Source organism: Aedes aegypti, chromosome 3, assembly GCF_002204515.2.
Source record: "Aedes aegypti strain LVP_AGWG chromosome 3, AaegL5.0 Primary Assembly, whole genome shotgun sequence".
NCBI classification, from domain to species: domain Eukaryota; kingdom Metazoa; phylum Arthropoda; class Insecta; order Diptera; family Culicidae; genus Aedes; species Aedes aegypti.
This window is the reverse complement of record NC_035109.1, coordinates 103,711,319-103,855,497: the sequence shown is the minus strand read 5'-3', so window position 1 is coordinate 103,855,497 and position 144,179 is coordinate 103,711,319. Positions and strand designations below refer to the sequence as shown.

Below are 144,179 nucleotides of genomic sequence, written 5' to 3'. Positions count from 1 at the left end.
TCCTGAGCCACCCCACAGATGAAAAATCTCTACGAACGTTTGGTTATGGTTTGTGAAGAAAACTAAATAAGTAAATATTTATACGCCAATTCATGTAGCAATTCATCGATACTCGATATACTTGACAACACTCAAAAACTTTTACATTCAACCGAAAAACTTGCACCTGTGGTGATGGGTTTAAACATTTATCCTTAACACCTAAATTGAGCGGGTTCAAGGTCGATTGGCCACTACTTTTCGAAATTTCACACCAAATTACCAGAAGAAAAATAACAACTGCCGCTGATGTATCAACGATCCAAGTGACTTTTCGTGTTTATGTGTTTATGATCTTGATGTAAAAAATGTGTTTATGATCTTGATGTACAAACTTTGACCGAGGTCTTCGTATCGCTAACACGGGTACAAGCGTCCGGCGGTAAGATTAAGCTAAGCTTTGCTGTTTAAGTAAATTCAACGTTTGCACATTGTTTGTTAATAATTGCCTCTTTGCGTTAGATTAACAAGTGGTTAATTTATTTTATTTTTTGGATGGGATCGCTCAGAAGGCCCTTGTCGGGGATATTTTGTTTTATTGCCGGATAATTGACTAATTAAATAAAGGTAATTAGATTCCTTTCTCTTGCGGGCAGTCTATTGAGTTTGCTTGAAATTCAAGGGTATGTAATGTGATGGCAGTTTAACGACCATCATCCAACATCAAATGGTTACAGCGATTTTCTTATTTGAAGAACACAATCCAATGCACACAACATGGCATTATTTGATCATGTTGAACAAAGTAACATAAAAAACTCAAACAATGATGGACAGCTCATAAAATTGATTTCAATCATTACTCATCGCCCGTCCGCCACTCATTGTTGACAATTTGCCTCAACTAGGTGTATCTACTCGACACTCAATAATGGGTACGGCATGGCCTAATCCACAACCGGAGGCGCCGTCAAGTCTCACCGATTTGGAGTAGATCATTCGGGTGGGACAAAAGCTTGCGCATTGCTCCCATTGAAATGGAAGCGAGAGTCATATTTCATAGGACCGCCTTTATGAGGGAGTACCGTAATCCGGGGTAACATTGATCATTTATTTTAGTTTTTCTTAAATTTTTCATTTCACAATACAAATGTTACAAGTTTTATATTTTTAAAACAAGTACTGGCACCCACCGCTCCTAACTATGTACTTTATTTTGTTTTTCGACAGATTTAAACATGTTTAAATAAATGTTTTAAGTGATTTTTTGATTCAGCTGATATGGGGTAACATTGATCACCCAAGTAAGCAACGTTCGGTAATATTGGAAATGTCGTTACTTACTTAAATCATGGCCCCTGAAGCCAAATATGAAGACCAAACTCTTACTAGTCATTTACTTTTTGAGTTATTTCAAAATTAAAAACACCTTTAACCGCAGAATACGCCTAAAAGAAGGCAATTTCCTAAGGAAATTCTACATTCTTAATAGTAATTAATTAATGTTGCCTAATTGAATAAACTTATAAAAAATTTGACATCGGAATCGTTTTCGGCGATGCCATATTTAGTCACAACCGCATTTTCCTTGATCACATCGTCTTCAGAACTCATGTGAGACATGAATTTTCAGTAGTGTCAGTGAAAATGATAGAAATCATTGTTTCAAAAAGTTGACAAATTTGCGCATGAACTAAACGCAATTTTGGCAAAAATCTTAATTTTCATTAGCTTATGAATATACGAAAGAGAGACACCATTCATGATTCAAAAATTTTTCATCAATAAATTTTTATTTGAACTTTTAACGAGATGTGTCATCCCGATCAATGTTACCCCGCTGATCAATGTTACCCCGGATTACGGTACCTGCAAAATGACTTATTCGCCGTTTGCCTCCAGGAGACGGTTAAGCAGTTGTCGTCGAATGAATAGAGTCGTCGTAGATGGAGCACTAATTGGAACTGATGATTGATGTGATGGACGCAACCGTTGGGCGGGAACAACGTGGGTAACTCGAAGCGCTTTTCAGAGTGACGTCTTAAGGTTTAGAAGGCGCGCAATAAGTCATTAAGTATCGTGGAGCTGTTGATTTTAATTTTGATGGATTAGGAGGACGTTTACAATTTTGCGACAGCGATTGCTAGCTCGAAGTTCGTTGATTTTCTACGGATTTATTCTTCATATTCTACCCTTCGTGGTGCTATGTCCTAACTGAAATAGGTCAACTTCTTAGACACAGATGAATTGTTTATTATCAAAGTGAGAATTTACATTGATGGGGACCATCATTCTGCTCAATTTTTTAACTACCAAATATAACCAAGTTAAGCTGACCATAGCCAAAGGCTCCTGCAGGATTTTGCTCAGTTTCAAAATTAATACAACTAACTAACAACTTAATATTATTTATTTTTCTGGATAATATTAAATTCAAAAACATATGTCAAATTATTTTCTGAAAGTTTTTTGATTAGAGAAAAAAAAAAATTCCATCGTCTCTAGAGGCATGTGTTTAATTTTTATAAAAACTGTTCTCACTTCTTCCAAATCAGCCTCTCAACAACTGTTGAAAAAAAAAAAACAAGATCGCGAGTATCTCATACTTTAACATTATTGTCTTAGCAAGAAGATTTAATTTAAGATTGTCGTTTACAACATCAGACTCGAAATCTACTTTACTTCAAAGTAAAGCAATGATTCTTGTTTTTTTAGTTCGTTTTTTGATGCTCAATGGTGTTAATCTCTTTACGGAGCCGAAATTCAATTTGTTGTATTATTTATAATTCATTGTTTGATTTTCAGTATACAAATAAGTATGGGATGGAGCTTAGATACTTGTGGCATTTAGAGGTTAGTGGTCAAAGTTTTGGAAAGAAAGGATATGGTAAGGTTTGTATTCAGGGTTCTTTGTAGCTCATCCGGGAGGTATATCGTGGTAGTTCGATTATCATACCAATGACGTAACAATTTCTTGCACGCATTCTTCTACCGAATTGTCAGGATCCTCCATCCGATACAGAGGGGACAACACAAAATAAAGGAAAAATGGTGAAGAGAATACAAGCGAGCAAAACTTTCATACCAAACAGCGAAGTGGTGACATTGGATCATTCAAATAACCAAAACGGCTGCTATGGAAACCATAGATAGCGCCACCGCACAGTGGTTCCATTTGTTCTACGAAGCGGTCATAAATCATTTTATTGAATATCCGATGGCAAATACCATCAGAAATTGCCCAATTAATTATTTTTGACTGTAAAATTCCATAGATGTTGATGTCGTTATTGATATTACTTCCGAAATTTTGTTTAGGATGCGGAGATCATATTGCGAATGTTCTATTAAATGAATTATTATATGCCCATAAAACCGACCCCGCAATTATTTCTTTTTCCGTGTCCAAGATTAACAATAGTATTTAATATTTTATTGATAATACCATGAAATCTATACATTGAAATCAAAATATCAGGATTGTTATTGTCCAACTTGAGATGATTCCCCGCACAGAGTTGCTTCACATGCTCATCAGCCTACTTATAGTCAGAGCCGTAGCGTGGCCTCACGGCGCCCTTGGCAAACCTCCCTTTGGGCGCCCCAAGTCAATTTTTTTTTCATGATGCGAGTTTGTATGTGATTACCGTTTACGTAAAACATTCCAAGTAACCATGCTACTCAAGCTGTACTATACTATATAACTACAGTTATAAGGAATTTAGAGTTTTGAAAGAGGGAAACCCCCTTTGATTTCCATTCGAATTTTTTCTCATCTTTTTATATAACGTTACAAAACAAAAGAAAACTCAAAACTAAAGGCTCATATGGCAAAGCTATTTGATTTAAGGCTAAGTAGCCCGTCATTCGTTTTTGGAAGTCATGTTGACATAGCAACTCGCAGTTTCAAAGTGAAAATTCTCAGTCCTCATAGATCATATTGATCCGGAAAAGTATCACTATATGCGTTGACATGCGGAAAGTATGCTGATGCTTTTTCAGATGCATCAGTACAATACCAACTGATTAACTGCAATTCGAAATTGTGACATGTTCTAGCAACAATCATCAACGTCACGTACAAATTTCAATAACGGCCTACTTCGCATTAATTTTATAAATTATAGCATCAATATGACTCTAGAGGGGCCATTTCCTCTTTTGAATCAACTTTAATTGTATCTTTAAAGTAATCCTAGTTCTATGTTAACCGTTTATATGCCTGAATTACAGCTTCAGCAGCATGGTTCTCGGAAAACTAGTCAATTTCCGTTAAACATTATTTTTTAAATACTAGAAGGACTACGGTATGAAAGTAATATCGAAACCATAAAAAATATCATGCTGTGACTTAAGTATTTACTTATTTAGAGAATATTAAAATATTTGATAAATATCAATAGACGATGTACAAGAAAGATTTTCTTGAAAACTGTTCAAAATTATCTGAAAGATGTTTTGAAGTAACTCATAAGAACATTATTGTTCTTGAGACGCTTCTGCAGAAAATACTGAGCTTAGCACTAATGAAATTCTTATTTAAATCGCTGGACCATTTAGTTTAATTTTTAATCTGTTGGATACAATATGCTAACTATATTTTTATTTGCTTAGAAAAATGCAGAGGCTTCTAAATTTCAAAATAATTGCTTAACAATTCCTCCAGAAAACATTGTTTTACTTGTTTTGCTAAGATTTTTCCGAAAAATAAAAACAAATTCATCACATCCTTTGAAAAAATTTAATTAAAAAAACTTTTTCAATTTTATTCAGTTAAATTTATAATTTTAATTCTCAAACAGTAACACGGAAAATATAAAATTGTTTTAATCATTGATAAAAGGCACTTTGAAACATTACGCACTTTGAACGCAGAATTCATTACGATTTTTTTGCGTTTCAGAAATGAATTGTAACGTGATCTAAGATCGGTTAGTGCTAAATCTTCTCCAGTAATAAATACTTGATTCATACTAGGGAAAAACTAATTTCATTCTTTTCAACTCATGTTTGTTCTTCACTGACATGAAATTCTCCGAAAATGTTGTTCAGGATTGTGATTTTCCAGGTTGTGATTTTTTTAAATATTTTTCCCAACTGTAAAGAAGTTTACAAAGGAAATCCGTCAGAAACTCACCTTGCGTCATGTGAAATGTTCAGGATTTTCTGTTACAATTGGGTCCTAAAATGTTCAATGAAATCTTGTTTTTATTTAATGACACGAAAGAGCATGTTACTGTAACTATTTTAGCAATTTTTCCCGCTCAAATAACGGCTATATCACATTTAAACTTTATTTCAAAAATTGGGACCATAAATGAACCTTGACAGTTGTGATCATGTTTGACGTTCTCTTAATCGACAAAAACACCACAGGGCTTTCAGTTTTAACACCGGGGTGGTTCCTATCTGACATTTTGGAAGGGACACGGAAAGCAAAATACACCCAAAATTTAAGTTTAAGCCAAGGAATGTGACAAAATCTAAAAAAATGTTTTTTGGACTTAAACAAACGAAAAACATTAACAAATTGAGTAAACATGTGTTTTTAGCCTAAACTTAAGCGTTTGGCACTAAAATTGGTACATGGCTTTAGGACCCTATTATGTACCTTACTCTGAAAACCCTGTGGAAGATTCTATGAGTTTCCTTCAGGTTTTGTGAGAATTTAATTTGTGGTACAGTGAGATTGTCATCGATAAAATCACGCTCAATAGAATGTTTGTTTTTTTTTGTTGTGTTTAATTTGAAACATTATCAAGTGTATTTGAATACTTCATTATGTCTTCTCAAGATCACTTAGAGATTTAGCAAATAATTATAATGTTAAATTTTGAAATGAATAATCATTAAAAATATTAAATAGTCTTTGGAAGCAATTCAGGAACTGTTTAACTTTTCCGTTATTATGTTAAGGAATTTCTTTTGAAATTGTGACTTAAGAGGCGCCCTTATTCAATAAATCTCTTTCAAAATTCAGCATCTGCTTGACGCATTTTGGCGCCCCCCACAGGCTGGCGCCCTTGGCGGGTGCCAACCTGGCCAACCGCACGCTACGGCACTGCTTATAGTATATGGATCTTAAAAGCTAATGAACAGTTTTCAAAGTGCCGAAGATGTACATACCAAATAAATACTTGAAATACTTTTTAATTGACAATGCTAATTCCACATCAAATCTCTACCAAAACCAAATAACGAACATGTCACTTAATGTAATGAACGTTACGTTTCAAATACTTACAACTAAGAAATAACTGATGCATCATTTGTTAATATTTTGTTGCTTCTTAATATTTTTTCATTCTCACAAATTTATTTTTTTAGCACTGGATATATAGATACTGGAATGTTGTTGAATGTCTCATTTTGATGCTCACAATAAATACAAGAACAATTTCATGTCGTTTCTCCAACAGTTTGAGAAGTCATGTCATATATATCATTAGGCTGTTGTACGAATCGTAATTTAACAGGATTTTATTGTCTCAGCGTCCTACTAAAACTACTTATTAAATCAATATACAATGTTGCAAGTGCATTCATATCGAATTGAAATATAAGTAGAGAAAATTTCATTATATTGTATATTCATTCCAGTGAGCCACAAATGTCCGGTATGTAATAAATTCTATGAATATTTTTAGCAATGCTTTTATTTGTAAAAACTAACAACTTCGAAGGTACGCTGTTAACTTATTTGCAAATATTTGCAGCTATAACCTTCACAGGTTCGTTTTCTTATTCAAACATGATCATTTGGTGGTAGAAGTTTGATTGAATGTGATTAAGAACATATTCAAAAACGTACTTCAAATAAAAAGGATGTAGTTTCGAAGTGAGTATATTTCTATCCTCATTACTTATACAATACTGATTCCTAGATGTTAAATAACACTCTAAAATGCATTAGAAGTGATAGATATACATCTGCACTAATGTTCTCTAACCTAAACTGATTGAAAAATCATTTGATTCTGGTTGGCAAAGACAATAAACAAAGTGGTGAAATCGCTTATTTTTTTAACGTATTTTTCACACATGAAAAATACACTCAATCATTCATTATATTCAATATGCATATAATATAAGATTGTCTATAATATTTGTGTTTTTACATTCTTGAGATCATATTTGATCCACGAAAAGGTGAAGGAATGACAATCAAGACATTTTGTTTTTCGATTTATGACCTATGGGCGGTACCACTGTGCACCGTAGCCTCGTGTGTTTGACAGAACAGCAATGCTGTCACAATTATAAATCTCATATACAGTGGCGCCTTTGTTTTGATGCGGTGAGCACTGACAAAAACTTCCTTCAATGATCCATTGTCAACCAACACGCAGTAACGAAGACTTTCCTTTCCTATTCTTGTTGCAACAACCTTATTTCGCAAGAACAGTTAATCATCACGTTAACAGAATATGACAACGATCGCCCACCGGGTACGTAACGGTTTTCTAGGCTTTGCATTGCAACTCTCGAGAACGTTTTCCGTGTTGGTAAACTTTGCACACAAATGAAACAAATTATTGTTTTGTTTTAAACAACTGATTAGTTACAAGTTTAAATGTTTGCAGCAATGTTGTCCCCTGTGTTAGTCATGACAATTTTTCCTGAGATTGTATCCCAATCCACAAAAGTTGAGACAAACTATTGTGAGTGTGATTGCTTTGTTGTTTGTTTTACGTTTGTTTCGATGACAATTTGGTTGACTGCAGCGAAGATAATTATCTATGTCCAGGTGGTTTCAAATTACTACATTGAAATTTAAATACTTTGAAATTTTTTATCTGTATTATTGTCAACCAATTTTCACTTCAATCTATCAAACAAAGGATGAGATATTGCAATAACCGTTAGGTGGGTGGCAACGTCTAATAGAAGACCTGACTGACGTTATGGGTGAACAATCCCCAAGGAGGAGTCCTTAACATGACATTGATTGTAAATCGAAACTCCTTCAGGTATTTTTTGAAATCATCACAAAAAAAATACTAAAAATCATCCAAATTTTTCTCAGAGACCTTAAATTATTTAATTTATGCCCTGGTTTTTAACAAAATTTCATTTTGAAACGTTCCCAGAGATTCCTTCAAGATTTTGTTAAAAAAAAAAAACAAATAAATACTTCTAATAATTCGTGTAATAAATACGTAAAATGTCTCTATCCCCTTATTAATAGAAAATCAAAACTTTGTCTTAAGAACAAGCTATTGATATTCAAACAAATTTTTAGGCCAGCCATGTTGTATGCTGTACCAATATGGACTAGCTGTTGAAACACCAGGAAGAAAGCTCTGCAGAGAATTCAAAATATAATTTTGAAAATAATTCTGAGGCTTCCTCCCTGGTATAGTACCAATGAGTTACATAGAATATCCAATGTTGAAACATTGGAACACATGTCAAATAAAATAATTAATAATTTCAGGCAAAAATCGTTACAATCTTCTATTGCCACGATTAATGCGTTATATGTTTAGGTTAAGTTAGGTTAAGTATATTCAAAGCGTTTTTTTTCTCTTATAAGCAGATGAAATCAACTCACTGTAAAAAATCTGAACTGCTACGGCAAATGAAATGTAATATGTTGTTAACAAAATGTTAATAAAATCTTAAATTTGTTTTACCAAATTAGGATGACAGTGTTGTCTAATAACACAGAACACCTAGATATAAGAAATGTTTGTAATGTTTGGAATGATACTAATAAAGAAATTAAAAAAAAAAACGATAAGACGATTCCGAAAGGAACGCCGAATCGTTTACTTTCACTAGCACACCATTTGTTTACTTTACAGATAATTTGCTTCTATAGTTTTCTGATCCATAATATGAGTCGATTTGATCCATAATAAGGACCCTCCTGTTCCACTGATCCACATCTGTGGGATGGACAACGTTTGAAATTTCTATCGAAATCGACACTTTTTCGTAAAAAAACTCGATTTTTTATGTGTAGTCTCGAAAACAACTATATTCGTCGTTTCCAGGCGGGTAATTTTGTTTTAATTATGATTTGTAATTATATTTCATTCTAAAAATGACCCTTAGCTCATCCATAACTGTGGGATGATTGTATATCGATATTGAGAACCATAGTAAAAGTTGGTTTTCATGACTATCTCTTTAGTCACTTGGATCGCATTTGCACTGATTTTGTGTTCTATTACTTGATACCTTGATAACTCGATGGTCCCTTCAATATCGAGCTATAGTAAGTTGACTGTAATAAGGCCCATTGTTTGGTGTTATTCAAAAATAGGCTGGTCCAAAATTTTCATAGAAATGTTATAGACTACTTTCATATAAGTAGAAATTATAGTATACTTGCTTCGGGCCGTCCTTAGCCGAGTGGTTGGAGTCCGCAGCTACAAAGCAAAGCCATGCTGAAGGTGTCTGGGTTCGATTCCCGGTCCGATTTGAAGATTTTTTCTATGATGACATAGGGCGGTCCATAAAAACTGAATTTCTGGCTACAGCGTTTATTGTTTTGTGGAATTAATGTCGGTCGATATTATCACAATTTTCACAAATCTCATAGTTTGCATAAATTTGCAAGATGTTCCAACATTCCTGGAGGGACCGACGCGTAGCCATAACCCACGTTAAAATCTCTGGCTACAGATTTTTTATTGTATTCGGATATCACTCCACGGAATGATACATTAATGTGAGTATGTTGTGAAAAAAACGAAGCAATTTGGTGGAGCATTTATGTCTCTGGTACCACACTGGACAAATAAAGATTTTGAAAACTCTTAAAAACCTCATACCATAATTTACAGATTTCTCCAAGAATACTGAACTGATTTGTATGATTTTTTTTAGAGTAGCTCCTTATTACCTGGCATTGTAAAGAACACATTTTATGTTTTTGATAAATTGACCAGAAACAAAATGGCCACCAAAGACATTTTATATGGAGAATTTCGGTCCGTCAAGGAACATCGGAATACCTTTAAAACTAGATCACCAATGATTGATTTCGACATGGGTTCTCCAACTAGAAGATGATCTTCTGAAAAATGATGCAAAAACATCGAGAAACAAAAAAGTTATCGCAATTTGAATAATTGCGGGCAAAATGAAGCTCCCGGTAGAGGGGCTAAGAAATATCTATCAGATTGCTTAAGGCCGCACGGGACGTCATCATAATCACCCTATCCATTTCAAGAAGCAAATCCCAAGAACCACTCCATATATCGATACGAAAATGTATCACTATGATTCTATATATGTAGTGCACAACCCGATAAATTTTCAGCTTCATCGGTTCAATAAAACTCGAGATTTGCTTCCGCAAAGTTTTGATGATTATTGTTAGAGTGAGACGAAAGATAGGGAAAATAACACGGTCTCCCGTGTTCCCTTAAATAAATCTTTTACAGAATTCCGTTAGAGAACTTTGTAAATCCTGTTAACAATTTCTCCATGATTGCCTCCTTCATACTAATTACATACAAATTCCAACTGTTAGTTTTTCATTTCAAAATTAAAAATCAATTGTTTGATGTATTATGCAGTCGTGTCCTCAACAATTTTTAAGATTTTCTGGAATAAATTACAATGCAAAGATTCTTTCGCATATTCTTCACGGAGTTCATCAACAGTTTTCCAACGTTGTCTTCGAGATTTTTTCTAAAATAGCTCTTCATTTTTTTTTCAACAAATCTTTCAAAAAATCTCTCTGAAATGTTTCAAGCATGATTGGATAATTCAGCAAAAAAAAATATCAAGGATCTAAAGATTACTCCTAATGTTTATAAAATTCAGTATTGGTAAGTAATTACATAGCGTTCAAAACGTTTGTAAGCGATTCCTTCGCGAATTTCTCCCCAGATTCGAAAATTCTATATTTATTTATCTCGAGATAAGTATATTAATAACTTCTGAAAAACCAACCAGTATCCATTTTGTTCCAAAGCTACCCCAGGAGTAGGGGGAGATCCCCCAGTGCCGGACAGCACCCAATACCGGACAAAGTCGAAACATTGAGAAATTATGGTCCAATCAAGATGGTGTATTAGTAGAAAAGAAAGCTGTTATGTAGACTAAAGTTTGCGTAGAATAACACATCCTTGAAATATGCATGCTTTTTTAAAAAAGTAGAAAAGTTTGAAAATCTTTAAAAAAAATGACGTATTCTCTTAGTTTTGAGTCTATTCAGTAATTATTTTGAAAATGAAAAAATACTTTGGATCCCGCAAGCATGATCGAACATAATCCTAATTTGATAGTATGAATGTATTTTATACCATAATTGAACTAAATAGGGCCAAATTACAATTTTGGTTAAGCACCTCCTGTCCCTCAGTTTCGGACAGCTTGATTTGTTATATGATATCTTTGTAATTATTGCATCAGTGTCTCAAAATACTTTCATTTTTCATGGGTTCCGTCGATCATGGTATCAAACATGCAATAAAATTAAGAAGAATGAACATTCAGAACAACATCGTAAAATGTGCTATTTTTCATCATATATGAAAGAGGTAAAAACCAAGGCATCTTGCAAACTTAGAAAAACTAAAATTATTCTTGTAAATGTTGCAAATGCATTTAATTGATAATTATAAAGTATTCATATAGTGTACACATTCAATGATGTTCAAATTTACAGAATTCGAAACATTTCCAGATGGTGTCCGGTATTGGGTGCCACCTTTCAAGGTCGGCCAATTTGGTACTAAAATACATCATCAAAATGCAATGTCAAAATTCATATTAATATTTTCGAATTAATTTTTGTACACTATAAAAATGATAATATTTATCATAAATGGGTAACACGAGCCAATAAAACCAATATTTTTCGAATTATGAATTTAGTGGCTTATGTGTCCGGTACTGGGGTATCTCCCCCTACATCAATATATTATTAAGGGATTTTTCTACGAATTGCTCTTCAATTGTTTTCAAGAATTTTCACCATAATCTTCTTTAGAAATTCTTTCACAAATCCAGCAGAATAATTACCTTTGGTGCCCAAAGTTTGACTTCTCAATTCTCCAGAATTCCTCCTCAGAAGCCTCTAGTATTTGCCTGGGAATTGCACAAGCCTCAGAATATGCTAAAAATTGCCTTCATAGTTTCTCCTGAATTTTTTCAAGAATATATTTACAAATCTAAGAATATATTGATAAATTCATATTTCAAATAGAACTCTAGCAAATTGAAATCTTCCCAGTTATTTTGCAAAATATTTCACCACAGATTTACAGCCATGCTTATGTCGGAAACATAAATATTCATGGAGTTTATCAACAAATTTCTTGGTGAATTCCCACAGATGACTTGAAGACACATATTCAAGAGACGTTTCAAACACTTTGTTGAGTAATGTATTCAATATTAGTAGATGAATTGATCAAATTCATAGGAAGTCGCTGAAGTGCGTTTTGTTCAATAACATGTTACTCAAACGTAGCATGTGTGGAACAACACCACGCGAAAGTTTATAAATATTTGACACATTGGAATTTGGTGCCGATGTTGTTTAACCTAGTTTTGGTAAACTATGAATCAGGAACTTTCGGTCTTTTCTTGATTGTTATGTTTACGTTTGAAGTATATGATTGAATAAAGACGATTCCAACTTCGGACATTGATGAAGAAGGTTCACCTTCCGTGACCATCTTTAGAACTAAAGCAAAGTGTTATAATTACAAAGTGATGCATCACCGGTATCCATTCGTAGTCCTTCTCCACCATTAGGCAAAACCACGATATGGCGACACGTGCCCTAAGCCTACAGTCTTCGTAGTTATCGAAAAAGTGAAGTTGGTGTAACAGTGAGCAAAAATGTGCCATTAATCGGTAACCAAAAAATATATTCGTCATGACCGATAATTGGCGGCCTTCAGGCAAAGTGCCGTGTGTGGTACTGATTATTGGACTTGTACTAATGGCATTAATGTGTAAAATAGTAATGCAATTAATAATCGAGCAGAAAGAAGTGACCGATAAGGCTAAATTCGCCCATCTGTTTGCTCATTGGTAAGCAAGAAGAATTACGTTCGCGTAAGAAAGTGAAGCGAAGAACATTGCCAGAGAAAACATTACCTTCCACAACCTGTAACCGACACAGTTAAAGTGCGATTCCATTGCCCGGCCTCGTTAGAAAAAAGTGCCACCTAAACGAACGAAATGGGAAATACGGAAAGTAACGACCAAAACACACACGTTAAACAGTTAGGTGACCAGCAAGTCACTATTATTGAAAATCAGCAAATTAGCACACAGCTTCATAACCAGCACGATATAAAACTGTGGATAATTTTATTTATAACGATTGCCTTATTAACATTAAAATTAGTGAGAATGATGTGGAAATGCTGTAAGAAGCAAACTCTTAAAGCATTAAGCACCGCAAATAAAGTGCAAAACGTTTGAACATTGAACTGAATCATTTAAATTAGCTGTTGCAATCGCTATAGCGAATGTGGTAGAGTGTGAAAATCGTAATGTCATCGCGAAGTGCGCGAAAGTTAACAATATCGTCAAATTCAACCACACTGCGCTTATGGATAGCGTCACATCATTGCGAACCAAAGGCATCAACAAAGCAGAGTCCCCCGCACAACCCACGGTAGAGCCGTTGAGTGGTAGAATGATTAACTGTAAACCCGCTACTGTTGCTGATACGGCTGTTGTTGATCCAGGATTGAGCGCATCAAACTACACATACAAAGTAATGGAGTGGATAATTATAATCAAAGGTTAGTAGAAATAGATAGTGTTAAGTAATATGTTGTAAATTTGTAAAATGCATTTGACGTAGTATAAATCATTATGTTAAAGGTGTTAAATTGTAAATGTGTAAAACCGGTAATCTTTGAACAAAGTGTGTAATGGTTTTTCGTGTTTTAAAATTCAATGGATGAAGATATCGATCCATTAATTAAAAAACTTTCCAATATTTTGAGAAATCTAAAAAAGTGTCCAAACCGAAAATATCTAAAGAGTACTTTGCAAGCTAAAGCAAGTGAAAGTCGACAAATTTATGACAATCTTATAGAATTATTTCAATTAATTGATGAAACAAGACAAAGATTTTTAACCAAAGCTGTACGTGATATTTACAGCCAGATTAAAATTTTTATTGATACCAGGCTTGATACAGGTATTCATCTGTTGAAGTTCAAACAAGTAGCACAAGTAGTACTTGCAATTGAAATTCTTAAAAAAGGGAGTCGAAAAGTTACCATGGCAAATAATATGGAAATTGTGAAGCTTATTGCTACGCTTTTGCCTCAATTCAATGGCAATGCAGATAAGCTTGAAGGTACGACCGCCGCCTTGAGAGCTATTGATACGATGGTAAACGATAATAATAGAGCTATCGCCATTCAGGTGATACTCTCAAGATTGGAAGGCAAAGCACGATCAGCTGTTAATGCTGCTCCTGCAACTGTCAACGAAATCATTACAAGTTTGGAACAGATATGCAGAATTACGCAGTCTCCTGAAGCTGTAGTTGCAAAATTGAACGCAACTAGACAGACTTCCACTATCGTAGATTTTACTGACAAAATTGAAAAACTCGCTTTGGAGTTGGAAAAAACTTATTTAACAGAAAACGTTCCATTAGCATCCGCAACCAGGTTAGCATCTAAAGCTGCCGTAAAAGCGTTGACCAATGGAGTAAAGAACTCCGAAATCCAACTAATACTTAAAGCCGGACAATTTGAAAACCTTACTTCTGCAATCACCAAGGTAACTGAATTGGAGGCTGATCAAAGTCAACAGAAACAAGTTTTCTGGACCAATGGCCACCAACCACGTTATCAACCACGTCCAACCTTTTCAAATCACCAGCCTAGGATGATAACTTCTACTTATCGAGGTAGAAGATCAACTTATAGGGGACGAAACACAAATACTGCAAATCGTTTCCAGTATCAGCCACGACCGCAAACAAACAGTTTCCCTGATAGAAACCACAGTCATCAATCAAATAACCGAGGTAGAAGAGGTACGAATTCTCGTGTGTATGTTGCACAGGAAAATTCTAGTCAACAACAATCAACAAACCAATCAAACCAACAACAAGTGACAAACAATCCTTTTTTAGAGGTACAGTACGGGTGTACTCAATAAGAGTTTCAGCATCAAATTTTGTCTTGCTCAAAACTGATCTGTCAGACACTCAGTGTACATTTATTGTAGACTGTGGTTCTGATATATCAGTGATCAAAGCGAAATGTGTTAAGCCCACCAAAACATACTTCCCAAACCAAAATTGTAATATAGTAGGTATAGGTGAAGGTACAATAGCCTCTCTAGGTAGTACCAAAAGTACAATAAATATTAGTGAACATATGATAGATCAAATTTTTCACATAGTTGAAAACGACTTTCCAATACCGACAGATGGTATTATAGGAAGAGATTTTTTTGTAAATAATCGTTGTACAATAGATTATGATTTATGGTTGCTTAATATCAGTATAAGTAACGAAGTTTTTACCATTCCCATAGAAGATAACGTAGATGGAAAATTTATTATACCTGGAAGATGTGAAATGGTGAAAAGAATTGACGTTCCAGATAATGAAGAAGATGAACTACTTGTTTGCTCACAAGAAGTTCAGCATGGAATTTTTATAGGAAACTCCATTATAAATAAGAAAAATCCTTACGTAAAATTTATTAATACATTATATGAGCATGTAGTAGTAAAACCCTTCAAACCTACTTTAGAACAACTAAGTTGTTATAAAATAATGAACGTCTCAAATTCGAACATTAAGCATAGTAATAGGATTGAAGAATTAATTACTAAAGTGAAAATTGGGAATATTTCACACAAAACTCAGAAAAATCTTTACAAATTGATGATGAACTATAATGATGTATTTCATATATCAGAGGATAGGCTAACAGCAAATAATTTTTACGAACAATCAATAGAATTAATTGACAATACCTCCGTTTACATTCCTAACTACAAACAGATTCATTCCCAACAAACTGAAATAAATAGCCAAGTTAAGAAAATGCTCGATGATGGTATCATTGAACCATCTGTTTCGCATTTTAACTCACCCATATTATTAGTACCAAAGAAATCTGACTCTGGTAAAAAATGGCGTCTAGTTATAGATTTTCGTCAATTGAATAGAAAAATCTTACCCGATAAATTTCCACTGCCAAGGATTGAAACCATTCTTGAGCAACTGGGTAGAGCACGCTATTTTACTACATTAGATTTAATGTCTGGATTTCACCAGATACCTTTGGAAAATAATTCAAAAAAGTATACTGCTTTTTCCACTAGCGATGGTCATTATCAATATACAAGATTCAGTGCGCATCGTACCTTCGTGCTGTGCGTACACGAAATCTCTCTGCTCTTGGAAGTTTTCTTAAAAACTACCTAAAGCAATAAAACAGTACTTTTCAGTGCTACAAAAACAGTACTTTTCAGTGCTAAAATTAAAAACGGTACTTTTCAGTGCTACTAAAACAGTACTTTTCAGTACTATTTTTTCTACTATTGATCCCTTTACGATCCTTGTTTGGACCCGTGCCTTCGATTTTTCGTTGGACCCGTTGGCGAAAGCTAGCGGTGGTAATCCTTCTTGGACACCGTCTTGGGAAAAAGGTCACGTCTTCTTTAATTAAACATGGTATCAACAACAAACAAAAGGAAGGGTGAATCTCTGAATTCACTACTTCCTTCCAAAAAAGTGGGTTTTAAAACTGTCACTACACGTGGCAAGAATGGAAGAAAGGACGCTTCCCCGGAATGCGAACTTTCTTCCAAGGGTGAAATGAATAATTGTATCGAAATGAGCAATCAGTTCGATGCTCTAGACAAATTTTCCGAACACCAAATCGAAGCAGCCTCTAGCCCAGGCTCTTTGATTCAAGTGAGGAAGCAAAGAGTGCCGCCTATCGTGGTCAGTTGTTCCGAATTTGGGGGATTTAGGCAGGAGATCATGAACTCCATTAGGGGAATCAAGGTTTCCTTCCAAATCGCAAAGAAAGGAGACTGTCGCGTTTTGCCGGAAACTCTTAAAGATCGTGAGCTTCTTCTCAAACATCTTGAAGAGAAGAAGCACAATTTTTTTACTTATGACGACAAAACTGAACGTTTGTTCAAAGTTGTCTTGAAAGGTCTCTCAAGTGACTATAAATCACCTGAAGAGATCAAAAATGGAATAAATGATTTACTTGGATTTTCCCCTGTTCAAGTAATCATTATGAAAAAGAGAACCCAATCTGGCATTGTTCGGAAAGGGCTTTCTCAAGAATTTTATTTAGTTCACTTTAACAAAAAAGAACTAAATAATATTAAAGCTTTAGAAAAAGCAAAACTTTTGTTTGATGTCCGTGTGACATGGGAACATTTCCAGAAACCTGGAGGAAATTACCAGAACCCCACTCAGTGCCGTCTGTGCCAAAAGTGGGGTCATGGTACAAAAAATTGTCGCATGGATGCTAAATGCATGATTTGCGGAGGTTCTTCTCACGCCAAAGACGTCTGTCCAGTGAAGGAAGATACCACCAAATTCATATGTTGTAATTGCGGGGCTAACCATAAGTCCAATTTTTGGAATTGTCCTTCACGCAAAAAGGTCATTGAGGCTCGTGCCAGGCAGATGAAAGATAATATCCGTTACGATAACGGTCGTTTCCGGAATTTGCCTGGTAGAGTATCGAACAATGCTCATTTTTCAGTTAACGATCGCTTGATCATGAATCATACCCATCAGGAAGATCATAATCATGCTCATTCACAAACTAATTTTAATCCGTCGGGTAGCCGTTCGAATCTTTCTATTTCGAATGTATCTACCCACGGTAAATCATTTGCCGATATCGTAGCAGGAAATTCGAACTCCTCCCCTGTTTGATCCACGGGTACCCATTCTACTTGTTTCAAATCAAATGGAAAAAACCCTACCGCCACAGGTAATTCCGCTTCTTCGTCTACCGGAAATTCTAATGGGAAATCACATGACATGTCTGCCTCTGATTTTAATTTTCTAACTGAACAATTGAATCTAATGATTGATGCAATGTTCAAAGCCACCACTATGACTGAAGCAGTCCAAGTAGGTGTAAAATTTACAAATCAAATTGTTATTGGATTACGTTTTTCTAATGGATCCAAATAATAATTTAAATATTTTAAATTGGAATGCTCGTTCTCTGAATGGTAAAGAGGACGAGCTGTTTAATTTTCTTACGGTTAATAACGTGCATATAGCAGTTATTACCGAAACGTATTTAAAACCTGGATCTAAACTCAAAAGAGATCCTAACTTTTTTGTTTATCGTAATGATCGACTTGATGGGGCATGTGGGGGAGTTGCAATCATCATTCATAGGCGTATAAAACATCAACTGTTTTCATCATTTGAAACTAAAGTTTTTGAAACTTTAGGTGTTTCTGTTGAAACACAGTTTGGTAAATATACTTTCATAGCTGCCTATTTGCCTTTTCAATGCTCTGGGCAACAAGTTAATTTGCTCCAAACTGACTTGCGTAAATTGACTCGCAATAAGTCAAAATTTTTTGTCATTGGTGACTTTAATGCCAAACATCGGTCATGGAATAATTCTCAAAGTAATTCCAACGGCAGAATTTTATTTGATGAGTGCTCTTCAGGATATTTCTCAATTCAATACCCTGATAGCCCCACATGTTTTTCCTCTTCTAGAAATCCATCTACGATTGATTTGGTCTTAACCGACTCTAGTCATCTTTGTAGCCAACTGATTACTCATGCTGATTTTGATTCTGATCATGTCCCTGTTACATTTCAAATATCCCAAGAAGCGATTCTCAATCCTATCAGCTCCACTTTCAATTATTTACGAGCCGACTGGAATATATATAAAACGTATGTTGATTCCAATCTTGATGTTAACATTTCTTTAGAAACTAAACTTGATATTGACAATGCTCTTGAAACTTTAACAAATTCCATTGTTGAAGCCCGGAGCATTGCAATTCCAAAATGTGAAGTAAAATTTGAATCCGTGATTATAGACGATGATCTTAAACTCTTGATCCGTCTTAAAAACGTGAGGAGAAGGCAATTTCAACGCACTCGCGATCCTGCTATGAAAATTATATGGCAGGATTTGCAGAAAGAAATCAAGAAACGTTTTGCTCAATTAAGAAACAAAAATTTTGAAAATAAAATTTCTCAATTGGACCCTGGCTCTAAGCCCTTTTGGAAATTATCGAAAATCTTGAAAAAACCTCAGAAGCCAATACCGGCATTGAAAGAGGAAAACAAATTATTACTAACTAATTGCGAAAAAGCTCAAAAACTTGCTATGCAGTTTGAAAGTGCGCACAATTTTAATTTAGGACTTACTAGTCCAATTGAAAATGAAGTTACTCAGGAGTTCGAAAATATTCTCAATCAAGAGAACGTTTTCGAAAATGCCTGGGAGACTGATTTGGAAGAAGTGAGAACTATTATTAAAAAATTCAAAAACATGAAAGCTCCTGGCGATGATGGAGTTTTTTACATCCTCATCAAGAAACTTCCAGAAAGTAGCTTATCATTTTTAGTTGATATATTTAACAAATGTTTTCAATTAGCATATTTTCCTGACAAATGGAAAAATGCTAAGGTTGTTCCAATTTTAAAACCAGACAAAAATCCTGCAGAAGCTTCTAGCTATCGTCCAATCAGTTTGCTTTCCTCCATCAGTAAACTTTTTGAAAAGGTTATTTTGAACAGAATAATGGCCCACATCAACGAAAATTCAATTTTTGCCAATGAACAGTTCGGATTCCGCCATGGACATTCGACCACTCATCAACTTTTACGTGTAACAAATTTGATCCGTTCCAACAAATCTGAAGGCTATTCTACTGGTCTTGCTCTTCTAGACATAGAAAAAGCATTCGACAGTGTTTGGCATGAAGGTTTGATTGTAAAATTAAAAAACTTTAATTTTCCAACATACATTGTTAGAATAATTCAAAGTTATCTGTCAAATCGTACACTTCAGGTTAATTATCAGAACTCCAGATCTGAAAGACTTCCTGTAAGAGCTGGTGTTCCTCAAGGCAGCATTTTGGGACCAATATTATACAATATTTTCACATCTGACTTACCTGAGCTACCTCAGGGATGTCAAAAATCTTTGTTTGCGGATGACACAGGCCTCTCCGCCAAAGGTCGAAGCCTGCGTGTCATCTGTAGTCGATTGCAAAAAAGTTTGGATATTTTTTCTTCATACTTGCAAAAATGGAAGATTTCTCCTAATGCTTCCAAAACTCAACTAATAATATTCCCACATAAACCAAAAGCTCTTTATTTGAAACCTTCAAGTAGACATGTTGTCACGATGAGAGGGATTCCAATAAATTGGTCAGATGAAGTAAAGTATCTAGGGCTCATGCTAGATAAGAATTTAACTTTCAAAAATCACATTGAGGGCATTCAAGCCAAATGTAACAAATATGTAAAATGTCTCTATCCCCTTATTAATAGAAAATCAAAACTTTGTCTTAAGAACAAGCTTTTGATATTCAAACAAATTTTCAGGCCAGCCTTGTTGTATGCTGTACCAATATGGACTAGCTGTTGTAATACCAGGAAGAAAGCTCTGCAGAGAATTCAAAATAAAATTTTGAAAATGATTCTGAGGCTTCCTCCCTGGTATAGTACCAATGAGTTACATAGAATATCCAATGTTGAAACATTGGAACAAATGTCAAATACAATCATTAATAATTTCAGGCAAAAATCGTTACAATCTTCTATTGCCACGATTAATGCGTTATATGTTTAGGTTAAGTTAGGTTAAGTATATTAAAAACGTTTTTTTTTCTCTTATAAGCAGGTGAAATCAACTCACCTGTAAAAAAAAACTGAACTGCTACGGCAAATGAAATGTAATATGTTGTTAACAAAATGTTAATTAAATCTTAAATTTGTTTTACCAAATTAGGATGATAGTGTTGTCAAATAACACAGAACACCTAGATATAAGAAATGAATGTAATGTTTGGAATAATACTAATAAAGAAATTAAAAAAAAAAAAAAAAAAAAAAAAAAAAAAAAAAAAAAAAAAAAAAAAAAAAAAAAAAAAAAAAAAAAAAAATATGTATATATACAAGATTACCCTTTGGACTAAATATTTCTCCTAATAGTTTTCAAAGGATGATGACTATCGCAATGGCTGGACTATCACCGGAATGTGCATTTATTTACGTAGATGATATTGTTGTGATAGGCTGTTCAGAAAATCATCATCTTAGAAATCTAGAAAATGTCTTCGAACGTTTAAGAATGTACAATTTAAAATTAAATCCTGAAAAATGTGATTTTTTTAAAAGTGAAGTCACATATTTAGGTCACAAAATTTCAGATAAAGGTATAACACCTGATGACGCAAAATTTTCAATCATCAAAAAATATCCAGCACCACAAAATGCTGATGAAGTTAGAAGATTCGTCGCGTTTTGTAACTATTATAGGAAATTCATTCAAAATTTTGCTTTAATAGCACGACCGTTAAATAAATTATTACGAAAAGATGTAAAATTTTTATGGACATCAGAATGCCAGGAGTCATTTGAAAATTTGAAGAAAAAACTACTTTCACCTCAAATTTTACAATTTCCCGACTTTTCGAAAGATTTTACTTTAACCACTGATGCTTCATCCTTCGCATGTGGTGCAGTTTTGTCTCAAAACCACAATGGAAAAGATCTACCTATAGCATTTGCTAGTAGAACTTTTACAAAAGGTGAAGAGAACAAGGCTGTAATTGAAAAAGAATTAGCTGCTATACACTGGTCTATAAATTACTTTAAATCATATTTATATGGACGTAAATTCAAAATTAGAACAGACCACAGACCATTAGTTTATTTGTTTGGAATGAAAAATCCAACTTCTAAACTAACCAGAATCTGATTGGATCTTGAAGAATTCGATTTTACAATTGAATATATGGCAGGAAAAGAAAACATAGTCGCTGATGCTTTATCACGAATAAAGTTGAATTCAGATGATTTAAAATCCATGTTCGTTTTAACTAGAAGCATGGTCAAAGAACAAGACAACCCAAACCCAAATCAAACAGTCACCTTGCAGCCTGATCAACTCAAGATGTATGACTCGTTGTCAAATGAGGAGGTTAGAGGTATTCCAAAGCTTGAAATCGAAGTTATAAAAAGAAACAAGAAATTCGTACAATGTGTAGTATATATTATGAATAAAAACTACAAGAAGTCTCTTCTATTAGTAGGAGAGTACAGAATTTGTCTCCAAGAACCTGTCGCATTAGAGTACATGGTTCGAGATATTGAAATAGCTGCTGAAAATAAAAGCATGCACAAAATAGGTCTTGATGTTAACACAACGTTTATGAAATTATTAGACGTCGATATATTGAAGAAACTTGCAAGCAAAATACTCAAAAAACTAAACATCGTACTATTTGAACGACCAAAAATAATTATTGATTCCCATATGATATCCGAGATTCTCGAGAAAAACCATAACACACCAACCGGAGGTCATATAGGACAGAACAAATTATATAAAAAACTTAGGAAAGAATATGAATGGAAGCAAATGAAACGAACAATCGCAGAGTTCGTAAGAAAATGTAACGCGTGTAAAATGAATAAAAACCAGCAAAAAACTTGTGAAAAATTTGTTAAAACAACTACACCACTTAAACCATTTGAAATTATAAGTATAGATACCGTTGGACCATTTGTCAAAACAATAAACAACTATAGATACGCAGTCACAATACAATGTGATCTTAGTAAATACATAGTCATTATTCCAACACCAAATAAAGAAGCACATACAATCGCAAAAGCAATAGTTGAACATTTTATGTTGATATATGGAACTACAATAAAGGCAATAAGAACAGATTTAGGGACAGAATATAAAAACGAATTATTTACAAAAATAAACAATTTTTTTGAAATTAATCATATCACCTCAACAGCATATCATCCCCAAACAATTGGCTCACTGGAAAGGAATCATAAATGTTTAAACGAATATTTAAGAATCTTTTCCAATGAACACAGAAATGATTGGGATGAATGGACAAATTATTATTGTTTCTCTTATAATACAACGCCAAATTTCTCAACAAATTATACACCTTTTGAACTAGTATTTGGCAGATCAGAAAAAAATAATAAGGAACTATTATCAACAAAAATAAATCCAATTTATAACGTAGATGATTACAATCAAGAATTTCAACACAGATTAAAAATTGCTTACAACAGAGCTAAAGACTATTTGGAACAAACAAAATTGAAAACGATACAAAATCAAAAAAATGTAAAACCGATTGAAATAATAGTAGGAGATAAAGTAGGGTTGACAGTCGAAAATAGAAAAAAATTAGATGCTTTATATTCAGGACCATACATTGTTAAAAATATTATAGACCCAAATGTTACTATAGAAAATATGCTTACAAATCAAAACCAAATTGTACACAAAAATCGACTAATAAAAATTTAAGACAAAAAGTACTTGGTCATAGAATGATATAACATCATTCTCCTAAAAGGGGAAGGTGTTGAGTAATGTATTCAATATTAGTAGATGAATTGATCAAATTCATAGGAAGTCGCTGAAGTGCGTTTTGTTCAATAACATGTTACTCAAACGTAGCATGTGTGGTACAACACCACGCGAAAGTTTATAAATATTTGACACATTGGAATTTGGTGCCGATGTTGTTTAACCTAGTTTTGGTAAACTATGAACCAGGAACTTTCGGTCTTTTCTTGATTGTTATGTTTACGTTTGAAGTATATGATTGAATAAAGACGATTCCAACTTCGGACATTGATGAAGAAGGTTCACCTTCCGTGACCATCTTTAGAACTAAAGCAAAGTGTTATAATTACAAAGTGATGCATCACCGGTATCCATTCGTAGTCCTTCTCCACCATTAGGCAAAACCACGATAACTTTTTGTTGATATTTATTGAATATTACTTCCGTGAATTTGAACAAAAAACAATTTCTGACGCAATTTGTGATGTATTTTAAAAATATAACTGGTTAACGTTTGATGAACTCCGCTTTCCGGTAAGATTAGCGGATGGCTTAAGCGCCACTCTGGTTGGAAATCATCCACCTGTTTTCAGAGTTGCCCACCCTCAGGGAAACGATTTTGGGGTCCAATAGTGGAAAGGAAGTACGAAGCACGGTTGCCTACGTTGTTACATCAAGAAGACTCCCCTTTAAAATACCTTAGACTGTTGGTCCGAGAAAAAAAAACCTAGCTAGGTTGGCTTTTGTGGCAATGTTGTTTGAAATTGAATAGCCTGTTATTTGGCTGAAATATGTAAACCTTAACTTTCACACACAATAAAGTGAGGTTTACCATTTCTATGGAAATGTGGACTATCCTAATTTTGAATAACACCAAACATAGGAACCAATCAATACAAAAAACTTTGTTGAAGACCGTCTTCGTCTAATGCTTCATTCTCAAAATGCTAAATATAATTATTTTGCTTGAATATGCTTTCAGGACCACTGTGCAATGAGGGGAAGAGGAAGGAATCGATGTTGCATTTCAAATTGACCCAGTTTCCCGGATATACCCCTGCATCTACGCCAGTTCATACGGGAGGGTATGGGTATTATTGTGGGTAAGGTAATTTTATGACAGAGAGGCTTGCTTTGGTTGGTAGACTGCCCCCGTGAATGCGGCCCTGACTAAATCAACACTTTCTTAAAGCTGATTAAAGCACGTGGTTGACCTTGCTTCACCCTCCATCCAACAGAGCTTTTCGTGGTAATTTTGCTGATACCCTGCTCTCTTCTTAATTACCACGTTATTTGTAAACGGCCCCTTACAATTTTGGATTTTATATCAGGGTTTTTGACAATTTGGTAGTTTTAAGTTTTTTTTTTCAAGAAAACCTTGAAACATTAATCAAAGACAGTGATATATTTTTGGTTTGTTTAAAGTTCTGTGGTACGGTAACAATTAGCTTTTTATTCAATTAAATAAACAACTGTACAAAATTGAGTACATTGATGAATCACAATTGCAAACACTTTGCATAGGATACATTCCCTAAATTCTATAACGCTGCTGAGCTGCACCTAAATCTCAAGATCCCATCGTATCTGGCGAAAGGAAGCCATCCGTCATCGTCGTCGTCGGTGTGTCTTAAGCACTATTTGGTAAGAGTAAATCTAATTCCATCATATAAATTATGAGTAACTGCACGGTTTCACATTCCGAGGTTTCTTCGTCGTTTCGCAAATCACTACTAATCAGGTAAGATCTTAATTAAAACTTGGCTGCCGGTTGCAGTTTGGTCGTGATGGCACCTGACTTCGACGAAGCGGCAGCAGAAACTGCCCGAGGATGGGAATATCGAACTCCGGCGACGGTTTCTAGGGCTGGGGACCGCTTGTACTGGGTGACGGTTTTGGTTTGCGACAGAGGAACGGAATAGGCAATGGTGTTGTAGGCTGGAGCTGAGGCGGAGGGAATCTGTTGAGGTTGGAGGGAAGGAGTGTGAGATGGATAGAGGGGGTAGGCAGAATGGGAGACTGGGTAAGTTGGTTGGTAGAACAGCTGTTGGTGGGTGGGAGCGTGATGATGGTGGAAGTGTTGTAGCGAAGGACGATAAATTGGGGCGGGTTTGGATGGATATGGGAACTGTTTGACGGGCGAAAGCTGTAGAGAACTTGGGACGTAAGAGTCCAGGAGGCTGGTTGGTTGTTTGTGTTGAAGTCCGAAGTAATTCAGGATTCCATTGTTGGGATGCGTCAGGGATGGATAGTGGGTTTGCGTTTCATGGTGGATTTGGATGGCTTGTTTAGCGGGTGAGTGTGTGAAGTGAATGGTGGGAGGGGAGTTCAGGTGATTGTCCGGAGAATAGTAGACTGGCGTTTCAACGCTCTTCACGATGGAGAATTCAGACGATGGTGATTGATGTCGATGGGGGGCCGGAGTTGACGATGGTGAAGCGTAAATAACTCCAGGGGCTTTTTGAAGTGGAGCTGGTGTCGGCGCCGGAGGACTACTAGTGACGGGTTGCGGGCTGTGTTGTCCGGATTCGCCGTGTGAGTAGGTCTGCACCTGGTTGTCCGGATCGTTCACATAAGCTGCATACTGCTGAGCCGAGTGAGGCTGCTGTTGGTAGAAGGACGTAGTCGGAGGGATCATGATATAGGCTCTGTAAGAGAGAACGAGAAAGAAACACACATGTTAACTAAATCAGATCTCCGATTAGCTCATCTTTGCATAACGTTTTCTTGTTCGCGAAATAAAGCGCTTTTTTCTCGTTACATCTATGGTCGGTCAGTCATGGGTCGCCAAAGCTTGGGAGTGCACGACATTGGTGTGCGTAGGGTTGCGACAAAGTGGAATAGAGGCATTTTTACAAGAAATTATGCTTTGGAGGAATGAAATCAATTTCATGAAATATAAATACAGCCAGACTTCTTTTTACAACCGTTGTAAGGGGCGTAACGAATGTTCACCAATGTTGAAGAATGTGATGCAAGTCATTTAGTCTACATTGCCGTGAATTGCAAGTCAGTCCCATCTGTAAAAGGTAGGCATTGAGAAAATGGTTGAAAAGTTTCCATACGAACATTTAAAAAAATCTTGAAAATTGGAACATGATCAAATCCTAATGAAACAATCTGCTTTTAACTATGATATAGGATAATGTATATAACTTGAACATGCATATAATTTGGACAGGCTAGTCGTTCTCTGCTCATTTCCAATGAGATGGTGAGGAATATGTGTACGGGAAATCATACACACTAAGCTCTTACGGTGAATTTCACCGTAATCTCAACAGCTGAACAGTTCAGTGAAATAAAGCACCGTAATTCCGTCGAAATTTTACGGATTACGGTGATTTTTCACCGAATACTGTAAAAATTTAACGTACTCCGTTAATTTATTTCACCGAACTGTTCAGCTGTTGAGATTTTACAGGAATCCGTAAATTAATTTAGGTGTGTGTATTCCATTATTATTACACTATGCTACTTATTGATAATGACCATTTTTGTAACAATTACGAATTGACGTTAAAAATATTAAAATTGATAATTGTGTCAACAGAACATCTGTGAAATCTACGAATGCAAGAGGATGTTTATTTCAAGAACACATATTAAATGCAGTAATAGCACTTAGAATTGGCATTCATAAAAAGTTGAAAAATTTTCTCACAGCCAATAACGTGCATATAGCAGTTATTACTGAAACGTATCTGAAACCTGGATCCAAACTCAAAAGAGATCCTAACTTTTATGTTTATCGTAAAGATCGACTTGATGGGGCTTATGGGGGAGTTGCAATCATCATTCATAGACGTATAAAACATCAACTGTTTTCGTCGTTTAAACTAAAGTTTTTGAAACTTTAGGTGTTTCAGTTGAAACACAGCTTGGTAAATATACTTTCATAGCTGCCTATTTGCCTTTTCAGTGCTCTGGACAGCAAGTTAATTTGCTCCAAACTGACTTGCGAAAATTGATTCGCAATAAGTCAGAAATTTTTGTCATTGGTGACATCAATGCCAAACATCGGTTCTCAAAGTAATTCCAACGGCAGAATTTTATTTGATGAGTGCTCTTCAGGATCTTTCTCAATTCAATACCCTGATAGCCCTACATGTTTTCCTCTTCTAGAAATCCATCTACGATTGACTTGGTCGTAACCGACTCTAGTCATCTTTGTAGCCAATTAGTTACTCATGCTGATTTTTATTCTGATCATGTCCCTGTTACGTTTCAAATATCCCATGAAGCGATTCTCACTCCTATCAGCTCCACTTTCAATTATTTTCGAGCCGACTGGAATATATATGAAACATCTCTAATCTTGATGTTAACATTTCTTTACAAACAAAACTTGATAATGACAAGGCTCTTGAAACTTTAACAAATTCCATTGTTGAAGCTAAGAGCATTGCAATTCCAAAATGTGAAGTATAATTTAAGTCCGTGATTATAGACGATGACCTCAAACTATTGATCCGTCTTAAAAACGTGAGGAGAAGGCAATTTCAACGAACTCGCGATCCTGCTATGAAAATTATTTGGCTGGATTTGCAGAAAGAAATTAAAAAACGTTTTTCACAATTAAGAAACAAAAAATTTGAAAATAAAATTTCTCAATTGGACCCTGGCTCTAAGCCATTCTGGAAATTATCTAAAATTTTGAAAAAAAAAACCTCAGAAGCCTATACCGGCATTGAAAGAGGAACACAAATTATTACTAAATAATTGCGAAAAACGATCGATCAACGATCAACTTATGGAACATACACTTCGTAGTTGCTACTCCGTGATCAATCAGGATAGTGATATCAGGTCCGTCACACTCGGGCTCAGATTGGGTACCACTTCTAGTACTGCATTTGGTCCCTCGGTAGTGCAAATGGTACCAAAGTTTGACAGATCGCAGTACACTTTTCACGGCATGCTAGATTACCTTATGAGCCATAAAATTTTGAGCAACTGCAATTTAATTTGTCTTTGGTGATATTGCACAGAGAACCACTCAGATGAAGCTTGGGTTTTAGCTTTTTTCCATCTTCAATGTACAATCACACTACCCTTGATATTTTTCGATTGATAACGGCGCCGGCCACGTCCTTATGTCCACCGGGGAGAGGAAGGAAGTTAAATACAGTCGCCTCTCCACATCTCGATATCGAAGGGACCATCGAGATAGGGAGAGATCGAGAAAAAGAACAATAATTTAATGAACACTAGATTGAAAATCACTCCGTTACTAGGAAAATAATAAACAAACAAACTTCATTTCAAGTTTCTAAATTGTTCTGAATTGCTTAAATCTGGTCTAGTAATCTTTGATAATGTTCATATCGACATATGGAAAGAAAATTGGGAACAAGCAATCAACAGGAAGACATCGAGATATGGAGATATCGAGATAAGGAGGATATCGAGATATGGAGAGAGAAATAGTATGCAGAATGAAGGGACCGAAGCAATCATCGACATAGGGAGAGATATCGAGATGTAGATATCGAGAAGTGGAGAGTCGACTGTAGTTAGCTGTTGTTACTAGAAAACCGGTAGAAGATTATGTTATCAAACAAAATTTTCACAGGCGGCATTTAAAAAGCCCCAAGGAAAATTGTACGCGAGGGAGCTAACGGGACGTAATAAAACACGGCGGACTACTTTTTCGAACTAAAAATGGACTGTATTAATTTACTTTTAATTTTACTTTTAGTGAGCACACCTTTTACGACCGATGGGTCAGACGACTGTACTTTTTCTATTTTTCTTAGCGGAAAAGGAAGTGGAGTAATGTTGGCAGCGCGTGACTGCGATGATGAAGTTTGCGCTGCAAGGGATGTGCACGAAGTCTACACAGCGTGTAGGGATGGTCTGCACGCGAACATCCACCCGGCCCTTGAGGCGGATGCCTCAATCCATAGGAAGCGGAACCAGCTTGTGCACCGCTCGCTGATACTCGTTCTGTCCACGTCGTACAGTAACTGTGCGTACAACACCGTACTGATCCGGATGGGTAGCGACAATTCTGGCGAGTTCCCATGCCGCTGGCGATGTGTTCTCATTTTTGATCAGGACCAACTGCCCCGAACTCAGGTTCTGCTGCACTGATTGCCACTTGTTACGAGGTTGAAGTGTGGCAACATATTCGTTCCTCCATCGTGCCCAAATATCGTCCACGTGTCGTTGTACACGTTGCCATCTGTTCAGACGACCCTCCTGGATGTGGTTGATGCTCGGCTCGGGAAGCAAATTTAGCGGTTGGTTGATGATGAAGTGCCCTGGCGTTAGGGTCTCGTATGAGTCGACCGATGATGATAGCTGGCATAACGGACGCGAATTCAAACACGCCTCAATTTGCGTCAAGACGGTTGAAAGCTCCTCATATGTAAGTGTTGTGTTTCCAAGCACGGCTCGGAGATGCTTCTTAAAACTTTTCACAGCGGCCTCCCAGATCCCCCCCATGTGGGGAGCGGATGGAGTGATGAACTTCCATTTTATTTTCAGATCCGAGAGGTATCGACTCACTGCTTGGTTGAATTCCGGTGATTGCAGATGTTCACGGATGGCTCGATCAGCACCCACGATGTTTGTTCCGTGGTCAGACCAGATTTCGCTACAAAGACCACGACGACCACAGAAGCGTTTCAAGGCGGCCAAAAATGCATTTGTCGAAAGATCGGAGACCGCTTCCAAATGTACTGCCTTTGTTGCAAGGCAAACGAAGACAGCGACGTAACCCTTAATAGTCTTTGCCGTTCGAAGGTTAGATGAGCGCAGCAGGATTGGGCCTGCATAGTCGACACCACAGTGCACGAAAGGACGGGCTGGAGTTGTGCGGACAGAAGGTAGACTTCCCATCAGTTGGGTGGCAGTTTTCCCTTTCAACCGACAGCAGCGCGTGCAGCTCGCCACAGAGCTACGTACCACCGTTTGGCAACCAACGATCCAGTATCTCTGGTTGAGCGTTGCAGTCATCAAAGTTGGCCCTGCGTGCAAATTTCGAAGATGAGTTTCTGTCAGAAGCAACTTGGTGTACTGGTGCTCCTTCGGGATAATAACCGGATGGCGAACGTCGTACGGTTGGCTGGAATTGTGAAGGCGACCACCAACCCGCAGAGTGCCATCAGCATCGATGAAAGGAAACAGACTTTTCAGCTTGCTATTGCCTGGAAGTGGATCGTTCTTGACCAGACAATCGATTTCCTTCTTGAAGCAGTCGTGTTGAGCAGCTCTTGCCAACTGCAAACAGGCGTCGTTGATTTCCTTCGGTGTTAGCGGTCCTTCCAGTCGGGCCGCACCACGTTGACGAGCCAAACCATTGTGACATAGGCGATTGATCCAGCACAAGACGCGCCGAATGCGAGTCAAATCGGAGAAACGATTAAGCAGAAACGTCAGTGTTTCGTGACCACCCCTGGAGGGCGGCGTGGCATTGGCAAACAAGCAGGTCACCGATGTTCGCTGTTCAAGCAATTCGTCCTCCTCAACTAAACGACCTGGTTGGGCAGGCCATTTGTCTTCCGTCTCTGAGAGCCAGCCGGGGCCCCTCCACCACAGGGGATGCATCAAGAGTTCCAAAGGTGTGATGCCACGTGATGCGCAATCAGCTGGATTATCTCTTGATGACACGTGTCGCCAGTGGTTCCTCGGGAGATGTTGCAAAATCTTCGATGTTCGATTGGCCACGAAAGTCTTCCACTTCCTTGGCACCGAAGAAAGCCAATGCAGAACGATTTCAGAATCGCTCCACGCAAATATTTTTACTTCTAGGTGTGAAAACGACTCCAGTACCTTGACCATCAACTCGACGAGTAGCTCGGCCGCCATCAGCTCCAGACGTGGCAGCGATATTTGGAGTATGGGAGCCACCCTAGTCTTGGCCACCACAAGGTTCGTTTCGATTCTTCCTTCTTGGTCCACGGTACGCACGTAGACGACAGCAGCGTATGCAGCTTCAGAAGCATCGGCGAATCCGTGGAGTTGTAGCTTACTTCCAGAGTGCGGAATCCATCTTCTGATTCGGATTCTCTCGATATGGTGCAGCGTATCCTTCAAAGCTATCCACTCTTCCAGGATGAAAGCAGGAAGTGGATCGTCCCAACTCAAGTCGTAGAGCCATAGATGTTGGAACAGTATTTTCATTCGGATGACAATCGGTGCGATCCACCCGAATGGATCGAAGAACTTCGACGAATCGGATAACAGCTGACGTTTGGTATTTGTGCTATCGATGTCGAACGTGAGTTTGAAGGAGAACGAGTCTTCTTGCGGGTTCCATCTGATCCCCAAAGCTTTGACGGAATCATCTTCTTGGGGTAACTTCAAGTGGATGGGATCATCCTGTACCGCATCAACTTCTAATATCTGCGGATCGTTGGAGCTCCACTTGCGCAGAACGAAGCCCCCATCGTTGAGTACTTGAACGATGTCGTTGCGAAGAAACTTGGCTTCCTCGATGGAATCCGCCCCAGAGAGCAGATCGTCCACGTAGAAATTTTTCGGAATCCGCTCTGCCGCCATCGGATGAGTTTCCTTGTTATCAGCTGCTACCTGTTGTAGGGTCGCCACAGCTTGGTACGCCGCGGTCGCCGTACCGTAGGTGACGGTCAGCAAACGATAATGTTCCAGAGGTTGCTCAGGATGGTTGCGCCACACTATTCGCTGGAAATCGGCATCCTCCTTGGCGACAAGAACTTGCCGATACATCTTTTCAATGTCGGCACAGAAGGCAATCTTGTAGGTGCGCCAGCGGGTGAAAACGTTGAAGAGCGATTCGTTCACGTTCGGTCCCACTAGCAGGCGATCATTCAGTGACACCCCGGAAGCACTCTTGCTTGAGGCGTCGAAAACGACGCGAAGTTTCGTCGTTTCGCTGTCCACTTTCCACACACCATGATGCGGAAGGTAGAAGGATTTTTCCGGTGCGACCGCCACCTCGCATGGCGGTATCTTCTCCATATGACCGAGAGCCTCGTACTCAGTCATGAACTTCTGGTAGTGCTGTTGTAATTCTGGATCGATGCTGAATTTTCTCTCCATGGCCTTGAACCGCTGGATGGCAGCGGTAGCTGATTCGCCCAGTTCCGGCTTGGAACTATCGAAGGGTAGGCGAACTGTATATCGTCCAGTTTCATTCCGAGAGAGGGTGGAGTGAAAATGCTCAACAGCGCGCAGCTCGTCCGGGGTAAGCTGCTTGGATTTAGGCACTTCTTCCACCTCCCAGAATTTCCGGAGCGTTCGATCCAGATTCATGGTTGCTGTTAGTCCGAGCATCGCACGACCTTCGGTGACATGCGACGTGTTGAAATGACCACCAACCAGGTAGCCGAAAAGGTCGATCTTACCACACTTGTTGTAGGTTGGGTCTGCGAGTGATGCCTCGTCTAAGGCACCAGTGTCGATGTCAAAATGTTGACTCGGTTGATCCGGAACCAGATGATTCACAATCAAGGCTTCCACCACGATGACGATACGATCGTCGAATCGCGATGAGATCTGTAGTGTGACCGCTCCTGTTGTCTTGCTGGGCTTCCCGTCGGTGATGCCACTCACGAGAATGTTGGCGTTGCGCCTTTCCAGCCAAGACGTTCGAAGGCTGGTTTGCTGATGAGCGAATTCATACAGGCAGAGTCCACCATTGCCCGTACTTCGTGGAAGACGTTGTTCTTCCCCAACACTTTAACGACAGCCGTAGGCAGCAAACTGAGGAAGTTCACTGGACAGCTGGTTTTGAGATCCGCGACATATGATGCCACAGAATCCGCATGTTCCGCTTCACCTGAATGTTGCTGATTTGCTGCTGCTAGTCCTTCGCGGGGCTGGCCGGAATCGGAGGCAGAGCTGTCACCACTTGTGCAAAGCAGTGAGTGATGTTTTTTCTTGCATTGTTTGCACACCACTGCAGACGTGCAGTTTTTCACACTATGGGTCACTTTAAGGCAATTGAAGCAGAGCTTGGCTCGTTGCACAAAATCTCGACGGTCATTCGCTGCCATCCTTTTGAAGCTGGCACACTGGTATATGGTGTGAGCCTCAGAGCACTGCGGGCAAGGCTGCTGAGTGCTTGCAAGGAAGCTTTGAATCTGCTTACCGGGTTTCGTGCTTTGGTCCACTCTTCAATCCTGCTCCTTCTTCGTTGCGGTGTCGGCCCCCTTCTTGGAAAAGGACGCGCAAGTTTCCAAGGCATCGCATCGTCGCTCAAGGAACGTGATGAAATCTTGGAAGCTAGGATTCTCCTCGTCGACTAGCTTTTGTGCCCACAACGAACGGGTTTCTCGGTCGAGTTTCTCCAACAGCAAATGAATCAGCCATGGGTCACGGGATTCGTATTGCTCTCCCAGAGCCTTGAGCTGCCGCACTACTTCATCCGACGTTGAAACGAGCTTTCGAAGTCCAATGAGCGTTGGCGCATTAAACGGCGGCTGGTCCACAAATTCCTTGACAAGTGCCGCGACGGTGTACTTCTTCTTGTCGTAAAACTCGTTCAGCCTCTCCCATACTTCCACATAGTTGGCGTCGGTGATAGTGAAGGAACTAACCAACTTTTTCGCTTCTCCATCCAAGTGGGAAAGCAGGTACTGCAGCTTCACGGAGTTTTTGATGTTTTTCGAATGAATGCAGCTTTCGAAAAGATCCTTGAAGGAGGTCCAGTGTTTCCGGTCGCCTTTGAAGACCGGGAGGGCAATCGTTGGCAAGCGTACTTCGAGTGGAACTTGGCCTCCGGACGCTTGAGCGTCAGCAACCGGATGGGAAAGACTCACGGAACCGATTTGGCCAGCCAACTGCGACACGTTGTTCGAAGCTGCAGCCTGGGACGTCATTAGGATTCGCTGCGAATCCAGAAGCAACCTGATTGCCTCTCGTAGATCATCCGCTGGTTCGACGATTGTTCCTTCACTGCTTCCGTGGGGGTTATGTTCCTCGAGCAGCTTCATGTAGCGCCCTTTCACTTGGTAGTATAACTCCTCGAATTCCAACCGGTGGTTGAAAATCGAGCTGATTTCACCAATCGCTTCAGTTTGATCTTCGATTTCACTTTGCACCTTATCAAACTGTTCACAAAGCTCGGAAAGTTTGTGCATGCGCTCCTGCACTTCGCCGACAGGAGGCTTCCGTTTTTCCACCGCACTCACGTTACTCAGCTCCCACTTCATGCGCTCGAAAAGCACATTGCGGCGTTTCCGAATAGCTTCCATAGCGGTTTCGCGAAATATCCGGCGATGAAGGTCCAAAATGTACGCGAGGGAGCTAACGGGACGTAATAAAACACGGCGGACTACTTTTTCGAACTAAAAATGGACTGTATTAATTTACTTTTGATTTTACTTTTAGTGAGCACACCTTTTACGACCGATTGGTCAGACGACTGTACTTTTTCTGTTTCTCTTAGCGGAAAAGGAAGTGGAGTAATGTTGGCAGCGCGTGACTGCGATGATGACGTTTGCGCTGCAAGGGATGTGCACGAAGTCTACACAGCGTGTAGGGATGGTCTGCACGCGAACAAAAATACAAAAATATAAAAGTATTTATATGTTTGGAAAAATATTGTGATTCTCGTTCTGTTACCCCTTTTTAATCCCTACCTTATCGTATTCGAATTTCCTCTCAGATCGCCTTAAATCTATCATTCCCTCTGGATTCCATTATGATAATGTGACCAGATGTGTCCCGGAAAAAATCCGGGACGCTTATCAGATCTCATCCCCAATGAAGCGCTGTCTATATTTGACTTGTAATTTACATTCATATCCAATCTAAGACATATACTAAATACTAAGTTAACTGAAATAAAAAGTATTGACACTATACTGTCAACTTGAAAATTGCTCTGTCCTGAATAATCCGGGACGTCTGGTCACTTTACATTATGCCACACTCTTACACGGATTGTGCTACTTTTCCCCGAATGTAATTTCTCCAAATGCCAGTTCCCCCGAATGACCCTTTACCAGAGTTGCTCGCTGTCACTATCAACGCTTCAAATTTGCTGATTTGTACAGGCCGACTGCGATACAATTCGGATCAATCTATATCACATCAACATCATGCTGTCTACTCCATCACAAGTGCATTGATGGCGATAGACTATGGATATCACTGATGGCATAAGTTCAGCCTCAAATTAAGCAGTTAAAATGGCAAGTTATCAGTACAATATTTTTGACAGTGTTGCAGATAGAATGAAACTATTTGTTGGTCACTGAAAAACAGTAATGGCATGGATAATTACCACGTGGTCACTCATTCCGCAGTGATTATGATCTAGAGTGCGATGTCACATCACTGCTGTTGGTTGTAAAATCAAAGTGATATTGATAGCTCGCAAGTGATAGTGATAGTATTAGACCATCAGCCATCAGCTGATATGATTGATATTAAGCAACTCTGCCCTTTACCCCGAAAGACCATTCCCCGAATGAAGCGTTTCTCCGAAAAGTTTTTAGCACTAATAATTGTCATAACTTTTTGCATTTTATGGTGGTGAAGGAACCGGTAATCGGATATGCACCTTCTTTAGTTGGAATTCGGGGGAAAGTAGCACAAACCTCACATCAAAAAATATTTTGGAACTTCATACGACTTTGATTAGTAAATGACAATTCATGTTTTCTTTCGTGTTGTGGTTCCTGTTTAATAAGATTTGTTTGCAGCTACATTAAAGAACAGTATTACCATTTGATTATCCATTAACCCATATAGGCCAGAGTGAAAGCAACAACACTAAAATCCTCACCGCTAAGCGAATACTTAAGGTGAAACAGTTTGGAATCTAACTTCTGAGATTGCACTGAAACTTTGAAAGCACTAATCTCGCGAAGGAAGCATCCAACAACAGTTCACTTTTTATGTTGGATTTGTGCACTAGTAGAAAGCTTAAAATAAGAAGATCAGGAACGTTTACCTACTATTTCTCCAGTTTAGAAGGTTTGAAAACGCGAGTAGGGTCAGAAGTCGGCCATTGTGACGGCCTTCTTTGGATTCCGAGATGTTTCACCTTAACGGATCCAAATTTGTTTTTCAGTTTACTGGTACACATATCTATTTTCTAAAAGTAGGAAAAGTAAATCTGGAACATTCCTGTGGCTAGAGTTATTCCGGTTGGTCACCATGTCAGGTCGGATGAAAAAGGGATGTTTTTTGGACATGCCGAATTATCTCTTCTGCCATAAATTGTTATTCGTATAAATCATTAAGATCTGATATTATTATTATTATTGTTGTTATCTTTATTAACGAGATTTACAGCCCAATTAAAAAGATCTGATGCAGTCAAACCTCCATGAGTCGATATCTGAAGGGACCATCGTATCGAGTAATAAAACATATATGAAAAGGAAAAAAAAAACAAAAAAAAGGTGTTTGAGGGGACCATCATAGTAACCATGAAATTTTGTTTTTAGTATGGTTCCCTGAGTCGATATCGAGTCATGGAACATCGACTCATGTAGGTTTCACCGTATTCTACATTATAAATGAAGAGTTTTCTACCATTTTGAATAAAGCAGATGTGGTCGTCACTCAGACTTAATGCCTTAAAGAGCCGACTATAAATTTGTTGGATAATAAACCGTTTAAATTCTCTAAATGTGAATATTAAACATTACAGTTAACTAAAACTCGTTTCAATAAGCTTGGCACAGATGTTTAGATAAAAATTGGTCATTTTATCGTAAATTTAAGGCCTCCCGGGACTTAAAAAGGGACATGTGTAGGATCAATCAAATGCAGGAAAGGGATCGCCCGGTCATTTATGAGGTCCTTTGACCACTTTTAGAAACAAGATATGTGTACGAGTATACTAACAAAAAAATAATTGAAATCCAATAAGAATTCGCTTAGCGGTGAGAGTTTTAGTTTTTTCCTTTCACTCAGGCCTATATGGGTTAAAACGTTAATATGAATTTTGGGTTTAAAAATGATCGTAAAACGAACCTACGTAAAAATAAGTTGAAGTATACCATTAGACATCATGTTAGGGTGCCCCCTTTACCAACAATACGCCGTTGTTGATGAACATGAGCATGAGAAAAAAAAACAAAAAAACGACAACCAGCAAAATCAAATAAACGGTCAAATGTGGCAGCCAGCGGTTGGTCACGGCGGCAAGCATTTCAGCGAGGCGCACCGCACGCTGAGCAGTTTATTTTCTGCTGCAATTGCTAATAAATTGCGGCACAATAAATTGGAGTAAATTTCCTTGGCAGTTTTGCTCAGAGCAGATAGAGAAAGAAGACACAAAGAAGCGGCCAGCATGCCAAGCATCTTCTTTCTTCAGCTCTTTAGGTCTGTAGGTTTTGGGTTTTGTCCATTTGGGTAGGTGAGTGTGCCAATAATGAGCAATTGCGTGGTTATTAGTTTTTTTTTATGTGGGGTTTACCTGATGGAAATGTGATTGAAAGAAAACAACTCGAATGACTATGGTAATGTCGGTGGCCCTGCATTTAATGATGATTGGAGAAGGATAAATACATACATGCATACTTGTTCCCTTCGATTGATGAGTTGGCGAATTGTGTGCAAACTTTCCAATTAATTCATTATAGTTGGCGCAATGTCGAACCGTTTCTTGGATACTATTTTTTGGATTGTTTTAAAATAGTTGTCAAGGACATTTTTTTATTGCGAAATAAGATTGAATGTTAGATTGTCTTTTAGTTATTTCAAATTAAAGAATTCCTTGAATTATAACAGTCTAATTCATTTGGTGTACCCCCAAATAACTAAGGCCGTTGAGGAGTCAGTGTGCTTAATAAGTAATTGTTATATGATAATTGTAATTCTGTTGTGATATATTTGTCAAACACTTTGTCACATCTGGAGATGGATCAGTAATTAGTATGTAAGTTCGGGGGCTTTCCTTTTCCGAGTGGTTAGAGTTCGCAGCTACTAAGCAAAGCCATGCTGGGTTTGATTCCCGGTCGATCCAGAATCGTAATGGAAATTTCCTTGACTTCCCTGGGCATAAAGCATTATCGTACCTGCCACACGATATACGAATGCGAAAATGGCAACTTTGGCAAAAAATAACTCTCAGTTAATAACTGTGGAAGTGCTCTTTAGAACACTAAGCTGAGAAGTAGGCTTTGTCCCAGGAGGACGTAACGCCAAAAAGAGGAAGAAGTATGTGAGTTTATACAAACACTCTTGACCTTCAGATCTACAAGCCTCTAGATGTACAGGGGATAGGCAAAATGATTGAGATAGGCAAAATTTTGCCCAAATTCAAATGCTTATAACTTTATGAAAAATGGATGAAATTGGATGCATCTGGAAGCAGTCGACGGCAAATTTGGTCCAGTTTTAGGAACTTCCTTGACCATGCATATTGGCTACTGGACACCGGAGATGTTCCGGATTTTCTGAGGTCATGTCCAAATGTCATTTTTTCTGTCGCTTGTATTTTTGTGTGGTGTAAAGTTAGATAGATGTTTGAAATTTTCCTAGAAACTAGAACTAGGGTGCAGAGCTACTTGGGCACTTCCATGATTCACTTTGACATGGGGGGTTTTTGTGGGTCGAATTTTCTGAAACTTTGCAATAAGAAGCACATCAATGCGACGCATATTGTGGCCAAATATGATTTCAGTAGCTTTCAAAAAACCCAACGGCCGAGGTGAATCAAAAGTGCCAAGAATAGGATCCGGCTCCCTAATAGGAAGTTGAATGCCACCGGACGCATTAAGATTAGTTGGAAATCTTCAGAAATATGACCATTTCCGTAAAACTGGTTCCGGAAAGCATGGTCAGTCATGTTTGTATTTCCAATCATGTAAATATTATCCGGAGCTATATCCAAGCGGACACCAACCTTAAAAATGATGTTTCCTGCAGCGTATTCAGAACCATTAGATGCACAGACCACTCTATAAAACGTTCCAGGTGCCCCGGGGGATGTGGCCGATTCGGAACATGTCCGTTCATCTGTTTAGAATCACATTCTACCATAAACAGTAAGATCCATGTGACTTGGAAAATGGCGAGCATTTTCAGAACCACAAGATATAATAATCACTCTATAGTATATTCCAGGGGCTCCTAGAGATGTGGCCAACTCGAAACATGACCTCATCCCCCAGGGCCCATGGAACCTACTATACAGTGGTCATATAAATAAGTTGCGCTGTAAATACTTCTATTAGCATCACCTTCTAAAATCTTGATGTTTTTACCCATATTGATGTGTTTTCGGACATGTTTTGAATTGGCCACATCCCCGGGGCACCTGGAATCTACTATAAAGTGGTCATGGCAGCCGGTGGTGCTGGAAATGCTTCGGAAAGCATAACCTTTGAAAATCATGAAGTTTGATGCCCATATTGATATGGTTCCAGATATGTTCCTAATTGACCACTTCCCCCAGGGCACCTGGAACCTTCTATAGAGTGGTCTGTGCATCTAATGGTTCTGAATACGCTGCAGGAAACATCATTTTTAAGGTTGATGTCCACTTGGATATAGCTCCGGATAATATTTACATGGTTGGAAATACAAACATGACTGACCATGCTTTCCGAAACCAGTTTTACGGAAATGGTCATATTTCTGAAGATTTCCAACCAATCTTAATGCGTCCGGTGGCATTCAACTTCCTATTAGTTCTAGTTTCTAGGAAAATTGCAAACATCTATCTAACTTTACACCGCACAAAAATACAAGCGACAGAAAAAAATGACATTTGGACATGACCTCAGAAAATCCGGAACATCTCCGGTGTCCAGTGGCCAATATGCATGGCCAAGGAAGTTCCTAAAACTGGACCAAATTTGCCGTTGACTGCTTCCAGATGCATCCAATTTCATTCATTTTTCATAAAGTTATAAGCATTTGAATTTGGGCAAAATTTTGCCTATCTCAATCATTTTGCCTATCCCCTGTAGAAGCGTGCAGTTTATACTCAAGCAGACTCTAAACTCAGTATACCAATTCATTGCACATGTTCGCAAAGATGACCTAAGCGACACTGACGTTTGTTATTTGAACGACGGATAACGAATGCTCTAAGATTTTTCTGCGCAGATATCTAGACGAGGGTTAGAACGCCCTATGGTATATTATTAGCAATCAAACGCTGAACAACATACCATTTTGTCTCAAATTCTAATCATGACTAATATTCAGAACAAACTACTTTTTATGGAGATTTTTCAAGGAAACCACTCCAATTTCTTCACATAATGGTCAATCCTTTTATGATAGTTAGTAGATGTGAAAATATAATTTCCTACCTTTGAAATTGCTTCTGTTCGGAACAAAAGTCATGTTCTGAATTTGAGACAAAACGGTAGTTAGAATGCTGGAATTGTTAATGGCGCTTACATCTCGCAAACAGTTGCAGGCAGTTCAAGTAATATCAACTTCAGAGGAAGAAACGTAACCAGTTATTTCTTGAAGATTAATGAACAATTACGATTCTTTGGACCAGAACTTCGCAGATTTGATCGAGTATCCTGGTAATTTGCATCAGTCGTTGACTCAAAAATTCACAGAAAATAGCTATAAACTTTGAGCATTGACTTTCGAGAGATCATGTTATGGTCTGCACGAGTACTTGAACAGATGTGAAAAGTTCTCGTAAATCAAGATTTCAGTGTCTAAAATCGAAGAATTTGGGTCAAACATTGTTTAAAACGGCTTTGGGACTAATGTACACTGCAAGGGTAATGTACACTTCTAGGGAAATGGCAAAATTGCAACTCAAGCTCAGGATCGTTTTTATGACGCAAAACCCTACCTTCAAACTATATTCAGCAGAACCATCTGTAGACAAATCCACGTGGATCACACCATCGCTTCAAACCTTCAGATTCCAATCGGATATCTTTGCCATTGAATGACCCCGACAACCATATGTACATACATCAGAAAAAGTGAGCAAAACTTCTTGACTGTCTCAATTGGCTGGAGGTTGGAGGCTACGCAACCTCTTACTGTCATGATTCGGGGGAAGGTCACACCGGACCATTTCCCAAACCACCTTCGGTCGCGCGGTCAAACCATGTCTGTGAGCACGTCTCTTTCTTTCGGCTTCAGAAATGCACGCGCCTGACCGTACGCCAAATCCAAGAAAGACCTCGATTGCATTATGTTTCCATCAAACAACCAGATGAGCTTTTAGGTCCGCGCCAAAGTTTTGCCCACGGTGCTCCTCAAACCCGTATAGAATCGAAAACAAATCATCATTTAATCTGCGCACACTAGTTGACTTCTGTAGCTGTTAGCATGTCTAGGCAAAACTTAAAAACAAATCGTAGGGCCCGTTTGACGTAACGTCTTTTTGATAATATAAGCCCACAATTTCTAAGAAAACTGTGGTTCATTTTTCGGCATTATAAGAAGGAAAATACCGTCAAATCTTGGTTCTCAGTTTGTTTTAAATAGTACCGTTTTGATTCATATTACGGACAGCTTAAAATTCCGGACACTCTACTTTGTATGGGAAACTTTTCACACGAAATATTTCAATATTTGTCGTTCATGGATATCTATTAAAATTTAGAATGCTCAACTACCTTACACGTCTCTCTAGTAGCAGATAATTTCTGAACATGGTTTTCCGGTGAAACTAATTAGGCTAATACGTGCTACGCTGGATAGTTCAGATCAAGTGTTCGGACCGCAGACGAGGTGTCAACCTCGTTCGTGACGTTAGACGGGTTGAAGCAGGGAGTCGCACTTTCAAATTTACTGTTCAACATTGCACTCGAGGGTGCTATTAGGAGATCTGGCGTGCAGAGAAATGGCACTATTATCACAAGGTCGCACATGCTCCTTGGCTTTGCGGACGATACAGACCTAATTGGAATCGATCGAAGGTCAGTGGAAGTGGCCTTCGTACCGAGGATATGCCTGACCATTAATTCTACCAAAACTAAGTACATGGTTGCAGGTAGAAATAGAGTCAGGCATGGTGGTGTAGGTGCTGAGGTAGTGTTTGAAGGGGATGTGTTTGAAGTTGTTGAAGAATTTGTTTACCTTGGAACACTTGTGACATGTCACATCGACGTTTCCCGCGAAGTGAAAAGAGGTCTTGCGGCTGCGAATAGGGCCTTTTACGGACCATGTAACCAGCTTAGGTCTCGCAGCTTGCAAACGGAAACAAAATTCGTATAAAACATTGATTCTTCCGGTGGCTCTCTACGGGCACGTGGACGTTGAAAGAGTAAGACCGGAAAGCTTTCGGTGTTTTCGAGCGTAAAATTCTGCGGACAATACCCGATGGGAAACTCGAAAATGGTGTGTGGCGCAGATGCATCAATCACAAATTGTATCAAGTGTACAAAGATGCGAATATTATCAAGCGTAGAAAATAAGGCAGACTTCAGTGGGCTGGTCACTTAGTGCGAATGTCGGAAGAAAGAATTGCGAAAATAATATTCTGCAGGGAACCAGGTAGAGGTCGGTGGCTCCGGGGAAGACCACGAATACGCTGGCTGTACGCAGTGGAAGAGGACCTGGCGATCCTAAACGTTCGGGGCAACTGGAGAAGTTTCGCCCAAGACCGACGAAGATGGAGCTCTACAATACGCCCGGAAATGGCGTGACGCTACGCTGTAGCCGTCAAGGTAAGGAAAGTATGCAGGTTTCCAAAGTTTAATTAAGCTATCAATAGGAAAAATACAAGAGCTGTAAGGAGTGTATCGAAAAGTAGTCGCAAACATTCAAAACGGTATATCTCAGAGCAAAGTTCATATTTTTGAAAGCTTTTTTCACGCAAATCTTCATCATTTCATCAAAAATTGAAGCAGTCAAAAAAATATTGAATAATATGCAGTCTTAATATAAATACAGCAAGGTTTATAAAGCATGGAAAATAAAATCTTGCACAAAATTCCATTTTTGAAGTGTCTTCTGAAAATTCGATGATTTGTATTGAACAAAATGTATATCAAACAAAATAGGATGAAAAGCTTATTTTATCGGAAAATATGTTTACTTCACACAGCACGTAAAAGAAATTCAAAAAAATAAATTATTACTCTAAAAAAAGCTCAATTATTGGAACAAGGTCGGTTTTAGAAAGTCACTTTTGTTTAATCAACTTTTGAAGCTCTGTCATATACAGCGGTAATTATATAGAGTAACATTTTTTGCTAACGTTACTTCATAAATATGCAAAGAAACTTTTCCAATCAAAAGACAATTTTTTATTCATTACAATCATTCGATATTAGCATTAACGTGTAGAAAGAAAAAATCAAAAAATCAAGGACCTCCTTTGAAAATCGACTTTTTTCGATTTTTGTATTTGCTCTTAAATGCTTGTTAATGATTTTTTCAAAATATTTTTTACACTATGTCATGAAAGTTGTGGCACAGAATATATTAGCATAAAAAAAAATCATTTTTTCTTAAAATTTAACACATTTATTAACATATCAATTTTTTCAGAGGTGTGCAAGATTTTCATCGACATCTGTTAGTAATTTGCAAAATTATCTATCAAAATGCCACTTTATTGAAACAATATCACCGCATCATCATTTTTAAACACATTGTAAAGCATTTCTGATCAAAACATTGTTTGTATGTTCAACCCATTATTTTTGTTTTGAAAGTTTGCGACTACTTTTCGATACACTCCTTAAGAATTTTGACGTCATTTTCTGAATTTGGGGACACAAATTTAGTAGACAGAGAAGTTATTTTCTTTAATTTGTTTCAAAATATAGCGATGAATTATCAAAGAAATTATGTTGCACCCGAAAAGTTGATTTCAGATGTATGGCGTCTTCAGAGAAGTTGTTCGAGGTATTGTTCAATGACAAAATGTATGATTTATTTTCATATTGCTATTTGTTTTATTGTAGAATATCTTGACGAAACCTACGTGAAGTTTCTAAGGAAAATCATTTTAAATCTTTGACAATTTTCTTTGATTTCTTTGAGAATTTCCTGAAACATGAAACATATTTCAATTTACGAAGAATCCTAATCATCCTATCCTATCTTGAAAAATTTTAAATCTTTCCTTTACAATGACTATGATGATGTCCTTGAAGGATATTCATATTTGTATAGGAGTAACCATGGCTTTAGAAATCTATTTCAGGTGTAAGTTCTTAAATTCTTTCGAGTCCTTTCAGTCAAAAAGTTATAAAACTCTACCTCAAAACAAATGGTTCCGAGATGTTTGGGAGGTTTTTTTTTATAAAAAGACACTGACACGTTAATGCTTCCAGTGGGCATTTAGGCCCTTTGAAGGAAGCACCACACTAGACAACGGACTAGCATGCAACGCCCAGTGGCACAGTCGGAAAACATTCCTCACGAAAAGATTACCGGCCTGAGGCGGGAATCGAACCCAAACTCCCTAGCACGATGCGGCTAAATGCCTGGTGACACTAACCGCACGGCTACGAAGCCCACAATTTTTCTTAAATTTGTACATATTCAACCCAAAATTTGCTACAACCGTTTTTGTTTAAAACGTTCAATAGGTTCTGTTGATTTGTTAATGAACTGTAATTCCTATATGAAATCCAAAGCATCTTTCAGATAAAAGTCAATAGTTCTCAGACTCACTTAAAAAAAAAAATAAAAATAATAGAATTTGCATGAATTTAGTATATAATTAAATTGTCTAAGTTAAAGAAAATATTTTAGCTACAGTGACCCCACGCAGTTGAATCACCCACAATTTATGAATCAGCTGATTTCAAAACACAAAATTATTATCAAACTTGTCACAAAACATCACAGAATTATTTTTACACATAGTTTCTTGATTCAGGCCTGGTCCCCGCATTCTAGATTCTTACCCACAGTCATGCTGTAAAACTTAATAGGTAATAAAGGTTCCGAGCACTCACTCTGGAATTTGTCATTGGATAATGATCAGCAGTTATAAATAAAGAATGATGACATTTTGAAAGAATAATAACTTTTAAATAACTATGTTTAGTACTCCAAAAATTAAATGACGAGAATTTCGATAAAATAAAACATCCTGTCTTCCAATCCAAAAATAGCTGAAGCAGGGTTGCGATGGATCTTCTTCGTGAACAATGATCGACGCATCTTCGCGATCCAACATTCGCCAAAATTCATTTTTCATTTTTGCGTCACGAAGAGCATCGCAAAAAGCGAACGGATGCAACGCCGAAGAAGCAAAATGAACACACCGATAAGTGGTTCGCGAAGCCTTTCCACTCGTAGGATTCATTTATCCACGCGCTGTTCATTCTCGTGATTCATTGCAAGGTTGCTTCTTCTCGTAAAGTCAAGCAAACACTCCACGCTAAGCCAGCTCCACGCAGCGCATGTGTTAAAACTACACAGAATGAGGCAACCAATGCAGAACTGGCTGACTGAGTGAAAATTCTGAGTAGGTCGCACTCATTCTGTGAGTTGCCGACGTTTTGGCCTTCGGCTGTCCGGGATCGATGGAAACGGAACTGTCAATGATATCCCGCGTGGCAGCAAACAGTTGGCCGTTGGTAAGATGGGGAGTTTTCTGAGATGTTTTCTAGCGAAAAGCCGGAAGATGGTCGCAAATGCGAAAGTTTTTTCCCCATTTGCTTCCGCTTCGGCTATTCAAATGAAAAAAATCTCTGAAAATCTTTAAAATTGGAATGTTTTATTTTTATGTTTTCAGAAGCAAAACAAAAATGGAAACGAATTCCGCATTCCAAGCGTTCCTCCTTTGTGCGCAATTCAGTTTTGTTTACCACCGTTTGCACAAAACTGTGTATAGCCCCTTTGCACAGAATCTGTGCTGCACGAAAAGAGGCCGATTTTGTGCGCTCGGCACTCATTTTTTAGCGGAGCAAGTTTAGCGTGATTGTTGCTAGCCCGCATGAAGATGATCGAAATGAATATTTTCCTGCTCTTCACGAAGAACAGGCAGCGTGGATCGTACCGTTCACATTACCGAGCGATGGAAAATCACCCGATGATAGCGTCGGGAGAAACAGCGATCCGAAAATGAAACACGAACGAATGAGCGCCCGAACGGTTGTTTGTGTTTATTCGCAGATTCTGTTTTGATGCCTACGAAAATTCATCGTGCCTCGCGTTTCCGATCGTTGTTCAGCAACATTGAGCTGAAGAATAAGAACATTTTCAAGAATAATTTATCCTATATTGACATAAGCAGATATACTAACCACGGTGTAATGCGTAGGTAATAATTGCCATGCCGATGGATTCGTTATCGACACCGGATGAAAAGTATGTTTGCCCAAAATAAACTTATGGTCATCTATTGTGCAACAAATCTAGTTCTATTGTGCAACCAATCTGTTGATCTGAACGATTTTTCGATCATCCATTAATAAATAATCTTTCGACGAAATATTCTACTCATTCGACCAAACGTTTATTCAAACAAATGCCTCTTCGACCAAATGTCCTAAAGCCAGTTTCAATTGTGGGAAGAATTTGTACTTTTCGATCCCGGTGGTGTGAACAGTCGACAAGTTGTTGGGATAATATACATAGCTGCGATAGAAGGATAGGAGCAATTCCATTGGAAATGAGTTAACATAAAGATTCTACCTGTTACTAGTTTCACGGATGTCAGATTGGTATGATGATTTTTATGTTCTTAGTGAAACTGGTAACAATGATTATGCTATATAAGATTTCTATCTGATTAATTTACGAGCATTCTAAACTAAGAGAAAGCAAATAAAAGCTAAGTTGATTATAAGAGTTGTTTATCGGCATATAAGAAAATACTAAAATGTAAGTAATATATATATATTGAACTTAGTTTAAATAATTAATGAGAATAATTTCCAGCATTGATACTGATCAAACCGAATCTGCTATCAATAATTGTTTAAACGTTCCGGAGCTTACTCTACTCAATAGACGCATTAATCATCGGTTATTCGTGTCTGGAATAGAAACCGATTGGTAAGCACAGGTTTGATCGAGATTCTTTTCTTCTCAAATTAACGATCTGGGGAGCACCGTGTTTCCATTATGTCGCTGGTTTGGTGGCCTGCCTGTTGCTGAGCCCACAGTTTTCCGAGACGATGATGAGCGAGAGATGATGGATAAAGTGTAATTTGTATGGCGATGAAAGCACGTTGACTGCGCACCGAATTGCAACAACTCCGTTTGACTGACCACTGCTCGACCTGACCGGAGTTGGTAAATGGTGTGAGAAAAACTTTTGCCACACAGAGCCGTTTGCCATTTCGCGAAATGAGATTACAAATGGAACGGCTATTTTGGACACAATCGGTGGCGGTGAAGTTGAAGTGATTCAAATCGTTGTTTTACACACTGCGCGGAGCGAAGATTCATTTTTATTTGGATGACTGAAATATCGGCTTCTTGAGAAGGAGATGAAATTGAGCCATGAACCGACAGAAACTTGCCATGGCAGGTCTAATTTGGCAATAACATCAATTTGAAGCATTTACTTAGCTAGCATCAGATACAGTAAAATCTTGATGAATTTGTTTCAATTAGCATCGTGTTCCATTTACTTTAACCAGCTTCGTTTATTTATTGCACATCACAAGTTTGAGTTTCATTACCTTCACCAATCGTCAGTACTTTGCTGAATTTGGCACAAAATTACCATCTTCTCTCAATAAACATTGTGAAGGATAGTCGTTGCGTCTAGGTCATCTGATTTGCTATTGATACGCAAATTTTTCAAACTACCATCCTCTTGAATGAGTCTCAAACAAGTCGCACAGATTAAACCGTCGACCTTCAAAAGCAACAAACATTTGGCAATTATCTGAAACCTCATCCATTGATCGTTGCATCAGCCCCAACAGTGGCCACAGTGCGATGACTCTTCGTAACGGAGCATTTTCCACAGATATTAATACAGACAATCGATGCTGTGATATAGCAGCCATGCAGTATAACGCCACCGCTTATTTTCAAATATGCGCGGTCAATAAACGAGATGAAAGGAATCCAACCGATAGAGATCGATGATGAACTGTGGCCAACGTGCCAGTACACATCACACAGTGATTCAATTTGTTCTAAGAAGCGGTCATAAATCAAAAGTCAATATTTGATGAAAAAATAACTATCAGAAATTTAGGACGCATCGTACCCTCGTGCTGTGCGTACACAAATTCTCCCTGCTATTTGAAGTTTTTAAAACTACCTTAAGCAATAGAACAGTGCTTAAAACAGTACTTTTCAGTTCTATTTTTCACCTTTGGATCCCATTACGATCCTTGTTTGAACCCGTGCCTTCGATTTTTCGTTGGACCCGTTAGTGGAAACTAGCGGTGGTAATCCTTCTTGGACACCTTCTTGGGAAAAAACCTCTTAGAGGGTCTCTTGTTTCGTGGATTCACTAAACATGGTTGCAAACACGAACAAAAGGTAGGGTGAAGCTCTGAATTCACAAATTCCTTCCAAAATATCTGGATTAAAAACTGTCACTAAACATGATAATAATGGAAAAGAGGACGTTTCTCCGGAATGTGCACTTTCTGCTAAGGGTAAAATGGTTAATGCTGATAATTTTATCTAAATTAGCAATCAGTTCGATACTTGAGACAAATTTTCCGAACACCAAATCGAAGCAGTCTCTTGTCCAGGCTCTTTGTGAGGAAACAAAGAGTGCCGCCTATCGTGGTCAGTTGTTCCGAATTTGGAGGATTTATGCAGGAGATCTTGAACTCTATTAGGGGAATCAAGGTTTCCTTCCAAATCGCAACGAAAGGAGACTGTAGCGTTTTTTCGGAAACTCTTAACGATCGCGAACTCCAACTTATTTTTCAATTTTTGGCCTTCGGGCGTACCACTGTGCACTACCATTGTACGCGATTCAGTATGGATTGAACTCGAATTGAGACTAATCGCGCTTACAGTAGGGCAAGAGGGAGCTACCTAATGGTAGGTAAGGTCTTGACTGGATGGGACCTCCGATACGGTTCGACGGAGCATCGGATTCATCTCTAACGTTGATGGTACCTTACAATTTGAAACGGGTTTTCATCTTGGGAGCAGTGGAGCCGGACCATACTAGCAGTAATTGAAATGGAAATATGTATATTGTAATATCCAGTAAGATATCGTAGATTTTGCCGATGTTACGTGATCAGGCGCGCGCGTTGATCGCTGCACTAATAGTTAGTAATGGTCTAGTACAGGACCGGTTGCACAAGAAAACTTGTTTTGCCACAAAAGTGAAAGATCAACACTTTGTATCAAGATGGGAGAAGGTTGGCGACTTGGCCGTTCGGCACTTGGAACGAAAGATAATGCAGTTTGAAAAAAGTTCATCTCCGAGCGATTTGTTACGAGCTGATTAGTATTGGGGCTTTGAATTGATTTCTGACTAATCATAGCATAACAGTTTTGTAAAGCACAATCACCAATTCTGATCATGGAGTATGTCTTCTCATTTATACACTCCCGTGCAAAAGTTTGGATTTACCCATTAAAAACATACAAAAGTGTTTTTTTTTCATATATCTGTGATAACTTGTCCAATTGATACTCTTTATGGCGCATTCGAAAGACAATGGATTATTGTTCGTAGGTATGTATATTTCCAAAAACATTTGTCCAATTTTGTATTCTAAATGTTTACTTAAAGTTGTAACATTAAAAAAAAACACGCTGCAAAATATGGTTAATTTCCTCTGTATTGGGTTTACCGAAATTTTAAATCAATTGATCATTACAATCGTAAGCTGAAGAGTACTCACGAAATTTCGTTCAAATTCAATGATACAGTCATTCAAGTCCTAGTGCAAAAAAATTGGATTTAGCCCATACTCATACTCATTGCCTTTCAAATTTCGAATGCGCCATAGAGAGTTTCAATTGGACATACAGTTGTGTTCAGAATAATAGTAGTGAAAGCTGATTTTCATACAAAATGCTCAACTTTGGCATGCTGTAACTTTGTTTCCATATGAGCAATCGGCATGAAATTTTGGCAGTGTACTACAAATATACTCAATTTCATTATTACAAGATTTGAGAAATTTCACACTACCGGCTAAAAAATTAGGCACCAGGTGAAATCGCTCAAAATAATAGTAGTTTTAAAAATTTAAATATCAGCTGTATTTTGAGTTTTTGAATTTTTCTCTACTCATCGTTTCAAGCATTTTCACCCAAGCTATAAATGTATAAACAAGCCAATTTTTTACAAAATTGTTGCTGAACAAAAATTTACAAAAGAAAAACTACTATTATTTTGAGCGATTTCATCTGGTGTGTTCACCGGTAGTGTGAAAATTTTCAAATTTTGTGAAAATGCAATTGAGTATATTTGTAGTTTACTGCCAAAATTTCATGCCGATTGCTCATATGGAAACAAAGTTACAGCATGCCAAAGTTGAGCATTTTGAATGAAAATCTGCTTTCACTACTATTATTCTGAACACAACTGTATGTCCAATTGAAACTCTCTATGGCGCATTCGAAATTCGAAAGGCAATGAGTATGAGTATGGGCTAAATCCAAATCACTACTATTATTCTGAATACAACTGTATAATCACAGAGATATGGACAAAACACTTTTGTATGTTTTCCCAAACTTTTGCAGGGGATATATGTCTCTAGTACGTATGCCTTGGTTTAAGAGATCTCTTATCCATTAACGAATGTTCAAGATTTACCCTTGGCATTACTTATAAGGTTTTGGAAATGGAAATAGGCCCCGAAAAACCTAGCTACATCACTGCTATAAATAAAACAACGAAAACTAAACAATTCATAATACCAGTAAACTGAAAAAGATAATTTATAATGAAGTAAGCTTTATATACATATGCACACTACTAATTACTGATCAAACTATCCGACTTACGTATATCAGAGATGAATGATGCATCCGTAACTATAAACATCCATAATAATATTTAGAATACGTGATAATTTCGACAGCATCTATACCGTTTGTTTGCTCCATCAATAGACTAGCATTAAGTCAGACCGAATCAAGTCCAACAGTCAGTTTCTGTATTTCAATGAAGAGAGCATTTGAGTTTGAAGGCATTGGGCCGTATGAATAAAATGTAGTAAAGTTGAGTTTACTACATTATCGGTAGTAAACGCTATATGTGGAACTCGTTTGTGTCATTTCTCTTTCTACACCTTTCGAACGTACTACAAACAATGCGTTGCTATGAATAAAGGTAGCATTTACTACAAAGCTACTGGCAGTTTGCTTCAGAGATTGCTACTCATGCTTTGAGATTGTTGAAATAAATGGAATCATTAAAATTTGAGTAAATATAATGGGAAAACGATGTCAGCTTTGATATTTCGAAAGATATTTTGAAATTTCTGTAGAAATTTTGATATTTCGAAGAGAATTTTGAGATTCTGGTAAGGATTTTTGAATTTATTTGAGAGATCTGCTATTCTTTCTGGCGTTACGTCCTAACTGGGACAGAGCCTAATTTTCAGCTTAGTGTTCTTATGAGTAAGTACTCATGTAAGTACACAGTTTTTAACTGAGAGCTTTCAATGTCAATTGACCATTTTACATGTGAATATCGTGTGGCAGGTACGAAGATACTCATTATGATAATTATGTTCAATCTGGCATTACGATAATAATGTTTTTTCTTAGGAATTCTCGGATGTCGGATGGATTCCAGCTAATTATAAAGTTATTCTTCATTTTATGTAAAAATTACTGACTAACTGACATCCAAGATTCTCTGATTCTTTTGGAATTCTGGAATCTCTATAGTAATTATGGGTTTTCGATAGGCACTCTAGACTGGTTTTAACAATTCTGAGATTCTGGAAGCCATTCTGGGATTCCTTTGGAAATATTGTAAATCTGGTATTTGATCTGGTTATTAATCTTTTGAAATTATTCGGGTATCTTCAACACGGTATTTCTGTAAGAATCTCTGAGATTTCAGTGAGATTCCTGCAAACTCTGGTCCGAATCTTTGGGATGGATTACCTGCTTTGCTCTTGTCCACAGTTGATCAGCAGGAGTTTCCTCGTTTCATTTTGTATGAGGAAAGGCATCTAACTTCAAATTTCTAGTAAATGGAAGCATTAATCGAAAAAACATTTGGTAGGCGTGATAGTCATTATCATCACGTACAACCGGTACCAAATATATTTTCAAAAATAGTTCCCAATTTTGAGAAATAATTCGTTAGATGCTTTTCGCCATACAACTATTTTTCGTGTTATCTTTTAGCGATTTTTCGTACATAGACATTAGCGCATGTGCGTTACTATGTGGCAAGTAACGAATCAGGCCAGGCATGTAACCCATTATTGTCAATTTTAGATCCCTTTGATTTCCAGTTCCGTTGAGATTTCAGAGGAAGTCTTCTATTATAGTATAAACCTTTGAATGTCTTAATGTAAAAATGTAAATGAAAATCCTTAATTCAACCACTATTGTGAGAATTTATTTTTATTTCTAAGAATTTCATGGATACTACCAGGAAACCTACCGAAATAACGAGAATACCACAGATATACTAAGAAATCCACTACCGCTATTTCATCAAATTCTCAGTACTGGAATCTTGAAAATGTTAGGAACTTTATAATTCTACAATTGCTGTAATATCAAGATTTCTTCATAGGATACAGATTTCTAGCTAAAATTCCAAAATTCTCAGAAAAATCTTTGTAATCATCATCATAAAATTCCCATGCACATAAAAGGAATGCTAGATTTATCGCAAATTTATACCTCAAATCGTGTAAAATTACATAGTTTACATGACTCAATGTCCATGCTCAATTACCCGATGTATAGCGGAAATTCACATGATTTGTCGTGTGAATAAGCGACAAATTTGGCATATATGCATGATTTTATTGATTTTAAGTGTCGCTCTGAATGGAATTTTCTTAACGTGCAGCATCAGTCACTGCTCATGTTCGAAAGTAGTAGGTACTACATGTTCGAAAGGTTTTTTTTATTCATACCAAAAGTGTAGTAAACTTTGTGGATTTTGTTTTTGAGTAGTAAAGTTCAACGCTTTTTATTCATACCGCTCATTTTTCTTCTCTTTTAGGACAATCGCAAAACAATCGAAAATAATTTGGTAACATATTTAAGCAACAAACGAATAAATTTGTCATCGGAGGGGGATACTTCCCATAATTAAATACATGGAATTTTCGCGTAACAGTCTTTTGGCATGATGAAAGTTATATCCAGGCGTAGCTGGGATTTTTTCTGGAGCGGGGCCAGGAGGGGCCATGAAATTCCTGTTTTACTGAAGTAATTTCGGTCGCAATGATCACGCTTTTTACAAATTTATTAGTTTGCATAGATATGTACTGATTTTAGTTGTTAGTGAATTTGTCTCTGCACATCATCAAAAATACCTAGAAATTTTACTTAAGTTTTCATGAATTTTGACGGTTTTCCACGCTCTGCCCTCCGAATGGCAGGTTCGTTCGGTTTTCCCTACAAAACATCCGCAAATTGTAAAATTGTATTTATTTTATTAAAAGATCAACTGGAGGCATCACATTGCCATTTTCTTATACCATTAATATGAAATTCATTTGTATTCTTTTATATTCTATTTTCAATGTCAGTGCCTTTAGGTGAATTTGAATTTTGAAATGACACCAAGAGTGGGTGAAACTGAATGTGTACGTGTGTTGCACCCACTCTCTTTCTCGTCGCATTCGCTCTCATAGTCAGATTGGCTAGCGGAGTTTGTGTTTGTTCGTTTTCGCACTGATCGGGTATAATTCGGCTGGATTTTTACGACACTGCTTGAGACACGCAAAAATGTAATTTTTGTTACGCAGTGTAATAATTTGATAAGAATTTTCTGAAATTACTGAGGATTGCTTCAAGAAATTCTTCAAGCATGTTAAGTTTCTTTTCAGATTCTTTCAACAAATCTTTTAAGAAATCTCTCGGAAATTCTTCAAAGATTGTTTGAAAAAATCTCAGCAAAATGTATCCGAACTTCCTGAAAAGAAACATTAAATGATTCTCTCTAGGTGTTTTTCTGAGGATTCCTCCTAATAGGAGAAAATCACTTATTTTCTACCTACAAGTATTCTGTGCCATTTTTCGGATTTTCATACAAAGTGTGCCAAAATCGTATGAATGGGTCGAAAATTGGTGCTCTTTCCCTACTCCACAAGATTTCCAAAAGCAGTTGTGCAGGAATCAATAGAGGAAATGTTCTTAATGATTTTTCAGAGAAGTTGTTCGCAAAACTATTTGTGAATTTTTTAGAGAAAAGTCTCTTAGATGTCTCTGAAAATCAATTTTATGTTACTCCCTGCATTCGATCTAAATTCTAAACAAAATAAAGTTATGATTTAAAATTTCTTCAAAAATGCCTTCTTAAGGAAAAAACTTAAATATTCCATTGATTATCTCATTACGAATGGTAAAATTAAGGGTGAAATTATGAAAAAAAAAAATCCATGTGTTCGGTTAGGACCCCAGCCGAGCTAGTTGATTTTTTTCATAATTTCTGTGTTACTATTATTCATGTGTTACTATAATTACATATGCCTTTAAATTATCTAGATAAATTATACCTTCAAAATTCTCCGGCAAATATACCCTAAAGTTTCGTAAGCAATTTGCTCAGAAATTTATTTATCCTCTATACATTTTTGGTACAAGCCACTCTATCCACTCTCCGTTTTTATTTTGCATAGATCTTTTCGAAATCAGGTGCATATCTCACCCTTTAGAATATCAACATAAATTTCCGAGCCTTTTCAACGCCCTGGAGTTAATGGACATTATCTTATGTAGATCAGGTGCTTCTTAACGCCCTGTAACAATTGGAAGCTCCAAGCCTCATCAACGCCCTGGAATAATTAGATCTTATCATTTGTAGATCAGGTGCAACACAACACCCTGTAGGACATCAATTGTGAATTTCAGACTGTATAAACGCCATGAAGTAATTTGATCTATTGTCTCGTATTCAGGAGCATATAAACGCCCTATAAAAATCAATCGAATACTTCGAGCTAGATCAACACCCTCGTGTAATTTGACATTATCCATTGTAGATCAAGTGCATCTTATCGACCTGTATGACATCAATCAAATTTCTAAACGTTATCAACGTCCTAAAGATATTTAACCTTAAAAAAGGAGATCAGGTGATTCTTTACACCCTGTATCAATTGATCAATTCAAGCTGTATCAACGCCCTGAAGTAGTTTTAGCTTACCTTACGTAGGTGCATCCTAACACCCTGTATGACATTAATCGAAATTGTCAAGCTGTATTAACGCTCTGGTGTAAATTGACCTTGTCTCATGTAGATTATATACAATTTACGCCCTGTAGGATGTTAATGGTAAATTCCTAGCTTTATCAACGCCCTGGAAAACTTTGACCTAATCCTATGTAGATCAGGTGCATCTTAACGACCTGTAGAACATCAATTAAAGATTTAAGCTTTATCAACGTCCTGGAGTAAGTTCACCTAATCATATGTAGATCAAAAGCATCTCAGTGTATGACATCAATTAAAATTTCCAAGCTTTACAAACGAACGAGTAAATTGACTTCATTTCACATAGACTATTACGAGTTCAGGAGCATCTGTATGACATCAAATGAATATTTGAGATCGTGTTAACGCCCTGGAGTAATTCGACCTTATCCTGTGTAAATCAGATGCGTCCTAATGGCCTGGACGACTTCAATCAAAATTTTAAATCTGTATCAACGCCCTTGAGGAACTTAGCTTTATCTCACGTGCATCAGGTGCATCTGAACACCCTGTATAAAACCCATTTGAATCGATTTATTATCATCAATTGCAAATATCATGCTCTACGAACGGCCTCGGGTAGTTTGACCTTGTCAGGATCAATGGTGTAAAGCGTATTGTGGCCTACCGATCAAATTGAAAAATTGATTATAGTATAATTCTTCAGAGAGTATCCAATGGTGGTTTCAAAAATTTTACTAAAATTTTTTTAGGAATCAGTTGAATAACTTTGAGGTTTTTGTTGAGAATTTAAGACAAAATAAGTTTTCTTTGAAATATGAGTTTATTCAAGAAATTTATTCATGCAAAATTACTTTAAAAATTGAAGCAGAAGCTTAAAAATATTTTTTGCAGGAATGAAAAACTGTGTTTGATTTTGTTGGACCCCCTGCCTCGTATTGCTTCATCATTGTTAATATCACAGAAAATCACTGACAACGTTTACATCAGCCACTCATTTATCGATCTTTTTAATTCACTATTTCAAAGCTTACAACAAGAGGCCAGCGCATGGTTTTTCTTCATATTTGACGTTTCACACTAGCACCTTCTGCAGGTCTTGTTGCATAAAACAGTATTTCGTACAACGTCACCAGATGATGATGGTGTGAACTTGGCAACGGATTTTAAAAGAATGTGTTCTAAGTGATACGTCTGTGGTTATGTGCCTTCTTAATTATGCCACACGTTCATGTATGGAAGAAACGTCCCTTATGCCATACGTTTTAATATCAAACGTCCCTATGCAAAAGTCTTTATGCGAATTTGACGACTCCTGCATCAATTTGTGTCCCGTTTGTTCGTTTATGGGCCAATAAAAGCTTATGCCTTATCAAAATTAAAATTAATAGAACGCTAGCCAAAACAGATGAAAAAAAGGCGTGTATAAATCTAAGAGGAGAATTGTATGTTGTTTTGCCGGAATCAATACAACTTTGGAATTTTTAACTAAAATGTGAAATAACTTACACTAGGTTCGATCTGACTGTAAACTGACCAAATACGCTCACATCCAGCAAAAAATGCATTTCAAAGATAGGAAAGCTAAGTGCAAGTGACTAATGATCACATTAGCTTGATGCTAATGTGCATCCAGACTGTAATTATAAAACGCGGCATCTTCCGATGAACTACTCATTCTAGGTATCACCGACGTACTTGTCAGAACCCTTTCTATTCGCTACTCGTCTGCGTCATTGGAAGTTTTGCGCAAAATGAGAAAACAAACAATCTCGCTGATAATCGCCTTCTCCATTGCGGTGTTCCTGATCGTTGATGCCGACGCAGGCTCGGAATACTGTCCACCGATTGCCAAACTGGACTGCGATGGACCGTGCGTTTGTGTAACCGATCGTGATTCCAGTGGAAGCTGCCCGGAGGGATTTAAGTATGACAACTCCCGCAAAAAGTGTACCGTGAATATGATGTTAGCTTAGGATCGTTGATCGTGATTGGATCCGAAAAATGTGGAAATAAATTGTGTTTTTGGGCTTAATTGTAAAGTTACTCATACATTTGGAAGCAGTCGGAAAGCTCGAACCCATTAACGTAAATCATATAATTGAATCAAAAGTATTAAACTTTTTTTCTGTGATGATGACATGGAGTGATCTGCAATCATGATCGAAAAAGCGATCGCGTCATTTAAGTTTTGATCTCCTTACCTAGATCCAACCAAATTTACATATCCAAATGATGCATCAAGGCGGGTCGTAAGGTATTACTCCGGGCCCGACAATTGTGACCGCTTCTGATGGTTCATCTTCAGAAGCTGTATTATGCAATGTGTAGATACCCTAAATTGACGACAGTGGCGATCTACGTCTACCTCGATAGTGGCTTAATGGAGCATTGGCAAATATGTTTGGCACATTTTGCTCTCAACGAAATCCTACAAAAACATCACATTATTCCCATTTCCATAACAATGAAAGTAGGCAGTCGGTTGATGGTATAATAAAACTGTTACTGATAGATGCAACACAATACGATTATTAGTTTTATCTCCCATCGTACAATACCGAGCGGTGAATGAGAGACAGTTTAACTGACTGACTGGCGGATATGGATTTCCCAAGTCGGGTGACCGAGCAGTAGTGACGTTATTTCTTCTGTTATTTGTCCAAGTTTTCGATGGAATAGTAATCATGTTGTCTGAAGAATGGCATGTGTTTAATTTCTTATTTTACTGTGGCTGCTACAGTTTGCAGTTTGTTTTGTCGGGTTTAGCGACAATATTTGGCACAGAAAACTTAAGAAACGGATGTATATTAGAGTGGTTCAAAAAATCGTTTTTGCTCCACACCGCTCATTCGATTCTAGATCAAATTCTGGGTATCCTCCCAAAATTTGAGCTCATTCGAACGAAAACTGAGACTGCACAAGCCCTTCAAAGTTTATATGGGAATTACTATGGGAAAAGCAAGCAATTCATTCAATTGGTCATAGTATTTGCCCATGTGCTCTTGGTGATTAGAGCTACGTTGATATTGTGAGATACATTCATCAGCTACAACTTTGCCGCAGACCGTTTTCAAATCGGACGACTCAGTAATTAGTTATTGATTTATATCCAGTCACAAATTCTTCAGCAGTGCTCATTTAACTTCCTAGCAGGCAACATTGCTGCACCTGGCGCGAAAGATAGCACGCACAAATCATGGCTACTATGTTTTACTGCATATATCCAGTGATGCCTGCAGAACAGCCCAATAATTATAGCCAAAGTTTTACAACTCATTCAAAAATCACTAACTAATTACTGGGGCGTCCAATTTAAAAACGGTCTTTGGCAAAGTTGTAGCTAATGAATGTATCTCACAGTATCAAGGTAGTTCTAATCTCCAAGAGCACATGGGCAAACACTATGACCGATTGAATGAATTGCTTGGTTTTCCCATAGTTATTCCCATATAAACTTTGAAGGGCTTGTGCAGTCTCAGTTTGTATATAACTCCTTCTTCAGCCTTTGTCATGCACACAGAAATAATTAGGGACGAATGACCTTCGGGTTAAAGTCCCTCCTCAAACAACATCAACAACACAGAAATAAAACCATCGGGGTCAATGCCATATTACTAGAATTTTGAATTGATTAATTTTTCTTATTGTGCTCCTGAATGTGCGAGTACCGAGCCGATTGTGCATCTTAAGATTTCAGCAATTTTGTTCTTAATACTAACAACATAAATCGCAAATAGTCTTTCCTCTTACGAGAATTTTTACGGAAGTATCTTGATTTCTTATAATAACACAGATCGACAAAAAAGACGATCTGAATGCACAGAGGCGAATCACCTCATGCCTGAAAGTATGAAAAACGAAAAATAATGAATGTATCGGCGTAGGAACTTTTTTAGATATGGCTACTATAGAACATTTAGCATTTTGAGAAAAATAAACATCAAATTGAATCAATGGCACAGTATTTCATTTTCAAGAAACAGAATTCATTTGCCATATTATGTTTTAAACATAAGGTGAAAATGAATTGCATTAATTAAAAAAAAAACATCAGTGAAAATGGTTATTTGGATTTCCCAATGTGTGCATAGGGGCCATTTAAGGTAAATATGAAACGAAGCCAAAACTAGAACTTTGGAATGCACACATTCTTCTTCTTCTTCTTGGCATTAACGTCCTCACTGGAACAGAGCCTGCTTCTCAGCTTAGTTTTCTTGTGAGCACTTTCACAGTTGTTAACTGATAGCTTTCCTTGCCAAAGTTGCCATTTTCGCATTCGTATATCATGTGGCAAGTTCGATGAAACTCTTTGTCCAGGGAAGTCAAGGAAATTTCCATTACGAAAAGATACTGGACCGACCAATATTTGAACCCAGACACCTTCAGCATGGCTTTGCTTTGTAGCCACGGACTCTAACCACTTGGCTTAGGAAGGACCCTTAAAGCTAGTTCCGGAAAACATGGTCTGTCACGTTTGTATCCGTCACGTAATCATCCATTAATCAACCGGAACTTTATCCAAGAGGGCATCAAACTTTAAGATGATGCTTCCGGGAAAATATTCAGAACCATTAGGGTTTATTCACAAATTTCATAACGTTAAAAATGGTCATTTTCGACACCCACCCACCCCATCGTAACGCTTTTTGTATGAATATTTTACAAATTTTGTATGAGCCGTAACACCACGAGGACACCCACCCACCCCCATTAGCGTTATGAAATTTGTGAATGGGCCCTTAGATGCTCTGATCACTCTATAGTAGGTTCCGATTGCCCTGGGAAAAATGGCCAATTAGGAACATATGGGTAACAAATTTTAACATTTTTGAAAGTTTAATGCCTTCAAAGGAAATTCCCAGAACCACTGACTGACATGAACATTCTAAAGTAGGTTCCAAGTGCCCCGTCGGATGTGGCCTAAGACTTGTCACAATATGCCTGACCCCCTCCCCTCTTGTAGCGTGGCATAATTTATGCATGACCAATGTGTTTCCGCTGGTACTCTTAAATTTCACTTGATCCACTCTGACTGATCGCATATTTGAAAATTTGTGGTGTTTAATGCCCTGAGCCAACATATCCAGCTTTTTACGCTTGCCATAAAACAACGAGGGGTGTATTGAATTTGACATTTCTTGCCTACATGTTTTATAGCTCAGTCTAAGTGGGCTCAAAATTGAACTGTTTGTATGCAGGTAAAAATAAATTCCAACTTTTGGTTCTAAACATTAAGAGGTCTATTTTGTAAATTGAGCAGATTTGTGTGACTAGTCTATGGTCACTGTCGATCAAAGTAAGAATGCATATATTAGATGTCACCCGTCCACTGAAAAATAGCGGGGCTGTCTAGTTTAAGCTGTCACGTCCTGTCCTAGGACAACAGTGATTCCAGTCGAGTCAGTGGCGCAACCAAGGGGGGGTTTTGGGGGTCAAACAACCAAGCCCCCCCCTCCCAGAGCAGATTTTTTTTTCATAAGAATTATCAAATATATTTTTGAAATTTAATACTAAAATCCACAAAACTGGAGCAGTAAGTTGTGTTAACAATTATACAGTCATCCCTCCATGAGTCGCTGTTCCATTACTCGATATCGACTCATGGAACCATATTAAAAACATAAAATCATGGTTACTATGATGGTCCCTTCAAACAGCTTTCCAAAGAATAGCTGTTCCATAACTCGATATTTCCTTGAGTCGATGGTCCCTTCAATATCGACTCATGGAGGTTTGACTGTATTGTTCTAAGTTGTGGCTTTCTTATTTGAAGACCTTCGAGGAGGACTAAATTTTCTCGCTTTTTCAGATAAATAAGTTACAGGTTTTTGAAGAGAAGTTTGTCAAACAAACATATCGAAACCGATTTAGCCATTTAGCATTTAGCCAAATTTTATGCCTTCCAGAGAGCACGTGAATTTCCGGATAAGCAATTCATTAGTTTTTAATGATTCCAAATAAAAATCCTAGGAAAGATTAAGGCTCAAGAATCCATCATTCAATCATCGGCAATCATCAAAAAGGAAAAAGCAGGTTTTTCGTTCAAATTTCAATCCAGATAGCAAGTGTAATGCAATGATAGATTTTCTCGAGCATCGCATAAATTTTGAGCAAAAAAACTGGTTTTGAATATTTGTAAAACGATGATGGTTATTTTCCTCTTCATGGTTCCGTTGCTGAAAAATCACAAATTTTCGTCTGCAATCTGGAAATGCTTCAATATCTGCAATGCTATTTTACCTTCGGCAAACTGCTAATGATAGTCGCAATGATTTTACTGCGACTTGCGCTGAAAGATCATTCTGTTCGTTAAAAAACTTGAAAACGTATGTAAGGAACAGAACAGACGAAGGGTGATTTTCAAAGCCAATGTATGTGCGTGCCTCCAAATGTAGCCTGGAAAAACTTCAGAACAAGCTACGAAAAATTAATATCTGAATGATATAAGAATATTTTAATCCAGTTTTGTCATCCCTATTTAAAAAGTAGAATCTAAGATAATATTTGTTCTTTGGAACCCGAAGGTTTTTCCGTGACTAACAAACGTATTTCGGAAAACTTTCACTAGATAGAACAGATTCCCTTTGAGTAGCGTTGTAACTCTATTTAAAAATGTATGTTCGAGGTACAAGAGAATAGCCTTATTTTGTAAATGGTGTTAAGTTTTTTGTTTAATGTTAATCTAGCAATATTTTGCAATTTTTCTCTTCGAATTTTTTTACACTCGTTTCATTTTTCCAAAAACACATTATCTCCATGTTCACACACCCCCCTAGAGCCAAATCCTGGTTGCGCTACTGAGTCGAGTCATTTTAATTGATTCGACTTATAAAACATGGCCTTTAGGTATCTCTTCAATATTTAATATATATTTTGTTAAGAATCTCAAACATTATCTCTATCATTGACAAGAAGCAATTTAATAGAATGGTTAGGTTGAGTGGTTAAAAATGCGTGAAAAAGGGGAAGGTAATCACCTTTCCCATAGCACTATTTAGTTTGAATGCCCGCAGGACACCATCGCAGATAAAAAGCCATCGTATGAAAAGAAAATAGGAAAGGAATCACCATGACTGCGTCATAAGCGTTTTTTATTTTGTCTATAATCAAGTAAACAATCACGAGGCTCTTAGCACAGAGGCTTAAAAGCTCTACTAAGGCACCAAGCTGATTTCAGTGAAAGATCCCACTGAAGAAAAAAAAACAGCAACCCCTTTATTTTCTCGGTTTAAAATTTCAAAATACAAATCTCGACAGACTCAAGTCAGAAAAGTTAACAAATCTGCTTTATCAATCCTACGTGTTTCGCATTCGAAATTCTACACGTTCCGCTTTAAACCAAACCGATTTTTCACTTTTAGAACGTTTAATTTCCGGATTTACAAAACGACGAAGTAAGATTTTCAACTTTCACAACCTAACCGCTACTTTTGCCGCTCCGTTGTAAGGGAGACAAACTGACTTAACCACGAATCAAAACAAAACACTACATGAGTCGATTTTACACTGGTACAAAAACGTCGTAAGTAACTGATTGAAACGGCTTATCATTTTGTCATACAATTTTTGTGGGAAATGATGGGAACTACCTAGTGTTTTAACGCGAGATGATTGCATGCAAAATTTCAGCAATGTACACGGTAAAAAATGTTAAAAGGGGTATTCATTTTAAAACAGTTTTAGAAAAAAGGTTGTGATTCTTCTTAATTAACTTTCTCAAAACCGTATGAAAATTACTTACGTTGATTTGAAAAAGTAATCGAGAAATATGTATGTATGTATGTATGTAATTTATATCTAAATACGAAGAAATCTTCTCCAAGTAGCATTCCTTAGGCCTGAAATAACAAAATAATTAAATTAGAAATTGTAAGAAAATTTCCCATTTTCCATAAACATCGAGAATGGGGATTTGACGGTTCAATGTCAGCGTAACAAATTTTCAATAGCACGAAGTGTGCTTTGATTCTGCCATAAAAATTATAATGTAGGCAAGAAATGTCAAAAGGGAGGATTCCAAAATTGATGGCATGCTAGCGTTAAAACCTGGATAGTCCCAGACTTAGAGAGGCTTGCGAAGTGGAAAAATATCAACGTCATATCACAAAACGTCAAATGCAGCCAGTCGTTTTTATGGCTGGAAAAATGAAAAGTATTGTTTTCAGAACAAAGTGTTATCGAAAACTACAGTCAGCGGCGCAGTTTTTCCAAAGATGCTGATAAATCCAAACACAAGACTAGTATTTATAATGTCGACTACGATTGCTCGCATGAAATTTCACTCAAAAGGCTCCGGTGTGATGCGAACGCAACAGTTTTGTTCATGTGAGGATTTAAACAGCTTGCGCATGATTTATGTAAACACAGAGTTGAATAAAATAAAAAAAAAAATCAGCAAACACAGAAAAAGACGACCGTATTTGCGAGTCTCGTCTCAAGTCCCAGACAACCAGAATGTACGTTAGCTGAAATTACTGCTCGAAAACTTATTGAAACAGCCTCAAGTCAGAAAAGTAAACAAACTTAATCTGTCGATTCTACATGTTTCGCAGACGAAATTTTACACGTTGTTTTTTTCTAAACCTACTCGCGTTTTTAACTTTTAGAACGTTTAATTCCCGGATTTACAAAACGACGCAAGTAAGATTTTAAACTTTCGCAACCTAACCGCTACTTTCACCGCTCCGTTGTAAGGATAGACAAAATAACTAAACCACAAATCGAAACAAAACACTACTTGAGGCGATTTGACACTGGCACTAAAACGTCGCAAGTAACTGAATAAAACGGCTTATCATTTTGTCATAAAATTTTTGTGGGAAGCGAAAGAAACTACATAGTTTTTTAACGCGAGCTGATTGTATGCCAAATTTAAACGATGCACACGGCAAAAAAAAATCTTTAAAAGGAGATTCAATTTAAAACAGTTTTAGAAGACCGGTTGTGTTTCTTCCTACCGTTTTGATTCATATTACGGACAGCTTCAAATTCCGGACACTCTCGTTTGTATGGGAAACATTTCACACGAAATGTTTCAATTTTCGTCGTCCAAAAGTTCTCATTTTCGAGGCTCGTTTTATTAGGTTTTTTCCATAAATATCATTGCAAATTTATAATGCCCAACTACCTTAGACGTCTCTTAAGTCGTTGAACGATTTCAATTGATGATTTGACTGTTTCATTAATGATTATCATGAGCTGTCCGTAATTCGAATCAAAGTGTCCGGAATATGAGGCAAAAGTGAGAGAGCGTCCGGAATAAGAATCATGAAAAGGCCACACGTTTTGATTTATTTAACATTATTCAAGTTGCGGACGCGTATTCTTTACCCACCATCCGAAAGTTAAGGGCTTCCGACGCTCGATAACGCTAAAAAATCACACAGAATGATTTATTTTGTATGGTCCAAGCTGGGTTATACTTCACTGAGGCCTTAAGTGTCCGTAATATGAATCAAAACGGTAATTAATTTTCTCAAAACCGTGTGAAAGTTTCTCACGTCGATTTGAAAAAGTAACCGAGAAACAATAAAAATATATCTTGCGCGATGCTGGGCATCCCTTGCTGAGTCTAGGTGTATCGTTACTGGATTCTGGAGAATCCTTCTGGGATCCTAGGTTTTTCTAGTTGGCTTCTGGGAGTTCAGATAAATTCAGATAAAACGATACTGAGTTGAGTCTGGGAATCCCCTTATGAGTTTCTTAAAATGTATAATTGGTTACAATACTGCCCATAACTGCATAATCGTTACATTAGACAAAAGTAGGCATTGAGTAAATGGAATACCAAGTGTGCTTTTTATAGCAGTAGAGTAAGGTGGGGCAAAAGTTCGACCTTGATGGTATAATCAAAGTTTTCAGGAAAATAATAGCAGATGAAACAAAACAAATACCATACAGCGAACCTTCAACATATTGGCTATAACTTTGCCGAACAAACTCGTGTCAAAATATTTACCCATTTTTAGTTATAACAGTTTCAAAATTGATTGTCTTGAACGAACTTTTGCCCCACCGGTGGGGCAAAAGTTCGAATCTAGTGTGGGGCAAAAGTTCGTTGGCTAAAACACAAAATATAAATACTTTTATGCCAGGCATACTTTATACCAGCCGTAAACTTATGTTTGCCGAAAAATACACACTAAATTTTCATAAAAAAATGCCCAAAAAAGGGTTAATTGTAATACACCCAAAATATAGCAGTTTTTCGCAAAACTAAGTGGATATGTAAAATTTTTGTGACATTTTTCGCACGATCAGGCAAATTTTGCATAATTTGAAGATAATATGTAGATTTCAGGAAATTTGAAAAATTTTCCGTGGGTTTATACATGGGTCGAACTTTTGCCCCGTAGATTCGTATTTTTGCCCCGCTATGGGCCAAACATTGATTCCAACTATTTATGGAAAAACTAATACACGTCAAAACATCCTTATGATAGGCCTAGAAACGCCCTTACATAAAATATTGAAAAATATTTTATCTTCATTTGGTTCCATGCATCGAAAGTTTGACCAAATATTACAATATTTACGTGGAAAAACAACAAATAGCCATAACTTTTCCAAATCTCAATCGATTTTTATGATACTTGGAGTGAAAATCTCTTACTTGAATAGCATTCAAACCATCATGACATTTCTAAGTTTTGATTTGATTTGAGCTAGAAATATTAAAAAGAAACTCTTGCCCCACTCGAACTTTTGCCCCACTTTACTCTATGGGAGGTAACTAAAATTTCTAAAAATTACCAAAAACTCAAAAGTTCTTGTTTGAGGCTGAAATTTTGTACAACTTATATCGCATACTGGGTGAATAGTTAGAAAATAATTCTGATAGAAATTTCATTGCTGCTACATTTTGAGGCACATGTTGTATAATCTCAATGTGACTGTTATACGGTTATAATTACCAATGTGACAAAACAACTAGTTATTTTTTTCGAATTTTCTAAAATAATATCACACATGATAGTAAGTTGATAGGAAGTATTTATCGTTTAATGACTCTCCCCGGTATTAACTCGAAATTGTCAAAAATGTTGAATGTGACAAATATGCAGTTATGGACAGAATGGATGCTGCGTGAAACTTGGTTATTCCAAGTAAATTCCTGAGATTTATAGGACGTTCTGCGAATTACTGTAGATGCCTAGTTATAACTGGAGTATTTTTGGCAAAGTCTTGAGGATTCTGGATAGGTTTTCAGCGGAATTTGAGGATTGCAATTGGTAGTGGGAATAATAAACTCTCGAAAATTGTTCATCGAACACTTAAGAACTTTCAGTAATATCGCAACGGAATCTTAAGAATCTAAGCGATAGCATATTAACAATTGCTCTAGTAATGTCATAGGTATATAATTATGACATATGTCAATTCATGTCGGAATCCTAAGCAAGGTTTTAATTATTGCAGGGGATCATGTGGATTCCTAGCAAGATGCTTCAGAGTCCTAGCGAATGCCTGTGGATTCCTAACGAGAACCTGTAGATAAATATCGAGCTCTTGAGATTTTATAGCAAAACCCTGTAAATTTCCATTGACTTCATATGGAGGGTTACTGACATGAACTTATGAAGCTCACAACATAACTAACACACTACTATTTCGAAATTAAAATGATAAGAAGCTTTTATGTGTATTCTACTAAATTACGAGTCGCATCCTACTCTCCGCACCTACGGAAAATCAAGATTTCAACCGAAAATTGAGCCGATTCTCCTTTTCTCTACATCAATGAGTCATCTCTCGTTTGAGAACCGAGCATACCCGAGATTCACATAACATACATAGACGGGGCTTTCCTTAGCCGAGTGGTTAGAGTCAGCGGCTACAAAGCAAAGCCATGCTGAAGGTGTCTGGGTTCGATTCCCGGTCGGTCCAGAATCTTTTCGTAATGGAAATTTCCTTGACTTCCCTGGACATAGAGTATAATCGTACCTGCCACACGATATACGAATGCAAAAATGTTGCTCTCAGTTAATAACTGTGGTAACTTTAATAGGATTTTTTAAAGCTATCAACCTGTGTGGACAAATCTGAGCCAATACTCCAAGCCAATAACCAAGAGCAACTTTATCTTGGTTTTGCAGCACAAGCGAGCTTCTGAATGTGAACATCACTAAGTAGACATCCACCGCCAATCTCGGCGGTTACACTCCATTAGCTAATTAAATTTTATTAAAATAGTCGAGGGCTCGCATTATGGAGTGCGAATTTTCAATTAGGATATTTCAAATTAAGATTCTCCGTTGATGTTACATGTATAGAAATGACGAAATGACTGTCCAGCGAGTCAGCTAAAATAGCTTAACTCTATGTTTAGCTAACCCCTTGGATGGGCTCGAAAGGGGCACCCCATAAGGGCTCACTTCTACAAGTTCAGAAGCACTATTCCGGTTACCTCCTCTGACGAGTGTTGAACTAGCTGTAAGTTGAAAAACACTATAATTAGGCTGATACAAACAATAATTTTCTTCTATGCCCCCCCCATCAAAAATCCAAAAATTTTGAAGGGGAGAAAAAAAACTGATTCATTTTTTTTTTACAAAAATTTATATTTGTATCAGCTTTATTATAATAAAGAAAAAAAAACTTCATACAGACCACAGATCGCAGATTGAGCATCAATCTACGATGCCATTTGAAAATCATTTCTCTACTAATTTCACATCAATATTTCTCTGAAAATCTTATAAAAAGCCTAATCTCTGTTATGAAAAGTGCCATAATTTTTCTGTACAGCAATTGTAACACAAAATTCAAAGGAGTTATGCTCGAAGAATGTTGTCAAGTTTGACCTATATTCATTAAATTCAAACATCACTCAGTTTCAGACCATTTTTTGATATTATGCCTTTATAAGAATACATAAATACGGGTCATTGTATTTCTGTAGTCCTCCACAATTTTAAGGAAATGTCTTATTCTTGAATTTTTTTTATTTTATTTTATTTTATTTATTTATCTTTTTCTCGGAATTAAGGTCACTTATGCGATTCTACATCGCCCATACAAACACACTACATACATAAAGTTTATACAAACAATTGAAAATATTTAAGCGATAAAAAGTGTAGCCTCTCGGCTGCTCAGTAGGGAATAATAGGTATGAATTTTGTCGAGCACTGGGTCGTTTACTCAATTAGCATCGTTTCAACCCCTGCTTCACCAGTCACTTACCTTCAGTGGGAGCTTAACTGAAGCACACTGACAGCTGAATAGATAATAATCCACTCAAATGACCAAAGCGGAAATGAATCGAAGGGAAGGTCAACTTTTATAGCAGACTAAAGAGAATGAGGCTTGGGAACCCCTTTTGGGTACGAAAAGCGAGGAAAGAGAGGTGTATATAAAAGTTTATAGGGAGTGCGGTGGCTAAATAATCCTACTCGCCAATTTAGCTTACATTACTAGATTTATTCACCCAATCTGGGCATATTGGTATGGTGGAGAGACGGTTACATGGTACTTGCGCTTTTGGGTGGGTTGTTGGCGAGGCTTGATGGTGATGAACGGTGGCTAGCTTGGCTGGATGTCGGCGAATTGGGCGGGTTGTTGGCGAGAAAACGGGCGAAAGAGGGTCGGTATTCGGTCCTCGACCGAGGGCGTTAAGCTCTTTCCCAGAGATGGCTGCTGAACGGACTATGGCCCACCAGCATGGCCTTCATTGACTGGATTCCGTGATTGCTGAATGGACTAGGGCCCACCAGCTGGGCTTCTTTCGAATCTGTTTCTTGCCGGTGTGGAAATGTAGGGTTGTGGGACGGATTGTGGCAATGTAGGGTTGCTGGACGGACTGTGGCCCACCAGCTGGGCTTCTTTCGTTCGGGTTCCTTGTCGGGATTGGTCTTAATCCGACTGACCGAACGTTGAAAGCGGGAAGGAAGCCGTAGAGATGTTGCAATGGCCGAAATTTCAAAATGGCGTCGATGCTATTGTTGGAACGGACGCTCCAAGATGGCGGGCGGAACTAAGCTGGTTATCGGCACACCAACCAACTTTCCTACACTCCAAACTGGTCCTTTGGCTTCACTGCGGATGAAAGAAGTTCCTCCGGGATAAACCACGCGAGGAAACGCAAAAAGAAAAGGCCCGATTTCGGACCTAACCCATATGGATTAGTACCAATACGTCTCTCACAATTTACCACCATTTTACACAATTTTACAATCAATTACAATTTTTACAATAGATGCTTTACCTTTTCTTTGTTATAAGTTGGTAATTGTTATAGATGTTCGTTTTCGTGTCTAACTGCTTGTTCACAACTGTTTTAACATAATTTTAATTAGGAACTAACAAATTAATCGTATTTAAAAAATTACTAACCGTACTAACACTTTTATACCACTAATTTGGACTATTAACATTCGATACTAATCGTAATTTAGGGCAAACTAGGAAAAAAAAGCACAAACCATTATATACACCACATGGTTACTATAATTTGTAACCTTACTTTTTTAGCTAGGACACTTTACGGCGCGCACTACTATTTTCTTCAAAAGTCAAACGGCAAAGAAGGACGAATCCCCTTGATTCGTCTTATATTACCACCACTCGATCCAATAAGAACGATGACGAAGTGCCGAAGTTTGACACTTCGTCGGATTGTCAACCATTCTGCGCAGGGTAGCAATTGGGCCGACACAACTCGTAACGGTTGTCGGACTTACTCAAACCACTGTCAGAAAATACCAGTTAGAAAGATTGTTACATATGCTAATTGAGGAAATGACGTTGTCGGATCTTTTTAAGCATGGACAGCTAGGTTTACCGTGCCAGTAAGGCTGTCCATATGTTTTTGGGAGAGTTGGAATTGGATATAGGGGCTTACTGGCAGGTTCGGACAGACCTGGGGAAATTGTGGCAGCGCCAACAAGCTGCAAATTGGGACCTACGGTTACAAAAGTATGCAGAACGTCGGTCACAATTATTAAATTATTATTACGGATCAAAAGATTCATAGCATAGTTCAACCCTACGGAAATCTGCTTCAAAGTGGATCGTTTTCAAGTCTGGCTATTGTATGGTTCCATAACGATTATCTGATGATAATCCAAAAAAACAATTATTGAAAAAATAAATAAAAAAGGGGCAATTTTGAAACGGTTCCACTTATGGCAACTGCAATTTCAAGTTTGTTGACAAAAACGGATTCGCGCTGTACAAGTAATTGTGATGAACTATAAATGTTTAACCTTGCTGAACCATCAAGAAATATATTAATTATGGATTGCCACGTACACCATGGTTTGAACGGAGATCTTATTCAACTATTGAAATAATTGAAAATCATTATTCGAGTCATTCTAATTTGAATATCTTATATAAAAAATATGAACATGCGCCAATGACAACCAATTGCATTTTATTCAATACTATTGACTCATTAGCAACACTGTAGAGCAGCTCCCTTATTTGTGTCATAGCCGTTGCAAAGTACTTAGCTACTTTTTTGCAACCAAACCACCACCAATTGCCAAATCAGCGAACCCACCGAGGTATTAACCCCTCTACCGGCAGCTTCATTTTTTACCGCAAAATTCAAATTCAAAACGTCATAACTTTTTTGGTTTTCAATATTTTTGCACCATTTTTACACAAATTTTCAAAAAACTCTCCTAGTTTTAGGATCTGTGTCGATATTGATCATTGGTCATCTGGTTTTGAAGATATTCCAAAATTCCTTGGGAGACCGACCCGTAACTAGAACCCCCCGTTAATTTCTCAGGCTACAGAATTTAAATCGTATTCGTATATTCACTCTTCGGAACAATACGTTAATGAGAGTATGTTGTGAAAAAATGAAACAATTTGGTGCAGCCGTCTTTAAGTAATGAGCATTTAGGTTTCTGGAACCACGCTGGCCAAATAAAGATCTTAAAAACTTCAAAAACATCATATTGTAATTTTCAGATATCTCCAATAATACTGAACCGATTTTCATATTTTTTTTTCAGAGTAGCTTCTTGTTACCTGGCATTATATAACCCACATTTTATATTTTGATAAATTGATCAAAAACAAATTGGCCGCCAAAGACATTTTATATGGAAAATGTCGGTCCCCCAAGGAACATCGGAATATCTTTAAAACCAGGTCACCAATAATTAATATCGACACGGATTCCTAAACTAGAAGAGTTGTTTGAGAACTTGCGAAAAAATGGTGCAAAAATATTGAAAAACAAAAAAGTTATAACGATTTGAATATTTATTTTGCGGTAAAAAATGAAGCTGCCGGTAGAGGGGTAATATGAGCATATGGTTTTCTCAATCATCTGATTTCACTCGGGGGCATCGTCGTGCATAAAACTGAAAGTGTAGATTTATCAAACGACGACGACCGGTACCAACCTGAATGGGCACTTGGTTTTCTTTTGTCACGCGTTGATGGAATTGACGTCGCATTATTGTTCGAAATGTGGAGCAAGTGGTGATTTACTATCGGTTGGGAAACCTCACCCGAGGAGGAAAGAATAACTCGCCAATAACTTATGCATACCATATTTTGGTATCATACCAGAATTAGGTATTGTTCAGTTATCAATACCTCATTTTGGTATTATAATGGTATTTGAAAAAAATGTTTAAAACAATTAAAAATACCGTAAAACGGGGTAACTTTGATAGTTTTTTCGAAGAAAACTTGAATATTTTTGCATGCTGTTTCAAAGATTTACAATTTATATTTTTAAAACAAGTACTGGCATCCTAGCTATCGATTACAGTCGATAAATTGGCAAAAGATTCATTTTGAATGGATATATAATTTTTCATATAATCGAAAGTTGGTTTTCTGTTTTGGGGTAACTTTGATAATGGAGTATGATTCGAACAAAATTGAATGAATAACGTACATTTGTAGGGCATTGCATACCTCTAGGCGTTTAACGTTATATGGAAATTTCTGACTTAGATTACAAAAATGGTCACAGTTTGTGAATATGCTTTTCGCTAAGAGATTTGAGACCGTATTCAAGTTCTATGATAACTAGGCTATCAAAGACAAGTGGCCAACTATTCAAAACTACACCAAATAGTGATCGTAGAACAGATTGTTTGTAAGCGTTTTGAAAATGCTAAAATTGTGTACATTTTTTAAATTCGTATAAAAAGCCTAAAATGTTCTTGATTCAAATGAAAACCGCTCTTACATTAAGTGTCATACTAATATTCTTTAGTTTTGCATTCGTTTTGCTTAACTGTTTAACAGAAATTATGATATTTCATTTAGTGTGCGTTGGGTTACGCACTATCAAAGTTACCCGCATTATCAAAGTTACCCCGTTTTACGGTACTTCATTTTGGTATTCGACAGCTATTGAGGATTGCTGGGGTATTGAACTGGTATTGAAAAATTTCACTTTTATATGAAAATCCATCAAGTATTATTAAGGTATTACAATACCTGATCTAAGTATCAGCTTGGTATTTGTAGAATATGCAGAAGGTATTATTTGAGGTATTTTACCTCTTATGCAGGGCTCATTCATACCTCATTCAGGTTGTAAGTATTGGAAATTATCTAGTATGGAATACCTCAATTTGGTATTCAGTAGTTATTTTCTTCTGCTCGGGCACTGTTGCCTTCTGAAGGATGTTTAGAGCGTGTGCGATGGTAGGTGTCAACATTGCATAGGTGAAGTATGATTGACGTTGATCACCTTTGGGATAGATCATAATGGCCGATCTGGTGGTTTCATTGCTTATGGCGTTGTGGCAATTGCCACAGATTATAAGTGTCATCTTTAACACAATTGGCACATTTTAGCGTAAGGCAAGGAATAGAACTTATAAAATGAGCCCTGTTCTCAGAAACATGGCGTTCACAATATGTGAATACACAGGGATTGAATTTATCCTATTTTGTTTACTTAATGTTATGACATCAATTCTGAAACCTTACACTATGAATATGGTAAATAACTTGAGGTAATAAATTTGCTAATGGATTGCGATTCTCTAATGGATAATGGATTTTAATTTAAATGTTCGGTCATTGAATAGTAAAAAGGACGAGTTGTTCAATTTCATGACAGCCAACAACACATATAAAACAATTATTACTGAAACTTATTTGATTCCTGGATCCAAACTCAAAACACATACAAACCTTTTTGTTAATCGTAATGATCGATTGGATGGAGCATGTGGTGGAGTTGCTTTCATAAACCATAGGCGTAAACAAAATCAACTTTTTTCGTCGTTTGAAACCTAAGTTTATAAAACTTTGAGTGTTTCTGTTCAAACACTGCAGCTTAATCTCATAATTTTGTCCATTATGAGAAACATCCGTATGCGAAACGTCCGTATGCGAAACGTCTTTATACGAAATGATTCACCCCCGGTAAATATACTAGCCTACAAAGTAAAGCTATGCTGAAGGTGTCTGGGTTCGAATCCTGGTCGGTCAAGGATCTTTTCGTAACGGAAATTCTCTTGACTTCCCTGGACATAGAGTTTCACCGTACTTGCCTCACGATATACGAATGCGAAAATGGCAACGTTGTCAAGGAAGCTTTCAATTAATAAGTGTGGGAGTGCTCATTTAAGGCTGAGTAGCCCGTCATTCGTTTTGGCAACGAGGTTGACTTTTCATCTTACATTTCAAAGTGATAAAACTCAGTCTTGATAATTTATATTGACTTGAAAAAGTATCACTGTACGCACTGACATGCATAAAGTATGCTGATACTTTTTCAGCTGAGTCAGTGCAAAACCAACTGATTTTCTTTGATTCGAAATCGTGAGATGAATTAGCAGCAATCATCAACGACGCGTACAAATTTCATTGACGGCCTACTTCGCCTTAATACAAGCTGAGAAGCAGGCTCTGTCCCAGTGAGGACGTAATGCCAAGAAGAAGAAAAATAAATGAGATTAATCGCTCATATATTCCTTAGCGAAATGACCATCAAACGCCCATAAAAAGCAAGAAAATATTTGCTGGCGAAGCAAACATGAAGTAAAAAGAGGCTCACAATTAGAAAAACAATTATCGCTGAATTATTCCGCAGTCAGGGCATACAACTTCAACCGCCGTCCGTCGATTCTGCTAAGCCGGTGGATAAATTACAACTATTGGCTCGAATTCGATGCTTTACGTTCGCTAACGAACAATTTGCAATTTCGATCGATCGATGCCTGCATGTTGCAAAAAAAAAAAATAGTAAACATTACAAGAGCACCGAAACAACAATAAATTGGAACCAGTTTCACGTAGCTTTTTTCCTCGGGTTCCAGCTCTCAGCTCGGTCCGCGTGGGGTAAGTGGCCAAACAGGAACGCGCGTGACGCACGCCGCTCAATATTTGGCATATTTTCGCCAGCCTCATGAAATGATAATTTCCTGCGCTTCGGCTTCCGTTGCGCAACACGGCCAATCAGGGTAAGTAAACCTCGGCGAACCAACCTACCGGCGCACAGTGGCGCATGACTGGATATTGTCTCGAAAACCGTAGTTCTTCAAATTTTCTGTAAATATGTTTTATAGATTTCTGTACTACCTGACCAGGAACGAATTACTCACACCAATTTCTGCATACCACATTTCGATATTAGAGTAAAGTTGGAAAACAAATTTTGCCGAATAAACTTCTCGCGTAAACTGTGATCTCGCCCTAAAAGCCATTGGTAACCGAGTGTGTAGCTTGTTGTTACCGAGCAAACGAATGGAATTACACATTACAGAGTTGCTTAATATCAATCATATCAGTTGATGGCTGATGCTCTAGAACTATCAATATCACTTGCGAGCTATCAATATCACTTTGATTTGACAACCAACAGCAGTGATGCGACATGGCACTCTAGATCATAATTACTGCAGAATGAGTGATCACGTGGTAATTATGCATGCTGTTAATACTTTTCAGTGACCAACACATAGTTTCAAACTATCTGCAGCACTGTCATAAATATCGTACTGATAAATTGCCATTTTATCTGCTTAATTTAAGGCTAAACTTAACCCATCAGTGATATCCATAGTCTATCGCCATCAATGCACTTGTGATGGAGTAGACAGCATGATGTTTCCGTGATATAGATTGATCCGAATCGTATCGCAGTCGGCCTGTACAAATCAGCAAATTTTAAACGTTGATAGTGACAACGGGCAACTCTGACACATTATTCAACAATGCTACGATAAAGAGAAGATCCTTCTTTATCTCCAGTGGTTATAGTTTTCATCCAGGACCATTCATTTGATTAGAAACAAGGAGCTACACACTCGGCTACCAATGGCTTTTAGGGCGAGATAACAAGTTATGCGAGACTTGTATCAAAATAACAACCCATTATTAGTTATAACATTTTTTTTTAAATTGACTGTCATAAACGAACTCATGTTCCACCGGTGGGGTAAGTGTTCGAATCAAGTGTGGGGCAAATATCGCTCAACAACAAAATATCAGAAAATATCAATAATTTTATGACAGGCGTGCTATATAGCAACCATATGCTTATGTTTGCAAAAAATACACACTAAATTTTCAGTAGAAAAATTGCCCAAAACAGAATTAGCAAATAGCCGTTTTTCACAAACCTAAGCAAAACCGTGAAATTTTGCAGTTTTTCGTTCGCAAATTTCACTGATCACTTTAAATACACCATCAAGTTTAGTTGGTAAATTATTAAGTTCAATCGATTTGGAATACTTTTGTGGTTTCAGCCGACATTTGTATGGAGCCGTGCTACTATGCGACGGCGCAATTGAAGGTTGTAACGGTGCGGTCGACAGAATGTCGCTCGTGTGTGGGCTGTTGCTCAACGCGAAAGAAGAAAACACCCCAAAATGTGCTTCAGCAGTGCACGTTTGTTGGTTGCATCGCGCCGTAGAAGCTCAGATGGTAGGACCCAATGAGATGTGCTCCAGTTCCCTTGAAGAATGGCGAACACCCTACAGCCTCGGCGTTGCTCATTTATAATTTTGCAAGACGACGATAAAAAGTGCCAATTTGAATGACACCCTCCGCTCGTTCCACCTATGTAGAGCACGATAATGAGCCGAAAGTACATGAGTGTAAGGACTATGATAATTTGGAAGGTAACAGCGGAACGTTATTTTGTCTCAAGCATCAACATATTTTAACTTCATTTAAGATTGCTGAATCTATTGCCTTTTTCAAAAATATCTTAGCACACCCAATGTTTTTGTTGAAAATGATATTCAATTGCTTCATTTATCACAGAATTCAAACTAGAGAATAGTACTTGTCAACAATGCTCAGAACACTTTCGATGCTTAGGAAGTTATTTTTTATTGCTTTAGAAAACGGTGGTATCTTGCCGTATAAAAGAAACGAAAATTTTTGTGTGGAGACTGCAGGCATGTTGAGCAAATCAATTTAATCGAATTTTCATTATGCAATATGAATCAATCTATACCCTACATGGCAGATTGAATTGGTTTGTTTACTCTAATCTCATGGATTCAAACTTAGAGGCTTCTAAAATATTGTTGAACAATGTGAATGGGATTCTTGGATTTCTTTCTGGAGGCGGCCTAGGGAGGGCCTAACAAGTTTTTTTTTTGAATAATATCGGTCGCAAAATTTACGGTTTCCTCATTTTCGTAGTTTAATAGATTTGTATTGTGACATTTGTAGATTTAAATTTTTACTACGGAAAATATTCAATCTTTGTCTAATCCAGTAAAAAATCGTTCTAGAAATCCTCCGGAGAACTAACGAAGTATATCCCTTGTGATTCTTTCACGAACTTTAAAGGTATTCAACCATGTGTTTTAAGATATTCTTCTGAGAGTTTCCACGGAGATTTCTTCATGAATTATTTCAGTACTTTATCAGCGAATTCTACCGGAACTCCTTTATCAGTACCGAAAATCATTCCCGGAATCAGTATTTATTATTCAACAGATTTTTTCTGAGGTTTTTTAGGCTTTCTGATCTTACCAGAAAATTTCTAGAAAAATCTCTATCAACTGTTTTTACACATTTGTTCAGGAAGGTCTTCTATGTACTTTGTGCATATAAATACAGTTGTTCGTTTAAAATTTCATCCAGCTGTTCAATGAAAATTTGATTACGATTTTTTGGAATTACTGATGATTTCTTAAGAAATAGTACACACAATTCTAGGATTATCACCACAATTGTTTTCATGAGCACCAAGCAAAGAATCCTTTCCAAAAAATTTTCAAAAAGTTCATCAGCAGTTTTTCCATCTTCTCTTAGAGGTTCTTCATAAAGTTTCTGTTCAGATTCCTTTAACAAATCTTTCAGAAGATCTCTCGGAAATCCTTCAATGCTTAAAACATTTACAGCGAAAATTATAATCAAATTGTAAAATGTTCCTAACGATATCCCAAATAAGTTCTCCAAATTTTTAATTATTTTGGTGGAACTGTTGTAATAGTTTAACGCAAAAATATTGACGGTAATTTTAAAGAACGTTGTCAAAGATGCCTTATAGTAAAATTAGTAATGTAAGATTTTACTAAACTTAAATCTTGGAAGAAATTTTTGCATTGCTTTGAAAATATGTTTAGGAATTTCTGATGGACAATTTTTATTGTCGTCTATTCCTTCTGATTGTATTCTAAAAAAATGATTTATACTAGAGGTATATGTTTTATATTATCAAAACAAATTGATATAATTTGTTTTGATGCTTCCATAGCATATTCTCCCTTCTTTTGAACATTGACTGTTCTTCCTAGGTTCATTGTCTTCCTCTTATCGCATCAACATAACAGATTCTAATTTGTGCGATTGTGGGAAATCTTATGAAGACATTGATCATGCAGTATTTCATTGTGACAAATACATTTATCCAAGGAATAATTTAATAAACAGTATAACAAGTTTAGGTCTCCCAGTTCCTGTGTCTGTTTGTGACATACTTGGTGCGAAATGTCATCCAGTTTTGGCAATTTTGTTCAATTTACCCGATAGTTTCCCATTTCAAGACTTAATTGATGTCCTTTTCAAGATTATGGCTCTGCTATGGTTCGTTACCGTGTGAGCCTTTAGTTTTAAGTTTGTGTTTAGGCTGATACAAATATTAATTTTCTTTTATGCCACCCCCAGAAAAAAAAAGATTCATCATTTTTTTACATCAGTTAGGTTTTTTCAATTTACCAAGGATGGAAATCTAGTGATCATGACAAAATAAATGATTCATCGCGGTTGTTCTTTATCCTGCGATCATAGCAACAACGATCAACCTTTTGTCGTTAAGCTATCACAACAAACTACGCTCCGCGAATAATGCATCTTTCTGCATGTGCGCTAGCGATTATTTGTTCGCTAGTCAAAATTTCATTATTTTGAGGATTCTTTCGTTTTTTATTAGTGATTTGAATTCGGATATGCTGTTTATTGATCTCAAATCATTTTGTCATGAGCTCAAAGAAAAATAACAGCGCGCAGACGGCATGATTCGAGTTTGATCGCTACTTGTAACAACATCCGATAAACTCTTTGTCCCACGACAAACAGTGCATCGGATGCTTGATTTATCGGTCAAACGCGCGCGTAGTGAGGTCTGCAAGAGCGACGGCCCTCTTAGACCGTTCAAATACCGTGTTGTTTGTCGCTAGAGTCAATTTTTTTCCATCCTTGCAATTTACAAAGTAAAAAACAAGTAAAATAATTATCCAGAGGACGATTAAAAACAGTTTAACAACTATCATTATAAATCAAAATTCGAAAAAAAACATTTTTTTTTATATATTTTTTGTTCCTTATTTATTTTTATCCCCCCCCCCCCCTCGTACCTTCCAAGTGGTCTCGGACATAAAAGAAATTTAATATTTGTATCAGCCTTATAACGTTTAAAAGAAGATAGAGAGATTTTGTGCCTCTTTGAGAAAGATTTCAAAGAGAAATCACTCAAAGGGGTTTTTCCCTCTCTCAAAATTTTCAATTAAAATAAATAAATAAATAAATGAAACCGAATTCTACAAGAGAAGTTCGCTTCTCTTTCATAGAGTTCTTTAGAAGATTTGCAACAAAACGTTAAGGCTACAAAACATCAAAGCATGTGTGCAATTAGGTGGCCCATATTGATCTGACTACAAAAATCTTAAGTTTAATCCTCCAAATTTGTTTAGATTTTGGAGGTCCAAGTCCGTTTACCCGAATTTTGGCAGTCCTAGAATCTTTTTTTTTTTCTGGGGAACGTCATATTCAAGGGAATGGCGTTCTGGTGTATGGGTTTATGGGAAATGTCGTACAATCATCAAGAATCAAACGTATAAAAATCCTACGGTTTTTCCAAACTATGTACGTTGTATATGAAGTGGACAGTTTTCGACTGATTTCTTAGGTGGTTTCGATCCCACACGGTACCTGTTCTGGAAAAATTTCTGAAGGATTTTTAATGAACTTCACAAAAAATTGATAATACAATTTTTGGGAAAACTCTTTGAAGGAATTCACAGAGGAATATATAGTAGCATCATCAGCGAATTATCTCAGTTTTAGTTTTTACAGAATCAATAATACTTTTTGAAGGAATTGCGAGAGAAAATTTTGTTCTTTTGAAAGGTTAAGGTTTATCTAGTTGAATCCGGAAATTAATTAATTTGTGGATTATTGACTAAATTCCAAAAGATTTGTAGCAAAGCCATCCTTTGAATTAGCTTGATAAATTTGATTTTATCAATATTCTTCAAGAAATATCGAAGGATGGCTTTAAAAAAATGATATTAGTTTGTTGGAAATTAGTGAAATATTTTTAAAATTTGTTTAACATTTAAAACATGATACTTTTTCTTATTTTGAAGTTAAAAATCACATTGAGGGCATTCAAGCCAAATGTAATAAATATGTGAAATGTCTCTATCCCCTTATTAATAAAAAATCAAAACTTTGTCTTAAGAACAAGCTTTTGGTATTCAAACAAATTTTCAGGCCAGTGATGTTGTATGCTGTACCAATATGGACTAGCTGTTGTAATACCAGGAAGGAAGCACTGCAGAGAATTCAAATTAAAATTTTGAAAATGATTCTAAGGCTTCCTCCTTGGTATAGTACCAATGAGTTACATAGAATATCCAATGTTGAAACATTGGAACAAATGTCAAATAAAATAATTAATAATTTCAGGCAAAAATCGTTACAATCATCTATTGCCACGATTAATGCGTTATATATTCAGGTTAAGATAGGTAAACTGAAAACGTGTTTTTTTGCTCTTATAAGCAGGTGAAATCAACTCACCTGTAAAAAATCTGAACTGCTATGACAAATGAAATGTAATATGTTGTTACAAAATGTTAATAAAATCTAAAATTTGTTTTACCAAATTAGGATGATAGTGTTGTCTAATAACACAGAACACCTAGATATAAGAAATGAATGTAATGTTTGGAATGATACTAATAAATATATTTAAAAAAATGCTGATTACACACACAAAAAAAAAAATCAGCAGAATTTCTGCAACGAAAAATGAATTGTCAAAATTTTTGAATAAAGCCAATTCCGGATTTGAAAGGGAAAGCAAATTATGTCTAACTAATTGCGAAAAAATTCAAAAACTTGCTATGCAGTTTGGAAGCGCGCATAATTTTAATTAAGGACTCAATAGCCCAATTTGAAATCAAGTTACTCATGACTTCGGAAGCATTCTCAATCAAGAGAACATGTTTGAAAATTTATGGGGAACTGATTGGAAAGTAGGGAGAACTATTATTGAAAAATTAAAAAATATGATATCCCCTGGCGATGATGAGATTTTTTACATCCACATCAAGAAACTTCCAGAGAGTAGCTTATCATTCTTGATTGATGTATATAACTAATGTTTTCAGTTTGCATATTTTCCTAACAAATAGAAAAATGCCATAGTTGTACCAATTTGAAAACCAGGCATTCTGTAGAAGCTTGTAGCTATCGTCCAATTAGCTTGCTTGCCTCCATCAGTATTTTTTAAAAAGGTAGTTTTGAACACAATGATGGTCCACATAAATGAAAATTCAATTTTTGACAGTAAAGTCCATAAGAGGCCTGACTGTTTTAACACTTCAGTCGTCGCGCTGTTGTGTTTTGTACAACACTGCTGATAAAAACCTCGCTATTCGTTCATAACATCAGCGCGGTGTTTCTAACGGTGGTAAACCGCGCGACGACTGGAAGGTTAATGCAAGAAGTTAAAAGTAGGGGAAATTTATTATTAGAATTAGCAAGATTAACTTCAATGAATGCCTTAAGGTTATCATGCTTAAAAAAAATAGCTTTTCCATATAGAAATATTAACGCCTAGCATATCCAACGAAAATTTGGAAGAACAGCTTAATCAAGAAAGAAGAGAAAATTTCTTGAGAAATGCTTGCAGCTATAACGTAAATAATCACTGTAACAACGTGATGCTATCGCAAAACCAATTTTCATAAGATACTAAAATCTTTGTTTTATTCAACATTGGAATATTAACATCACCAAGAAGTCCAAATGCCAGTGAGCACGCAGTTTTTCAGCAAGACCATATTAAGGGTAAGGGTTCGAGTTCCTCCGATGTTGGATCTTATTGCATTGAAAAGTTCCTTGACATCCCGGGGCTAAGAGGCACATGTACAAGATTGGAAAAGTGACAAGGACAGCTCTCAGTCAATAACATGCTTGTTTTGTTGAAAGCCTATTCACAAATTTCATAACGCTGAGATGGTTGTCATCGAAATGTAACACCTCATACAAAATGTGTAGAATTTCCATACAAAATGGTTACGAGGGGGTGGATGGGTGTCATAAACGACAATTTTTGGCGTTATGAAATTTGTGAATGAACATTTGAACTGCAGAAGTGACCACTGAGCTAAGAGACAAGCACTGTCTCAGAAAGAAAAAGTAGAAGATAGTTGCCTACAAGATACTTCGAAAGAATAGCTGACATATGAAAGAAGGGAAAATATGATGAACATTTCACCGGCGAATTTTACACACCACTGATTACCAGTTTACATTAGAGACGCATGCATGAATGGTTAATCCTCTATAACGTGATGACCATACATCATTTTTGCACGCAAAACTAGATACTGCATTGAATCTCATACTATTCGGGGTAATGACCCGTTGGGGGTAGTGGCGTTCGAGGTAATGGGAAAGAGCCGTTAGTTACATAGAATATCCAATGTTGAAACTTTGGAATAAATGTCAAATAAAATATTTCATAATTTAAGACAAAAATCGTTGCAATCTTCTATTGCAGCGATAAATGCGTTATATATCTAGGTAAACTTAGGTTAAGAAAATCGTTTTTTTCTCTTATAATACGGTGAAATCATTCACCTGTAAAAATTCTGAACTGATATGGCAAATTTAATGTAATATGTTGTTAACAAAATGTTTATAAATGCTTAATTTAGTTATACCTTATTAAGATGATAGTGTTGCCTAACACAGAACACCTAGATATAAAAAATGAATGTAATGTTTAAAATGATACAAACAAAGAAATAAAACAAAATTACCTCACGTAAGCCGTATTCTTAGGCCCGAATGAATTATTCGATACAAATATACGCTATGTAATACAACACACTCTAAGTAAGTGCATGTAAGATTGTTGTTTCTAATACCAGAATGTATAAACTTCGAGCTATTAAGATTGTTATGTCGAGAAATGGATTGTGTAAGCTATTAAAAAATGAAATCAGCTCTGTAATGCATCATAGCTCTTCAGCCTGTATAAAAACAGTTGATTATGTAAGTTTTTCATAATATTGAGTGATTGCAAATATTTAGAGACATTCCAAACTAGCTCCCGCCATTGAAAGATTTCGTTAATTTATTAAAAATCAACGATTTTCACAGTAAAGCCTTCAAAATGGCGTAACTCAAAATTTTGACTACCGATTTTTTTTAAATCAGTCTAGAGGTGTAGAATAAGTTTTCAAAACATCTGGCGTTCAATGTTTTGATGGCTATTTTTATTCGACATAATGGTAAATGGAACACCGTGGCTCCTAAACAAGTCAGAGGATAAAAAAAATCACAAGAGACTGAAAATTGTTTGTCCAAAATAGTTCATAATGCACGTTTCTATTTGAAAACAGTTTCAGTTTAAGTCAATTCGAAACTCAAAACCTTGAACCTCAAAGTTGCCGACTCATCAGCTCTCAATGAGTCACACCAAATAAGCAATAAATAATCGAATCGATTCTAATAAATTGCAACGCGCTGCAAATTTGATTCTAATCCAAAGTGCTAATAACAAAACGCGTTTTCGAGTCGAGGAAATTAAACCCATCATCATTTGGCGCTGGGACTTACCCTTGATGGTGTGGGAGAATGTGCAGCAGTGACTGCGGTAGATTGGGTTGATTTGCGTACTGCGATTGTTGCTGCTGCTGTTGTTGGTGTTGCTGAGGTGGTGGTTGTTGCACCTGGGCTTGAGCTTGCACATAAACGTACTGTGGCTGTGGGGTGAGGAACGTTTGCGCAGGGGCACTTCCGCCGATGATCGGTTGGATGAGGGATTGTCGTGAGGGAACTGTGTAAGTTGAGTGTTCTTCGTGGACTTGGGGCACTTTCTGCTGGGTTTGGTACTGTGGCTGGGTTTGATACTGTGTCTGGTATTGTGGGGTGTATTCTAAAATAGAAGGACGTGTTAGGGAGAAGTGTGAGCGGAGCGAGTGGTTCGGGATACCTTTGGAGTAGGTGATGGAGGGTCCTGAAGGGATCGGTGTCACGTAATTGAGGCCAGGATGTGTCGGAGCTTGAACAGGAACAGGGGCAGGTGCGGAAGGTGGCAACAGGTAGTTGATGCCAGCATGACTGGTGGCTCCTCCAGGGTGGTGTTCAATCTGCACGGAATAGTGGTTGGCGCCATGGGACGATGCCGCTTGGGCTGATTGCGACGGGTGGTATGCTTCCTTTTTGAAGGCCGAGTGGCGTTCGTTTTTCAGGTTGTCTCGTTCGATGTCTTCCAGGTTGGTAGGCCGACTGGGAGCGGTTTCCGGTTCTGCTGAGGTCAACTGCAGCAGACAGGACCATATCACGAAGCCGATGAGGTACTAGAGGAGGAGAGATAAATATAAGAATTTTAGTTTCTGGTGATCATTTCTAAGATAGACCAAATTTTCAATCAATTGCCCAGTTTAAACAGATATATTTCAATTCATTTACAGCAATTACCCAACTTTTTTTTATTCTTGTATAGGGTAATATGACAATTTTAAAAAAAGGTCGCTAATTGTTGAACACACAATAAGAAATAAAAGAACTGTTGAACAATAGGCAAATTACCCTGAGTATCATTGAACAACATTCATCTCTCATTTTATTTTAATTTTTATTAGAATCACTAAAAACTTTACACTCATTTCGTCTCTAAAAATTCTGTGTAAGATAACAATTAAGCTCGAATGTTGAGCATAAAAGAAATTAGAAGCGTGAAATAGCCTTTCGTTTGTTCTCAAGGAGTTTTGCCAAGAGGTGGGGTTTATCCGTGGTTCTTCTCAAGGGTATCAATAGGGGTGACGGAAACCATAATCTGATATCATTTGGGATTCCAATTTGGCGACTTCCGGTTTGTGAAAATCACTTGAAACCCATGCAATATGGGTGTTTTTTGAATGGGATCGATGAGTAGAAGGCGTCTCGTAACTACTCACATTGCATGGGGTTCAAGTGATTTCCACAAACCGAAAATCGCCATCTTGGATTTCAAAATGAAGTTCAACATCTGTTTCCAGCATCTACTCATCGGTTCCACCTCGTAAACACCCATATTGCATGGATCCAGAGGCACGTCGACGTTCGAAACCATGGGTAGGACAAACGTTGGCAAATATTTTGTGCACAGTGAAGCAAAGAAAAAAAAAAACCCTGGACTTGAAATTGAAGTTTATTTTTGAGGGGCTTAAGCGCTAAGGGTGTAAGTGACATTTTGGTCGGTTTTGAGTTGAGTTGAGGGGATTCTACTGTTTTCAAACGTTCTAGCGATTGAAAATTGAAACTTGCAAATGAGTTCATTTTGTGATTATTTCCCAAGGAATTTCTTGAATAATTCTGATAAGGATACCTTAAGAATGCCACCTTGATTTTCCCAAAGAGAACCACAGAAATGGAATTTCTCCAAAGATTATTTCATAGATCATCTTAATCCCTCCAAGCAATATTTGAGACATTTTTCAAGAAATTCCTAACTCTTCAAAGATTTTATCCAGCGATTCTTCCATCGCTTTTCCTTGGAAATTCTCCAAGATTCGCGGTCAAAACATCTTCTAAAATTCAAATAATTAATATTAATTCAGAAATTTCTAGTGATTTTTCTTAATATTGTGTATTAGGTTTTATGCACCTTTAGCAATTGCTCCAGATTTTGTCTAAGATTTCTACAAAAAATCTTCAGTAATTCTTTGAGATTTTTTCAAGTAGGCTTTAATTTTTTTTTCTGGCGTTGTTCCAGGAATGTCTCCAGGGAAATACCAGGGATATGTTCCTGCAAAATAAATCCAAGAGCTATTTCTAAGGAAAATCCTAGAGTAACCTCTAATAAAATTTGTGTATGTTAATCGTTGCAATAGCTCCTGAATCCTTCTAAACAAATTTCTATACAATTTCCTAAGGTAATCGAACAAAAATCAATCAAATCTCGGGATAGTATTCTACAGGATTTTCTGGAAAAAATACTCGATAAACATTGGACAGAATCTTCATAGAAATTTGTGTAGGAATGATCGGAATTATTGAAAAAATTGCTGTTGTGCAAACTGGTGTGAAAATAAGAACAAACTTTTAAAAATTGAATGATATTTGAAAACGGCATGCGTAATACTTGGATGAAATGCTGGACAATTCCTAGAAAAAAAAATTGGATTTCTGGAAGAAAACGTTGATGAATTTTTGAAGGAATCGACATAAACAGGTATTCTTGCAGGGTTTCTTGGAAAAAAAATCATCAAGCTATTTTTTCAAACACACTGGAATAAATCTTTGTTGAATTTCTCGGAAGAAATACTGTAGAAATCATTGGAAGGTCGCCTAGAGTAACTACAGAAGAATTCGATTGAAGGATTAGTAAAAATATCTGTAGTATATTCTTTGGAAAAAAAGCTATGCACAAATAATACCTGAGGTAGTAGCTTTGGAGATAGTAGCCTTAGGATTTCCTGGAGCAAATTCTTCTAAGCGTTCTTTGAAAAATCGCTGGATGAATTTCTGGAAGAATGCGTAAATAAATCTTTTGAAGAATACCTGAAGAGATCCCTGTAAGAGACCCTGAAAGTATTCTAAATAAAATCACTATGAAAGTTCCTGAAGCTTTTCCTCGGGGAATCTGAGACGAAGCTCTTGAAGAGCCTGTTGAACCCGTTATAAAGTCTGAAGGTTTCTTTAGAGCATATACAATGTTGAATCAGGATTCAATGCAAGCAAAATAAGGAAAAATATACTTTAGAGACCATTTTGGTTAACATAAGTACTTTCAAGACCTTCCATGAAAAATAGAAACATTTTAGAGACTTGCATTAAAAAAGAGACCAAGCCTTTAAAATGAAACCTACTACCAGTTCTGGTTTAAGGATCATCTTTCAATCATCATACATATTTAAAAATGTGAATATCCTTTGAATGTATGTCCTTTTGTGTCGTGGGAAGGACAATCCTTTGACTGTCATATCCAGGTGTTTTCGTGCGTAGTACATGTCCTACCTGTCCTACTCACTTCCCGCGCCACTGCATGGATCTCAAATGATTTTCTCTAACCGGAAGTCGCCGTCTTGGATTTCAAAATGTACTTAAAAAATTCCTATATTATATAAGTTCTAGTAGGTCATTCTCAAGCAGGACCGTAAGTTGGAGCGTAAAAATAGGGAGCGTAGGTTGGAATTAACAGCATAAAAAAGGGGCGTAACAAGAGGTTTGGGTGTATATTATTTATATCATTTTCAATTACTCAAACTAATGTCTAGTGACTTGGCCAGTGAAAAATGCGTTCTGAAAATACTGCTTTTATCAGTTATACTCTGCTGTACTTTCAATGTATAGTTTCATCCTATCATTGGCAATATCTATAAAGAGCTCTAAAGATTTCCATTCTTCCAGTAATTTGTGCAGTATTCCTTCAAGGTTTTTTTTGCTAGGCTTCCTATGAAAGTATGCCTACTCATAATATTTTATTAGTAATTAACTTCTTGAAAGATTCCTTCTGGAATTTAATTATGAATTCCTTCAGTTTTCCCTTCACGAATTCTTCCATTGGTTTTTTTTTCAGGGCTTTCCTTAACGGATTTCTCAAGAGAAATCTTCAGAATCTTTGCTAGGAACGCCTTCAAGGTCTCAATGTCCTCAATGACTAATTCAAGCTAGGAATTTGTTAAGATATTATGGCTATGACTATGAGGTTCCTTCCTATAATTCGTAGAAACAATATTAAGAAAATTTAACTAGAGTTACTGAATATGTATGTAGATGTTTTCTTGGGATTCTTTCATGAAAATAGCCCAGAGATTATTCACTAGATTTCACCATCACCAATCATCTGTTGAAATTATCTCTGAAAGCATTTCTCAACCCTCTCTTTTTAATAAACCTTTCAACTTCCTATTGAATTGAAAAGACCCTAATTCATTAAAGGAATGCCTTTAAGCTTTCTTTATAAATTTCTCATGGGATTTTTTTTCTGAAATTCCTCAAATAATTTCTCCAGTGATTCATCGAAAAATATCTCCAGAAATTAAAACAAAGATTTCCACCGACTTACGGATTTTACCACAAACCACTCCAGAGTTTGCTCCATAAATTCTTCCAGATATTTGCCCAAGAATCCGTTCAGAGATTTTTACAAGGATTACTACAAGAACTTTTTAAAGGATTTCTCCATGAAGTACATCAAGATTTCCCCCAAAGATTTCTCCAGGAATTACTATGAGAAGTTTTACAAAGGTTCCAGGAATTCTAACAAAAAACTCCTTCAAAACTTGCTTCAGGAATTATTGCAGAGATTCCTCCAGGAGCTTCAAAAGTGATCCCTTCAAAATTGTTATACGGGGTACCTCTTACAATTCTTCTAGCTATTCTTGCAGAATCCTGCAGGAGTTCCTCAAGGTATTTCTACAACGATTTCCTTAGGAATTGCGAAAAGGATTTTTCCAGAAACTCTCACAGGGATTCATTTAGGAATTTCTCAAGGAATTCCTTCAAGGATTGCTTCAGGAGCTACTCAAGGATTTTTCCACGTATTCCGCCGGGAATTCCTAAAATAATCCTCCAGAAATTAGAAGGATTTCTCCAGGAACTCTTACAGGGACTTCTTTCAGGAATTTTTCATTATATTTCTTGAAGGACTACTCCAGGAATTTCTCTACAGATTTGATTTCAGGAATTCACAGTAACAAATCTTCCAGCAATATCTTCATAATTTTAACACAATTAGTAGATTTTTCCCAAAAAATCCTCCAGATGTTCCTCAAAGAATTCCTCCAAGTGATCTTCTAGAAATATCTCCATAGGTTTCAACAGTAACTCCTCCACAGATTTTTTCAGTAAATCTTGCAGGGATTCCTCCAGACACATCTCTTTCAAAAATATATCAAGGGATCCCTCTTGTAATTCCTCCAGGGATTCTTCTATGTACCCTCCAGAAACTTCTCCAGAGATATAAACAGGATTACTCCAGGAACTTCTCAAAGGATTTTTTCAAGAATTCCTCCAGAAATAACTTCCACATTCTTCCAAAAATTCCTCATAGGATTGCTCCAAAGATTTATCCAGGGGTTCCAGAAGTAAGTCAGAACATTCATCGATGATTTCGTTGTAGAGTTTTGTAGGAGTCTCTGAAGGTATTCCCAGGGGATTGTTTTTTGAAAATATAAGAATTAATTCTTGGTGAAATCTTTGAAGGAATCCCATGTAGAAGTTTTCGAAAATATCCCTTGTCGAAATAATCTCAGAGATACTTCATGACAAATACATTAAGCAGTTTTGAGAGAAATTTCACAAAAATCTCTACAGAAGTTGTAGAAGTTGGTTAAACTCTGGCGCAATCTCAGGAAGAATTCTCGAAGGGATCCCTGGAAGAGTCTCTGGGGGAATCCTTGAAGAAATGTCTGGAAAATTTCAGGCTGAAATCTGTGGCGGAATTATTAGAATACCGTAATTTCGGGTGAAATTGATCATTTTTCAAGATTCTTCTAGTCTGTTTTCTAAAATGTTAACAATGCCAAACAACTAAATGCAGGAAAACAAGTACGAAGGTAAGCCTCATCGACTCATGTACCGAAATCTTCTAACAAATGTCATTTTAGTGTTAACAAATATCTCAAAAATAAAAAAATCAGGGGATCTCATTCCGGGGTGAAATTGATCACTTGTCAATGCCATTATTGTTTGTTTTCAAAACAACTCTTCATGATAAAATTGAGCTCCCTGAATCCGAATATGCTTGTCAAATTCTTAACAATTTTCGCGGAAAATGCCTCAATGTATGCAATTTCCTCAGGAATTCAATGATATCTAACAGAAATTCAATTATTTCAACCATTTGAACTAATTGGTACGAGTTTTGGTGATGAAATCTGGTTTAGGGATATATCTCAAGCATCCTCATAAACTTTCAGGTTTATACCATGTTCAAATCCTTGCTTAGAAATAGAGGTTTATAGGTGTTTGTCAATACTGCACCGTGCATGATTTTGAAATTTTACATTATTTTCATAGTAATAAACATTCTTCAACTCAAAAAACTTCACAACACACAATTTGACAATAGTTACGACAAACAACATTCATTTACTGCAGCTTGCATTGATATTTATGCTCCATTACGAATAAATAAAATCGTGTGATACGAAGATCAATTTCACCCTTCTGATCAATTACACCCGACTTTACGGTACCTGAATAAGTTTTCGAAAAAGAAATCTGAATAATTTCTCTCGAGAAATTCCTCAAAAAATGCCTGAAAGACTTTTAAAAAGGAATTCTGTGGTGAAATTCCTCTAGGGGAGTTTCTTTGGGAAAATTTGTGGAAGAATTTCAGGAAAATTCCGTGGAGTTATTCTTTCTGGAGAATAGAAAAAAAAAATTCTGAGAGTATCCTGGGAGAATGTAGTGCCTTCTCTGGACGAGCTTTAAAAGGAAAATCATTGAACCATTTCCTGTTAAAATGTTCATAAAAAAATTTGTTGAGAAATACTTGAAGGACCTTCTGGAGTCATTCAATATTCCAGGACGAATTCTTGAAAGAATACTTGTAGGAATCCCTATAAATAATGCAGAAGAAACCCTTTGTGGAGCCCTTGAGAAATCCCATTGAGAATATTAGGAGGAATCAATGAAAGAAGCCTTGAAGAAATTTCTAGAAGAAGAATTCAGACATTGTTCAGGTGAAATCTTCGAAGGAATTACTAAAATGCCTAAATCATTTCAAGAAATCCCTGTAGGAGTTTCTAAATACAATCTGTGGAGGAATCCCTTTGAGAAATCTCCGAAGGGATTTTTTGGGTAAATTAATGGAGGTTGCTTTAGAGGAATATCTGGAATGAATCTGAAATATTTGTTGAAGAAATCTTCAAATGAAATCCTTGAAGAAAGTATTGTCATATCTGGTGAGGTTTTTGAAAATATCTCTGAATTATTAACTGGGGAAATGTTTCTAAAGAAATCTCTGCAGGAGCTCTTGGATCAATTTTTGAGGAATTTCTTGGACAAATTTTAGGAGGAATTCTCATGAAGTTGATACCGTTTGAAGCGATTTTAAGCCGTTTTCAGTCATTTTAAACAATTTAAAGCCAATTAAAGCCATTTTAGCGATTTTAATCATTTTAAGCCATTTTGCGCTGTTTTAGCCATTATAAGCAATTAAAAGTCATTTTAAGCCAGTTAAAGCCATTTAAAACCATTTCAAGTTTTGTCTAGCAATTTCCAGCCGTTTTAAGAAATTTAAAACCATTTAAAGCAAATTCAAGCCATTTTAAGCTATTTTAGCCTTTTCAAGCCACTTTAGGCCATTTAAGCCGTTTTTGGGTTATTTTAACAGTTTTAGGCATTACAAGCCATTTTTCAGCGGTTTTATGCTATTTGAAGCCGTTTTCAGCCATTTTAAGCCATTTTTCAACCAGTTCTAGCCATTTTACGCCATGTTAAGCTGTTTCAAGCAGTTTTAAGCATTTGTATGCCATTTTAAGGCGTTTCGAGCCGTTTTTAGCCATTTTAAGACTTTTTAAGCCATTTTAGGCCATTTCAAGCCGTTTTTACCCGTTTTCAGCCAGTTTTAAGCAGGTTTAGGGCATTACAAGCCTTTTAAAGCTGTTTTTCTGCTATTTGAGGCCGTTTCCAGCCATTTTAAACCATTTAAAGCAGATTTAAGTAGTTTTAGGCCATTTTAAACCTTGTTAAGCCCTTTTTTTTATCAATTTTAAAGCCATTTAAAGCCATTTTAAACCGTTTAAAGCGAATTTTTAGCCAATTCAAGTCATTTAACCATTCATTTTATGTAGTTTAATGTCATTTGAAGCCGTTTCAAGCAAATTTTAGTTATTTAAAGCCGTCTTAAGCCATTTTTAGGCACCTTGAAAAACATTAAGCTATTTAAAATTAAAATTGAGCCAGTTCAAGCCGTTTTCAGCTCTTTTGTGCCATTTTTAGCATTATACTCAGTTTTAGAGCAATCTCTGGAGAAATTGCAGATGGATTTTTTGGAAATTTCTGGAAGAATCGTCTGAGAAATTTCTGGAAAATATCTGAAAGAAGAATTCGTGAAGTGTTCTCTGTAGAAATTGGGTGAGTTTACTGTAAAATAACTGAATTATTTCTTGGAGTAAACTTTGAAAAAATCCTTGAATGAATTACTGTAGGCGAATTCCGGCGCGTATTTCCTTCGAAAGAACAGAAATTTTTCTTGCATGGTGAGTTATGGAAGAAAATTTCTTCTCTTCGAAGAATATGTACACCGGAATTCACCTACTGGAATACTCGGAGAAGAAATATCTCTTATATCCAGGCTATATGATCTTAGAAACAAATCCTCGAGATATCCTTTAAATGGATATTGGAGAAATTTCTGTGGGAATCCCAGGAGAAATCCCTGGAAGTTCCTCTGAAGGAATCCCTGGAGGAATGTGTGGAAGAGTTCTTAGAACAGTCTCTGGCGGTGTCATTGGCAAAATTTCTTTAAAATATCTTGAATTGTAGGAGTTATATTATTGTCTGGACGAGTTTTAGAAAAAAAAACTCTGAATTATTGCCTGCGTAATGTCTCTTGAGAAATTCCCTGACAAAACCTTGGAAAAATGCGTTTTTACTCTGATATGGTTTACATTTACTCTTACCAGATATTGTTGATATGGTAGAAAACAAAACTCCAACTTTGAAGGTTGAGTTCATGAATAGGGTAACCAATATATTTTTGACCCCGTGGGCCATTTTCCTGCTAATTTCCCAGTCTAAATCGAAAGACCAACTCAATTCGCATGCCATTTGGAAAGATAGGGCTATTCCGCACTTGCATCAACCGTTTTTACATAGAAAATGTGTTTATTTTATCTGAAATAATTAAATTTAATCGGTTCATCCATCTAACCGTTACAACACGTTACACACAGAAATTGAAGCCGTTAGAAATTTATCAAATGTAAAAAATTTGTTTTCAAATTTCCTAACTAAAAGCGTACAATTTCTTCGGTTTTCCATTGTCAATCGATTGATAGCAAGCATATTATAAAACCAGTGCCGTGGACTTTGTCGTCAAATGATAAAAACTGCCGGAGGTCCAAAATATATACTTTGAGGGTCCAAAATGTATTGGTGTTGCCAAAATAATGAAAAACAATGCTTCACAATTCAATCATTTTCGACGTTTTTTGGATCCTACATGACATGACATTTTGGCATGTAGTTTGACTTGGTTACGTTGTGCATTTAATTACTTGGAACAAAAACTAACATTATTTTCTTAGGGGGTCCAAAATACGACCGTTATCCTACACATCAGAATACGAAACAAAAACGCACCGCTTTCGAAGCTGGGTACATCGCAGACATCGAGAAAATCCATTTCTGATTGATAACAAGCAGTAGGGTAACCAATATATTTTGGACCCCTATATATTTTGGACCCCCAGGGCCATTTTCCTTCAAATTTCCCAGTTTAAATCGAAAAACCAACTCAATTCGCATGCCATTTGGAAAAGTAGGATTATTCCGCATTTGCATCAACCGTTTGTACATAGAAAATGTGTTTATTTTATCTGAAATTAATTTAATTTAATCGGTTCATCCATGCAACCGTTACAACACGTGACACACTGAAATTGGAGCCGTCAGAAATTTTTCAAATGTAAACAAAAACTTTTTTTAAATTTCTGAACTAAAAGCGTAGAATTTCTTCGATTTTTCATTGTCAATTGATTGATTAGACTATGGACAAGCATATCATACAATCAGTGTCGTGGACTTTGTCGTAAAACGATAAAAAATGCTGGGGGTCCAAAATATATACTTTGAGCGTCCAAAATGTATTGGTGTGTCCAAAATAATGAAAAACAGAGCTTCACAATTCAATTATTTTTGCCGTTTTTTAGATCCTACATGGCCGTATGGACATTTTTATCTCGTAGAGGAAGTTTTTCTCTACATTTCAGAATGTTCTTTGACTTGGTTATGCTGTGCAATTAATTAGTTGGGACAAAAAACTTAAATTACTTCCTTAGGGGGTCCAAAATACGACCGTTACCCTAATCGCCGTATTCACTAGCACAGATCGCCGCAAAAATGTTTTTGATTTGCATCACCATCAGGCAGGAGAGCTGATGTTAAATTAATGATAAATTTATTTGAAATTGAATTTAGATCGAACTGCTGTGAAAGCGGGTGAAATTTGTTCAATTTTTGTTAGTCTAATTTTGGGGAACTGTTATACAATTGGACCAAAATAATGGAACACCGGTGAAAACGATGTTTCTTTTTTAAACTGTGAACGTTTCTTTTTTAAACTGTTATACTGAATCGGTAAACTGTACTTCGCAACCTAAGTATATTGACAGCTATAGAAGGTATGCTATTGACGACTGTGCATTAGTATTAGTAGATAGTTATGAACTTTTACCAGATTTGTATGAAATTTGTTATATTTTATTGCAATTTAAGTAAATTAAGCTATTTAAGATAACCAAATATCGATAGCTTAGCAGAATAATTTGTTACTTATCCGATTAGGAGGTCATTTGATGCATTTGTTCTATTTATGAGGAGTATTTTTCATGTTTCACATCACAACCCATTACCTCCCTCAAAAATAACTAGCCGTGCAAGTTGTTTTTTTTTTATATTTTATATATGTACAAGTATATATTTACTATATGTACATAGGAAGGCCTTATTGTACTGAATGCAGGAATTGAATCTGATATAATTTAGGAAATTTGACCGAAAGTCTAGGTCATATGAGGGGCCCAAATACAAAGGGGTGAGAATGCCATTTAGGTCGGTTTTGAGTTAAGTATACTGATACCCTTTCGATATTTTAGATACTCTAAAAATGTTAGCCATCGGTTTCTCTGCATATTGATCGTTGGAACTCTATGGAAAATAACCGGTTCACATGGTACTGTTTTAGGGTTTCTTCGAATATAATTTTCTCCTGCATGTCGGAACATGACAATTCGATATTTTGATGGTGAAATTTAAGCACTTTTCTAGTTCCAAACCGGCGAAAACTGGCACTGAACATGTTTTCGTAGCTTGATCGAAAGAGTACATATGTCTAAGTATAATACAATTAGATAGCGCTTCAATATCATAATTTTGACGTTAAAAATGATTAATGAAGATTTAAATCTGTAGACTCAATGACATTTCAATTTACATAATAACAGCTCGCCCCGTAGTAACATTTGCCGAGCAATGATTCAAAAGCGATTTCCATACTAACTTCAAATGTATTTTACAAATAGTTCCAGAGCACGGAACATTATGAAATTTTGGATTCCGGCTTAATTTTTGACGAAGAATCATGATATGTAAAAAAAACTGGATACCCTTAAACAAGCCAATTGAATAAATTGAATTTATATTCCAATTTCAGTACAAATCTGACGGATTTTCATAACTATTTTACCTGTGTGAGTGTTTTCGTGTAAGATAGACAAAAATACAGCGTACCTTTAGTAGCTGTCAAAATACGTTGCTTCGCAACACAATCACTCAAACGCGAACCGGTTCAATCTAAAGTTGCCTACCATCAGGCGTATTCATCGATACGAATGCGTTACCTCCTTGATCGTTAAGCGAAGTTTTATAACCAACAACTCTCACTCTCTCGGCCATGCTCGACCCGGCACGATCATAAGTGCCCGCGATCAACAGGCCCGATCGTAGCCGGTAGTAAGAAGCTGTTGAAAAGGTAAACAAACACCTCGACACCTCTCGCGGCCTCGTCAACCAGTTCGCGTGCACCTCACCGGGTGCTGTCTCATATCTTCTGATCTTTGAAGTACCCTATAGCGACTGATCGGACACGCGCTTTGAGACCCTTCGCTGCACGAGATGGTTGCGGGACCAACCAGACCACTGCTACCAGTTACTGGAGGCGGCTGGTAACAGTTTAACTATCGATTAAACGAGGATCGGCTGATTGGTCACACTCCGGCGGGCAATTCCTAGTCCCCGACCCCGATGCGGCTTTGTGGAGAAAGTTGAACCAAATTAAATAATAGTGTAAAAATGCGGTAATGTTGTGTCGTCGAGTGCTTGGAGCTAAACGACCAAGTGCGGTAATATTTCTTGGACTGGCGGAGCTGGATTGGCCAGATCGCTGCTGTTGGTAAGGTCTGGTTACAGATATCTGGATCGGTGCGTTGACGGCAGTTTCGCTTTGATTTGGTAGGAGATTATTTAGTGATCCGGCATCGTACATACATATGTCGAGATAGTCGACCGACCGAGTTGCTGTGCGGAGGAAATGGAAAAGTAGTACTTGCTGTGCGTAAGCATGCAATGCGAGCGCTAGACAAACCCAATAGAGATTGAGACCCCATGGGTATGGGGGGTCTGTTGGATAGCTGGTTGCGCAGGATCTCCTGCGGTATGGTATTGCAACATTATAGCTTTGACAAACGCGGAAAACGATAAAAGCGAAACTGGAGCAAAACGTCTGCGAAAGCAAGACTTGGGAGTGAGTAGGTATGACGTCGAAGAGTTTTTTTTACGTACGTGAAGTGATTAATGGAATTAAGGGCTGAAATTATGTTACGTCGGTTTTTAAACGTTGCAAAATAGTACATTTAGGACATTGAATGCATGTTTTGCTCTTCAAAGCGAAGGTTTTGTGGTGACGATTGCTTTATATACTTTTGCGTACTTCTACTCCCATTATACACAGATATTAGTATTCCTATGAGTATTTCCACGATGATTTATTATAGAGCTTCTTTGTCTACCATTGCATGCATTAGTTCATTGTGTGGCAAGTAATATGACGGATTTCACGCCAACTCGACAAAGGGATTCGCAGCACCCCTTCAGAAAACTTCAACCCCTTCAATGAAACTTTCTTGTTTTTTCAAAATCGATCTAGACTAACATGTAGAAAGGGTCTATGTTATTTCACTTATTTTTATAAACCCGTATAACTCGAAAACAGTAAGACCTACAAAAAAGTGTTGTATGGGGGACTGTCGTGAAATTTCCTGAAGTTTTAGAAAATAAAATTGAAAAAAAAAACATTTTCTACACTGAAAAAAACAACGATTCAAATTATAAAATCGATTGAAAAAACGGCCGTTTCAGATTTTGATCGTTCTTAGGCAAAAAGTTTCGCAACTAAGTTTACTAAAAAGCACGCTCAGGCAGGCATGAGTTCTTTTTTATTCTCTTTTTTTTATTTTTTGGTTCTATATTTTACATATTTTTCGGCACTTTTAATCAAACTTTGAGATTTAGAATAAATTTCACAAATAATTGCGATATAATCTAAATGAGTAAAACACTTGTTTTTCTGTGTCTTCCTGTTTAAAGAAAGAAAAACAGACATTACGTTTAGTTTCGCAAAATTGTTTATCATAAATGTATTGTTAAATTGTTTCTTCGAAAAGCATTGTTACTCGTTTAGAGAATATGGGAATGGGGGTTCATGAATGGACACGTTTGGCCTCATATGGGAAACGAGTTTAAAATTAACCTTAATGGTCGACTTCTTTATGTTTCCAATATGCTTACAACTAAACCCATTTGAAGAAAACATCCCATTGAACAAGAAACTAACGCTCCATATGAAAGTTTGATTAAAACTGGCGAAAAAATGTAAAATGTGGAACCAAAAAAAAAATTGGAGATGGTTTAACCAGATTTTTTTTCATCTTACATGTTACCACATGTTGGCATGTTACCACTAAATCAGTTTTCACAAATGATTAATATTGTGCACAAACTGAATCAAAAAGAGCTCATGCTTGCCTGAAAGGCTGTCAAGTGGTGTCACAAAATTGTAAAAATGTTGATTACTATATTATTGGATGCTATTTTACGTTAGTCTGTAATTTCTAGGGATACCTAGGGTATTCTGATAACATATGGACCTCACGATCTATTCTTAATAAGTACCTATCAAAATCTTTGGAAATCGCAAATAACAAAGTTATCACATTTTTTTTTTTACAGATATCGTCTCCTGATAAACCGACTAGCTCATGTAAGACCACTTACATGTCAGTGTCCAACCTAATTTTGTATTACTGCTGAGAGTTTATTAGACCAACCAGCCCATATAAACATAACAGACACATCAATTTTCCGTAGTCGTATCCTTGTTGAAATCAAACGTTACTGGATTGCATTGCTCATTGTTTTATCTAATGGAGCAAGGGCCCATTCACGAATTTCATAACGCCGAAGGGGATGGGTGGGTGTCCTCGTGCTGTTACGGCTCATACACAATTTGTAAAATGTTCATACAAAAAGCGTTACGAGGGGTGGGTGGGTGTCGAAAATGACCATTTTTGGCGTTATGAAATTTGTGAATAGACCCCAAAGAATCAAATCCAAATCAAGCGTCTTCTTGAACCTATAATAATTATTATATAATGAACCAGATGTGTGAAATGGAAAAAGGGGGAACCGTAAAACGGGGTAACTTTGATAGTTTTTTCGAAGAAAACTTGAATATTTTTGCATGCTGTTTCAAAGATTTACAATTTATATTTTTAAAACAAGTACTGGCATCCTAGCTATCGATTACAGTCGATAAATTGGCAAAAGATTCATTTTGAATGGATATATAATTTTTCATATAATCGAAAGTTGGTTTTCTGTTTTGGGGTAACTTTGATAATGGAGTATGATTCGAACAAAATTGAATGAATAACGTACATTTGTAGGGCATTGCATACCTCTAGGCGTTTAACGTTATATGGAAATTTCTGACTTAGATTACAAAAATGGTCACAGTTTGTGAATATGCTTTTCGCTAAGAGATTTGAGACCGTATTCAAGTTCTATGATAACTAGGCTATCAAAGACAAGTGGCCAACTATTCAAAACTACACCAAATAGTGATCGTAGAACAGATTGTTTGTAAGCGTTTTGAAAATGCTAAAATTGTGTACATTTTTTAAATTCGTATAAAAAGCCTAAAATGTTCTTGATTCAAATGAAAACCGCTCTTACATTAAGTGTCATACTAATATTCTTTAGTTTTGCATTCGTTTTGCTTAACTGTTTAACAGAAATTATGATATTTCATTTAGTGTGCGTTGGGTTACGCACTATCAAAGTTACCCGCATTATCAAAGTTACCCCGTTTTACGGTATCTCTATGGTGCACATCCTCACATACTTGCCTAATGATCGTTAACATTTCAATTTCATATGCAAAATTGATGCCAATTTTTTTCTGAAATGGTGCACGTTTCCCTGAATTCATCCAGTGCTAAAAAATATTGATTTGACAAATTCAATGATTGAATAATTAAATTTCATAAGATATTGATATTTTGTCAAATTTTCAATCTTGTCAAATTTTCAAACTTGATCAAAAAATAATCCAAGGGTGCTGCAAAGCCTCTTTCTACACTTTTCTTGCACTTCAAGACCCATATAAACGCGTCTCTGATCTATCCAAAAAAATATTTTTTGTCGAACAGTGTAATATGTGTGTTCCAGCACACCGCACAGTGGCGCATGGTCGGACAAAACTTCAAAAAATCATGTTCTCAAAATCACTTGTTAATATTTTTTAAACTTCTATATCATTCAGTGATGGTTCCTCAAAATTTGAGAGCGATCTGTTTGCTGGAAACTCAGCAAAAATGGACTGCTTGAAATTCATCAACTATGGTTTACCTATCAAACTTCCATCAAACCATTTATGTGAGTGGTAAAAATATATTGAAATCGATCCACTGACTAACAAATTGTTCTAATAAAATGCTTTACTTTTAGTTTTGAGCTACACTGTAAAAGGTTGCTGCAAAAAAGGAGTTTTGCTTTCACTCGTCCGAACAGGACCCCTTTCTCTAAAAGATTATACACATATTACGTAAATTATTGAGAAAAGGCCAAATATTCACTAAATATGTGTGAAAATTTCTAATGTCCCATGCTAAGATTGTGAAGTTGGGTGCATACACATGGATATGATTAATTTGTGTTGATGGAATATTTACGAAGATGAAGTTATGGCAAATTTTTAGTTGTGAAAATAAATACTGTTTTATTTTGATAAAACAGAAAATTGTAACTATTTTTAGATAATAAAAACTGTCGAACCTCATGGTTTGTAAATAAACAATATGATTAATTTATGTGCAAACATTTCAAATTCTATTAATTCTTCAATTTTAAATGAAACAAATTCCTCTACATATTTTTGGATTTCGGCTTGCAGTCACAATCAAAAGCGTTGATAATTTTAATTCATCGCCGACGTTTCGCGATGAATTAAAATTATCAACGCTTTTGATTGTGACTGCAAGCCGAAATCCAAAAATAAGTTCACAAAATACCAGTCAAGATCACCAAATTCCTCAACGCTTAATCATATAAGTTTGAACGTGATAACATAGATTTTTTTAATACTTAATGATAGCTTGTGGCAAGTCATATAGTGTCATATTTTACATGTTAACAAGTTCACCATCTGTGAACTTCACTAGAATTCGAAAATAAAGACTCACATAAACTACAGAGAAATTCTTCCGACAAGAAAGATTCCCTGAAGTTAGATTATGAAGCATAGAAAGGTTTCGATTTTACCCCAAGCTCGACACTTTCGAGCTTACCCGAATGGCGTTTTCAGCAGTAGAAAAATCAAAAATTAAATTCTCCTTCATGTTGTATCAACATAATAATACTAAATGATGATGTAGATTAGACGCAGAACAAATAATGACATTTTTAAAATTACACATGCGAAATAGTTAAAGAATAACAGCAAAGTATTGCAACTGCTGTTGCTTCTATGTTATGATTTTGTTGTTTATTTTGGCAGTTTATTGGTAGCATCACTTGTAATGTCATTCGGAACACAACATTTCACAAGTAAAGATAAAGCGTGGTGCATACTGCATGAAAATCTGCTCAAAACATGAAAAATCAAAGGGTGTCGATCTTACCTACAGTGTCGGTTTTACCCTGATTACCCCTAAATTGATTAAAAACTTAATCCTTGATTTTCACCTATCATCGCTATGCATGTATTTTTTTTTAGCATAAATTTATTTGTACGCGTATTGTTATCATGTTCGAGTAAAATCATATTTTTTTGATTACATTTTAAATGTCTATAACTAAAAATCTAGGAAAAACCCTAAATTTGTATCCTGCTTGCCTTTAAATCAATATTCAAAGCAATGACATTTTATTTTTGCGGTATGAAATCGGTTTCATAAATTTAGTGAATATGTTTGGGTACCTATGAATAGTATTTTTTGGATACATTCAAAATTTCTTAAGCTAAAAAACTATGGAAATACTTATTTTTGTACTTATTTTATCTACATAAATTTGATGGAGCAGAAACAGTGCGTATGTTTGAGTAGATTTGCAGAAACTGGCTATGTTAAAAGTAAGGTTTGGAATGGTACACAAATTACACAGCGTATCAAAAATGACATTTTTGCGTGTCTCAAGGATCAAATTATGTGTTTCTAGTAGATTTGGGGTTGCTGAATCTGGTGCCATCCTCAGAAATGCTCCATCACGTCACAATTTTTAGCTACAGGTCGCCAAAGTTGTATAAAACACTGGTTTTATTAATGTTTACATGAAATTTAAAGTACAATTTGACGGAGACGAACCAGCCACTGGCTGAAAGTCTCCTTAATAAAGATAAAAAAAAAGTACAATGAATCAAATATTTTTGTAATCTAATCCACCAAACACGCAAAATAGAACTTGAACTTTCATTTCATTTCATAATTTGATTGAAATTGCGCGATTAAATTTCGATTAAACCGATTTTTTCAACATGCTTGCAGTCTCCATACAAAATTCTTCGTTTCTCTTATATGGCAAAATACAATACTTTTCTAAACCATTAAAAAATAACTTTTCCGCTTCAAAAATATTATAAACTTTGATGATAAGTATTGTTATACACATAAAGTTTGAATTCTGTGGCAAATTAAGCAAATAAATTACCTTACAAGCTGGCAAACTTGCATGCAAGTTGGCTGAAATAGTCATATTTTGCATTTTCAACAGTCAATATCTCAAAAACTAGACGAGCTATGATATTTCTGAAAACGGCAATGGATTCAGCAACCCTTAATTAGGTGAATAGCGGTATTTTGATGCTGGAGACAAAAACGTGTTCCGCAGTGTTATGTCCAGAGTTGGGAAAAGTTCTGAGATTCACACTACAGTAGGCAAGCGTATCGAATCACAGTCACCGGAGCCAGTGAAACTCACGCGTATCACTGCTGTAGGCAAAATGTCTTGAAAATAGCAAAACACCCGTTGCTAAGGGCAACCCAAAACTACTGTAGAAAAATGTTCTATTGCCCGTTGCATTTCCCGCATTTGCAACCTTCAATGACACTCCTCATTTAGAAAATTTATGTACCCAACATAGGCTTCTTGATGAGATTCACAATTTTGAACTACTGTATTAGGAGAGCCACGTGATTTTCGCAAAAATTCAAGCATACTACTATTAACATTAGGGGGGTCTGTAGCCTTGAGGTTACGCTTTCGCTTCATAAAGCGGAAGGTCATGGGTTCGATTCCCAGCCCCTCCACAAAAAATCCGTCCAGCCACCAGAAGTCGCCTCACGGAGGACCGTGCTTTGGGGAGCACGTCCATCCTCCGTCAGTATCAGATGGTGACTGAGACAAACTGACCCTCTTCGCAGGCAGCTAGCCTCACTAATAGTAGAGCTCTCTTCCTACCTGCTCGGTGTGAGAGTAAAAGAGTAGGAGAGAGTGAAACTAGATGTAAATATAGATAAGTTAAAAATAGATCTGTATCGGTACAAGATCAACTGAGTCCGGCACAGTAGTGGCCACGAGCACGGAGTGCCTTAATAAAAAAAAAAAAAAAAAAAAAAAAAAAACTATTACTATTCCCAGCACTGGTTATGTCACGCTAAATTTCGATTTTTTTCGACCCCTCCTTCCTTCGTGACAAGGCGCTTTTTGATCCCCTTCTCCCCTAAGAGCGTGACATAACTTGTGTACGACCCCTTTTTGTAATTTTATTAGCGGTTTCTTCACCACCGCTTAGGCCTTAAACCCAGTTCAACTATATGGATAAACGTGGTTTACGGCATAAGCGAATGTAAAGATATTTGCTCTTAGTGATAAAAATTTAATGTTATTAATATATTTGGTTTCTATGCAAATATGTGTAATAGATTTCTACAAGCCAATTTATATAGAAAAATTACATGCTTCCGCTATAAATTTTGATTTACCTGTTAAATAAGGATTTTCGAAGATTTTTTTAGTAAAATTCATTCGGGGTGTGATCAAAAATTTTGATTTCTGCTCAAACATATTCACAAGTCTTATACAGTATTGGACAAAACATTTGCAACTTTTTCGATTTTCCATACAAAATGACCAACTTTGGTAAGCTAGATCTCAGTTATTTATCGTCCGATTTGAATGAAATTTTCACAGAACATCAGATATAATTTGAATTTTAACATATATTTTTGAGATATTTTTCCAATCACGGGTTTATAAATTATAACGGTTTATCTAAAGTGTAATTTTCGACGAAAAATTCAAAACTATTTATCTCAAAATCTGATAGCCCTACACAAAAACTGTCTTAAGCAAACTTATTCATCTCGTCAAAATCTACAACTTTGCTGAAGATACCATGAAGCTATTCCTTCAATATGTTTAGATATGTCATTTATAAAAAATCGTCAAAAAATTGACTTTAGTCAAACCGTTATTGCTTTTGAACTTGTGATTGGAAAAATTACTCAAAAATATATGTTAAAATTCAAGTTATGTCTGATGTTCTGTCAAAATTTCATTCAAATCGGTCTATAAATAACTGAGATATAGCTTGCCAAAGTTGGTCATTTTGTATGGAAAATCGAAAAAGTTGCTAATGTTTTGTCCAATACTGTATATTCTAATTTATGTTCAAAAAATGTCATCGCTTTTAATTTGGAAATATAGGCAAAAAGGTTTAAAAAAGGTTTTTTTGTAGATTTTTAATTCAATGAATATTGTCGAATTTGTGCCGAAAAGCGTACTACATAGATCTTGAATTCGAATAATGTAGTGCTTATTTAATATCAATCCCAATTCCATAACATAAAAAAGCGTGCGAACAACGAATTCGATCAACCAAATTCAGCTTCAACATGCTCCAAAAACAGTAACCACAATTTCCATGTTTCGAAACTCATTTCCCTTTGTCGTGCAATCATATGACTATACGACTGCTACAATGGTCACTGGATATTGTTATTGCTTTTATTTGCTGCCTGCCGGTATCCACTTGAAGGTGCGCCACACAAACGAGAAAGAGAGAAAGGTCTTTTGGCGAGGTGCTCAACAGCTTTTCGGTGTCACATTCAATAATTGTAGCATAGGCGGAGAGAGGGCGGTAGACCGCACAAGAAATCGTTCTTCAAGGAATTTCTTCAATAATTCTTCCAGGATTTATTCCTGAATATGTTCCTAAAAATACCTCGAATAACTCCAGTGAGTCGTATGTAATACCTCAAATTATTTGAGGGAACACATCTTTGAAATCAAATAGAACTTTCTTCAAGAGGCAATACATTGCTTCATGAATTGTTTCAGGAGTTCAAGCAAAGTACATACTGGGAAATTTATTACGATCCCTTCAAATATTTAGTTAAGATGGCTATTCTTCGGCAAATCTTTTTTTTTAATTTTTTTCATGCATTCCTCGGCTAGAAATTACAAACAGAATTCCACTTAAGGAAAATTTGTTTTTTTTTTATTCCTAGTAAAATACCTCATTTTTTCTATTAATGTCTTCAGTAATTCCTCAAAACATTTTTTTAGAAATTGCTCCCCATTATATTTTTTGAATTCAAAAATAACCCTAAACTACACCAAGGATCCAATCTCATGTTCGATGGAGTAAAATCTGAAACTTATCAAAACAGTTGTTCAGGGATATCTCTGATAACTCCATTGAAAAATGACTCAGAGATTCTTTCTGAAATGATAATAAAACAATAAATAATAGTGGAACACCGTTTTTTAACATTTTAAAGAATTTACTTCAAGGTCAATTCTTTTAGAAAAAAGAATTTCTATACAACTTCTTCTTCTTTTTGGTATTAACGTCCTCACTGGGACAGAGCAGCAGGCTCAGCTTAGTGTTCTTATGAGCACTTCCACAGTTATTAACTGAAAGCTTTCTTTGCCAAATTTGCCATTTTCGCATTCGTATATCGTTTGGCTAGTATGCTGATACTCTATGCCCAGGGAATTGAAGGAAATTTGTATTACGAAAAGATCCTGGACCAACCGGGATTCGAACCCAGACACCTTCAGCATGGCTTTGCTTTGTAGCCGCGTACTCTAACCACACGGCTAAGGAAATCCTGTCTACGCCCATGAATAGTACAGTCCCCGTGTCTACAAGGAAACAGTCTTGTCGTTGGCAATGCTGGGAAAAGCATTCCAATCTGCTTCACGGTAGGAATGCTATTCATAATTACTGCGTGCATTGTGATTCAATTTGGCACCCCAAAATGTGTATCGTTGATTGATCCGAATTCTTCTCGTCTCAAAAAATGCCCTTAAGCATCTCGCGATCTGTCGTCCGTCAACGAAAGTGAAAGATTTCGCCATCGCTTACGTAATTGTTTGATTGGCCCCGGTTGTTCGAGTCGAGTAATGTGGAATGAGGATATGCACACTTAATGACCGCCCGGTACCAATCAATCAACTTAAACTCCTCGTCACGAGAGAAGGCCACCTTTCCCATTTTCACCTGTTTCAGTCGCGAAGTCTTCGGTTGCCCACTAATTCTATGCAATAAACCAGATTATACAATTAAAAACAAAAGCCCAACACAACCACATCGATCATGTTTCAGAGTCGGAACATAGGCCTCTTAGCACTTAACTATGCTCGAAGTACCTACGCCTCCTCGAGTTCCATCTATGGGGCTGCTGAGCTTTGACTTTGGTCGAGCTAAACCACCACAGCTTCCTTCCTGCAACAGGTTGGTTTTCCTTAGCTGGAGAGCAGGCGGAGAGAGAGGGAGGAGCCGGAATGGTCACATCAACTCATAAAACAAGGAGAAGCAGGGCTGGCAAAAAGCAAACCGCTCAATCGCAAAACGGTTTGCAAATAAAAACAACAAGCGCAAACTTGGTCGCTGACTGTCGGCCATAAGGGTATGCGATATGCATTTTTGTCATGCGGAAAGAAAACGATACGTGGAATATCTAACCACTAATGACGAAACAGAACGAAGTACGGAAAAGTTTCGTCTACTTGGAAAATTAAGATCTGTCCCCATCTGCCTCAAATATTAAATTTGTATATTCGAATACCCGAAACTCCTGGCAAATTAGAACTTTTGATCACAACCACATTTTAGGGATTTGTTCGAATAAGGCTACAGAATTCCTACCGAAATATCTCCAGGAATTTCCCCAAAGATTCTTTTAGTGATTTCTTCAGAAGTTTTACCAGAAATTCCTTGAGAATAATACTTACAGTAAATCTTTGCCCCAGAGGTGCCTCTAGGGATTTCCCACGATTTTTTCTAGGGGTTATATTAGGAAAATCTTTTTAAGGATTTCTCCAGAAATTCCTCAATGGGTTCCTCCAAATATTTTTCCAGGAATTTCTCTAGAAATTCTTTTTCTCTAAGTTTTTTATGGAAAATCCCAGGGATATTTTTGGTAGAATCCCTAGTTGAATTTTTGGCGTTAGTTTAAAGCAAACCGATAGAAAAAATCATAAAAAGATAACTTAAAGGATCATGGGAAAAACCCTGAAACCATATCTAGAGGAGTTTATGTAGAGATTTCCTGGGGTAATCCATTGGAAAAATCCCTGAAGAAATTCATCGAGAAATTTTCGTGGAGCAATCCCTGGAGAAGTCTTTGAAAGATAACCATGGTAAAATGTTGTGAGAATCTTTTGAAGAATGCCTGGTGGAATCAGTGAAGAAATCACTGGAGCGATCCTCGGAGAAATTCCTGAAAAAATCTCTGCAGAAATCCCTGTAGATATTATATTATTTTCTAATCTAAGAAGGATTTTTTGAAGGCATCTCTGAAGGATTTTCTGGAGAAATGACTGAAGAAAACTCTAAAGGAATCCATGTAGAGAGTCAAATTCAACACTCATCTCTAAAACAAGAATAGTAGAGATTTTCCTGGAAATATCGCTGGAGAATCTCCGGAAAAAATCTTGGAAAAATCTTTTGAGAAATCGCCGGAGGAATGAAAAGGAGCCCTAGAGGAACTGGTCCAAAAAACCTGGTTGCGAGCAAAAGTTCTTTCTGAAGGAATCTCTAGTTGAATCTCATGACGAATTCCTAGACGAATCCTCGGCGGAAATCTTAGACGAATCTTTAAGGCATTCCTGGAGAAGTTCTTGGGTAATCCTTGGAGAACTAGCTGAAAGTATTACTGCAGAGATTTTCCTGGACGAATCTCCGAAGGCATTTCTGAACAAATTTCAGAAGGAAAGAGCTGAAGAGTGAATTCCTGATGGAGTTTATAAAGAAATCTCTGAAGTAATTCCTGATGGATTCCTTGGAGGTATTCCCGGATACCTATCTGAAGCGGTCGCAAAACTTCGGTTTCGGTCAAATGTTCTCAGCGTTAGCGATAGAGGGTCTCTTTACTTATGTGTAAAAAATCCAATATTTTGACTCATTGAGTGGTTTAGATTCGCTATACTATCAAATTGCCTGTGGCTTGTGGTTGTGACTATATGGATCTGGATTAAAAATCAAGAATTTTAATCTGTCGCCTAATGGTACTAAATGATGGTCTGGAAATATCCAAACCACACCCTTTCGGAACCGATTCCGGAATATTCCGACCCAATACCAAATCTTATTGTTGATCCTCTTGATGCTGTTGTAAATCGGAATGGAATATTATGAAATTTAAGCCATACATGCGTATGAACGTCTGAATATGATGTGTACCAGTTGCTTCTGAAAAATGACTACTATCAAAAAAATGACACGTTGATTTTATCTCTGGCTTGGTGCAAAAAAAAAAATGTCGCATGGAGATATGTAATAGAAAATCATGCGCATTTATATGAGAAAACAAACTTCAAACTTTGAGTGTAATTTTCCTAATGCCTACTATTTCCCGTATAGGACAGTTATGCTTTAATGGGTACCGTAATCCGGGGGCTAAATGATCACTATTTTACAATTTTTTGTTGTGTTATCCTTCGGAAATCAAATATCATCAAATAAAAATCGACACAACCAGTACACCATTGATCTTCATCAGTTTACGAAATCGACTTTTCATGAAATAATATTAAACATGTCATAAAAATAGTTTAAATATCAAAAAAAATCAAAATGACCCATTGGGGCGATCCTTATATAACAAAGCAGGTGTAAGAATAAAAAGTTTCCCTATCTACTAAACTTGGGTCTCCTGAAGCTGAAAATAATGTCAAAATCCTTACAACTCGAGTATTTGATCATTTTATTGCAAAAATAAACTTTGAAAATCTGCTTAATACGCCTATATGTAGGCAATTTCCCTTGAAATAAGCACATTATTTGAGAATAAACGGTTTTTTGAGCAAAACTCTATACTTGGTATGCTGTATGATATCAAAAATAAGTCCAGTTATTCATACTTAAGCTTACACAACACTTTAATCACTCAAAGTTGACCATAGCACCAGTGGATTGTTCAGCACCGACATTTCCGACTGTATTGCTTACACCTTCAAAAGTGTGAATAAATCAATGCAAAACTGACCCTAATAAAAATGAAATAGTTTAAAATCATCACAAGACATCTATAAACTAGAAAATATGGAATGTCTGTGGTGCCAACGAAACCTTCAGCATCCTTGTGAGGGAATGTTTTTTGGCACCGACCCGATCAAATTCGCCCCAGTGATAAATTTGCCCCCGGATTACGGTAGTAGGAAATTTAAGAAGAGTAGAGAGAGGGATCTGGCCAAAACTTGAAAATGTTATGTACAAAGGATGCCTAACATTCATTCATTTCATTCGCAAAGGTAAAAGATGATTAGGATATTGAATCTCGAAATATTTTTATCCAAAAGGGGAATTTCGAGATAAAAACAAACCAAAACTCGGATTTCTCGAGTCTAGTTCTTCTTTTTCAGATATTAAAAAATTACCAACTAAAAATTTAAGTGTTTTCAATAAACAATATCGTTTACTTTCTGCAATCGGCAAGCTTTTCGGGTGAATCCTGGCCAGGGCTGTTAAGTATTATTACCGACTTGTGACACTGACGAAACGAGTCATCTCACTATCACTACACGAAGCTATATTTCATGCGCTCACTTCGTTACGTCGCAATGATGGAGGTGTCACGAGAGCAATTTTAATGTTGTTTTGCTATTAAAATTTATATCCCATTTTGGAGAATTTCGTGTTTGATAAGATAGGTGGATATTCATCCATGATTCCAGCGATATAGAGAACAATCATACCAGGTAATGAACTAAAAAGAACTAAAAAGTTTACGATTCTGCCACAAGCCGTAGCGACGGGTAAATGAGAGAGAATTTGAAAAAAAAAATCTCTGTCTTTGGGCGGTATGAATAAAAATGTAGTAAAGTTGAGTTTACTGCATTATCGGTAGTAAACGCTATATGTGGAACACGAGTGGAACATGTTTGAGTTATTTCTCTGTCTACACCTTTCGAACATACTACAAACAAAGCGTTGCTATGAATAAAGGTAGCATTTACTACAAAGCTACTGGTAGTTAGCTTCAGAGGTTGCTACTCATGCTTTGCGATTGTTGAAATGAATGAAATAATTAAAATTTGAGTAAATATTATGGGAAAACGATGTCAGCTTTGATATTTTGAAAGGTATTTTGAGAGTTCCGTAAAAAAAATTATACTTCGAAATGAATTTTGATATTCCGGTGAGGAATTTTGAATTTATTTGAGAGATTTGGAATTATTTCTGACATTAATTCCCAACCGGGACAGAGCCTAGTTCTCAGCTTAGTGTTCTTATGAGTACTTACACAGTTTGTAACTGAGAGCTTTCAATGTTAATTGACCATTTTGCATGTGAATATCATGTGGCAGATACGAAGATACTCATTAGGATAATTATGTTCAATCTGGCATTACGATAATTACGTTGTTTCTTAGGAATTCTTGGATGTTGGATGGATTTCAGCTAGTTATAAAGTAATTCATATTTTTATGTAAGAATTCTGACATCCCATATTCTCTGATTTCCTTTGGAATTATGGAATACCTATAGTAATTATGGGTTTCCGATAGTCATTCTAGATTTGTTATAACAATTCTGGGATTCTGTAAATCATTCTAGGATTCATTTGGGAATAAATCCGGTATGTGATCTGGCTATTAATATTTTGAAATTATTCGGGTATCTTTAAGACGGTATATCTGTAAAAATCTCTGAGATTTCAGTGAGATTCCAGCAAACTCTGGTTCGAATCTTTAAAATTCTTGTAAACTTTAGATCCCTTCGATTTCCAGTTCCGTTGGGATTTCAGAGGAAATCTTCAATTATAGTATAAATCTTTGAGCGTCTGAATGTAAAAATGTAAAATAATATCCTTAATTCAACCACTATTGTGAGAATTTATTTTTATTTCTAAGAATTCCAGGGATACTACCAGGAAACCTACCGAAATAACGAGAATACCACAGAAATACTAAGAATCTCATATCCATCATCGGAGTTCAACATGCTGCTTTTTATAATTCATAGAGGAACCTCAAAATTCTACCGCTATTTCTTCAAATTCTCAATACTGGAATCTTGAAAGTGTTCGGAACTTTATAATGTCACAATTGCTGTAATCTCAAGATTTCATCATAGGATACAGATTTCTTGCTAAAATTCCAAAATTCTCAGAAAAATCCTTGTTGTCAAATCATTATAAAATTTACATGCACATAAAGTGAATGGGTATCGCAAATTTACACTTCAAATCGTGTAAAGTTACATAACCTACATGAATTTGTGTTCATGATCGATTACGCGGTGCATAGTGATTTGTCATGTGAATAAGCGACAAATTTGGCATATATGCATGATTTTATTGATTTTAAGTGTCACTCTGAATGGAATTTTCTTAACGTGTAGCATCACTTTGCACTCTGAATAAAATTTCTTAACGTGCAGCATCAGTCACTGCTCATGTTCGAAAGTAGTAGGTACTACATGTGCGAAAGGTTTTTTATTTATACCAAAAGTGTAGTAAACTTTGTGGATTTTGTTTTTGAGTAGATGCTACATGTAGTAGTTCTACGCTTTTTATGCATACCGCCCATTGTCTCGCCGTCGCCCGAGCCTGCCAAATAAATGAGATAAGCAAAAAAAAAATGTCTCGCCGTCCGATGACAATGTGGGAAGCATCTATGTAAATGTCGCGGGATACGTTCTATTTACATTGACGCTTTCCAGCCCTGATCCTGGCTCAATAACCTTCCCAACCTCCAAATCCGTTGCACTTATGAGGGTGTCACTGGGTCGGAGGCCTCTCGTTAAGAAAGTGCCACATTAACATTTTCTTTTCCTATCCCAAGTTACGGTAAAGATGGGCGTGGCCGTGAATGGCGATGTTCATTATTTTGGTATTCTTGTTTACGATTGGATTCAGGTTCACTCCCCAGCGTTGTTCATGAAAGCAGTCTAAATGAGATCATCAGAAGGAATATGAACATTGAACTAACTACGCTATCTCACTCCAACTTTAATTTGTGACATACAAACACCTTTAACTTTTTCATCGGATGGCTTAGATAAATTTTGCTTTTTATCATTTTCAAACATCCCTATTTTGTCTCTTTTTCTTACAAATGAAACAAAGGTTTAAACAATACTATCAATTTTTTTTTTATCAAAAACATAAAAATATGTTTACTTAATCATTTATATGCATTGGCCTAAACTGAAATGTTTTGCTATCCGAGCCATAAAATAAAAATACTCCATGCCCGGATATATGGAGATGCCAAGGGGTAAAGTTTTACCCCGAGGAGTAAAAAAGGAAAAACACAATACAATGAATTGTTTTTTACTATTATGATTATTCATTTGAAATATATATAAATCCGATACGATTTATAACATAGGTACTATGAGTTTATTTTATTTGACAGTTAGTCATAAATCACATACCTGAATAATTTCAATGAAAATCTATCTTTTCATCAATGATCATCAAGGTTAGATCAAAGAATTCAATACTCTTCTCGGGTTTATATACAGTAAACTGTCACAGCTTTCAGGAAAGATACTGTCAAAACTACAGCGCTCTATGTCCTGGAAAGATCTTGAGAAGACGAAGATACTCGGTAATTCATACATTTCCTTGATTGTACTATCAGTGAACTGAAACTGCTGTCATATCAAATACATCTGAAATTCCACCGAAATTTCGAAATTTCAAATACTACCATACTACTCTTTTTCATTTGTGGTAAGATATTAATTAGTGACAAATTTTATTGAATTGTTTAACATACTGAATATAGTGGGGTTACAGAGGGAGGGTATCAGACTGATTGCAAACTGGATGAGGGAGTCGTCGAGTCGTCAAGTTGAGGTGGTAATCGCTTCCATGGTCAAAATTCTAGGATTTTGACCATAATGAATTATGTCTTACACCAGTCTGCAATTATTCGACGCACCCTATAGGTAATATTTTGTTGCAAACCACCAGATGGAAATCTTAATATGTATTGCAAATTGCTGAATTGTATAATATGATCATTCGGTTGGAACGAGATTCTCTATCCCTGAAGTGGAATGTGCAAAGGTCCAAGTGCTTATGAGTTCACACTCCATTCTGGCCTTTCATATAGGTGTTTTGAAAATATTTTATAATCCAGCTCCTTGAACTTGCTATTGAGATGAGCCTTATGGCATGACAAGTCCTGCACTGGTGCTTGATACATATCTCATCACATTACTGTGCACTTTTTGTCTTGAAATTTTCATAGTGTTGTTTGAATATTGCAGTTTTTACTTAGAGCTTAAAATTTAATATGATTTTGACCAAAGTTATGACATAAATCCTCTGAAGGTAAGGCCCTTGGAGGAACCTCATTAGGCTAATTCTGGAAGTTGCTTGTTGACCCTAAATGAACCTCATATGCTTTTATGAAAACATTTGCTCCTTGTCTGCAAAGACTAGTTGAATGTCAGATTAAAGCAACATTAGTTTAATCCAGTCGCGATATGATTTTTTTTTAAATAAAGGTAGGAAGTAAGAAATTTTTTATAGAATAAAATCAAAAAGTTCATCGATTATTGCGGGAATGTCGCTAAAATTCATTATTCGGAGACAAGGATGGAAAAAAATCACCTCTAGCGACTAACAACATAGTATTTGAATGGTCGAAGAGGGCCGTTGCTCTTGCAGAAGCATGATTTGAACAGCTCATCACGCGCGCATAGTAAGGATATATGATGCATCCGATGCACCGTTTGTCGCGGGACAAACCGTTTGTCGGATGTTGTAACAAGCCGCGATTAACATGAATCAGAACGCGTTCACGGCATAATTTTTCACCCAAACCATACCCGATTGACATTCGAATCTTAAATGACATACCACAAGGCATATCGCGGAATAAAAACGCAAAAATCCCCCAAAAGTTATGACTTTGGTTTGCGAACAATTGATCGTTAGCACACATGCCGAGCGATTAATTTTTTGCGGAGCGGAGTTTGTTGTTAGGACTTGACGACTAATGATTGATCGTTGTTGCTATGATCGCACGATAAAGAACAACCGCGATGCATCATTTATTTTGTCATGATCACTAGATTTCCATCCTTGATCGGAGATACATATATGCATCAAAATAAAAAAAATATCAATATAATCTATGCTTTTGTTACCCAAGTCTCAATGAATCATATAGTCTAATCTTCAACTGGAACATTTTCAATTTTGGACTTAATTGAGAACGAATCAGTCTGAATTCAATCTCATCATCTGTTATTTACAACTTTTCAAGTATTTTATGCAGATGATTTATATCACGCAACATTCACGAAGTAATATTACAATATTTTGGAGTTTCCAGATGTTTCATTTCCATAATATTAAACTTTTTTATGCTTAGCGTTTCATTTTGTAGCAAGGGCCCCCGTCAAGTGATCTGGCCCAGGCCTCTGGAAGCTCAAATCCGGCACTGCAAAGAAAGCCTTTCTATAGGCACTATTGGTGTTATTTAGAAAATTGTAAAGTTGTTTTCCATTGCCGCGATAATGCTTCATCGTATCAGCACCGAGGAGGCAGCTTCTCTAGCTCGATGTAGGTAGCGCAACCCTAGTTAGGTGGACTGTCCAAGACTCTTCACCAACCAAGAAATGCAGAAGTAGAGCAAACGGATTGATTTTACGGCAACGAATAAAGTACAACGATTTGAAAGCCGAATCTTGGAACGTGTGAATTCCGAGCGGTGGATCCCATAGCCAACACTTCATTCAAGTATCACATCTACTACAGCGGCAGTGACAGAGCAGCACGTGGAGTTGGCTTCATAGTGATTGGAAAGCTGATGAAGCTAGTTATTCGGTGGAAACTGGCAAGAGACCGTATCTGTGTGTTGAGAAAGAAGGACAAGTTCTTCAACTACAGCCTGATCAGCATATATGCGCCAACGAACGATAAGCCTGATAACATGAAGGATTAGTTCATTGAGAGCCTAGATAAAGCAATGGTTGAGTATCAAAAACAAGATGTCAAGATAGTCATTGGCAACGCAAACGCGTATCGGGAAAAAAGACTTCTTCCGACCCGTCATTAGAACGGAAAGCCTTCATTCCATTACCAATGCTAATGGCCTGCTGCTAATAACCATTGCTGCTACTAAAGGGATGGAATGCAGCAGTATTTATTTCGCACGCAAGATTATCCGCAAGCACACCTGGCGACACCTGAGTGGCGATACCTGTTCCCAAATAGACCACTGGTCGATGGGCGACATTTCTCAGATGTCATGGATGTCAGGCGCTTCAATATCCAACGCTTTTCGACTGATTGGATTGCTGCACATTACCACCAGCAGCTAGATGAGTTGGGAAGAAGAATCGTTTCTGAAAATGTCAACGATGCGGGATGTGATTGATTGAGAGTGACTGATATTAAGAATGTATCTAGAAGCTGTATGCTTGTAGCCGGTACCCGACAGAACAAAGAGCGGTACAGGGCAGCGAGAGCCGAAGCTCAAGATAGCATCCCAGACAACCAGAAGTCGCATCACAATTCACGTAAAAAGTCGTTTACTTTTTCGAATTACATAAAACTCGCATAACATGGTGAATGAAATCGTTTGATTACATTGCATAAAACGCTATTTTTTGAGTTCATCAGTGCATTTTGTTTCGTTTCGTATAAACACACAAAGGAAGTCGAATCAATCCGTAGCAGCTGTCAAATCAACTTTGTTATCATAAACTAAGTCGTATAAGGTTACAGATTAATTCGTAATAAAATCTGTACACTCGCATTGTATGTCAATTTTCATCATATAAAATATGCATATATATCGCCTCCGCTTTTGTACGCATAAGGCCTTTTGACGACATCTTATACAGAATCTTTGCACATATAAGCAACGCATAACACAAAAGATGATTTCATTATATGTACATTCTGGTTGTCTGGGATGAACCGGAACGATATGCGGAGATTTTATACAACGATCGATGGCGCGCGGCACAATACCGTACCAGCATCTCCCATGTGCAATGATCGAGAAGGGAATTTGCTGAACGATAAGACGGCAGTGAAAGCCAGATGGAAGGGAATGGAAAATGTTGCGAAATGAACATTGATGATGACGATCACCGACTCACTCACCGGCCATAGGAGAGGTTAAAAAAGCTATCAGTGAGCTGAAGAACGCACCGTGATTTTTCTTAGCGGCTTTAAGCCTCAACGGCAATCAGAACTAAAATACTTCTTCTACATCCAACGTTTCGTTTGTGTTTTAAATTTTTCTCAATGGTTCAATACAATCGAAACGTGGAGCGTAGAAGAAATATTTTAGTTCTGATTGCCGTTGAGACTGATTGCCGCAAAGAAAATCCCCGGTGAAACTTATAACATTTGTAAGCATCTAACTAGAGCTGAAGAACTGTAAGGCTGCTGGAATGGACGAGATCCCGGTCGATCTACCGAGTACTTGTGAAGGTATGGGAGAACAAAGAGATTCCCACCGGGTGGTTGGATGGTCTAATATGACCAATCTACAAGAAAGGGTACAGATTGGAGTGCGCCAATCAGAGAGGAATTACCCGTACAAATTACAACGAACAAAATACAGTCGCGCACCCTGTTTAACAGACTGAGACCGCTCGAGGAGTCCTTTGTAAGCGGTTTTCGTGAGGGCCGTTCGAAAACAGATCAGATTACCTTGCTAAAGATACTAGATGATTTTTCGGCTTAACAAATTAGGCTGATACCTGCTACGCTGGATGGTTCGAAATCAAGTGTTCATATTGCAGACGAGGTGTCAATCTCGTTTGTGACGTTAGACGAATTGAAGCAGGGAGACGCACTTTCGAATTTACTTTTCAACATTGCACTCAAGGCTGCTGTTCGGATTAGGAAGAATCAAACCGTTTTTGCTGAATCAACCCTTTGCAGGAAGATCAAACTATAATCAATTATAAAAATGAATTACTCACATTAATACAGAGCAATATAACGAAATAAACTCTAACTACCACTATACTTCAGACTAATTCACTAAAATTCAGATTATAATTTAACTAACTGTATTCAATCCAATTGTTTTTGTTTATGTTTTTCTTTATCTCTCGTATTCACTTTTTTCAGTTCTCTATCTTTCTCTATCTTCTTCATGTCACCTCATCTGTCTATCTTTCTGTCAGCTCGCATCTCATCGGTTCTCGATACGGCAGTGCTGCCAGAACAGCTGCTATCAGGAGATCTGGTGTGCAGAGAAACGGCACTATCGTCACACAACCGCACATTCTCCTCGGTTTTGCGGACGATATTGATTTTATTGGAATCGATCGCAGGTCAGTGGGGGAGGCCTTCGCGCATCTGAAGAGGAAGACACCAAGTATAGGCCTGACAATTAATTCTACCAGAAGTACATGCTTGCAGGTAGAGATAGAGGCAGGCTTGGTGATGTAGGTTAATTTAAAAAATGTTGATATCAGACATTGTTTAAATTTGGCACAGAAAATTACGCTGCTTGAATGATTACACCACTTACTAACATATTACCGAAAACGTTCTGTAGCTTTCTCCAATGGTTCTTATACATTGTATGGTGGTTAAGTATAAAACTTGAAATTTCTTACTGTTGCAATATAAAATGCCAAATTTGATGCCAATTAAAATATTTTTTAAACTTCAATTTATCAAATTTTTTAATCCAAAAAAATCTATTTTTTAGTTATCATTCCCCGGGAATCCATAAATTGATAACATTAGAAAATTTGGTAATGAAAAAAGTAAATTTTGCCTCATTTAATTCCACGCTATTTCACGCAATCATTCATAGCATCGCATACCCATAGTCAGCCCCTCGCTCGCCTTTGCCGGACATCGATGCTAAGGGCTCACCGCTCTTCGGCGGCGACCCAGAAGAGGGACCATAAAAATTAACCACCGCGTGGTAAAAACAATTTTTTCAGTTCCGCAAGTGAAAGTGGTTTGATTTTGATCTTGAATTCTTTCCGTCTGCGCCGTCTGCTGGTGGGACCCGAGCGAGTGTGTCGGCAAGTTTGTTGATAGCGTATATCTCTCTAGAGATCGGTCGCTGTGTCCAGGACAAAACCAACTTGGGAGTGCTTGGGCAGCTTATGATGTAAGACTAGTAGAAGGGCGACCAATGTGGACCAGTTTTGCGAGGGGCCTTCTCCGTTAATGGGTGGCCCTATAGCTTATCGCAAATTGTAAGACACTATCGCAAGCATGTAATGGCATGGTCATGATGGTTTGGCGATTGTTCGTTATCTAACTGTAACGGTTTACCGTGATGATTTAAATGCTGGGCAGCTACGCTGCTGGGTCAATAGCATTGGTAGTTGGTGTATTTGCATTATTCAAATATACCCCTTTCTTTGGTCTTTACTCTCTTACCCAGCAACTGCAATCCCTGAGACGATGTCTATGAAATCATTGGTTCAACGTGGATTTTAAGCAGATTCTGAATTTTTCTACAGCAGAACGTGGAACTTATAGACAGAAAAGGCCAGAGCAGACTCAGCTCTTTGGGGAGATAAAACATCGTCTGGAAGAAGTGGAATTTCAGGAAATGGATCTGGACTTGAGATGATCGCAAAGTGGAAGTAGTTCTTCGATGAACACCTGAATGATGCTGAGAGAAAACAATGTTTTATTTGTTTTAACAAGGGTAACATTTGCAACATTGAGGTGATGAAGACAAATTCGACATTTCGAATGATAATTCCATTACTTTGTAATGAACTATGACGAATGCACATCTGTTACGTTTTTCGCTTTACCTAAAACATTAGCGAAACCTACACTCAAAAATTACGAAACCATTTTACTCGCCAACCTTCGGTCAGTTTACTGTCATCAAGGGAAAAAAAATCGAAAGTGTCCGGCCAGCCCGCTTTACACGATAAACAGTTAATTATAAGCAACCTGCATGATTGTGTCTCGCCGGGTGTTTGTGTGTGATTAAGTGGAGCACATCCGCTATTTTTTTTTTCACGTCAATAGGGTCCGTTTACCACCAACCACCATCAATAGAGGGCTTCAAGTGGCTGCTCAACGCAGGGTCAACGTTAAACGCATTAAACTGAGCGTCCAACAATGAACCGGCCTGTTAAGATTCGCGCTTCATGTCTAGGCAAAAAAACAACGAACCTCATAAGATCGAAAGCCTACGCGACAATCGCGTCACTACAGTCACAGTGTTTTTCTTCGCTGATTTCGTAGTCGCAATCGAATACCTCCAAAACCGACGATTTTAATTACAAAGTTTGTTGTCTTAATTTATCATAGCTATTTTTGACACCAACTGCTTATTACTTACTTTATAGTTGATTACAATCCTCTTATTTACTGAAGTCAAAATGCGTAGAAAATTTCGATACCAATGAAGTTCACCGTCGTACTCGTTTTCCTTCATTCAGTTGTTTGGCATTGACACAGTATGAAAAACCCATAAAACCGGGAAAAGAATAGCTCAATTTCATGCGCAATTACGATACGAGATAGCAGGCATGTTGGAAGAGTCAATTTATTGACTTTAAATAATGCAATTTAAACCTTGCTATATCCTACATGAAAGTTTAGGTCCTATTAGTCATGTTTGGTGGATTAGATGACTAAAAAGTTCAATAAACCATAGTTTAAATTTTATGCGAACGTAATAAAACAATATTTCATACAGCTTTTGTGACCTGTAGCTAAACATTGTAACGGAGTGGATATTAGTTACTGACACTGAAGGAGGCTACAAGTGGTAGTCGAAATACGCGTATTTGTCAAATATAAGAAATTAAGGCGGAATAAAAAGGCACAAGATACTCAAATCTACTTTTTTGCTTCTCTATTGAGATTCTTCTTAAAGGGTTCGAATACATTGAAAAGAGTCATTATGACGTGCTAGAACATTTCTGAGAGCAACATCAGATTCGGCAATCTCTAATTCACAGGATACACATGATTTGGTACTTGAGACACAAAATATTTTTTTGTTGGAGGTTTTCTATGAATAGTCACTAAAGTGAAATTTTACATTAAACCCTTTTTAAAACATATTTGCATTACGAAGTAGGTTAGTATTGAAATTACTATGGAGAAATTTTGAAAAATGTTCCAAACACGTTAGTAATAGAATGTAAGTATAAATTGATCATTCCATAGTAAAAACTCATTCTTCCAATCTTAATGAAGGATGTTGCCGAACAAACAAATCCCTTTTGAGCTTATTTTGTTCGGGATTTTTGTAGATGCTTTCAATGCTAAGTGTGAGTGATTGGATTATTTAATTACACGTGTAGAAAGCAAATGGATACTAAACTAAACTAGGGATAATATATTGTAAAACATTTTTGAATAACTATAAAGCATATGTTGCTGCTAGATATCAAATTTTGTAATTTCATAATTCATGTGAAATTTTTGCATTTCTGTAATATAGGATAACAATAACTAATTCCAATTTATGCTAGAAAAAAAATCTTGTAGAAACCTGTGTAAATATTCAAACGGAAAACCGTTAAAATAACTAGCGCCACCACACAGCGTATTGCATCAAACAGTGGTGTCTTGAAATATTTCATATTCACCACTGATATCGTCATGGGATCTCAGCGATAACAGCATCACTACGATGTTGCTATTTTTGTTGCCATTTGAAATGCCCGTTATTGTCTTACACTGTTTTCAATCAGACTTATACGTGTGTTGAAGACTGGAACGCGCAAAAATTGGTCGATAATAAATAATCGTATCTTTCAGTCAAAAATCATCATACAAAAACCTCCTTATCTTATTTTGGTAGCTTAATTCATAAATTTAAAGGGGAATATGATCGTTTATAATTTTAGTTTGCCAAATCTGAACTGCCGTGCCGTGTTTCCCTGTGTAAGTACAGCTGGTCTTACAATAATAGAGTAGCAACTACGGGTAGTCAATCATGCTCATCCTCATGTAACATTGTGGCGCAGGTCATGTCTTGAAGGACGTTTATCCATCAAAAGTAAAAAGTAAAGTAAGTACCCAGACAACCAGAAGTCTCATCAGAATTGACGTAAAAACTACAAATAGCATCATACCCGCACAAAACGCTGTCGGAAATCCTTTGAGTGACGGCTTTCCCCGTATAAAACGCTATTGTTCGAGTTCATCAGTGCATTTTGTTTCTTTCCGTAAACACGTACAAAGCAATCTGTAGCAGCTGTCAAATCTACTTTGTTTTCACAAACTATGTCGCATAGGATTACAGTATAGTTCACAATAAAATCTTTACACTCGCATTGCATGCCAACTTTCAGCATATAAAATATGTATATATATCGCCTCCATTATGTACGCACAAGGCCTATTGACGACAGCTAACACTTGCACATGCAAGCATCACGCATGATACAAAAGTTGATTTCGTTATTACATTATTCTGGTTACATAGGAAGGATCTGTCATATACATACAAGCTCAATAGGTTGCACCTTTCCACAATTGTATAAGTTTGATGTTTTTACAAGATCATTAACACAATGAAACCCGATTATATCCATAACAAATTGATTCCAATAAGACAATCTCGTGCAAGAAACTTTTTCATCCACACCTATGTTTAATCAACTATGGACAATCTTTTTTTTTGTTAGGTTCATTACTTATTGGAAACAGCTTCCCACTTTATTGATATCGGTTGCTATTTTTAATCGGAACCTTTGAGCGTGACTCTCCAGTACATAGCAACATCTTGATTGATAGAGAACCTGTTAAATTGTTAGAATGTTAAAATTTGATAACAATTGAACATTGTATATTATTTTTGTTTCAATTTTAAAAGGTATTGCCTTACGCCACATTTTTATTGGAATATAAAAAACTGCAAAAGCCATCGGTCGGTAGAGGGGTTAATTCGGTAAAAATATTTTTCTTATCTCATTTTAAGTAAATCAATCCCAAGCCAAAGACAGAATTACATATCAACACACTTCTCTAAGCAAACTTTGTTGATGAAATCGAGTTGAGGATCGATTGAAGAGGTATACAATTTCTACGGCGAAATCAGCGAAAAAGAAACACTGTGCAGTGCACTGGATGTGGTTTGCAAGGTTGACCGGTCACCCGTGAACAAGACGCCCATACAGTCGAGCATGTCTTTTTACTCTCCTTTGTGCAGTGTGGTGGGTGGTTGGCTAGGCATACTGGTGACGAGGTAATACTAGGCTAAAGAGCGGGTGAAATTACACGTGGTTAAGTGACTGGAAAAGTGTTGTCTTGAATAGGCGCCACTTGCGGGTTGGTAAGTCATAGCACGACATTACACATCGCGTCACCTCGCACGCAATGCGGACCCCACTTGTGGAGAGGGATTTTCGAGTGGTTGTTGTAGAGCTTTTTAATAACGCTCAATATCTCTTCAGTTCATAGTCTAATTCTTCGTTCACAAATAACTCAAAGGCTATACGCTCGACAATTAAACTAAATATGATTATTAACAACTCAGTTTTTTTATTATTTATGATGATTGTTAGTACTAGAAATTAGTTTTTGAAAATTTTATTTATATCTACAAATAACGCTCAATATCTCTTCAGTTCATAGTCTAATTCTTCGTTCACAAATAACTCAAAGGCTATACGCTCGACAATTAAACTAAATATGATTATTAACAACTCAGTTTTTTTATTATTTATGATGATTGTTAGTACTAGAAATTAGTTTTTGAAAATTTTATTTATATCTACAAATATCTTGAATTTATTCTTGAAGCGAGTTTATTGATGAATGAATACAACCAAAATGCAATCATTTTTAAATTAAGGTTAATTGTTGAAAATTGTGTATTTTGTCATGCACGTATGTTTAATAAATACTTACAACTTATGAAAGAACGGATTCGTTTTAGAATAGATAATAACTTCGTGGCTAACCATTAGAAGTCCAACCAAGGGCAAACAGACATTATGAGCTACATAACTTTGACCGATTGACTTCGTGGGGTGGAACCTACCATGTGTGTGGCATAATGATCTCCCATAGCGAGATAGATCTGAATCGAAATCAAACACCTTTAGGAAACGGTAAAAAAGCGAAGGGTCATTTGAGAGAAAGAGAGAGGTAACCAAATATAGTTCGAAGTGCAAGGTTGAATGAGATTTGATCAACCTAGGGGTGTGGATAAACATTCACCGGATGAGTGAATGGATCGAATGTTGAGCAATACGTTTGATTCGTTTGAGTTGCAAAAGAAATAAAAATTTAGTGATACAGGATTTTTCAATCATTGATACGGATAATCTCTGTACACCGCGAGCAATGGCAACAATTCAGAAAACAAACAATTAGATACACAAGCGTAGTCAGTTAATTCTTCCAAAATTTTTAACAAAATTTAAATCCATATATGCTTATGGAAATATCCTCAGTTATGTTCTGAGCTCAACGACCGTTTAAGCTTAGCGTTAGCGTTGGCGCAGTTACGTTATACTTCGTAGATTGAACACTAGTAATACTCATGTTCTGTTTTATTTTTTCCACGACCGTTTAAGGTTGTACAAGAACTCGTTTCGAAGGATTATGAGCAGGGTTGATCCCAAACAGGTTCATTTGAATTAAATTCTGCTAAGATTTTGGAAGAGAGACTGCATAAGGTTATCCAAGAAATACTCGAAACACAGATCATAAGATCTACCAGCAAAACGGTTGACTATTCAGAGAGTTCCAAGTCATTTGTCCGAAAGCTATTTGGCTAAATACCGTTTGGCCAAATGGCGGCTGAACGGGTCATTTGGCCGAAAATAACATATCTCGTCTAGTGTGATACGAGCCATTCGTTATGAACGGAACTGTGTAGAACGCGACTGTGAGTCTTTTAGGAGGATTACACCCCTGCCTAAATGAAGCTTATGATCAGACGATATAGCATTTTGTTCTGTTGCGCTTCAGTTGTGCTTGATGGTATACGCACCGCTGATTTCATGCCGTATTTATTTAAACCACACTTCTGTGTAAATCATACTTTTCTCCGGTGCAGGGTAATCCTGATATGAGAATCAGAATTATTCCTACTGATGAGAAATTTCCGATGGAAACAAAGTCTGCAGATCATTTTTATAGATTGGTTATGCATTGATCATATATGTTGCAAAAAATATCTGAGAATAACGTAAATCTTATCATAAGGATCAGAAACTGGATACATTTTATCACTGGTTTATTCGTTTTTGTCACTACATTCTAGCCTAAGAAGATGGAAGAGAAGGGGAAAGAGATAGCAACGACATCATCAGAAGTCGATTTGAGCCACTTATACGTATGTTGATGTGTTTGAGTATATATATGTGTTTGAGAGAGATGGAATGCTTTGTCAAATTAGTAACGTGTCAACCGCACTTCTCTCTTTGCAATGGAAAAGCATTTCAATTGCTTTGAGTCGAAAAAAAAAGTGCAGTTCAAATGCATATTATAAGCAAACAGATTTTAAACAGCTACTTCTAGACGGCTAAGTAAACAAACTGCTTCTATGTGTTATTAAGCATATCAGATGTTTACTTGCAGTGTGTTGTGCGGCTTATTTAAATTCTTATTGGTTACTTAAGTGTTGGCAACCAAAATAAAAGTTGGTTCACAATTCGGCCTAATGATCCATACGGCCAAATGGTTTTTGGACAAATGACATTTGGCAAAATGGCTGGATACCTTTTCAGAGCATTGCAAACAAGGCCAATACCAATACGGGCTAAGGTTTCAATAAGTTTCGAGTTCAACGGATATGTAAGGTTATCAAATAAGTTCTCAGAGTACAGGTGTTCAGATCTAGCTTAACCAGCATTTATACCCTTATGGGCTCTGCATAACTTAAAACTTGATAGAATATTTTTGTTCGAGTCTGCTTTAGTATAAACCTTTTTCATTTCCTGAGAGAATTGCTGGTTACAGTTGTAAAGTTTAAATCCTGTTCTCAACAGAGTTCTTGGATACCTAAACATTTGTTAAACTCGAATTTTATCAGAGACTGTTTAATTCTACCTGTATGGGTATAATCTTTACTTGAGAACCTTCAGAACGTCACCAGTTATTCTTGTAGAACTGAAGGATTTTAGTCAAAAAAGCAATAAGGACCTGGCCCAGTAAACACACAGTCGTATATGATAGCGTATAAGAGTACAAATGTGGAGGCGATATACGTACATATTGCATACAGCCATATGGAGCAAGTACGTATATCGCCTCCACATTTGTACTCTTATGCGCTATCCTATACGAGTTTGTGTTTACTGGGGGAAGCGTAGCCGAAACCAAAACTTGGCTCAACATATACGCTCTGTCCAGTTAGCTAAAGACCACCTCGTTTTTTTGTCATTTATTAAAAAATAATTTTGAAATTTTGTCCCACCCTACAGAACTATGCTTGTATTGGCGAAAGCATTTCGATAGATCTGAACTGTCAGATATTCATTCCTGTTTGCTTGTTTTTTATGGTGAAAAAAATTATCCGGTGTGCAGTTAACTTACGACTATTTGTTTTATTCTTGAGTTTCAAGTGTTTTGTTCAACAATCGATCATTATATCGCAGGGAAAATCTCTTTCAAAGAAAGAGAAAGGCCAAATTGAAGCGTTTCGTCGAGAAAACGTAGGGATCCGAGAAATATCACGCCGTATTGGACAATACCATCAAGTTATGTTATTGTACAGTGAACCCTCCATGAGTCGATGTTCCATTACTCGATATCGACTCATGGAACCATACTAAATTCAAAAAACCATGGTTACTGTGATGGTCCCTTCAAACAGCTTTTCATAGAATATCTGTTCCACGACCCGATATTTCCATGAGTCGATGGTCCCTTCAATATCGACTCATGGAGGTTTAAATGTACTTGAAAAATCCCGCAGAATATGGCCGAACATGACAAGAAGAATATGGCACGTAAATCTAAGATTTCCGTTTGTAACAAACGTGAAATTGTTAGAATTGCTTCGAATTCCATGAAATCCTTGAAGCAGATTAGACAGGAACTCTATTTGGAGGTTAGTCGGGAGACAGTTCGTCAGGTTTTGGTCACAACACATCAAAAAGGCCAAGAAGGTGAAAGCTCCAAACTTGACTCCTTCTCACATCGAGAGACAACTTAACTTTGCGAAAAATAACATAAGTCCTCAATGGGATACGGTAAGTTACCAGCAGAACATAAAGAATTGAAATATTTCAAGCGACTTTATGACATATGTGTACCAGAAATCACTATTACGGTCCAAAAAAGCAGCAAAAAGCAGATGATTTTCAGCGATGCAACTCAAATTCCGCTGTTACGAAACGTCAAATGCAGCCAGTCTTTTATGACTGAAAAGGCGAAAAGAATTGTATTCCAAATAAACTGTTATCAAAAACCTGAGTGCGTGGAGCAGTTTTTCCAAAGCTGCTGATAAATCTTAACACAAAACTAGTTATTTCTAATGTTTGCTACGTTTGCTGGTATGAAATTTCACTCAAAAGTTTACTTATGGTTCGGTGTGATGCAATAATTTTTTACTGAGATGTTCATGTGAGGGTTTGAACGGCTTGTGCATGACTGCTGTAAACACAGAGCAGTATAAGAAAAAAAAAACTCAGCAATCACAAAAAAAGAATACCGTATTCGCTAGTCTCGTCTCAGGCCCCGACGGATTCAACGGATATTCGCGTGATTTGAGAAAAGACAAGCAATACTTCACGATTCGAAACTTTGGTGGAGACTCATGCATGGTGTTGGCAGGATTTTGTGCATCTGGGAAATTAGACCTGCCTTTCACGTAATTCAAGATGAATTGTAAGGATTACATCCAAGTGCTCAAAACTCGTCTGCTACTATTTTTGCGTAGATTTCGCCACAAGTAGTTTACTTTTCAACAGGATAATGCCGCTATCCACACCAGTAAGGAAACTAAATCGATCTTTTCGACTGGCCTGCTCGCTCTCTAGACCTCAATCCCGTCAAAAACCTTTGAGGCATTCTGGTTCGTAAGATTTATGCCGGAGGAAAACAATATGCAAGTGTTAGTGAGCTCAAATCAGCCATTCTAGAGGCTTGGGTAAATATTGAGAAAAGTTTCCTACAAAAATAGCAAAAAATATCTGCTCCCAAAATACTGATATTCTTGTTAGCACTTTTTAATCTAGTACGATATGCTGTACAAGTCAAGAGCTCAATGAAATATATAAACTTGCTTCGAAACTTATTACAATGCTTCCGAATTAGAGGAGGTCTTAAGCTAACTGGACAGTGTGTATATACGAATCCATATGAGTGTGAACCTCATTTATTTATCTTCAAGAGCATAAAGGTAATGTTTGTTGACCTGAAGTCCTGCCCTCAACGGACTTCTTTGATTGCTCCAGTCAGCCGTTGGACTCTAAACATGATGGATTATGTTTGTTTGAGTCTGCATGTGTATGAACCTCATACATAGATTTCTGAGAGAATTCAGATTACGCCTGTAGATTCAGAGGCTTTTACTCTAACTAGTTTTTGTTTAACTTCAAACAATTGTTGAACATGGAGTGCGGTGTGTAAAGCCCGAGCATGCATTGTTTTTTTTTTTTGCGTTGCGTTGCCGGAATGTTGCGTTAAGTGAAGCTGAAAGTGGATTATGGCTGCTCAATCAAGAATGGAGGATCATTTGGTGAGCTCGTTTCATGCTTTTCTTTCAAATCTGTTAAATTTATACAACTCCACATTTAATCGTTAAGCGGTGAGACGTGAATATGATTTTCCAATCAACTATGAATGGTTCGTCACTATGAGTGTCGGCTTAAACTCTTTTTTATAAACTATGTATGTTTTGCATTTTTTTTTTCAAAACACTCCTTTCCGTTTACCTCTGTTTTTATAAATAAAGAAATAATTTGAATGATTCGACACTATGAGTTGCAAAAGTTTTACCTTATTCAACAAACTTAAAATGGAATGCCACTTTAAGTGTCGGCATAAGAGTGTTCTGTGATGGTTCAAACAATCGAGTATTTTTTTTCATGAGAGTAAAAGATGACAACACATGCTTTTGTCTTGACAGCTTTAGGAATGGTGCGTTAAGCTATTTGTTTGAATTATGAATGGCTTGTCATAACAAGTGTCGGCATTATTTACTTCTACTTGCAAATTTTTCATATCAATTGAAAATATCATATTTGAAATCATGTTTATATCCCACAAATAATTGTTTATCATAGTCTAAAAGCTTATCAAAGTGAATCCTGAGACTACACGATCCTCCCCATTACCATACATCCATCCCAGTAACCTAATTTTCAGATATCTTCAAGAATATGTAACCAATTTGTATGATTTGCTCAGAGTAGCGTATTATTGCATTGTTTAGTCCACATTTATTTAATTTTTTTAATAAATTGACCAAAAACAAAAACAGACTTACAGACTTACACTGAAAATGTTTATTTGAACCTGTTTAAGTTTTGAGACAAATGGGATTGAGACCAGTTCGGTGCGCTTTTGGTTCCGTGAAACAAATTATTTGGAGATTCCGTGAAGTTCCGTGAAGGCTAGGCGGAAGTGTAAATGGACAAATCCTACAATGCCCGGGATAAAATCTCAGGTCATTAATCGCAAACGAGGATTATTGAGTTTTTTTATGAAATGGAAAACATCCAGTGAAAAAATATCGAACCATTCATCGTCAGCAGTAGTTTCACCGAATTTTTGAAGAACTATTCACAGATTGTTCTTAAAAATTTGATAAAATTTAATGATAAATCTATGAAATAATTAAGATTTGGATGTAGTTTGTAAAATGCATGTATATATATATATATATATATATATATATATATATATATATATATATATATATATATATATATATATATATATATATATATATATATATATATATATATATATATATATAGTCTATGCCGTTAACCAATCTTTGACCAATATTTGACTCAACCGTTTGGAAGATGGTCGATAGACAAAAGTGTGACGTCTATTTGTCTGGGGATTGGATTCAATCCAGGTTCACGGCTTGTGAGGCACATGTTCTAACCACTGGACCCCAAGTTACTTTACGTGGTTCAAATTTCACTCACCTTTTTCACCATTTTGACAGTCTCTATCCTTTTTGGCAGTCACAAAAAACTCAACCGAATTAGTCCTCGAGTCGCCACCACTCGCTTTCAATATCCGAATACGTAAAACTTATCCAATTTCGTCACTTGCCTCTCGCAATTTCTTCCTTCCAATCCACACAAGTTTCCACTTCGATTACGTTGTTCAACCCACTAGACAATGTCGATCACCAATATTGACAGTCTGGCGTTTCAGTTCACTGTCCACATCCGCTTTGTCTTCGCCTCGGTAATTAATCAGTCCTTTCCAAGGCCGTCGATAATGGACGTTCACTTTCACCGAAAACTGGACAGGTCTCTTTCTTCTACGCTGCCCGTTGCTAATCCTGATTTGTCACACGTGTGTTACACTTGTAACTCTCGTAACTACGCGTACGTTCGTTTAATCACACCAACCGCCGATACCGAACTAAAACGGTCCGATAGGGTGTTTAAGCCATTTATATCCGTTGGAAATTTTGTGTCTTTTACTCCTTGTTGTGGCTTTGGGCTGCTGCTGTGCTGCTCTCCGGTTTTGTCTCGTGGGCTGCAAGATGCTGCACAGTGGCGCAAACAGCTGTCGGATAAAACCTCTAAATTGTACCGAATCTATGGTCAATGATGGTTTGACAACTTAACTTGATTAAATAATCTTTATATGACTTTTTTTTAAACTTAATTTTTTTTATTGTATTTTACAGATGACTTTTTGTCAGCGTTTGGGGTCAATATGATCCCAGAGCACTTTGAAGGCTCTTTTTTTGTTAGTGAACCGATTTGTCAAATTTTCTCACACGCGTACCCGCGAGTTTGTTTTTATTAGCGCAAGTATGTAATGTTCAAGACAATAATATGTAGGCTGTGCCTTGGAGTCACATTAACCCCAAATTGAAATCGCTAAAATTTCATGAAATTCAAATGGATTTTCGATTTTTGTTTGCAGTTTTGGAAAGCAAATTTCAATACAAATAAATTCAAAAATTTCAATATAAGAAAATTCAAAAGGGAAATGGATCATTGCAGGGAACTGTTAATTGATTATTGTGGAAAAAGGTCCAACAACTGCACCCTACCTGACTTGTTGGAAACTCTATGGCTATCGTCAAATTGGAGGATGAAGACGTTGTATTCAAATGAGGCCTGTCGAATCAAATTCGTTGAGATTTCATTGAGATACAGCATGAAGTACTGTAGTTGGTAAATTCAAAGCAATCAAATATTGCTGACTTTCCACGCTTCAGGTGCCACAAAAAATCGAAAACAATTCCTATTTATCTTTAAGTTTGTGACAACATCATTGAAAAGTATAGGAATATATAAAGAACATTATAATGCAAACTTCGGGTTTTTTATATTAAATCCTGTCATGCGCCACTATGCGCCGCCGGTCGGTTGCTCTGCTCGCATTTTTCGTCTTAATTTCATTTGTTTTTACCTCTCACCAGAGTTGCAAGTCGGTAACCAGCGGCAGCGACAGTGCAGTGGAAGTTACTTTGCGAGATACCTACCAAATGTTCGAGAAATTGAACGTGGTGCCGACCGCGTGGTTCGACAAAAAGCGCGCGCGCGATCGAGACAGGTGAGAGCGCGCGCTCAACCATGTGCGAGAGCATGTGAAGGGTAATTATGTGTCGAGTTAGGTTTGTCACGTCGTCACCTAGTACCGAAGTGTTGCAGCGCTGGCTAAGAGCATGAAACATGCTCAGTGCGTGCTACAAACAAAGTCATGATTGCGCTGGTCAGGTTGTAGCAAAATAGATAAAGTATTGCTTCCAAACAAAAGAGTCATTGCTATTGCTCAATTTAACCCCCATCGCCCAGCGTCACCTCAAGATGACACCTGTTTTATTTTGCTGGTCAAAAATCCAATTCTTATTTGATTGTCATGAAACCAGTTGCAAATGAAAGCCATACTCATTTGGTTTGATGTTTGATTAAAGTGGTCCACATCAATCCGGAGTTTCCACCGGGAATCGACTCCAAGCAGAAAAGGTCCGTTTTCTGTTGTCAATGATAACAGGAAATCAAAACGACATTTTATTTCAAACTAAACGTTGTTTGTATTGTTTTCAGATGTACTTTAAATAAATTTGAGCTATTTTATTGTTGGACCCAGTATGTTCTTGATATTCCGATTTTTTTTTTATCTTTCCATATAACGTTAAACGCCTAGAGATATGCAATGCCCTACAAATGTTACGTAATCCATTCAATTTTGTTCGATTTATACTCCACTATCAAAGTTACCCCAAAACAGAAACCCGACTTTCGATTATATGAAAAATTATATATCCAATCAAAATAAATCATTTGGCAAAATATCAATTGCAATCAATAGCTAGGATGCCAGTACTTGTTTTAAAAATATAAACTATAATTCTTTGAAACAGCATGCATAAATATTCAAGTTTTCTTCGAAAAAACTATCAAAGTTACCCCGTTTTACGGTATTAAAAACTCATTGGGGCTACTCAAATCATACTTTTCCAATGTAGATTCAAAACTCTTGTTTTCTAAATACTGAAACAGCAAAAACTGTAGCAAAAAATCTGAAAGGACTGTCACGCTGATGTAACCTGCCGATTAAAGACAAAAAATAATCACCATTCCAAAGGAAATGAACCACATCGCAACCAACATTTGATTGCCTCGCGATCACTCCAATTTTGGCACGCAAACAGAAATTACCGACCGACAGGCCACCACCTCTCAACTCAACCCAGCAGCGGCGACATGATGAATAAATTAAGATCTGCCTCCAAGTCGCTGCATTCGATTTGAGTTTCTTTCGTGAAACTGGAACTGGATCAACGTGTTTCTTTCACGAACTGGATAGTTGCAATATCACACGCAGTGCGCGATAGAGTCAAAGTTTGGTTCAAAATTACGCGCCAAAACCAGCGAGGTCTATACGATCTAGGGTGCGGCTTATTTCTCGAAAGTTCTCCGAACCAAAAGTTAGTGGGCTCTTCTGGACACAAATCAGATCAAAAGAGCCAAAATACTATGATTTTAGGGTGGTGCAAACGAATTGAAAGTGAATTTTCGAGTATCATTTATTATTTTCTGTAGACTTTACATAACTTCGTTATTTCAATTCTATTTTAAATCTTTCAGTTATATTCTTATCAAAATTAATTTTATGAGAAGTTCCGGCACTTCATAATTTAGTACAGGGAGGCGAACTTCAATGAAAAATTTCAATGATTTTTATCGAATATAGAACATTATAATTTGAAAATTCGCCTTTGGGTTGCTTGTGCTTTTTGTGTGATTTTAATTTAAATCATCACACAAACATGTTTTGTTTTTGGAAACTTTTGAAAAAAATATAATCTTACCCTAACGCACTCGAGGTATGTGCCCTGCTACAAAAATCATCGCCGACCCGTAGTTCTTATCCTAAAACCTGTGCATAGACCTGTAGTTTGAGTAGATCAGTGGAACTCGTCCAAATGGAGTTCGACGATGACGACACGGAGAAATTAAATCCGCTCCCCTTGTGAGAGCCGGGGTGACGCGGAAGGGTGACTTTCTGGTTGTAGAGCAAGTGGGTAAGTAAGCTATATGGTATGCCGACTCCAGTTGCGTTTGTTGCGTAACATCTCGCGTCTGACTTGGGAGGGCAATAAACGCATGACTTGTGACCGCCATCAGGGTGCAAGTACCAAAGTATGCCATCCACTGAAATTACGGAGAGAAGCAATACATGCGAATTAACTGTGTTTTGTCTTGTTCTGCAGGAGGGTTTATGATGACAAATCATGAGTTGCTTGTAAGAGGCAGACAACAGCACTCCTAATAAAATCTTGTCACTTTAACTAATAAGAAGCGAAATGGACACTCGGACAATTTGGGCAAATTTGCACTGTAATTGGTCATTTGCATTAGGCTAATGTTCGAGAATTGAATTTTTCGAAATCCACTACATTAGGGACAGACAAAGTGCAGCCATTAACGGCAATGATTTTGTGAGAATAGAAGTGTCGCATGATAAGTGACAGCTTGTCGTCCAATCTTTTGATTGACATGATGAATTGAGAAAATTGGTGCTGCTGGGGATAAGAATATTTAAGTTAAAATAAATTACCAAAGTTGGTGTGTAAGATTTGTCCAGCAATTGTAAAGATTCTGTCTTTTCATACGACTCGAGCATGAAAGTTTACCAATACAAAATTAATGTGATCGGAATGTATGGAAAGGCTAAATTCACTGTGTGAATCTTACTAAAAGATTGAGTAAATTAATTGAAGCGTGCAGGACGAACCATAGTTCCATCACTTCGTAAAGAAGGAAAGTGGACGAAATTGATAAAACTTTGTTTGATGGAAAAAAACGATGAGTAGGGTTTCGTTCTACTCCGTCGTAAGCGCTATTATTCGTCGTATCAAACTTCAAATGTTCCACTATGGCGGATATTCAAACTTACCTGCAACATAGACTCATTATCCAAGTGTAATTTTGTGAAAGCTGTTATGGTTCGTACACTTGTACACCAAAAATGCAACAAAACTACTGTATTTCGGTAAATAACTTCAGTTCAATTCTCCACTTTGCACTTTGTCACCGAAATCACATGGACGAATACGATTTGAGAGAAATGCTTAGCGATCGACTGAGCCACACCACTTTCCAACACAAGTTTCTTCCCGCCCCCGTGGGTGACTTACTTCGCCGGGCACTTATTTTCACTATGGAAAACCTTCGTACTTCTTCACTGAAGGATTTCATTCCAATCACACGCCGTAAAACTTCAATAAATCACCAAATTTTACGAAATTTCCTCAACCGCCGCGTATAATTGAGAATGTAAACAAAGTTCAATCCGTCGTACTGAGAAAAAAAAGCTTGTGCGCATCAATGTGTGCGCGACGCTCGACGTAAAAATACGGTTCTTTTGATTGTGTTGCTTTCGCTGTACTGTGAGCAAATGCCATAATTGTACGGTCAAAAGGAATTGTGTTCATATGTTTGGGCTGAATTTTGATGACGCACAATTAATTTTAAAGGAAATTAGTATATTGTTGAAGGAATAGAGGGAGATGCCCGGAGATCTATATATGCTAGTAAAACATTTGATTATAGCGTTGATATATTGTGTTTTAACCTCTCAATACATCACAGTGAGCCGTAAGTTATGAGACGAATCTGGAAACTGATTGCGACGGAGTTGAAAACGATACGACGGACTGAGAATACGGTAAGGTGCATTTTCTTTGCATTATTTCCAAAAAGAGATCAAGATTTATCAAAATGTTATTGTACAATGCTAAAGCCGTTTTGTGAAAGAATTGTTTGGCATCGGTTTGTACCAGCATCATTCACTGCAATACTGGGAAAATTGCAGTTCTCACTGATCAATGCTTAATACGATGGATACTAGCACATCACCCTAGTGTTTTGGATTTATGTAAAAATACAATATACACTGCCTTCAGCAAAAGGCTGCACATATTAACTGACAACAGTTGTAGCCCAGTGATAAATTTTTCGTTTGACGAATAGTTTCAACTGACACGAACGGGAATCGACACCGAATTCACTTGAACGACTGATGCCGCTGACCACGAAGCACATAAAAATAAAATTATCTTAGTATGGTGATCACTGAAGTGCGGTCCCGCGATTGTGGATTTACGTACAATGTGGTCCATATGTTGTTATATCATGAAATACAATGTTTCCGTATCTTCTTATTGTGCAACCATGGCTAGGTTTTCTGTGATTTTTCTACTCATGAACCATTCTGAAGGTCGTTCGAGTTTTCAAAATTTCAGCATGGGTCCTGAAACAATTTTGAAAGTCCTCTTGAAAGATCCAAAACGATATTTAGAGTTCATGCTCGGTAGCTCTCAAGAACGAGTCTTGATAATTATCCTAGATGTGGCAGGAAATTTAACATTCATTTGAATATCGTAGCATTGCTGTTCTGAAATGCTCAAAATCAAAAACAAAGCTCCATATCTTGAAATAGAATCCGATGAATTTGGGTAACCAACAAGCATTTGAATGGTTATGCTACTTTTCCCCGCATGTCGTTTCCCCGAACGCCAGTTCCCCGAATGCCAGTTCCCCTAATATCCCATTCCTCCGAAAAGCCCACTTCCCCGAAAAGTTTTTGGCACTCATAATTGTCGCAAAATTATACATTTCAGGGAGGTGAACGAAATGGTCATCTAATATGCACCCTTCTTTATTTGGTTGGCGGTTCTTTCGAGCCCTCGGCATTTTTGCCAACACGTGTATGGACTAGAATGACTAAATACCTCCTTCTTTTGATAGCTTATCGTTTTTTTCTAGTTCGCCATCTAGCCACTGAAGACTATATAGGGAGCCGGATCCTATTCTTGGCACTTTTGATTCACTTCGGCAGTGGGTTTTTTGACAGCTGCAGAGCTCATATTTTGCCATAACGTGCGTCGTACTGATATGCTTCTTATTGCAAAGTTTAAGACAATTCGGCCGAGAAAAACCCCCCATGCCAAAGTGAATCATGGAAGTGGCCAAGTGGTTCTGCAGCCTATCACCTTTTCGGGGAAAAGTAGCACAATCCATTTGAATGAGCCGTAAATCAGCCTTCTGCTTGCATTTTATTTGCTTCCTGCTCTAATATAGCAGAGTGATTGCTTAGCTGTCTTGAAACAGCTCTGCCATCAGCTAAGATTTTCCATGTCCGGTGCGGAGTCAGATTCGGGGGCCTTTTAAAATAGGAGTGTTTGCTGCTAAGCCTACATACAATCGACATGTGTCTTGTTAATTAACCGAAATAATAATATACTTTTAACAGAAATTAGGATTTCTGATTGAAAATAATGAACTTTGTGTCTATCTATTGTTTAAGACGTTCTTAGCTTTTATTTAGTAATCTAAATATTAATTACTAAAGATTAATATGCCGATACGACTTCAGGGCTGAATGCGGCTTACTTTCTAAACATAGGAACTTCAGAGACCTCATGCCTGCAGATCGCAACCAAAAAGAGACTGAAATGGGGTTCCTCTTTTCAAAAAAAATTCTCAGAGAATCCAACAAGACATATTTTTGAAATTTTCTGTGGGAATAAATCGTAACGTCAAAAAATGCTACATGTGTGTAATAACTCACTTCCGAATATTATTTCGAAATGTAATTCTCACCAGCTAGTCATTCAAAGATTTCGTTGAGCAGAGTTCATTGAGCGTTTTGTTCATAAACTTCCCAATGCAATTCCTCCAGGATTTTCGTTTGAACCATATTTTTCTCTAATCCTCAGATTTTTTTTCCAATGATACCATCAGCAAATTTCTCAAAGATATCCTCAAAGGATTTTCACAGGGTTAATCTAGTAATTTATCCAGAGACAAGGTTTTTTCAGAAATAATTGAAGGAAATTTGTTAAAACAAATCCGGTAGATATTCCTAAATGAAGTTATAAACATATTACTGGTAGCATGCATGATAAGACATGATTTACTTGAAAAAATAATTTAAAGAATCTCTGAAAGAATTCTTAAAGTTAGGGTAAATGTATGAGGAAAACATGGTTTAACTTATTGTTTTTTTTCTATCTTTATTAACGAGATTTTTAGCCCTGGGCTAGTTCATCTCGGGACCAACGGCTTTACTTCCCTTCCGAAGGAAGTCGTCACTGAAATTTTTAGTGACTATCTCGGAAATGGGATTCGATCCCAGAACCTCGGCGTGAGAGGCGTGTGTTCTTACCACTACACCAGGTCCGTCCCCATAACTTATTGTGAAATACGTGGAAGGATTTCTAATAGATTTTGTGAAATAATCCATGGAAGAATTTATGGAGCAACTCCTGCTATCATATGCGCGGTAATTGTTGAAAGAGTGGTTCAACAACTGGAGGTATATCTGAAAATTGTCATGAGTGCTTCAATACTGGAATAATCTTTAACAAAGGCTTTTCCTGGAAGAATTTCTGTAGGAATATTTTTAAAGTAACTCAAAGTAATGATTTAAGAAACCAATACAAACATTTCTGGAAGAATCTTCCTAAAAAATGCTGTAAGAACTCTGGAAGAATTTTCGTTGCAATTCAATTGTTGAACTACTGAAAGATTTTCTGGAAAAAAATTTGAAGGAATTCCTGTTAGCTTATCTTGAATTAGAATTTAAAGAATTTTAAGAACATTTCCTGAGATAATTGCTTAAGGAATCCTTTAACAATATCTGGAGGGATGTTTGTATGAATTCCTAAAGAAAGATTTGAATTTGAGTAGAACTTCTGAAGGTTTTTCACGAGGAATCTATGAACCTTTGTAATACTCGCCTAGTAATCTCTAGAGCTTCAATAATTTACATGTAGATTCATTGCACCTCTGTTCGCGTTTTGATACTGTCCAAGAATGTATAAAATATTGCGTACACAAATTCATTTCGGCTTTTCCGCTTGGCTCAGGTTAAGACTCACAATAAAATGTTTCCAAACCTGACATTCTCAGCCTCAAACAGTCTTCCCAAATGAACATAAAACATGTTGCAAACCGAAATACTCGAACCTGAACCTAAAGCCAAATATATGTGGGGTGAAAACATTTGTACCTCGGATGCAACCACGTTTCAAATTTTGATACAAATCCTCAATTTTGGACAAACTTTTGAAAAGAGCACATCGACATTGGTAAACAATGGCTTTGCAAGACGCTGTTGAGCCCCATTCAACTCGATCATGCTCACCAATACCAGTATCAGAAAGAGCGAACAATGATTTTCCTGATAGTGGTGATAGTTTGAGTGGGCGGGCTAAAAAGGGCTCAACTGCAACGTTTCTGAAAAAAGACTCAAGATCTCTTTGGCCCTTTTCTAATATCTGTTCAGAAAATGTTACCGCAGTTGAGAACGATAGCACAAAACAGACAGAAACAAAACAGTTAAAATTCACGCTTATCAATTTCTACCTAGCGTAATATTCATGAAAAATATGTCTTACCAAAACCTTAGAAACAAATAATAATGCTCACAAAAACATTGAATTCACTTACGAAGTTGAATATGACAACAAATTGCCTTTCTTGGACTTACTTATTGTAAAGGAATAATCACAGACAAACAGACGTCACACTCTCATCGCTGTCCATCGACCAACTTTTTAACGATCGATTCAAATTTTGAGTAGGTGGTCAATCGACCACCCGCAGCGCTCGCGTTGTTTTTGTTCGTGTTTGACGTTTACACACTACCGCCACCTGTTGGTCCATCGGCCAACTACAGTGTTTTTAGCATTGGGCGTACATGATTTCGCGACAATGATTTTGATCGTGATTTGTTCTAAGTGTTACGTCTGTTTCTCTGTGGAATAATCATCAATCACATTTGAAATCTTTTAACTCTTAAAGTGGCAGGACGGACCTTAGTTTTTTTTTTAGGCTTTTTTGTGTTTTTCTATAGCAATGTTACTATGCATAATGAAAAAAAAAAAAATATCATGCAGATTTTTGTTCTCCAAACTGGTCAAAATGATGAACTCAGACCAACGTAGGCATTTTGGACCATTATGGTCCCCTCGGAGGAGGACACCGGTGAGTTCGGATTTATATAGGAGTGTTCATGTGAAAATGGCTGTATCTCAGTCATAGAGTAAGGTGGGGCAAAAGTTCGACCTTAGTGGTATAATCAAAATTTCCAGGAAAATAATAGCAGATGAAACAAAACAAATACCATACAGCGAACCTTCAACATATTGGCTATAACTTTGCTAAACATACTTGTGTCAAAATATTTACCCATTTTTAGTTATAAAAGTTTCAAAATCGATTGTCTTATTCGAACTTTTGCCCCACCGGTGGGGCAAAAGTTCGAATCTAGTGTGGGGCAAAAGTTCGTTGGCTAAAACACAAAATATGAATACTTTTATGCCAGGCATACTTTATACCAGCCGTAAACTTGTGTTTGCCGAAAAATACACACTAAATTTTCATCAAAAAATGCCCAAAACAGGGTTAATTGTAATACACCCAAAAAATAGCAGTTTTTCGCAAAACTAAGTGAAAATGTAAAATTTTTGTGACATTTTTCGCACGATCTGGCAAATTTCACTAAATTTGAAGATAATATGTGGATTTCAGGCAATTCGAAAATTTTTCCGTGAGTTTATCCATGGGTCGAACTTTTGCCTCGCAGATTCGAACTTTTGCCCCGCTATGGGCCAAAAATTGATTCCAAATATTTATGGGAAAACTAATACACGTCAAAGCATCCTTAAGATAGGCCTAGAAACGCCCTTACATAAAATATTGGAAAATATTTTATCTTCATTTGGTTCCATACATCGAAAGTTTGACCAAATGTTACAATATTTTCGTCGAAAAACAACAAACAGCCATAACTTTTCCAAATCTCAATCGATTTTTATGATATTTGGAGTAAAAGTCTCTTACTTGAATAGCATTCGAACCACAATGACATTTATGAGATTTGTTTTGAATTGAGCTAGAAATCTTAAAAAGAAACTCTTGCCCCACTCGAACTTTTGCCCCACTTTACTCTATACGAATCAAATCGTAGCCAGTATTCTTCAGCAAACCTTTAGGCTTATGTTTTTGGTGGCGCTGGAAGTTGACGCATCCCCCCTAGCCCATCCCCCTCGATGAATACTACTTGCATGCATGTGGATATTTCAGGGTATTCTTCGATTCTGGTAAGAAATATTCTAATTATAAGAAATTTTGGACTTTCGATTGGAGTTAGTTTTAGTGGGAGTTGGGGGTTCTAGTGCAGTGTTTCCCAAACTTTTTCAACTTTTGCCCCCTTGAGACCAATATTTATCTGGAATCGACCTCCTGATATCTTATTCAAATAGCACTGCGGAACACGTTTTCGTCTCAAGCACCAAAATACCGCTATTTACTAAATTAAGAGTTGATTATTCCATCGCCTTTTTCAAAAATATCAGAGCACGTCTAGTTTTTGAGATATTGACAATTTGACTATTTCGGTCAACTTGCATACAAGTTTGCCAACTTGTATGGCAATTTATTTGCTTGAATTGCAACAAAATTAGAACTTCATATGTATAACAATTATTATCAACGAAGTTCATAATATTTTCGATGTTTAAAAGTTATTTTTCGATGCCTTATAAGAGAAACGAAGAATTTTGTATGAAGAATGCACTGCCCATAACTGCATAACAGTCACATTCGACATTTTTACCAAAATGGAGTTAATACCATGCAGAGTCATCAAATGATAAATACTTTCGATCAACTTACTGAAATCTGTGATATTGTTCTAGAAAATTCGAGAAAAATACCAAGTTGTTTTGTCACATTGGTAATTATAACCGCATTACAGTCACATTGAGATTATAAATGAGCCTCGTGATGTAATAGTAATGAAACTTCTATCAGAATTATTTTCTGACCATTCACCTAGTATGCGATATGAGTTGTACAAAATATCAGCCTCAAACAAGCACTTTTGAGTTCCTGGTAATTTTTCGAAATTTCAGTTTCCTCCCATACTGCCATAAAATGCACACTTGGTATTCCATTTACTCAATGCCTACTTTTATCGAATGTTACAAATATGCAGTTATGGGCAGTGCTGAATCAGTTTTCGATACAAGTTCGGCCCAGTTACAACCATTTAAATGTAATGTATACATAGGCGCCTTCTTGTGACGTAGTTGAGGGCGAACCTCTTCAAAACTGAACCGAGCAAACGGACTTCTTTTCACATGAAAATGTCATATTTGGGTGAACTTCATTGATTTTGTTTGCAATTGTGCGTTTTTGAGGGGTCTCGCGCTCTCCCCAAATACGTCACAAGTTGGCACGTATATGTAATATGATTCGTTAATTGTGATTTCATACTAATTTTTTATTATCTGCTTCATATCTGCTATTTCTAAAATTGCTGCAATAATCTTCATAAATTGTGAATAATAAATGTTTGACGTTTCTGCGAACGCCTTCTTTATCCAATTCAAAAACCCTAAAAATTATATCGAAATACAGAGTGTTTTTCAACTCATTTTTCAATACAACAAAATCCAAATATAAAATATTCAGCATTAGCAAAAAATCCTGAAAACTCTAAGATACCTGTTTTGTACATCCAAAATATGTTGTGTGTTTTAAATGGCATCTGTGACTTATTATTCCGACCTTGAGAAAATCTAAAATAATGCCCAGTCTTAAAACTCACATGATTTTCACAAACATCTTCTGTTGTCTTGTGTGTCATCTAGTGTAGTATATCAAATTTTAAAATGACCATGATTAGAGATATAGCGATCTAAGGTAAAAAAGTCCTAGAAATATTGAAGTTTGGAATTGATTAACCTTCAGATGTTTGTCTTCCAAAGGCTATGAGTTATTACAGTTAACTCTCCCTTACTCGATATTCTGTACCTCGATATTTCCCCTAACTCGATGGAATGCGCGGTCCCTTCAATCTAGCATACTTTGATCCCTCTGTAAGTCGATACCTCTGTAACTCGATGTTCCCTAACTCGATGCGATCTGTTTCAGTTTCCAATGTAAGTTTACCTCTCTAACTCGATATTTCCATGAAAATTTTTAAATATTCCCCAAATGTTAATAAATTTCATAAATTTGATAATTATGATTATAGTGATAGTAAAATAAAGGTTGACAAGTCATTTCAGGGTGATGAAAAATTGAATTGAATTGAAAAAGTGTCACTTTGCTAAATTTACTAAAAATTTACAATTTTTCACTATCAATTTACTATTCTGAATGTACTTTGTCAAAATAACCGATGTTTCAAAATTTGAAAAAAAAAAATGTGTTCTGTTTCCCAATACCTTCCTAACTCGATGGTCCCTTCAATATCGAGTTAGGGAGAGATGACTGTATTTCCAAATGTTCCCGTATTAGCTTTTTCGCCCCCTTCCTGGATTTTGGAACATCATAGAGAATCATGTGATTCCGGAGAGAATTCTGCAGTTTCAAAATAAATCTTAAAATTTTAGAAGGAATGATGGAATTTGGAAAACAAATCTTTCGATTGGTAAAATAATGGTATTTCGACGAAAATTTTAAGATTTCGGTTGAAAATTTCACGATTGCAGTAGCAGTTATTAAGGGTGTTCAATAATTTCGGTGATGCTGGTATAATTTCCAATTTTTTTTACATTTAAAAGAATTCTGGGAATTCAATACGAACATTCGGATTGCGGGAGTAAAACCTATGAATTCGGTTTGTTTCTCGAATTCCGATGTGAGTTCTGGAATTTCAAAAGGCACCGGGTTGAGATTTCGGCAAGATCTCCATCGATTTCTATTCAAACCACTGGACTCCGAACGTAACTTCAGTTTTATGGTATAGTTTGTTAGCAAATGCTATGAACTGTAATATATTAAGAGTGGTAGATAGAAGCAAGTGAAAGATACAACTACAAAGTACGAGGAAAGGGACGGGTCTGGGATTGAACCCATGACCTTCTGCTTATGAAGCAGAAGCGGTAGCCATTAGATCACCAACCCAGTCTATAGATGTAGTCATTTTAAAATAGTTTATTGCTGCAAAAACTATAATCAGTACAAACGCATATTAGCGACATGTATTAAGTGGAACCACAAAACGAAAAAATGTCCCATCTGCTACTACAGAGCAAATTGAATCAAACGAAACTAACCGTCTTTTCACCGCTTCAATGGCATTAGATGCGGCAAGTCCGCGTGCGCAAGAGCATAAAAATATATCAAAGAAAAAAAAACGTCCACAAAAAATCAGTTTACCACCTATCTGCAGAGCCAATACCGGTGACTTAGAGAAGCCCGGGCCAAAACGGTTGAAAGGTGAATGGGGTTTCGACTTCAGAGTGACCGCACTGTTTTGGATGATAAACGGTGCGTTTACAAGTTGAGAAGGCTCTTTTTACTTTCATTTGGAGGTATAATGGTATCCAATTCGCCACTGACTGCTGCTAGTCTTCAGCGATGAGATAGACTGTGTAGTCATAAACTTTTACCGGCTGGGAACTGGGCAGCTGTATTGGCTTCACACTTTGCGTTGGCTTGGCAAAATGGCTCTTTAGAATGTGTATTTGCTTTAAGCGTGAATGAATTTATGCTAAAGACTCTGATTTATTGATTCATAAATTGTGCTTGTTTGAGTTTATTAATATTTAGCACGGATTGTATTTGTAAAACGATTGCTTAACTTTTCTACTCTGAACTAACAGCTATTAGTTATCGTAATTTTGTGCCTAGCTATACAAGTTCCAATTAAAATTGTATGCATTATCAGTTATTTTCTAACTCAATCATTTCAATATTATTCTTCTTGGCATTACGTTCTCATTGGGACAGAGTCTGCTTTGCAGCTTAGTGTTCAATGAGCACTTTCACAGTTATTAACTTAGAGCTTTCTTTGCGAAAGTTGCCTTTTTCATATTCGTATATCATGTTGCAGGTACGATGATACTCTACGCCCAGGGAGGCCAAGGAAATTTCCATTACGAAAAGACCTGCACCGACACCCCAGACACCTTAAGGTGAAATAGCATGAAATCGAAATTCAATAATGTACCAAAACTTAGAAGGCACAAATCTCGCGAAAGAAGCATCATACTAGAATGCAATTTCTATTTTAGCTTTGTGCACTAGCAGAAAGCTTAAAATAAGAAGATCTACTTTGTACATTCATTGTTTCAGCAGATTAGTGCATTGAAAATCGCGACTAGATGCATAATCCGGTCATTGTGCCAACCATGTTTGGATTCTGAAATGTGTCACCTTAAACATGGCTTTGATTTGTAGCCGCCAACTCTTACCACTCGGCTAAGAAAGGCCCCTACTTATATTCGTATCATAAAAAGTTTAAAAAAAGAAAGAGGGATGTCGCCACGAACCGATCATTGTAGCGTGAAATTGTTGATTTAGTGTTATCTGTTGGTATGCTACTTAACTAAATAAATGAACATAAAAAACAAATGATTTACATGACGCTTCTTGGATTAGAAAATCATTGTTCCTTCAAATATTTCTGATTAAATTTCTTAAATTTCAATTCCTTAATACAAAAGCTTGTCTTAACCACTACCAATTTTATTGACTCACTCCTTTAGGTTATAAACTGAGGTTCCAGTGAATAATTTCTTTATTTTGCTTCAACCTTCAATGAAACGGTTGATCACAGGCACCTAACGATCAAGTCCCTTCATTCGAGTCAACACCTCTACAGACTCCTAATCGACCTTGGTT

General features: G+C 36.8%; 1 protein-coding gene and 1 long non-coding RNA gene across 4 annotated transcripts; both read right to left on the bottom strand.

Moving 5' to 3' along the window:
* Window positions 1-24,952: 24,952 nt before the first annotated feature.
* On the bottom strand, window positions 24,953-129,435 carry LOC5563631 (extensin-1). 2 transcript variants are annotated; one of them, XM_021851611.1, is made up of 4 exons: window positions 128,982-129,435; window positions 84,249-84,615; window positions 83,873-84,191; window positions 24,953-26,165 (listed from the first exon to the last, which is right to left on the bottom strand). In XM_021851611.1, exons 1-4 carry the CDS (start codon window positions 128,991-128,993, stop codon window positions 25,271-25,273), a joined length of 1,593 nt encoding a protein of 530 aa, XP_021707303.1. In that variant the 5' UTR covers window positions 128,994-129,435; the 3' UTR covers window positions 24,953-25,270. The 2 variants fall into 2 exon arrangements, with proteins under 2 accessions (XP_021707303.1, XP_021707302.1); XM_021851610.1 differs by having other exon boundaries at window positions 24,959-26,165; window positions 83,873-84,615.
* On the bottom strand, window positions 69,461-70,091 carry LOC110678580. 2 transcript variants are annotated; one of them, XR_002501753.1, is made up of 3 exons: window positions 69,953-70,091; window positions 69,825-69,891; window positions 69,461-69,727 (listed from the first exon to the last, which is right to left on the bottom strand). It is a non-coding gene; the product is annotated as an uncharacterized LOC110678580 (long non-coding RNA). The 2 variants fall into 2 exon arrangements; XR_002501752.1 differs by having other exon boundaries at window positions 69,825-69,997.
* Window positions 129,436-144,179: the final 14,744 nt, after the last annotated feature.

What these genes read in the sequence shown, in the direction of transcription:
- LOC5563631 (XM_021851610.1), bottom strand. An exon ending in ATTCTCCCACACCATCAAGG is followed by an intron (nt 26,166 to 83,872) that starts GTAAGTCCCAGC and finishes TCTCTCTTACAG; the next exon opens with AGCCTATATCATGATCCCTC.